This window comes from Pongo abelii, chromosome 4 (genome assembly GCF_028885655.2).
Source record: "Pongo abelii isolate AG06213 chromosome 4, NHGRI_mPonAbe1-v2.0_pri, whole genome shotgun sequence".
Taxonomy (NCBI): Eukaryota; Metazoa; Chordata; class Mammalia; order Primates; family Hominidae; genus Pongo; species Pongo abelii.
In genome coordinates, this window is record NC_071989.2 from 6,583,761 (window position 1) to 6,727,939 (window position 144,179).

A 144,179-nucleotide genomic window follows, 5' to 3' on the forward strand; every position below is an offset into this window, starting at 1 on the left:
CAGTGTCACCACCCAGGGAACTTATGAGCATTCCCTATCCCAGAGAACCTGGCTCCATGGGCCTGGGCATCAGCATGTAAAGGCTCCCTGGTGTGCAGTCAGGGTTAGAGGCCACAGGCTGGATGGGCTCTCGCGCTCCCCTAACTCCACAGTTGCAACGCTTCTACATTTTCTATCCAGAAAAATGAACACAATTCCCAAATAGCTGCACTTGTCTGGCAAGGGAGAGAAGTCAATAAACGTATTCAATATTTATCCGCCATCTTCTGTGCGCAGAGCCCTGTGCCACCGTGGCGTGGGGACAGCAGGGAACTGGGCAGAGTGACAGGGCCAGTCTCAAGCAGCCACGGGCCGTGAATACCTGCACAGCTCTCCACTGCTACCCCGCCAGTAAATGACAGTTCGTAAATAAACATTAAGAAAAGTGTCATTCCAGAGGACTTGCCAAAAACGGAGAGAAGGCACTCATCTTCCCGAGACTCAAACCCTCCAGCACCTTTGGGCTGAGTGATGCTGTCATCCTGCGAGGGTCAAGGGAGGGAGACGGGAAGGGAAAGGAAAAGGATGAGAGCAGAAAGCGGGTAAGAAGGGAGGCAGGAAGTCAGTAAGGGAGGGAATGAAGGAAACAGAGGGAGGGAGAGAGGGAGGGATCTTATGAATGTTGGTTGCGTTCATACCAACCATGGATGCCGGTTGGCACTGGGGAGGGAGAAGGGGAGAGAAGCCAAGCTGAAAGGGAGATTTTTTTTTTTTGAGACAGTCTCCCTCTGTCACTCAGCATGGAGTTCAGTGGCACAATCTCAGCTCGCTGCAACCTCCGCCTCCCAGATTCCAGTGATTCTCATGCCTCGGCCTCCCCAGTATGCAGGATTACAGGCATGCGCCACCACACCTCGCTAATTGTTTGTATTTTTAGTGGAGATGAGGTTTTGCCATGTTGGCCAGGCTAGTCTTGAACTCCTGGCCTCCCAAAGTGTGAAAGGGAGATTTTGTGCACACACACACACACACACACTGCGATAAGTATAATGTGATCACGTTTATAAATCGGTATAGTATCACACAAACCTATGTGCACATGTTAAAATAAGAATTCCAAGAAGGATGAGGGAGGGAGGTAACGAGATCAGGCCTGCTGGAAGGGTCCCCACAGGGACACCTGGCCTCACACAGCTCACAAGGAAGGACTGGGGTCTCTTCAAGGCTGAAGGAGGAGATGGCATGTCTGCATCCCACACCAGTGAGCAGAGCAGAGCTGCACGCTTAGATCTGCAGACGCTCCTGGCAGCCGGGCAAGACCCACCCCAGCCCAGTCCGGCGCCTGTCCTCCTCTCTGGCTGGGAAGCTTAGTGCTGTGAATGAATTAGACTATCAAGCTTCCCCAGGAGCGCTCCTCCGCTAGAAACTTGGGCGCCCACAAGTTCTGCTTCAGTTACAGATGCCCAACAGGTACCAGATGTTTTTCCCGCTTCCAGGGTGGGACCAGGGCCCACTTGGGGAGAGCTTGGCTGCTTTTCAGATCCAGGGGGTGGGAGAGGAGCCCAGGAACGCCAGATCTCCTAGGGGCAGCCGGGTCATACTGCCCCCCAGAGAACATCAGACGTGGAAAGCATGAATATACAAATTTCCATGGAAGAGATTGGGCTGTACTGAAAAAAGCCCCACCCAGCTTTCGGAATTGTCTTTCTCATTCTCCATTTCATTCATTTAAGTTTTATATTAATCCGGCCAGACGCGGTGGCTCACGCCTGTAATCCCAGCACTTTGGGAGGCCAAGTGGGGCGGATCACGAGGTCAGGAGATCGAGACCATCCTGGCTAACACGATGAAACCCCGTCTCTACTAAAAATACAAAAATTAGCTGGGCGTGGTGGCGGGCGCCTGTAGTCCCAGCTACTCGGGAGGCTGAGGCAGGAGAATGGCGTGAACCCAGGAGGCGGAGCTTGCAGTGAGCCAACATCTCGCCACTGCACTCCAGCCTGGGCGACAGAGCGAGACTCTGTCTCAAAAAAAAAAAAAAAAAGTTTTATATTAATCCTCTCTCTTTCAATTTCTTAAGGTTTGCATTGTTATTTTGCAAAATTTGTGAAAAGAATTCTAAGTATTCTTATTTTTCCTCTTTCTTCTTTAATCATGAAGGCATTAGAGATGACACATTTCCTGAAAGTGTTATTCTCTCTGACTCACTGATTTTAGCAAGAATTTTTCTCTTTTTATAGTTTCTACATAGTAATTTTCCTTTTAATTCTTTTTTGACCTAAGCGGTATCAAGAAACGTGTTTCTTATTTCCAACTATCTTAAGTTATTTATCACTACCTATTTCCAGCTTCACTGGCTTATGATCAGAGACTGCAGCCTGTACGCTTTAATTTTTGGAAGCATTACAATCTTCTTTCTGGCAAAACACTGTTTTTATAAGTGTTCCTTGGACCTAGGGTGAGAAAATGTACATTGTCTTTCAACAGATCTGTGGCTCTTTTTTACTTAATACGTCAAGTTTACTAATTGCGTTCTTCAAATCCTTAGTATCCTGCTTATTTTTGGTATTAATTAGATGTAATTCTGAGAAAGGTAAATGGAAATTCTTCACTCTCCATTGTATTTTTTCATCAGGTTCTTTCTGCATCTTTAAGCATTTTTGCTTTACGTATTTCTGCCCTACTGTTCGGTACATGCAAATACATTATTATATCATTTCATGAGCTAAACCTTTTATCTTTATGTAACATTTAGTGTTTATCTTTGCATGTGTAGCACTTTTAACCTTAAATTTGATATTTTGGATTATCCATTGGTTATTAATGTTATCACTTCTGATTCCTTTCAGCTGGAATTCCCTAGTATTTTTTTGCTCATCTTTTTATCTCAAAACTTCCTCATTCTGTTTCGTTTTTTTGTTGTTTTTTTTTTTGACAGGATCTCACTCTGTCACCCATGTGGGAGTGTGGTGATGTGATCACAGCCCACCACAGCCTCAAATTCCTGGGCTCAAGCAATCCTACCACCTGGAACCACAGGTGCATGCCACCACAACCAGTTAATTTTTGTATTTTTTTGTAGAGATGGGGTTTCACCATGTTGCCCAAGCTGGCCTTAAACTCCTGAGCTCAAGCGATCCTCCTGCCTTGGCCTCCCAGAGTGCACAGCATGAGCCACCATGTCTGGTCAAAACTTTATCATTCTAACTGTGTTTCTTGGGTTTTGTTTTTTAACTCAATCACATAATCTGTCCTCTAATGGCACCTTTAATGGTAGAAACCGCTCCACTCTCATTAATCGTAAAGGCTAATGTTCTTGATTTCATTACTTCAATCTTATTTCCTTAGTACTTACTTAGATTGTTGTTTTCCCTACCTGGGGAGTTTGGGGAGTGAGTCAGCACCTAGACCAGCTCCCTAAGCCTTCCAACCTGCATCTGCCATCTCCCTCTCATGCGCTGCAGGCTCTGGGTCTTGGCAAGCTGGCTGTCTAGACACTAGGGCTTTGGCCAAGATGAGCCTTTCAGAAACTGTTTTTCCAAAAGAGCTTGTGGTATTCTTGGCAAAGATGAAAAAGAATGGCCTTTCTGCAGCACAGCTCAGACATGCTCCGAAGAGCAATTGACATTGCAAACTCACTTCCAAGGGCTTCCCTCCAGCAGTCTTCAGAAGCTGGGTTTCCCTGGGAACCGTGCCTTGGCCTAGACAGTCCATGATGGCAACATATTGAAGAAGTGAAACCTACCTGGCTGCCAAACTTCCTCCACGACTGGTGCTGCACAAATAGACAGGGATGTTCTCAGGGGGCATCAGCTGCTTCACGGACCTTGGGCTGAAGCTCCCAACCTACGATAGCTTGGGTAGGCACCTGGTGGCATTCATGGTGGAACATGGCAAGCCTTGTTGCTCCTCCAAGGGGCTGCTCACGATGGAGTCAGCACCTCTCCCTCCCAGCTGCAGGGGCACTGGAAACACTCACTTTTTCACAGGACATTGTGTTGCCTCCGATGAAGTTGGGTGTCCATTTGTAAGGAAGGTGAGTGCATGCTGCACAGGCTTGTGGCAGTGTCTGCCCTGCCCATGAAGAGGCCCCCTCAGAAGGAGATGGGGACCCTTGATACTGCAATGGGGGCCAGGGGCGCTGGGCTGCATGAGCTAAGGAGTGAATGTGGCCAGGAAGGGTGGGTGGAAAAGTGGGTGATGCTCTCATGTTGCCAGGGGAAGAAGAGCAAGAGCTCGAGGACAGGGAGAAGCATTTTTCTTCTTAGGATGGTGAGGAGTGGGCACTGTAACTTGGTGAGGGGAGGAAGCTGGGGGAAGATACTTCAAAAGGGTTTGGGGACGTGGAACATTGATGAGTAAAATCCTGAGTACAGCGGGGCTGTTAAGCCCACACCCCAGAAGACAACGGGTGGCTGGGGAGGACCGAGGGTGTGGCCCACCTGCCTCCAGTTCCTGCCTGAGGAAGGGGTGAGTGCTGCTGAGTCACCTGGAGCTGGCGCCCCTTCCCGGTCTGTCCTCTGCAACCTCAGCTTGGTGGGACTTGTTCTGGGCCCTGAGGAGTCCAGCTTCAGGTCAAAACCCTACGTGTGCTCTTACAGGCCCAACCACAGGCAGTGAAAAGGCTTCACCAGGAGCCTCCTGGGGGCAGCTGCCCTCTGCTTGTGGAGCTTGGTGCACAGTGAGTGCATTGCATTCTCCTGGGGGTCACTGCAGCCAAGGATTCAAGACCCCGGGGCCAGATGCACTCACACACAGACCCAAATTCCAAATTCCTCGACCGAACTCCTCCACCCAAAACCTCCTCCTAAGAGACCTCAGCTGAGGCACTTTCTCCAGGCTGACTCAGAACTTTTCCACTCCTAGCCCCTTCCCCTCCCTTCATCGGACACCAGGTCCATAAAGAGAGAGGAGTCCTTAGTGTGGGGTCCCTGGGCCGTGAGAAAATTTCCCCATCTGTGCTGGTCCCCCTGACCCTCACCTGGTGCATTTCTTGGGGGAAAAAAATGAACCCCAGGAGCCGGTGACTGTCAGAGTAAGTGCATAAAGGATTGGTGGTCACTTTCAGTGTAGCTCATTGTCTTAACTGACCTCCTCAACACCCAATTGCATGACAGTCTCCTTGTTCCTACTGTCAACTAGGGGCCTCTGACCTCTCAGCAAGAGACAGGTGAGAGAGCTGGAGAGAAGGTGACTAGGAACCAGCCTCAAAAGGGGCAGGTGTGGCAGCTGACCCCCATGTCAGGCATTCAAGTCACTCAGCAGACAGAAGCAGAGGCCCCCTCACTGCCCACTTAAAAGCCACTTCCCACCTGAGACCTCATGGAAATGCTCATTCCCTGGAGTGCACTTGTTTCCTTCCTTCTGTGTTCACTGCCTGTCAAGGGAGCCATGGCATGACCTCTAGGGCCAGTTTTTAAGCCCAGGCCTTAAAAAAAAACAGGATTCCATTTCCTATACCTTGGGACCCAGCAGCCATTCTGTGAAAAAGACCAGGCTACATAGAGAGGCCACGCGGAAGTTCTCTGGACAACAGCCTCAGCTGAGGTCCTAACTAACAGCCAGCACCAGCCACCAGACGTGCAAGTGAGGACGCCTTTGAGACGGTGATTGCCCCTAATTATCATGTGACTGTAATCATGGAAGAGACCCCAAGCAGGGCCCAGCCAGCTGAGCTCAGTAAACTCCCTAAAAGAGGAAGAGGGGGAATAATATGAGTAAAAATAATGATAAAATTACTGTTTTGCTTTAAGACACTAAGTTTGGGGTGATGAGATATTCAGCAATAAGAAGTAGTATAAATGGTAGACTAATAAGCATTGTTGAAACTGAAATAGAGTTCATCACTTGTCCCTCTTTGAATAAGACTACTCAGGCATTCCACTTTCATACAAATAGGTTGTACCTGTTCTTAGGAAAACCACTATACTCTTTTATAAAAAATCATTTTGAATCTCTTTTGAGAGATACCACTAGGTATCACCAATATTGTGTGCTAGAGTGGAAAGAAGTTAGACCATTTAAAAAGTCTTTAAATTTTAAAATGTCCATTTGCAAATATGCCCTAAAGGCCACTCATAATAAATATCTAATTGAGTCCATTCACTTTGTTCATTAATACAGTATTTTCCACCAGATTCTTTCTTTGAGCAACATAAAACTGTTTGCTCGAGGACCCAATATTTGAGCATGAACAGGGTTGCTTTAATAATTAATCATTAATTAACTTCAATATAGAATGTAAGTCAGAGTGAAACATACACAAATACAAACGAACTAGGTTAATAGCATCACTGTGGAAAAGACCTCCTGATGCTAAGAAGGTTACTGCTTGCATGGCAAGAAGTCAGTCACCTCAAAAACCCTTAAAGAGGGCCAAAACGTGTCACCCAATACCACGGAACAGGCAAAGGGCAGCTTAATTTTATGGAAAGGAACTTTTTTGCACGTCAGCAGTCTCTTGCTCAAACGGTGAGCATTTACAGAGCAAGAGCACTGGGCCTCAACTATACCAAGTTCTTGAGAATGCAATGTTCCTTCTTGTTGCCAGAAAGATAAAATTACAAGAGTTTCAAGGAAGTTGTTGACAGCTGCATGCTTTGTCTAGATTCTCTATCTAAACTTAGGAGTAGCATGGAACAAAAGATGTATTTGCTTGGGGTGGGGATAATCAAGATTGTTTAAAAGACTTACATAGCATTATATTGTAAGACCTTTAAAGCTTTTGTCATACATCCCATGAATCAAGAGTGGCTGTCAATCTTGGAAGATGGATTTTGAAAGTAAAGCCAGTTCACCAGATTAATAAACATTGCATCATTTACTGCTAAACTTCTTGACAGCTCTATTAAAATGAGGGGCTTTTTTTCTCTTTTATCTTCTTTTTTTTTAATTGGACCTCAGATGCACAGAATTGGGTAGACATAATCCTTAATTCAGGTTATGATATCATCATTGGTTCATTATTATTCTCTTTGGTATGTGCATCTGTCTGTCTGTATTATATAATGAATATTCTTGAACCCACCAGCCAATCCAAGAATGAGAACATTGCAGATAATTCACACCTATGTGCATTTTTCCCGTTGATCACTTAACCTCTTTACCCAGAGGCAACCACTATCTTGAATTAGGGGATTATTATTTCTTTTCTTTTTATAAAAGAAAGCATTATGATATACATATATATGCTTAAGCATATTTTGCTTAGCTGTGCATTTTCAAAAACATATATCCTAGCCAGAGCATTTAGGCAAGAAAAGGAAATTAAAGGCATCCACATCAGAAAGAAAGAAGTAATCTGTTTTTGCAAATGACACAATCTTATATGAAGAAAACCCTAATGACTGTGTGCACACACACACACACAAACTGCTAGTACTAATAAACAAATTTATTACAGAATACATAATCAACATACAAAAATCAGTTGAATGTCTGTACATTTACAGTAAACTATCTGAAAAGGAAATTTAGAAAATTCCGTTTACAATAGCACCAAAAAAGAATACAATACTTGAAATAAACATAACCAAGAAGGTAAAAGACTTGTATATTAGGCTAGGCGCAGTGGCTCATGCCTGTAATCCCAGCACTTTGGGAGGCCGAGGCAGGTGGATCATGAGGTCAGGAGATCGAGACCATCCTGGCTAACATGGTGAAATCCCGTCTCTACTAAAAATACAAAAAATTAGCCAGGCATGTTGATGGGCAACTGTAGTCCCAGCTACTCAGGAGGCTGAGGCAGGAGAATGGCATGAACCTGGGAGGCAGAGCTTGCAGTGAGCCGAGATTGCACCACTGCACTCCAGCCTGGGCAACAGAGTGAGACTCTGTCTCAAAAAAAAAAAAAAAAAAAAAACTTGTACATTGAAAACTACAAAATACTGATGAAAGAAATTAAAGACCAAATAAATGGGCGGGAATTTCATGTTCATGGGTTGAAAGGTTTAATATTGCTAAAACATGTATCCTACCCAAAATGATCTGCAAATTCAGTGCAACCCTATGGACACACCAATGGTATTTTTTACAGAAATAGAAAAAAAATTATAAATTCATTTGGAACAACAAGGGATCTTGAATAGCCAAAACAATCTTGAGAAAGAACAAAGTTGGCATCACACTTCCTAATTTCAAAATATGTTACAAAGTTACAGTAGTTCAAACAGTATAGTACTGGCATAAAGACAGACATATAAATCAATGGAACAGAGTAGAGAACCCCAAATAAACTCCACCTATACAGTCAACTGATCTTTGTCAAGAGTGTCCAAACTATACAATGGAGAAAGAATAGTCTCTTCAACAAATATGCTGGGAAAACTGCATAACTCAATGAAGAAGAATGAAATTAAACCATTGTCTTACTCCATTAAAAAAATCAATTCAAAATGAACTTAAGACTTAAATGTAAGACATGGAATTATAAAACTCCTAGAAGAAAACAGAGAAAAATTAGCTGGGCATGGTGGCATGTGTCTGTAGTCCCAGCTACTCTAGAGGCTGAGGCAGGAGAATCACTTGAACCTGGGAGGTGGAGATTGCAGTGAGCTTAGATCACGCCACTGCACTCCAGCCTGGCGACAGAGTGCAGTGCTTAAAACTTTATTACATGTGTCTTGGCAATAATTTCATGGGTATGACACCAAAAGTACAAGCAATGAAAGCAAAAATAGACAAATGGGACTACATCAAACTAGAAGTTTCTGCACAGCTAAGGAAACAACAAGTAAGAATGCAGCCTATGGAATTGGAGAACGTATTTGTAAACAGTTATATATGATAAAGATTAACATCCAAAATATATAAGAAACTCCTTCAACTCAATAGCAAAAACACAAATAATCCAATTTAAAACTGGGCAAAGGACTTGAATAGACATTTCTCCAAAGAAGATATACAAATGGCCAAGAGGCATATGAAAAGATGCTTAATGTCATTAATCATCAGGAAAATACAAATCAAAACCAGAATGAGATATCACCTCACACCTGTTTGAATGGCTGTTTTTTTTTTAATGAAAGATTACAAGTGTTGATGAGAATGTGGAGAAATTTGAACTTTTGTGTACTGCTGATGGGAATGTAAAATGGTGCAGCCACTATGGGAAACAGCATGGAGGCTTCTCAAAAAGTTAAAAACAGAAAAACAGAAATGCCATATGAAATCCCTTGATTGAGTATGTATCCAGAAGAATTGAAATCAAGATCTCAGAGAGATATTTACATTTTCACGTTCACTGCAGCATTACTCACAATAGCCATGATGTAGAAGCAACCTAAATGTTTATCAAAAAGAAATTATATGTATACACATACACACAATGGAATATTAGTCAGCCTTTTGAAAAACAAATCTTATCATATGAGACAACATGAAAGAAAGTTGATGTCTTTAAGCTAAGTGAAATAAGCCAGTCACAGAAGGACAAAAATTCCATGATTCTATTTATTTGAGGTATCTAAAATAGTCAAACACGTAGATGATTATAGCAGAATGGTGCTATGGTTTGAATATCCCCTCCAAAACTCATGCTGAAACTTAATACTGAGAGGTGGGGCCTTTAAAGGTAATTGGATCATGAGGGCTTGGCCCTCATGAAGGATTAACCCATTCATGATGAATGGATTTATGGGTTAATGAGTTACCATGTGAGGGAAACTGGTAGCTTTAAAACAAGAAGAAGAAAGACCTGAGATAGCACACTCAGCCCCTCGCCATGGGATTCTCTGTGCTGCCTCGGGACCCTGCAGAGCCCCCACCAGCAAGAAGCTCTTACCAGATATGACCCCTCGACCTTGGACTTCTCAGCCTCCATAACTCTGAGAAGTAAATTTTTTTCGTTATAAATTACCCAGTTTCAGGTATTCTGTTATAAGCAACAGAAAATATTCTAAGATAAATGGCAACCCCCAGGGGCTGGGGGAAGAGGGAAATGGGAAGTTGTTATTTGATGGTTATGAAGTTTGAGTTATACATGATGCCTAAGTTCTAGAGATCTGCAGTATGGAATTGTGCCTATAGTTAACAACATTGTATTGTACATTTAAGAATTTGTTAAGAGGATAGATCTCATTTTAAGTGTTCTTATCACAATTTTTGAAACTATATAAAAGAATATCATATTAAATAAGTCTTTTGAGACCTGCTTTCTCATGCAACGTTATGTTACTATGATGCATCCGTGTGTTGAATCTGGCTGTAGTTCATTCCTTTTCAATTCTGTATAATAGTTTATTGTATGAATAGGTTCAAATCTGTATGGGCCTTTGGGATGTTTCCAGGTTTTTGCTATTAAAATCAGAGCTGCTACAAGCATTCTTCTTCATAACTTACATGCATTTGCAAGCATTTCTCTTAGGTACATATACCTACAAATGGAATTGCCAGATTGCAGGGTATGCTAATATTCAAATTTACAAGATTAATTTGCAAAATGGTTGTACTAATTGAAGTTCCCACCAATAAAGTATAAAATATACTCTTGATCCATTCTTCTCTAATACTTGGTACTATCAGATTTCTTGGTTTTGCCAATCAAAATTTGGTATGCAATGCTATGTTAGTGTGTGACTAGAATGTCCCTGATTACTAATGATATGTATCATCTCTTCATAGCTTATTGGCTCCCTGTATTTTTTCTTCTTGGAAATGCTTGTTCATGTTTTTTACCCAATTTTTAAAAATTCAGTTGTCTTTTTTTGTTAATTTTTAGAAGTTTGTTTCATATAGTTTGTGTTGGTACTTTCTGCAGGAAATGTGTTTTCTTTAACTTGCAAAATTCATCAATGTTTCAGAGTTTAGGCTTTTTGTGCCTCTTTTAAGAAATATTTTCCTATCCCAGGGTCAGGAAAATAACCACCTATATTTTCCTCTAAAAATTTTATGCTTTTGCTTTTGATATTTCAAGTTTTTATCGTATATGTTGTGAGGTAGAGATCCAGTTTACTTTTTTCTACATAAGCAATGGAAAACTAGCTTTTCCCACACCATTGACTACACAGTCTCCCTTTCAGCCAGTGATCGATCTTTCATCCCACTGATGTCATATATCAAGTAGTCCTACTCTGTGGTTCTGTTTCTGGTATTCTATTCTGAGTCATTGCTCAATTTGTTATCCTTATACCAACACCACACTGTCTTAACTACTGCAGCTTAATAAATAGGTCTTAACTTTGATAGGCAAATCCTCCTTCTCCATATTTCATTTTTAGAAGATTGAAGGCTATTCTTATCCCTTTGATCTTCTCTAGACATGTTAAAATCCAGGTTTATGAGAACCCTGTTGTGATTTTTATTGGCACTGCATTAAATCTAGAGATTTATTGGAAGAGAATTATCTTTATGATACATAAAGTTTCCCTACTCATAAGCACAGGATATATATCCATTTATTTGGTACTTCTTTAAAGTCTTCGTGTATGCAGATTTTCTGTGTGGGTCTTACAAATGATTTCTTAGATTTATTGCAAGACAATCTGCAGCACTTTATTCTATAATTTTTTCTATAACTTTTTTGCTATTGACTTTTGTATATTGATTTTATATCCAGCCACCTTGCTAAACTATTTTTTTTTTTTTTTTTTTTTTTTTTTTTTTTTTTTTTGAGATGGAGTCTTGCTCTGTCACCCAGGCTGGAGTGCAGCAGAGCAATCTCGGCTCACTGCAAGCTCCGCCTCCCAGGTTCACGCCATTCTCCTGCCTCAGCCTCCCGAGTAGCTAGGACTACAGGCGCCCGCCACCATGCCCGGCTTTTATTGTATTTTTAGGAGAGATGGGATTTCACCGTATTAGCCAGGATGGTCTCGATCTCCTGACCTCGTGATCCGCCCACCTCAGCCTCCCAAAGTGCTGGGATTACAAGCTTGAGCCACTGCGCCCAGCCTAAACATATTTTATTTATAATAATTTATAGAATTTTGGCTAATCTCTATAAATAATCATATCACCTGCAAATAATGACAAATTTCTCTGTTTTTCTATCATATGCTATTAATTCGTGTTCCTATATCATGTCAAAGAGAAGCATAGTAGTATAGGATATCCTTGTCTTGCTATTAAACTAGGTGCTTCCAATATTTTATCTTTATAATGATTATTTTTGTATATCTTTAGATAATTCTTTATCAGGTTAGGAACATTTACTGGTTGTTACTCCTAGTTTTAAAAGAAGGTTTTTATTTCTCATTTTGAATGGGTAATTTTATCAAACGCTTTTTCTATATCTACTGAGATGATTTCCTCTTTCAAAACAGTAATGATTTTTACATTTTCCAATATTAAATCATCTGAGTTCCTAGGCAATTTCTAGATATTAATTTTCATTTTTCTACACTGTGGGGTGCGGCTTGCTATTTTGTTAGGATCCTTCCATCCATCTTCATAAGTGAGATGGGCTTACAATTTGGTTTTCTTGTACTGTCCTTGTTCAGTTTTGGTTTTAAGGTCAGACCTGGCTCATCAAATGAGGGAGGAAAATTCTCTCAAATAAACTAACTTTTCTAAATCAGCTTATTGGCCTCCTCAAACAAACCTGTTCATCCCAGTGAGCAAGATGGGAAGGAATTCAAAATGGGACAAGAGGGGCATTTTGTAGTCATTAATATACACACAAGCAAGTATTTTTTGGAGACTGAGTATGTCAGTGTTCCTCAGCCGGGACACAAATTAAAATCACTTGGGGATCTTTTATAAAAATGCTTACAAGGGACCCACCAGCCCAATTAAATTTGAATCTCAGAGGGGTTGGGCCAAGCCGTTGTAATTATGAAGAGCCCCCTTGAGTAAGTCTAATCTGCAGCTAGGGTTAGAAATGTTTTTCCACGTAGCAATCTCACATGCTGTCTGTCATCTTATAGTGAACCAGTCCATCAGTTTATCAACAAACGAGCATTTGCCAACTGCTGGCATATTTCTGGAAACACAACAGGCTTAATTGAATTGGTATAATATGGTTCTTTTCTCCACGTACAGGCCCACTGGGAAGAAAGAGTGACCACCTTGGTTTCAGTTAGAAAACGATCGATTGAAACAATCTGTGTGTTAACAATGATGCTGATCACAGCATAAACACAGACAGTTGATAATATGCTATTGAATAAATTATGGCTCATTTATTCAATGAAACCTAGTCAACTACAAAAAGATGTTAATGATCTAGTGTTCATGCAGATGACAAAACTGTAGGTGCTAACATCACATTTTGTAACATATCTTGATATAGAAAAAAGTTAAATGAATAAAGGACAAATAACAGTATTAATTGCCATGTGTTAAAAAAGAAGAATTGTTCAAAGGGTACAAAGTTTTAGGCAGGTGGAATAAGTTTTAGTGATCTATTAATAATAATATATTGCATATTTCAAAATCGCTAAATGTTCTCACCACAAAAAAAGGTAAGTATGTGAGGTGATGGATATGTTAATTAGCTTGATTTATTTACTCCACAATGTATACATATATTTTAACATCACACTGAATCCCATAAATATATACAATTATTATTTGTCAATTTAAAATAAAATAAGAAAATAAGAATTATTTCATTTTGCTTTTATTTTTTCCCAGCCTCTTTGCAATGCATTGGAATTTCTTATGCAATAAAAAAATGCAAAATATAACAAGAGAGTTACACAGTGGTTTATTTTATTTAAGTCATTTTTGTTACAGAAAAAATTTTGCTCCTTTTGGCTCTAGCACAGAGGAGCAGGGGTTTTGTATGGAACTTTCACATTAAGAACTGAACAAGGTCCAGTTAGCCTAGAACTAGAACCCAGAAATTCAGGTGTAGTGCCTTCTCTGGGCTCCTGTCTTCAATAGCCTGCTCCTTCATCAGTCTCCCTAGAAGTCTAGTTAGCTTGAGAGTGTAACTTGCCATGGAGTGACACAGACCATAGCCATGGCAACGTGATCTTTTGAATACAGTGCCCATCCCTTTAGGCAAGTTGCTCCATCTTCCCAAGCCTTAGTTTGTCATGTGCAAATAAAGACATAATAGAACAACATCCAACATATGTTTGAGAATGATATTTCTAGCAAAGTGCCTGTTGCATCAAAAACTTTCCCCAAATGTTCACTATAAAATGTTTGTGTCCTTTCTTGTTGAAGATGTGCAACCAAGCTTCAGCATGTCCATGTTATGAGGGCACAGGGAGCCCAGGACCAGGGCCCATCTGGGCATGAATGATGCCTGTGGACTTGCAGAGTCATTCTGGGTCAAGGGCAGCATGCAATAGAATATTACCTAGCCATAAAAAGAAATCAAATTCCAACACATGCGACAACATGAATGAACCTTGAGGACATTATGCTAAATGAAATAAGCCAATCACACAAACAAAAAACAAATATGGTGACTCCACTTATATAAGAGACCTAGAATAGGCAAATTCATGGAGACAGGAAGTAGAATAGCAGTGACCAGGGCTGGGCAGAGAGGGGAATGGGGAGTTATTGTTTAATAGCCTAGAGTTTCCGTTTAGGATGAGGAAAATATTTTGAAACGGTAATGATAGTTGCACATCATGAATGTACTTAACCCCACAGAATTGTACACTTAAAATGATTAAACAGCTCTGGGCATGGTGGCTCACGCCTGTAATCCAAGTACTTTGGGAGGCTGAGACAGGCAGGTCAGGAGGTCAGGAGGACCTGAGGTCAGGGGTTCAATACCAGACTGGCCAACATGGCAAAACCCCATCTCTACTAAAACTACAGCTACTCAGGAGGCTGAGACAGGAGAATCACTTGAACCCGGGAGGTGGAGATTGCAGTGAGTTGAGATTGTGCCACTGCATTCCAGCCTATGTGGGACAGAGTGAAATTCTGTCTCAAAAAAAAAAAAAAGATTAAACTGATAAATTTTATATAATATGTGTGTGTGTGTATATATGTATAAAACTACAATAATAAAGCTAAAACAAACAAAAAAATCCCACAAATTTATTATCTCATGGTGTCTGTGGAGCCTGGGACTCAGGGGCTCACCAGGCTGAAATGAAGATTTCAATAAACTGTCCTTGTCTGGAGGCTTCCCTGGGGAAAGACCCACCTCCTATCTCTTTGGGATTACAGGGAATTTAGCAGGACTGAGGTCTCTGTTGTCTTTCTAGCTGCCAGCCAGGGACCACTCTCAGCTTCTAAAGGCCACCAGCAGGCCCCTGCCATATGGCCCCTGGCAAGGGTCCCTCACATGTGCCATCTCTTGCTCCAGGAAGGGATTGTCCCTTGTAAGCATTCACCTGATCAGGTCAGGCTTACCAGGGTAATCTCGCTTTTGATAACTCAGAGTCAACTGATTGGCAGCCTTCTCATGTGCATGATGTCCCATCACATTCTGAGGGGCTGCCTGCCAACCAGGGAAGGGGATTACCCAGGGCATACCCACCAGGGAACAGGAATCCTGAAGGCCATCTTAGAACTCTGCCCATCACACCTTCCCAAGCCCATTAGACGTTTCACTGCATCTCATTTACCCGAAAGTACCCAGGTGATAACAGGTGCACACTGAGGTTCTCCACTTTGTTTGTGGAGCCTCGGGGGAAAGAAGGTTTTAGTCTGGGCTGTTGAAGGAATAAAGATGAGTCTTGACTTTTCCGAAGGGCCCTGCCTGTGTGTAACACCTGGGGAGCATCACTTGTAAGACACGCGCATTTGGAAAGGCCAGCACGAGCTGCTCCATCTCACTGGACAATGAGGCCCCTAGTGGTTTCCAATTAGGCTGAGCTCATTGGCTTAATAGTCAGGCCCCAGCTGTTGCCTGGGCTTGAAAGAAAACTGGGTCAAGCAAATGATTTCAGGCATCCAGAGCAGTTATTTCCACTAACCAGCCTGTCTGCCCTCTGGATACTGTCAGTGCTTTGAGAATGGGCTGGGCTATAGTTTCTCCACCGTGGCTGCCCATCAAGACCACCCAGGGACCCACCTACCGAGACCTGTCATCTCAGGTTTTCTAAGGTGGGCCCAGGGTTTTCTCAAAGCCACTCGGGTGATTCTAACGGCCAGCCAGGGTGGAGAACCACTAGATTGGATAATCATTTGGGAAACAACTTCTCACAAGATGAAAATTAAAATACCAGTTGACTTTGTTGAAGGAGATTCAGTTTATTAGAGCAAGAAGTAGAGCCCTGCAGGGAGTGGAAATGCATTTTGGAAAGAAATTGGTTTCGTGCAAATGGGGAGGAAATGGCTTGTTTCAGGACATCCAGATGCATTCTATGAGTGCGCATCGAGTACTCCCTAGTGCAGGGTGCTAAGACACAGACAGTTGTGCACAAGATCAACAGGGGCCTTGCCTCCTGGAGCTGATAGTCTCCTGGAAATGTACAGTAGCAACACAATGTGTCCTTAAAGCTGCTAAGATTCTGAACTTGTTTTTAAACTGGAGCACAGCAGAATTCAGCTCTGCCTTGCACTTTCCTTTAGGTGAGAAAAATCACATCACATTTGTGTTAAGAGAAAACACATCCTGAAAATTTATGAATGAAATGATAGTGTCTCGTGTGTGTGTGTGTGTGTGTATGTGTGCATCAGGGGACCAGTCTGCATAGATATAACTAGATTAGACAAAGGTTGTCACTTGTTGGAGCTGGGTGACAGCTGTATGAGGAAGGGTCATTGTGCCATTCTCCCCACTTTTGTATGATTGAAATTTTCCATAACGGAAACTTAACTAAATTAAATTAATAAATCAAGAGACAAAAGAATCACATATTGTGATGGTTAATAAAGTGTCAACTTGATTGGACTGAAGGACGTAAAGTATTGATCCTGGGTGTGTCTGTGAGGGTGTTGCCAAAAGAGATTAACATTTGACTCAGTGGGCTGGGAAAGGCAGATCCACCCTTAATCTGGGTGGGCACCATCTAATCAGCTGGCAGTGTGGCTAGAATATAAAGCAGGCAGTAAAATATGAAAAGACTAGACTGGCCTAGCCTCCCAGCCTACATCTTTCTCTCATGCCAGATGCTTCCTGCCCTCGAACATTGGACTCCAAGTTCTTCAGTTTTGGGACTCAGACTGGCTCTCCTTGCTCCTCAACTTGCAGAGGGCCTGTTGTGGGACCTTGTGGTCATGTGGGTTAATACTTAATGAACTCCCCTTTATATGTGTGTGTGTGTGTGTGTGTGTGTGTGTGTATATATACACATACATATATACATATATATACATATATATGTATATATATATATATAAAGGAAACAGGGGATGAGCCATGTTACAGATGCACTGAAGACCCCTGCTGATATATATATACACACACACATATATCCTATTATATATATGTATCCTATTTTATATAGATACATATATATCCTATTATATATACATACATATCCCATTATATATAATATATAATATATATATATATCCTATTAGTTCTGTCCCTCTAGAGAACCCTAACACACATATCAATTAAAATTTTAAAGGTATATTTTTTTAAAAAAAGCTAAGAGTTCAAAGTGGAGCAGAGAACTGTTGTATAAAACCCTTAGCAATACTGAACTTTTCAAACTCTGCACATTACTACCTGGCACACGTGTAAGCCTAGAAAGCAGACTTCTGCAAAACCCCATGTCAAGCTGCAAGCCCTGCCACAGCCTGTTGGCTGATGACATGGAGATTGTCTGTTGTGGCGTGTGCCTCCCTTAGACAGAGCATGAGTGGGGAGCAGCCTCAGGGTCCACAGGCCTGAACCCCCAGCACTGGGTACAGTGTGCAGCCCAGAGAGGGCCTGAAAAATCAATGGCTATTTACAGAACAGAAATGAATTAACACAAGCACTCATTTTCTCCCCATACCAAGTCCGGTCAAGCCCTTGTGGAAAACGTTTCCTGTTTGGGGATCCACATTTCCAAAGAACACATTGGACAGAGTCGAGAAGAAAGTCCTTAGCCAAGGCTAACAGCAGAGGCACAGGCCGGGGAAGGGGAACAGTACAGGGCCACGCTGCTTCTCCACAGCACACCCAAGGGAGGACAAGTGGGTTTCTCTTCCGGAAACAGGGGATAAACCACGTTAGAGATGCACTGAAGACCCCTGCTGAGTGACATCTTCACAGGCCCAGGTCCTGCCTGTTTTCTCACCAGCCGTCCTGAGCACACATCACAGTGCTAGGCTCACAAGGGTGAGTGGTGGAGGAAAGGAAGAGAGGGAGGAGGGAAGGAGGAAGGGAGGAAGGGAGGGAGGAGAGAAAGAGGGAGGGAAGAAGAGAGGGAGGAGAGAAGGAGGGAGGGAGGAAGAGAGGGAAGAGAGAAGGAAGGAGGGAGGAAGAGAGGGAGGAGGGAAGGAGGGAGGGAGGAAGGGAGGGAGGGAGGACAGAAGGAGGGAGGGAGGAGAGAAGGAGGGAGGGAGGAGGAAAGGAGGGAGGAGAGAAGGAGGGAGGAAGGAAGGGAAAGGGAGGAGGGAAGGAGGGTGGGAAGGAGGGAGGGAGGGAGAGAGGGAGGAAAAAGGCAGAGAAGGGGAAGGCAGAGAAGGGAGAGAGGGGAGAGGGAGAAAAAAAGGGAGCTGTCTGTCATTAAGGGAGGTTATGGCATATTCTCCATGGGAGAACTTTTATTCTTTTATTTTTGTACCTTTTTAATCTTTTTTTTTTTTTTTTTTTTTTTTTTTTAGAGACAGGGGCAGAGTCTTCCTATGTTGCCTATGCTGGTCTCGAACTCCTGAGCTCAAGAGATCATCACAGGAGACTTTTTAAAGAAAACACAAAGCCTTTTGGGATTTGGACAATTGAATTGCAATATTGAAAATGCAGTACTCAGATCAGCGGGGAAGACCTGAGCCTTGAAGGGGGACGCCAAGACCCCAAGTTGGCAGTTCCAGGCTTCACGACTGGGTTATACACAGCGCCGGTTTCCTGGTCTCACAGGGAAACAGGTCTCGGCCTCCATCAGTCCCCAGGGTGTGCAGAGCGATCCCACACAGGAGAAGCCTGGGGTGATGGGTCTGTGGCCAGCAAGCTGGCTGGGCTGAACTACACTGCCCAAAATTCTGTCTCGTGTGGTCCTCGTGGAGCGGACAGCAAGGGATATGCTCTCCTGAGAGTTTTAGGAGAGGGAGTCAACCTCTTTGCAGCTTGTCTGCCTGGAGGGTCTGCTGCGTGAAACAGCAGCCGGATCTGCATCTGCTCCATCCTCGGCGCCCCTCCCCAGCGGCCTTCGGCTCTCCCACACCCGCGGCAGGCTGTGTGAGCCCCGGGATGAAGGCGCAGCCTCTGCAGGACACCCTCTCACCGAGGTCAGAGGCAGTGAGGACGGATGCGGGTCCCAGTCCATCCTCAGGAGGTCCTGGCTTGCGGGGCCCCAGCTCATCCTCGCGGAGTCTCACCGCGTGTTTAGGGGGTTCCCTTCCTGACGGCCTCCCTGTGGGCTTTATCACCAGCCTCTCAATGGCGTAGGCTCAGTCCCTGCGGCAAATTCCTACTCATGGTCGGCTTCTCTGGTGGAAGTCTGACTGAGAGCCACTAAATCAGGGGATCCCTGGGCCTAAGCTGACGTCAGTGGCTGAGGTCCTGGGTCGCCGCACTCACCTGTCACTCCTGCGCTCCACCAAGGTCTGCCAGACTCAGTTGAGTAAGTGTGGGCAGCGTCCCCGGCTCAGGGCAGGTGGCCGTCCCAGAGTCTTTTTATTTAGCGATGCTCATCGCAATCCTAGTTTGCTCCACACCGCTTCTGCTCATAAGGGCTCCAAAGGCCTTGGAGAAACAGCTTGGATGGCTGGTTAAGGGTGTCACATTTTGAGATGGGGCATGAGTGGAGCCAGGATTCCCAATTCCTGACCTCCAAGCAGGTCTCTCACCCTGGGCACTGCTGCCACAGGTCCACTCTGTGCACTGGAGGACATTTAGGGGCATTCCTGGCCCTTGCCCACCTGATACCAAGAGTACCCTCCCCCACAAGTTGTAGCAACCAAAATGTCTCCAGACATTACCCTATCCCATGGGGCAAAATAGCCCCCAGTGGAGAACCACCGCCTTCGATGTGGACCAGATAAATAAAGACCGAGATACTTGAAGAGGAGGGCTGCACCCTGTCCTTCTTGGGGGAAGGTCTGCCTTGCATTTCCAGGTTAAGTACTTCTTACTCTCTTGGTGTTAAATGGCCCCTTCTCTCTTGAAGATCTTGATGATCCAGAAAAGCTGTGTTTCACGATCCTTGGCAATCACATTTTGGTCCCCATGATTGCCTTTGAGAACTGTGTCAGTCTATGAAATCTGAATGCCTGAGATAGCTGCATGTGTCTCCACCCTGGCTGGTGGGCTTCTCTGCTGGTGTCCCCAGCGGGCCCCACAATGCCTCGTGTGTCACGTGCGATGCAGAGCGAGACGTGAGTCCACAGCATCCCTGGCGTGTCTGCTGAAACACAGGTGGTGGTGGCTGAGCCCTATCAACAGCGAGCTCTGCATCAGTAGCCTGAGCTCCTCTCTTGTGGTTGGTCTTCATTTATTTCCACAACTCTGCACTCTGGACTGCTCTCCTCCAGCCTTGCACATGCCAGGGGATGGCCCTGGCTGGCACTGCTCTGTCCTGCCCTCCTTGCTGCTTCTCCGAAGGTCACACTGTCCTTTGACCCTGTGCCCCACGTCCCCACCCTGGGGAATCCTCTCAAAGCGCTTCTGTCCCTTTCTTTCTTCCCTGCTCCGGGGCTCTGGTCCCCTTTCTGCCCTTTTGTTCTGCAGGTGGGGATGTCAGATAAGATACAGGCTGGGCATTACATTTGGATTTCAGATAATGAATACTTTTTTAGCAAAATTGTACCCAGAATATTGCATGGGACATATTGTGCTCTAAAGCTATATTTGCATTGCCGATCTGCCAGTCACATGGAACTGGGGACCCTGTATTTGTATTTGCTAAATTTGACAACCCCTGTCTTCCTCAGCTGAACATTTGCCACATCCAGACTCCTCTTGTTGGCGTCTCTGGCCCAGCCTTCTCTGCGCTTCACTCACAGTTACTCCTCCCGGCCCTGCTCTGGTTTCCTCATAGGCATGTTAAGAGCCACTGTTCACCCACAGGCCAGGGATGATGAAAGAATAGCTCCTGGCAGCAGGGCCACTATCCCCAAGATGTCAAAGCGGGAGCGGAGGGTCAGGGAGCTGCTGCAGTGCTCAGAGCGCACACACACCACGAGCCACCAAAGGAGGGGCTGCAAGGGAAACCCAGCTCAAGAAGCTGGCAGGAAATGTGGACCACATCTGTGCTCTCCAAAAGCCACCGCAGCTGGAGACAGGTGTCCTGACCACTGCTTAAGGGTCCCACAGTCACATATGTCTCATGAATCAGATCTTCATAGCAATATCATGTGCTCCCCTTTCTCCTCATTCCAGATGGGGAAGCTGAGGACACACAGCCGGGCTGGACCCACGCTCTTGCCACATCATTTGGTTGGGTGCTCCCCTTGTATGGCAGACTGAGTAAATTACAGACAGCAAGTGACTCTCTCCCCTCTCCTGTCCTGAGGCATCAAGGGCTGTGAGCTGAGAAGTCAGGGAGGGACATGCTGAGAATGACTCCAAGCTGGAAAACGCTGAATGTTGTTCGGCACACCTGCCAAGGGTGGTCTTTTGTGCTCAAGGAATGGTTTTGACTTGATCAGAGCCCACACTCTGTGATGACAGCTATTAACTTGATAAAATGCAAATACATTTGTCCAGGAGAAAAGATGACCCCAGAGGCCACGCTGTTACTCTCGATAGGCGATGGTCCAATTTTGCATGTCTGTGGCCAAGATATCCCAGCGTCTCTTTTCTGATGGGCTGCATGAATCAAATGCCCATTAAACCAGCTCCACCATCCTGCTACTCCCCTCATTGCTGAGTGAAATGAATCTTCAACGAATCATTGGCCACACTTCACTATATTTTAAAATTATACTCAGGCCCCATAATAGCATGCTTGTGTTTACCATGTTCTGCAAACACTGCAAATCAAGCCATGTTTTAAAAAAAAATTATTCAGTAAAAGTCTGGCATTATGATTTATCTATAGACTAGTATGTGCCTTGTCCTCTAATACCAACATTATGTCTTAAAAAAGAAAGTAGGCTGAGCGTGGTGGTTCATGCCTGTAATCCCAGCACTTCGGGAGGCCGAAGCAGGCAATCATGAGGTCAGGAGTTCGAGATCAGCCTGGCAAGCATGGTGAAACCCCGTCTGTACTAAAAATACAAAATATTAGCCATGTATGGTGGTGGGCGCCTGTAATCTCAGCTACTCGGGAGGCTGAGGCAGGAGAATTGCTTGAACCTGGGAGGCAAAGGTTGCAGTGAGCTGAGATTGCACCACTGTACTCCAGCCTGGGTGACAGAGCAAGATTCCATCTCAAAAAAAAAAAAAAAAAAGAGGCTGGGTGTGGTGGCTCAGGCCTGCAATCCCAGCACTTTGGGAGGCTGAGGCAGGCAGATCACGAGGTCAGGAGATCAAGACCGTCCTGGCTAACATGGTGAAACCCCGTCTCTACTAAAAATACAAAATAGCCGGGTGTGGTGGCGGGCGCCTGTAGTCCCAGCTACTTAGGAGGCTGAGGCAGGAGAATGGCGTGAACCTGGGAGGCCGAGCTGTCAGTGAGCTGAGATCGCGCCACTGCACTCCAGCCTGGTGACAGAGCAAGACTCCATCTCAAAAAGAAAAAAGAAAATAAAAGAAAAAGAAAAGAAACAAGGAAACAGCTTGTTGCAACAGGATTGAGGCAGCAGCTGGCTGGAACCCTGCCCTCTGGGAAGGCTGCCACCAACTTTGGTGTCCTGAGCGACACCACCAGGCTGACTGGGGGTATGTTTCACATTTCAAGTCCAGTGACAGTGCCATTTCCACATCTATAAAACCCAGAGGAGTCAGCGCTATTCTGGGGAGTAGCTGTGGCAGCAGGTCCTCTCAGGTAACCCTAATTTGGATGGGAAAGGAGGCAGCCCACGGGAGTGTCTCCAGGGAGGACCCGATGTGAGGGGAAGCCACGCAGTCATCTCATGGAGAGTGCAGGGGACCTGGGCTCCGGCCTCACTTCAGCCCTCCCCCAACAGCAAAGCAGGTGGATAGGGGACCTGTGAGACCCAGTTGTGGGGGAGAGTCTACTGCAAAATTCCTAGAAGCAAAGCCATGTTGTCCCTCAAAACCATTAGTCAAAGAGCCCAACAGTGTTCCAAGAAAGTCCTGGTTTCTCACAGATCTTAGCCACCTGACATTCAAGAGTAAAGTTTCTTCCCAAAACCTCACCCAGTCGCTCCATCCTTTCCAGCCCTGGCATCCTTCAAGGGCCAGCATGCCCTGCAATGTTTCCTTTTCTCTACAATCACTTCCTCCTTGAGCAAAGTTTCTTCTGATTCATGGCAACAAGAAAAGAAAAGACATTTGCCCTTCCTATATCTCTCTCCACCTAAATGATGCCAAATGCTACACAAAGAAAAAAAAAGAAAGAAAAGAAATAAAGGATGTGCCTTAAATTACAAGTGGATATTGAATGCTCATCAGTTTGGGAACACTCTATGATCCAGGGTTGCAGTGGAGAAACACAGGACAGAACCCTTAAGACATGTAGAGAGAGAGAGACAGACAGAGAAACAGGGACAGAGAGGTTTGTTTAAAGGCATTGGTTTACTAGATTATCAGGGCTGGCAAGTTCAAATTCGTAGGGCAGGCCATCCGGAATGCAGGCTGGAAACTCTGGAGCAGGAGCTGTTGCTGCCACCTTGAGGCAGAATTTCTTCTTTCTCTGGGAAAGTGTTTTGTTCGTAAGGTCTTCCATTGACGAGATCAGACCCACCCACATTTTTGAGGGTAGGCTTCCTGACTTAAAACCAATTGATTGCAGATGTTAACTGCAGCTACAAATACCTTCAAGGCAACCCCTGAATTAGTGTTTGATTAAATAAGTGGATATGAGAACTTAGCCAAGTTGACCCATGAAACTGATGATCACAAAATACAGAATTAAACTTCCAGCACAGTGGTGCGCACCTGTAATCCCAGCTACTTGGGAGGCTGAGTGGGGAGGATTGCTTGCACCGAGGAGGTCAAGGCTGCAGTGAGCTGTGACTGCACCATGGCACTCCAGCCTGGGCAACAGAGTGAGAACCTGTCTCAAAAAATAGAAAAGGAAAAATTAACCCTCCAACTAGAGTGTGCATCATTCTCCCTGCCATTTTGGGCTGCCTAGGCAAGCAACGCTGACTGGCATCTCAAGAGGCACAGGGCAGTAGTGTTTGAATCATCCCCAGACAGCAAGATACACACAGTGAGCTCTCAGCCCCTGCCCCATGGGCCCTCTGAATATGCATGGACAAAAAGGAAAACACTGTTTTCCAAGACTCCCAAACAAAGTAAGAGACCATAGGTTTAGAACTCAGACGGTTTCAGCTCTTCTCGCTCCTTGTCCAACCCCATGTATGGCTGCGAAATGGAGGCCTGAGCAGGAGTCCATGTTACTCTCCCAAGTAGCGGCGGATGCAGGACTGGCCGTCAGGCCCACATCATGTATTCTATTTGAAAATGCTGCTGTCCACATGACTACAAACCCCACGTGACTAGAGCCACTGGTTCCTCTTTACCCTGGTTCAGTTTGAAAAAAAAGGATTATTCAAATAACCCCCCAACTCCCTTCACCTCAAAACCTATCCATATCAAATCAAGAAAAAAGATCCATTGAACATCTCTCATGTGTTATAGCAGGGTATTGATTTCAGAGAAGTTGGGATTTGCAGTCCTCAGGAATGATGTCTCTGTGCACAGGTGGGGTGTACAGGGGAGTGACACAAGAGCCCCCAGATCTGCTGCGCCCCACCCTTCACTGGGGAGCCAGGTACCATGAGCTTTGGAAGGTGACCCAAGCGCGGGCTGCTGCCCTGCAGTCCCAGCTCTGTGACTCAGGATGAATGCCCTTCCCCATCCATAGTCTAAAATGAATACAGAGGGCTAATTGAGCCCTAAAATTCTGTGTGTTGGCAGATAATGATATTCTTCTGTGATTACAGAAATTTATAGTTGTTATATTTTTCTGTCCATGACATCTCTTTGGTTTTAGCCATGACTTATTTGCTGCCACGTCCTCAGTGTGACAGGCAATCCCCAATCACTTTATACCATCCATTACTTCCATTGTTCCTTTGGGAAAATGCTGCCTGCTTTCCAAAGCAGTTTCTAGAAATGTGTTGCACAATGCCTGTGGTGTCTGTGCCCTCATCCGTCCTGGTCGCCTGGTGAAAGAGCTTCTGTGACTGTCGGGAGGATCATCTGAGAGCTCTCTGCCGCCCGTGGTTCCCCACAGCAATGGTCCTGAATGTGCAGAGGTATGGAAGGGCTGGAGAAAGAAAGGCCCCGAAGTTACACTGCCTCCGAGTCACCTCCATGTCACCACAGATGCCATGGTGGGGAGGTGGGGGTGACCAAAGAGGGCATTCCAAATATTTGCAAGCACATCTCATAAACCACTGCACTCGCTTCCAAAGAAATCAGTCCTCTTGGTAGTTCCCGCGTGTCTTGGAAGCTTTTGGAATGTTGGAACGTGTTCATTCTTTGGAGAAATGCAAATTCCAGCCAAACAAAAAGTTACCTCCCACCGTACAAAGGAAAGTCTCCTGAAAGTACTGGGCACATGGCACAAGCAGAGATCTTATGCAAGGGCAGGCAGCGACCATCGACAGGAGGATTGTGGGAATCACCTAAGTGGGCTGAAGCAGGGGCCGTGCCTTTGGAATGTGCAGGCTCTAGTCTCTCCAGTGGCGTCCATCCACACTTTTCTCTTCAGGACAGTGTGTTACCAGTCTACAGTCTCACTGCGCAGGCGCCACCTCCACTTTTTGTGGATGACACCTCCTGCCGGGGCTGTGCAGGGAACTCAGAGGAACCCTGAGGCATGTGGATAAATTTAGGCAGCTGTATTAGTCCGTTTTCATGCTGCTGATAAAGACGTACCCATAACTGGGCAATTTACAAAAGAAAGAGGTTTAATGGACTCACAGTTTCAAGTGGCTGGGGAGGCCTCACAATCATGGCAGAAGGTGAAAGGCACATCTCACATGGTGGCAGACAAGAGAAGAGAATGAGAATCAAGCAAAAAGGGTTTCCCCCCTATAAAACCATCAGGTCTCATGAGATTTATTCATTACCATGAGAACAGTATGAGGGAAACCACCCCATGATTCAATTATCTCCCACTGGGTCCTTCCCACAACTCTTGGGAATTATGGGAACTACAGTTCAAGATGAGATTTGGGTGGGGACACAGCCAAACCATATGAGCAGCTCTGCTGCAAGCCAGGCCCAGGTGGCCAGAAGGTTGGTTCTTCAGGCGAGCTTGGTGAGGCCCAGATGGCATCATAGACACACACAACATGAATTTGCCATGTACATTCAACATCCCTCTAAAAGGCATGGGAACCAGTTCCACAGCGCAGGCAATTCCCTCTACCATGGGACTCATGAGCAGGCCTCCATGGTGAGCGTGGCATAGGCAGCCTCAGCTGCTGTGCACGGGCCGTCTCGGTTCCCAGCCAGAGTTTGAGGACGGGTTTCCTCATTGCAAGCCACTCCTTCATCAGAGGCTAACATGGAGAAGGAGATCCACTCCAATTCCAGTGCAAAAGCCACCACACTTTCATTCTGACCACACAAATGTTCTCCCATAGGAGTTAACTTTACTGTTTTTAAGTGCCCTATTTATTTTTAACAAGTAATACACAGACGTGGAACAAAATTTAAAGGTACACAATGTGTTCCCCTCTAATTGCCATCCACGAGGCACTCAGTCTCCTCTTGAGAGATGAGCCCTGGATCAGGCTCCCTGCATGTCTTTCCAGAGAGATCCATGTAAAGTAGACAGACGCCAGAGATTCTTCCCATCCACACCTTGCTTTTCTGCATTCACCAAGATATATTAGAAACACGCATTGGCAAATACAGAGCCGCCTGACTCTTTCAGCAAGTGCGCGATGCCATTCCCTTTTGTGGATACGTGGTAATTTATTCAATCAGTTCCCTATTAGCAGGTGGTTTCCCATCCTTCACTCTTGCGATGCTGTGTGATTAACTTTGCACATCTGCCTCGAACACTTACCAAAAGATGTGTTGGATAAATTCCTGGAAGTACAATTCCTAAGTCAAAAGGTATGAGTGTTTTTAATTTGATAATTATTGCCAGCCAGTAGGTTTAATCAATGCATACCCTCATCTGCAATATATGAGGGTACCTGGTAAATACAGCTATGGGAGAAAGCTTTGCTATGGGAGAAAGCTAGCTAGAAAGCTAGGGTGTTCAGCTTTGCACCCCCTAATGAAATGGGGCATATTTCAACATGTTTATTGGCCATTAGTGTATCTATAGAGAGATATATATTTTTACCTCTTTCTCTGTTGATCTTTTTCTGTTTGATTTGGAGGCACTCTTTGTTTATTAAAGAATAAATTAGTCCCTTGATTTGGGATGGCTTTCCTTTTGTTTGTTTGTTTGTTTGTTTTTTGTCATGACTATTTTATGGGTCTTTTTTCATTCAGAAGATTTTTGTGTGGTTGATTTTTTTTTTTTTTTTTATGTATCTGGGTTTAGGGTCAAAATTTTAAAAGCCTTCCCCACTCCAAGACTGCAAGTCTGCTGACTTGAAATCCCCACACTTCCCCCTCTCACACATACACTGTATAAAATTTAACTCTATTGCAGCTGAACTGCTAAATACTGTCAGCCAAAATTAAGGCTATTGAGGCAGAAATAATTTGAGAAAGGTTTACTGCAAGCCAAATGTGAGGATTGTTCCAGGGTCGGAATAGTTCTATGAGAAAGTTTAGGAGCAGGCAGGGGAGGGCACTCCTTACATTGGAGTTGTCCTTTCCATCAGAGGGTACCAGGGTGTCCCAAAGAGGTTACAATCATTAGCTTCAGATTACAACACAAACACATGCTAAAGCATTCTATCTGCAAGACAACTGGCAAAACTTCGTGATTCAGAGACAAATCAGGGCCTGGTGCACTGGTTCATGCCTGTAATCCCAGAGATTTTCGAGGCTGAGGTGGGGGATCCCTTGAGGCCAGAAGTTTGAGGTTACAGTGAGCTATGATGGTGCCACTGCATTCCAACCTGGGCCACAGATCAAAGCCCCGTTTCCAAAAAATAAATAAGTAAAATAGAAATAAATCAGTGTCCTTTTTCACATTGATCTGTATGTTGACAGTTGGAGGAGGTTATGAGAAGATTTGAGGGATTCACGAGAAGACCCTTTACTCAGGGGACAGGACGAAAACCATGCATCACGAAACCTTCCCCAAGCAGGTAACTCGGAAGGCTGCCAAGTGGGACCTGTAGGCTCTCAGCACCTACCTGTGGAATGACAGATCCAAGCTGGAAGGGATTTGGACAATCCATAGGTCCTACCCGGCTGTTTGAGCAGTGAGAGAATTGAGACACCGTCGGGTGTCTCCTGAGGTCACCCAGCCAACTGGCCCCAAGGAGCACAGGCCCCAGGAAGCCCACCCTTTGTCTCCCCCAGATTCTGACCAACCCCCACATCATCTGCTTGCCTGGTTTTTCTGGGGGAACCAGGAAAAGAGCTGAAGAGTAGCTTCTGCTTTATAATGTTCACATTCCATTTCTAGTTGAAAATCAGTTGATTTTTAAGTAATGCATTGCCTTAGATTGTGGGTTTTGGCAGGAATTTCAAGATACAGATAAAATTCCAGAGAGTAAAAAAGAGAAACACGTTTACTGCCAATTCCTTTTGAGGGGAATAGAAAAACATATTTTTGAATAAGCTCATCCTGGGTTCAGCTTTCCCTGTGAGAAGGACACATATAACAATAAGAAATTAAGGGCTCGGGAAGGAGAGGGGCCACCCGGTGCTCACCCCCACGCAGCCCTGCAGGAAAACCCAGTGAAAGGTGCCCAGGTGCCTGGCTGACTCCTGGGCCGGGAGGGGACATGGAGGGACAGTGGCCATCAGGCTCTTTGTGGACACTGGGGATTAACTACTGCTCGTTCTCAGCTCACTGGTGTCCAGCCCATCAATAACCTCATCAATAACCTAACTTTGGTCAATTAGGTTGGAGTCCAAAGGTGACTGATTTGCTGGCAAGGTTTTCTTTCTTCCTCTGTAAAGTGGAGTCCTTCATCATCCATCGCAAGGAGACAACTCACTTCCTAATGCCTCTGCATCAAGGAGCCATGCGCTGTAGCTTTTTGGTACCTGATCTCAAATAGATTCATGCGTCCTTCTGCTGACAGGGTGGATACCTCCCGGAATCCAGGACTCAGAGCATGGACACACCCTAACTCCAGCTAGGGGAGGGCCAAGCCACCTGCACCTGGGAGGCTGGCGCTGCCTAAGCGGGTCAGGCAAGTCCTCACCTTGGAGGGGGGAGTCGTTAGTGATTTTCCCTGGCTCTGCTCCCACCAACGGGACGGACTCAGGAGGGGCGAACGGTATGTGGGACGGGGACAGTTTGTTCAGATGGCATCATCAACCCCAGGTCCGTCTGGTCTTTTTTTTTTTTTTAATTATTATTATACTTTAAGTTTTAGGGTACATGTGTACAACATGCAGGTTAGTTACATATGTATATATGTGCCATGCTGGTGTGCTGCACCCATTAACTCGTCATTTAGCATTAGGTATATCTCCTAATGCTATCCCTCCCCCCTCCCCACAACAGTCTCCAGAGTGCGATGTTCCCCTTCCTGTGTCCATGTGTTCTCATTGTTCAATTCCCATCTATGAGTGAGAACATGCGGTGTTTGGTTTTTTTGTCCTTGCCATAGTTTACTGAGAATGATGACTTCCAATTTCATCCATGTCCCTACAAAGGACATGAACTCATCATTTTTTATGGCTGCATAGTATTCCATGGTGTATATATGCGTCTGGTCTTTTTTATTCAATGCATATTAAGGTGCATGCGGCCTGTGGCTGGTGCCTGTCCTGCACACCTGTATGGCCTGGACTAGGCCTGAGCGCCTCAAGGGCCGAGCTGGGTCCTCCCCACCCGCCGGATTCCCCAGCGCCCGGACTGTCTCCAAAGAATCCCCCCGAGAGCAGGTCCCCGCTTCTCGGGCGTCGGGGCTCGCCGCAGTCACGCTGCACGCCCTCCCGGCCTACGGCGGCGCCGGCCCGGGACTCACTTGTCTCCCCGCGGCACCGCGCAGGACCCGGGCCTCGGAGCCCGGCAGCATCCCCTGCTGGCCGCTGGGCTGAGGAGCCGCGGGAGGCGGGGAACGCGGGGCCCCGGCGGGCCGGAGTGCGCGGTAGAGGGGGCGGAGCTGCCGGGGTGCGCAGTAGAGATGGGGCGGCGCGGCCGGGGCTCGCCAGCACCAGCCCTGGAACCCCGCGGGGTCCTCGACAACAGCGCCTTGCGGCGTGTGCCCCATTTCTGCAGCTCCTCCACCGGCGCGCTGTCGGCTCCGGGGCACTGGGGCTTTGAAGGGCGCCAGTTCCCAGCCGCACTTGCACGCCTGGGAGGGCGCAGGCCGCGTGTCCCTGTGGGAGGAAAGCCCCGGCAACCTGCAAAGACCTCACGTCACAGAAACTTGCGGCGTTTGCCCTCGATGCGCGCGTCAGGTGCTCCGTCCCTTCCAGGTGGCAGAGAAGAGGGAAGGGTCCCGCCTGGTGGAGGCCTGAGAGCCACCGGGCTGCGGTGCGCGAGTGTGGACGCCGCCCCCGCCTTCTGCGTCTACAGCCCTGGGTTCTGGGACCTTTGGAAACCGCTTTGGACCAAGCTGAGCATCTCTCTCCCCACGCTCACCTCCCCCATAGACTCCGGATGGGGGTAAATGAGGGTCAGGGTGCCGTCACCGCAGGAGGTGGATTTTCTATGCTCCACAAGACAAAAAATCTGTTAAGTTTAATTTTCTGCAGTTTGTTATTTTTTCTAAGTTTGTAGTTTCCTCTTCCAAACGTAGAATTTATATTCATAATGCTAGAATTTATACTCATAATGTTAAATACATATGCTTTTAAACTCTACCCCCTAATAAAAGCACAAGGCAGTCTCTCCCCTGAGGAATTCGACCCCGCTGCACAGCCCCCACTCCTGAGGTCACATCGCAGCTAAAAATTTCAGCAGGGAGTGAGGGACTTGTCTTTCCGTGATATCATTGGATGTTACCTAACACATATACATATACATCACATATGTCATATGTGGTATAGTATGCACATGATACATGACATACTGATTTGAGAATTATTTTGATTACCCAGGGAGCCACTCCAGGGCAAGGCCTGTATTTAAGAATGTCGCCAGTATCCAGACTGTGTGTGCTGCAAGGGGGGGCTGTGGTAGACTAGAGGGAAGGACTGAGGGAGAGAAGAAGGGGGAAAGGGAAGAGGGAGGGAGTTTTTCCACGAAGCTGTTTCCCTGCAGTTCCCCTTGGTTGGTGAGCCCTGGGGGGCTATGGCCGGTACCCCGGAACATGCTCGGTCAGCTTCTTCTCTCCAGGCCCAATTCTCTCTGTGTTCTCCCTGGAAGGGGAAGATGAGAAGATGAGCTGGGGCTTTAATTTTTTCCTAATTATCAAATCTTTAGTCCAAACCACTCTGCCCAGCCTTGGTGATGGGAAGGCCAAGGGTATGGCAACAGTGAGTGTCTCTGTTTCCAGGTTGCAGTGAGGACCTGGAAGGTCAAGAGACAAGGTAGCCCAGCACCTGGCCCTCATGATATGCAATTTCTGCTTCGGGATGGTGAAAAAAAAAATCCCTGGCTCAGTTCCTTCTTGAGGTGCTGGGCTCATAGCTAACCTTGTCTTTTCCCCTCACTGCCGTCACCCAGCCTCCTGTGATCAAAGCATCACAACGGTCAGCATCACAAACCCCCATCAGCCCCATGCAGTTGCAGTTGTGCTGGACCAGAGCCCATCAGCCTGGCCTTCAGGCTGTCCTCCACAGCGCCCCGCCCAGCTGCTCAGGATGGCCATGTCCATCTTCCATCTGACGCTGTGTGCTCCCTGCACCTGGCCCCAGGATGTGTGCAATGGGCTAAACTGTGTCCCTCTTGAAATACATGTGCTAAAGTCCTAATCCTGAGTACCTCAGAATGGGAGCTTATGTGGAGGGAGGGTCTTTACCAAGTTAAATCGAGTCATCAGGATGAGGCATCAGCCCATGTGACTGGTGTCCCTACAGAAAAAGGGAAATGTGGCAACAGACACACACACACACAAGGAGAACACAGTGTGACCATGAACATGGCCATGGACAAGCCAAGGAGAGAGGCCTGGAACCTGTCCTCCCCACACAGCCCTCAGAGACGACCAGCCCTTCCCACACCTTGACTTTGGGCTTCCCACCTCAGGAACAGAGAAACAATCCATCTCGGTTCTTTAAGCCTCTAATTTGTGCTACTTTGTGATGGCAGCCCCAGGAAACCGAAACAATGGGCTAGCAGGCAATGAAAAGGGCAGGCCCACCCCAGGCCAGCTTCAAAGTGAGTCATCTTCCCCTCTCCTTTCCTGAGAGGTGGCCACCTTCGCCTGCTGCCCCAGCACACACGGGACACCGTGCCCAAACACTGGCCAGTCCCCAAAGGGCATGGGAGAAAAGTCATCCATCCCTGAAATTCACAGGGAAGGCAACCACATGGCACCCACTTCTCTTAGGAGCATCCTGAAAGGGGGTGCAATTAAGCCAGTTCAATTTGGAATTGCTTAAAAATGTGGATTTAAAGCAGAATGTAAAAAGGAATGATTTCCGACAGTGCTAGTGAGGTTTTATTTTTTTACTTTTTACAGCTCCTGGGAAATCCAGAAACTTCACTCTAGAGAAGCTTGTGTGCCAAACCTTGCTTTGGGCGGTGGAGACTGAATATCATGTCCCGGATCAGCGTGTGATGACTTTGGAGGCATTTACACACAGCGCACTCCAGCTCTGCCACTGGGCCGGCTGAGGTGGCTGCGGTACACGGTGCCCATCCTGAGCCCCAGGTTCCTCACATGTCAACAGCATGAAAAGTGCCTCTAAGACATCCACAGGTGTGCAGTGTTAGAGCGGGTGAGTGTCCTAGTGTAGACTCAGCAGAGTGGGTCTAGGGCTGTGGGTAGTGGATGTTCCGCCCCCGGCTTTCTACCCAGCCCTCCCTGTCCCTCAGACCTGGCCCCAACCCTCAGGCAGACCCGTGTCTTCTTTTCCACCCCCTCCCTCCTCCTCCCTGGCACTCAGCCTTGCTCCTCTACTCTCTACCCTCCCTCCCCAGGCAGTGCCTCAGCTTGGTCAGCTCCCTTAAGGACTGTGGCTCCCTTAGGACAAGGCTGTGTCCCTCAGAGCACTGAGTGCGATCTAATGCTGGCATCTTAGAGACATTGTATTCACCAGGTAAGATGGATTCACATCTGCTGGGCGCACGAACACTTCCTCCTTCCTTGCCACCAGCCAGCATCACAACCAGCCTGGCCAGGCTCCCGTCCCAGCCCAGCCTAGCAGCTAACCCCAGCTCCATCCCTGAGCAAGCCCCTCTGCCTGTGCCTCAGCTTCTTCATGGAAGACGAGTCAGGTCATGATGCCACCAGGGAGCGTGTTTCCATGTTGAACTGAGACACTAAGCCCTTGACAAATGTTGGCCAAGAAAAAAAGGGGCTCCAAGAGGGGACCTGTGGCTCAGGTAGAAGACGGTGAACGAGCATTGCCTGAATCAGAGTTAGCTACTCTGGTTACGCAGGTGTCCCTGGCGGGTTGGTCAAAAGCCCTTCCCTGAGTCCTGTGACAAGTGGGGGGAGGGAGGCAAATCAAAGACCCCCACACACCTCCTGCATGGATGGCCAGAGCGCTGGTCCCACCTCCTTCCTTCCAAACTGCAACCCCCATCAGCACAGCAGAGAAGTCTCCTGTGGCAGGGACCAGTAATTCAGTGCTTCCCCTGGAGAGTCTGGGATCGCACAGAACACCAGAGGCTGGGGATTTATTTGTTCACCAACATTCATTCAACAAACACTTACTGAGGCCAACACTGGGAATGGAGACGAACTTCCCTGTCCTCATGGAGCTTGCTTTCAAAAGGGAAGGAGGCAGATAGTAAACAAAACAAGCAAGTCAATATAGAGCATGATGCAGAAAAGGTGTGATGCCACCCTCTTGCCTGAGTTTATAACAAGCAGATGATGTTGTCCTAAGAATTAATTTCAGCCGGTGAAAGAGTGCAGGCAAAAAACGTGGTCTCGGACTTTCCGGTGATGCTTAAGAACATAGTTGCAGTTTTTGTTCTGATTCTTTGTGCATCTCGTGCTAGTGAAGGATTCTGCCATGATTGCCACCTCTGGAGATGTCACAGCCAGCACAGCCATGACCAGGGATGAACTTGGCCATCGTCCAGCAGCACCATGGGAGGACCAGCTGCTGTAAGTGAAGGTCATCATCCATCTGATTTGCTGGCTTTTTGCCACTACTGAGGTGGATGTCTTAAGAGTAGCCACCTTCTCTGTACTCAGACCTTCACTTCGCCCGGATGTCAGCACAGCAGTGTCAGCAGCTTTGTCAAACACAAACACCACCACCTCTCTGGATCAGAAGCACATGGAAAGCCCACCTTCCAAGAAGACCCAGCTAATCCAAAAGTACCCATATCCCTGTAGCATCCTCTTAGCTGAATGTCTCTACTCCTTAAACTTGTACCACTTTGAAGAGTAAAACTTTAAATTCACTCATATTATCATTTTTTAGTTTTTAGTATAAGTGGAGCTGTTTATTGGCCATCTGTTTTTTTTTTGGTTTTTTTTTTTTTGCAAATTACTCCCTTGCCAAATGTTCTCTCAAATGACTCATCTTTTTCTTATTGATTTGCAGAAGCTATTTACATATTATGGATGTGGGGTGTCTAACATACACAGCAAATACTTTCTCCCAGTGTGTCACTTTTTAAAAAAATTCTTATAATGTCTTTCATCCTTAAAAAATTATTAAGCTATTGTGAGCTTTTATGCCTTTTCAGTTTATTTTCTTATGTAAATAATTATCTGAAGTGCAAATAGGGGCAGTGTTAGTCTCATCTTCCCAAGGCTGCACCTCAGATGTGGGATGTTGACAGCAATATCTGTTACCTTGTTCCTGTTTTTAAGATTTTAGTGTTAAGGCCAGGCATAATGGCTCACGCCTGTAATTCCAGCACTTTGGGAGGCCAAGGTGGGCGGATCACTTGAAGCCAGGAGTTCAAGACCAGCCTGGCCAACATGGAGAAACTCTGTCTCTATTTTTAAATATATTTAAAATGTTAACAATTAAAACAAAATATTTTACCGTTAGTATGATGCTTGATACAGGATTTCTGGTACATACTCTTTATCAAATTAAATAAGTTTCCTTTTACTCTTGTTTATTGTTATTTTTAAAAATAAGGAATGAATCTTGGATTTTAGTGTATCAATAATTATATTTTATTCTTTAACTTCATAATATTCCTTATAATTCCTTATGTCATATTAAAGATGTAACTTCATATATATTTTATCATATAAATGATTCACAAATGTATAAGCATGTCATTATATGAGAGTATATTTCCTTATGTTTCATGAATGCATCGTGACAGGCTCATTTTTTTAATCACTGCTCAATTTGTGCCACTGATGTTTTATGAGGCCTGTTTATGTCGGCGATGGTAAGGGTGTTAGTGTTTCCTCTGTGGGTACCTTCATCTCCGTGAGTCTCCTGAATATGCTAGCATGACAGAATGGCAGGCGGAAATTTCCAGCTTTTCCTATAGAATGAGTTTAACACAGAAAATAGATCTTTCTTGAAAATGTGGTAACACTTACCTGGAAACCTCCCTGGCCTAGTGCCTCTTTTCTTGGGGATCAAGGGTATGAAAATGGGTAGATCTCCAAATGCCTTTTCCGTTTTTCTATGATTATTATTCCTACTCAGGCTTTTCTCTTCTTGGAACAATGCTGCTAACTTGTGCCTACTTGGATATTTCTACTTCTTGTAGATTTTCAAATCCATTGCTGTGCAAGTGGACTTAGTATGTTCTTGCAAGCGTAAGAGTCTCTCCATTAGTGTAATCACCTTCTCTCTTTCTTTTCATTTTCCTTGAGCAATTAACAAATATTTGTCTATTTTATTGGTCTTTTCAAAAGGATATTCTTTTGAGTTATTGATCACCTCTACTATGTGTTCTATCTCATTATTCTGTGTTTACTCAAGCTTGTTAATTGATACTCAAATCCCTGTATTTTGTCAATTTCTGTTAGATGCTAGTATTAAAATTTTTTTATATAATCGTAGATTTGTCTATTTCTTATATTGGTAATAGTTTTTGCTTTACCCAATATTTTGTTCTAAGGCGCTTTTTAAAGTTCTTTTTGAATTATTTAGTTTTTTTGCTATTGTTGTAAGGTGCTTTTTTAAGTTCTTTTTGAATTATTTAGGTTTTTTTGTTATTGTTGTAAGGTGTTTTTTAAGTTCTTTTTGAATTATTTAGTATTTTTTGGTTATTGTTGTAAGGTGCTTGTTTAAGCTCTTTTTGAATTATTTTGTATTTGTGGTGATTGTTGTAAGGTGCTTAAGTTCTTTTTGAATTATTTTGTATTTGTGGTGATTGTTGTAAGGTGCTTAAGTTCTTTTTGAATTATTTTGTATTTGTGGTGATTGTTGTAAGGTGCTTGTTTAAGTTCTTTTTGAATTATTTTGTATTTGTGGTGATTGCTATAAGATGCTTGTTTAAGTTCTTTTTGAATTATTTTGTATTTGTGGTGATTGTTGTAAGATGCTTAAGTTCTTTTTGAATTATTTTGTGTTCGTGGTGATTGTTGTATGGTGCTTGTTTAAGTTCTTTTTGAATTATTTAGTATTTTTTGGTTATTGTTGTAAGGTGCTTGTTTAAGTTCTTTTTGAATTATTTTGTATTTGTGGTGATTGTTGTAAGGTTCTTAAGTTCTTTTTGAATTATTTTGTGTTTGTGGTGATTGTTGTAAGGTGCTTAAGTTCTTTTTGAATTATTTTGTGTTTGTGGTGATTGTTGTAAGGTGCTTAAGTTCTTTTTGAATTATTTTGTGTTTGTGGTGATTGTTGTAAGGTCCTTTAAAGTTAAGTGCTGTCACGTGTTCTTGACAGGTTATTCCTTTTATAAATATCAAATGTAGAAAGTTTCCCTGTTCCCCCATTTACTGTGTCTTGCCATGAACTGTGTTTTTTGATATATTGACATACCTGATACCTATCATAATTTAAAACACACATACTCCTTGACCAATAAATACAACTCCTAGGAATTTATTCTAATGCACATACTTGTGCAATATTTGAAATGAAAGGTACAACGTTATTCATTGCAGGCTTTGTAGGTAATAACAAAGGATTGGAAGTAATCCACATATGTATTCACAGGGGTCTGGATAAACAAGGGACCCTCTGCCACTCTGGAAAGAATGACGCTCTTTATGTACTGATAGGAAATGATCTGTCAGACCTGTGATTAAACAAAAACAAATCCTAGGAATAAAACATTCTGAATAGATGTCAATATTTGTGTAACACGGCTGGGCAAGGTGGATCATGCCTATAATATCAGCACTTTGGGAGGCCAATGCAGGCAGATCATTTGAGGTCAGGAGTTTGAGAGCAGACTGGCCAACATGGTGAAACCCCATGTCTATGAAAAATACAAAATTAGCTGGGTGTCGTGGTGCATACCTGTAATCCCAGTTACTGGGGAGGCTGAGGCAGGATAATCACTTGAACTTGGGAGGTGGAGGTTGCAGTGAGCCAAGGTCATGCCACTGCACTCCAGCCTGGGCGACAGAGTGACAAGCTGTCTCAAAAAAAAAAAAAAAAAAATGTTTAACAGGGGAAAATCGTATCTACCTATCTGCACAGAATGTCTCGAGGGATGGACAGGAAACTGTTACTGCTGGCTGCCCACAGAGGATGGGGCTGGGCAAGGGGAGGGGAGGGAGCATTTCACAGAGCTGAATCTCTCAAATATTGAACTCAGTGTTTAACTATTCAAAACATAATTAAAATTAAGTATCCACATCTGCATCTTGCATAAGCATTTGCCTATGTATGTCAGTCTTATTTCCATTTCATGAGCTATTTTGCATTTTCTGGTTAGTATGTTTCCTTGCTATTTCTATCTTTTTTTTTTTTTTTTTTTTGAAATGGAGTCTCGGTCTGTCGCCCAGGCTGGAGTGCAGTGGTGCGATCTTGGCTCACTGCAAGCTCCGCCTCCTGGGTTCACGCCATTCTCCTGCCTCAGCCTCCCTAGTAGCTGGGACTACAGGCACCAGCTAATGTTTTTTGTATTTTTAGTAGAGACGGGATTTCACCGTGTTAGCCAGGATGGTCTCATCTCGATCTCCTGACCTCGTGATCTGCCCGCCTTGGCCTCCCAAAGTGCTGGGATTACAGGCGTGAGCCACTGCACCCAATCTTCTATCCTTTTTTCTTCCTTTCTTCTCTTTCCTTAGACTGATGCAATTTTGTGACTTTTCTTTTCTAGTGATTTGGAGGTTATACTTCCTATTGCTGTCTTTATAATCGTTACTCAACCATGTGAACAGACGTATTGAAGTGGTGGAGCAGATAAGGAGGTATTCACGTCTGGAGCTGTCCAGGAGCTGAGACAGTCTCAGCTGGTAGCTGGGACATTCTTGGGGAGTTCCCCCAGCTGAAGAAAGTCTCACTGCCTAAGGTTGTGATCTTTCCCAGGGCAGCCCACACTCCACATCTAATGGCTGGTTGATGTTGGAGGTGCGGTGTCAACTCTCACCCCAACTCTGCCACGTCATGCAGCTCCAGAGCACCCCGTGGGACCCACTGGGGCCTGTCATGCCTGCAACACAGCCCCATGTCTCCTTGAGCCCCATCCACCCAACCCTGCTTCTTTCACTCAGCTGCAGGGAATGATCCAAACTTCCTGCACACAGATCTCTAGCGCAGAGTGTTTCCCAGGGAACCTGGCTTCCAAAGATTGATTTGTCTAACAAGTTCTAACACACACCGTAATATACATATGGGCAGGGCCGATTGTGAAAGGTGATCAGTCTTATGAAGAGGCTTATCTGTGTGTTGGTTCTGGTAATATCCCATTAGTACATTCTCTGGGCCCTTCATATTGTAGTTGTTTAAAATGGGTTGAAATTTTAGAGATGTTGATACTGGAAAATGTCATTTGTTGTAACCAAAATCCACCTGGAAAAGCACACCACAGATATTTCAATTTTAATTGTAAAAAGTGAAGTCATTCTCTTGATACCAACCATTATCTTATAAATAACCTAATGACCTAATTAGAACACAAATTTGCATCAGTTGCCAGGTGCTTGGATACTTGGAGTGCAGGGCCAATGTTTTCTAGTTTTTATTAGTTTTTCATAAGGTACTTTAAAATAATCTTTGATGCTGAAGCTTGGCATTGAGGATGTGAGAGGCAGGTAGCAGAAATTCGTGTTTGACATTAAAAAGCAGTCAGTTATGCAACTCTGTGTTTCCTGCTGCAACCAGCTCCAGGGTGCCCTGCCACTGACAGCTCAGCAGAAGGGCATGAGGCACCTCCACCCCAGACCAATAAAAGGAAATTACAACAAGAATACATGAACTATGTGTTGCTCCTCGGTTCTCAGGGCTGTGATTCAGTGACTATGTTAGTTTCTGCTAGTACTGAAGATTTTGCAGCAGCCAAATATGTGAGCAAAGACGACATTTAAGTTCTATATGCTTCACCCACCTCATCTTCGTATCCCCCGGTCAAAAAGTTTTATTCACTAGCAAATAGATAAATAAATAATTATCAGTAAATGTGCTGTCTTAGCACCTCGCACCCCAACCAGTCCCCATCTTGAAACACTAGCTGTCAGGTGCTGTTCTCAGTGCACTGCACATATGTGGGGGTGATCAGACCCAACACCAGGTCATGGGGGCGATGAAGTCTGGCAGAGTCAAAGGATTGAGAAAAAGTTTGAGAAGTAAAGTGGGACCAGGGGACCATCGCGATTGTGGAGGCTGCAAAGGCCCCGAGCTCTGGGAGCCCACGCTATTTATTGGAAATCCAACAGAGAAAGAGGTGGCGAGAATGTGGGGGTCAAAAGGGCGTGTTGCATCAAGCACATGATTTATAGCTGTGATGGTTTAGCATTTGCTCTGCTACTTGAGATAATGGAGAGCAGGTTCTTTTAACTCAAGATACAATCGATCCTGGGAGAGCAAGGAGCAAGGAGTCAGCAAGCTTAAGACACATTCCGGAGCCACAAGCCCTGGATTCTGTCCGAGCCATGAGGGATTTTATGCCCTGGGCTTAGATTAGGTGCGTCAGGGTAGGCTTCCACTCTTTAGCACAGAGCTTGGTGTGCCAGAGGCCACAAGGGGTTTTAGACCCTGGACCCCGGACATGTTCCAAGACTCTTCTACATTATGTCAGACATGCAAGCCCTGCCTCAGCTTCTTCCCAACACTCAGCTTTTTCCCAACACACATATTCACTAACTCAGGCCTCAGCACACCTTATTGGGTAGGTGCTACCATCTGCCCATTTTATAGATGAGGAAATAAAGGCCCAGAGATGTTAAGAAACTTGCCCAGGGTCATATAGTCAAGAAGTAAGTGACTGTATCAGTCATCTATGGGTTTGTAACAAATTACCCCAGGATGTAATGGCTTGAAACAATATTTAATCTCTCACAACTTCTGTAGGTCACAAATGCTGGCAGGGCTTAACTGGGTCTTCTGCTTCAAAGTCTCTGTAAACTAAAATAAACTTCTAAGCCCCCTGCTGACTGAATGGACTCCTTGTGGTCAAGAGGACCCCAGAAAAACCTTAAAACTAAGCTCCCAGCCATAGTGGGATGTGAGGTCAGACACACCTCTTTTTACCCCGTCCCTTTTGTGGTTTAGACACAACTGACCGACATTAATGTTAAAATAGAGATCATAAGACTGGCAAATAGACTCTCTGTGGCAGTAAGATACCAGATTGTAAACAGGACCCAAGGCCATGTCAGGCAAGGGTTACATCACACATCCCTAACCTTTCCTCTAACGGCCAAAGGTTTTTTTCTCTAGCAACTAAACAAGCACTGGCCTCGAGATACGTTAAACAATTCCAGCTCATCCAGCTCAGAGACGTTAACTAACTGACCCCGTTCCACCAGCCATAACTGCAGCTTTGACTTGAACTTACTGAAATCTCTTTGTAGTACTACAAAGAGTTGTTGTACAAAGCGATTGATTCCAGTAACTTTCTCCTGACCATGAACTGGTCCTGGCTGGCTGTACACTTGGACACCTTCATGTCCTGAAGACGTTTTGACATACAGGGTCTAACTGTAGTACATTTATATGTTAAGTCTCCATCCCAAAGTGAACATGGGTGGTATGTTACACGAACATTTGTCCCATACACATGTGCCAGGACCATCATGAATATTCATAGCTCCTGTCACCTGTTGAAAATGCACGTTTAGCCAACCAGTTCAGCATAAAGCTCCTGTCCCAGCTTCTCTTCCTCCATGGTGTTTGTCTCTGGTCTTGGCTGGAGGCTGTGCTTCCCAGGCTGCAGGGTGGCCTCCTTGCAGGCTGAAACCTTTACAGAAATAAAGTCTCCTCTGCTTTCTAAATGTATTAATTGTGGTTGATATGATATCTGATCTTGAATTGTAGCTCTCATCATTCCCATGTATTGTGGGCGGGACTTGGTGGGAGGTAATTGAATCATGGGGGTGGTGATTTCTCATACTGGTCTCATGGTAGTGAATAAGTCTCACAAGATCTGATGGTTTTGTAAGTGGGAGTTCCCCTGAACAAGCTCTCTTGCCTGCCACCATGTAAGACGTGACTTTGCTCCTCATTCACCTTCCACCATGATTGTGAGGCCTCTCCAGTCATGCGGAACCATGGGTCAATTAAACCTCTTTCCTTTATAAATTACCCAGTCTCAGGTATGTCTTTATTAGCAGCATGAGAACAGACTAATACAGTGCTTTTGTATTTTTAAAGTTAACATCTCTCAAGAAGTGGGTTGACTCAAGCCTCAACTAGGGCAGGATCTGTTTCCAAGCTCATATATGGGGTTGTTGGCTGGATTAGGGTCCAAGGCAGTTGCTGGACTAAGGGCCTCCGTTTCTTGCTTTTCCAATGCTGCACTTAATTCATTGCAGTAAGGCAGGTGTGAGGACTTTACCCAGCAGGCCCAAGGCCACGCTCCCTAAAAAGGCCTGAATGCAAGACTGGCCCTTAGTTGGCCTCTGGGAACCTGGATTTTGGGAGTGTTCCCAACATCCCAACGGGTAAGAGTGGTTCAATGTGCCTAAACTGTTTATGCAAACAATACACTGAGTGCCTGCTTTCCCTGCGAGAGTCTGGAATGTTGGAGGTGCCAGACAGGTGCCCACATGACTCCTGTAAGCTCCCTGAGCACTGAGTCTTTAATGAGCTTCCCTAAAAGACAACATTTTGCATGTGTAATCACAACTCACTGGGTCAATCAAGTCTGTCCTGTTTGATTCCTCTGGGAGAGGACTCTCGGAAGCCTGCACCTGTTTTTTTCTAGATGTTACCCCATGTGCCTTTCCCTCTGCTGCAGTCACAAGTCTTTTGTGTAATAAATCATAGCAGAGTAGGACTACGTGCTGAGTCCTGGAGTCCTCACCAAACCCAGGGGTGGGTCTTGGGAACCCCGACACAGCACAGGAGTATCACCAATAAGATGGAAGTCACAGTCTTCTATATAATCTTATTTGAAGTTTTGCCCCATCGTCATTCTATGCATCAGAAGCAAGTCACAAGGTGCAGCCCACACACACAGGAGAATGCACCAGGACATGAACCCCAGAGGTGGGGGTCAAAGGGCCTGTTGTGGAGGCATGCAGGCCACCACGGCAGAGCCAGGAGTCAAGCCCCTCACCCTCCACCCCAGGCTGCTCAGCAATCGTTGAAGTGAGAACAGAGACGTCCCAAACTCACTTCCTGAGAAGTGCTCTGGAAATGGAGTGCCATTTGCTAGAGTGAAGCGTGTCTATACAGAATCCCAGACTTGCAGATGACCATTAAGAATTTTGTCCTCTGGGCTCACAGAGACACAAATATATCTTTCGCAGCACTTATTCACTACTCACTTGTTAACTGAATAGATGTAAGATTACCATGTTTTAATAGAGAGGGCCCCTGACTTACAATTCTCAACTCATGATTTTTTGGCTTTATGATGGTAGGAAAGCAACACATATTCAATAGAAACTGTACTTTGGATTTTGATCTCTACCCGGGCTGGTGATCTGTAGTCGATATCCTTGTGATGTTGGGCAATGGCCGAGTTGCTCCATCAGCCATGCGATCACAAAGGTAAACAGCCAACCCTCTGCAGGGGACTGTGTTGCCAGATTATTTTCCCAACTGTAGCATGGAAGTGTTCTGAGCATGCTGAAGGTAGTCTAGGTGTACTTAATGCACTTTGAGGTAGGACATTTTCAACTTATGCTGGGCTTATCAAGACATAATCCCATCCTAAGTTGAAGAGCATCTGTATTTAAAATCTTGTTAACACTGGCCGGCCCACATAGATGCCCTCCTCAGAGGCAACCAATACTGTCAATTCCTTCTGTATCCTTCCAGTTACTTTACATAAATTCAAAAGCACATGTCTGTCTCCAAGCCTGTGTATTTTCCCCCTTTACACAACGGCAGCAGAATGCACATTCTTCTCTACACCTTGCATTTCTTTCTTGGTGGTCAATGGACTCCAGGACACAGCAAGCTGCTTCAGCCCCTTTGCTAGCCACAGTGTCCACTTGGGGGCTCTGCACCATTTGTGTCCCAGTGCCTCCTCATCGATGCTGAGGGCTTCCAGGTTTCTGCTATTAACAACATTGCATCAAATGACTGCAGACACATTTGACTCATCTGTGGGCCTGTGAAGTGGACTCCCTGGCTCAAAGTTGTCCTTTTTTTTAGGAAATTTATTTTATTCATCTACTCAACAGGTACGTCAAAGTTCAAAGGAAACAAAGAGTTTTCAGTAAAAAATTTTTCTCCCATTTAAGCACCCCCACCAGAAGGCAACCACTATTCCCAGCCTATGGGGCTGGCTACTTCAGAGAGGCCCTCATCAGAGACAACCCTGCTGGGTGGAAGCGAAAAATCCTTCTTCAGCCGATGTCCTTTCTTCTGCAGTGCATTCTTTGGGAATCGGAAGACCCTTACCAAAATGCTGATTAAAGTTAGAGAAAGAAAATCCTTCATGTCAGGAACGGTCTTCTCTTGAATGTTTCCTCAGGCTTATCCATACACCATAATAACTGTCCACCTTATCAATTTTTAAGTTTTCTTCTCCCTGTGTGGTCTGTACTTGCTAGTTGCTGTTCTGTTGTCTTTGACCCCTACATCCATCCAATGCTGGAGGCTGCTCTCAGTGTCTGGTTACCCGGGGTTGCCTATTCTGACAAGGCAAGGTGCTCACAGGCAGTGCTGAGTGCGGGAGCGACTCCTCGCTTTCAGCCTCGCTACAGGGTGATAAGAGTGGGCTACTTCCCAGGAACCCTAAGGCCGCTATCTTTACGGCTTCTTTGGAGCTAGACAGTTTCCCCAGAGAAGCATCTTTCAACAATCCCCTTCTGTAGACCAAGATCTCACTGCCCTAAAAGTTCTGGGGGCTGAGGGAGGAGAAAGATGCTGAGAGCACTAACCCCATCCCCACACACCTGTGTGGCCCCCAGGTCCCCACCATGCCCGGTGTCCCCAGCATGGACCAGCAAGTAGGATAAAGCACTGAAAGTGACTGGAAACAGTTCCCATTGGCCAATGCCAGGACAATCTGAGAACCAAAATAAATGACAGTAGAAATAAATAACTGAATAAAACAGAATCCTTGAATCCATACTGATAATGAATCAAGAAGTAAACAAAGGAGAGAGGAGTGCTTATTCTATGTAGAATGAAAACTAATAATGTAGAAGTGATGAAAATGGGGAAAAATCATTTGTAGCTATCACAGTAAAAACTGGCTCAGGCAAATTATCAAGAAATACTAAAGCTGGCAGTTAAGTTTGATGAGAGGAATATAGTCTTGAAATATCTCCTTGCAAAATACTTACAAATTTTTCAGTGGAGAAACTTGGCAGGCAGATACCATATTAATAATAATAAAAAAAACTTTACCACCACCGTAAAGAGAAAACCCAACATCGTCAGCCTCCTGACATGATGCAGTGAAAAGAACACAGCGCCACCTCTGGGGTGCTCCTGTCAAAAACGCCACAACACAGGGACACTTCAGACCAACCACAACTGAAGCACATTCAGACTACCTGAGCGGTACCCTGCAAGACTGTCTCAATCAGAAAAGACAGACTGGGAACTGTTTCTGACTGGAGTGAACTCGAGACAAGACAGCCAAAGGCAACTGGTGTCACCCCAGACAAAATTGGACATTGTGACTGCAAAGGACATGAATGGGCCGCTGGAGCGAGCTTGCTGGTTAGCGGGTGACCTGCATCCGCGTTTCTGACGCCTATGCTGCGAGCTGTAAAGAGGGCCTCTGTTTCCAGGAAACACCATAGGAGCAAGGGGGTAACGGAACACGTCTGTAACTTACTGTCAAAGGGTTCAGAAAACAATGAGTGACATGCAAGCACACCAGAAGATGCAAATGCAAATGTAGAGAAATGTTCAGTGGAGAATGTGGGCGAAAGGGAAACAGGAGCTCTTCACGCCACAGAGCTTGAAAGTATTTCAGAGTGGAGACTCCACAGACAAATCCACCAAAGGCAGTGTGTGGTCGGTGTTTGTACAGACCAACACACAAAATGAGGTAGACAGGGAGACAGCAGCCTTCACAGTAAAACTGCTTTCACTGGAGAAAATAACGATGTATTCTAACACTGCCATTTAGCCAAAAGTAAGTTTGTTCTTTCTGCTTCCTAAGAGCAAAAACAAGAATCACACATGTATATATTTTATCAACTTTATTTAAATATTCCAAGGATCCCAACCCCATTTAAAAATAAAAATTGTAAAGCACTCCATTCAATAAAAGCACATAAGTCCCCCTCAATAATTAGTATGACAATTCACGATACAGCTCTTACTCTGGGAGAGTTTATTTTACCCTTTATTCCAAAAGGCACAAAGTCACCTGAGGCCTCAGATATTAACCCCACTGCATGTTAATGTCACACATGTGCAACTCAATGTAATTATTAAAGCTTATAACACACTTCCCCAAGAATTTATAGATTCTTTCTATAAATAATAATTTAAAAAATACTGGACCTTAAGACCAATACAGGCTTAACAAAAGACCTGAAATTTCTGCAAGGGCAGTTTTGTTTCTTGATAGAAGTATGACTTTTGAAAGTCTATTCCCAGCAAAAGAAACACTAGACCCAGCTTGGCCAAAGAAACAAAATAAAACGAGTGATTTCTAACACGCTAAAAGAATACGTTTTCATCAGCTCCAAAGAAAGCAGTCCTGGTCATTCTGAAGGCTCCTATGATCCTAGCAGTCTGCAGTTGTTACAAATATATGCTTTACAGGCCACAGGCTGCTCTGGATTTGGTTTCAGTGACCAGAAGAAGCCAGTTTTGCGTGTGAGGGGTGTGGGCCCCCGCTGCCTTGGGCCTGCTCACCGGGGTGGGTGGACCCCCGCTGGGTCACAGCCTGCTGTCACGTCTGGACTGTTGGCCTCTTCTGCGTCCGGGCTGTTGGGCTCTCCTGCTCTCTGTCCCTCAGTCACCTCATTCTCTGGCTGTCCGGTGCTGACTGCACTCTCATTTGTGAGGATAACCCCTTCCTTCTTCTTTTCTCCCAATACCTCCAGCCCCATCATCCTGAGATAATGAAGCCGTTCATTCTTGGGCACAAAAGTTCGAATGGAGGCCTTTCCCCGCCATCCGCATAAGACGATGGGACACTGCAAAGCGTCTGGATTCCTACAAGTGGAAGTGGCTTCATGTAAACATTAAACATTCCCATAACTAAATCGAATGAGATATAATATGCAACTACTTAAAAAAGAAAACCACAGAAAACCCACACCCACAAAACCCCCAAAACCACTGGGAGGACATTTCATCTGTGATCCGAGGGGTAGGTTTTCTCAAAGGACTTCCTTCTTCATGTCCCGGTTAAAATTCTCACCCTCACTTTTGCCTTGCCTCTTGAAGTTCACAATGGAGGAGGCCCCAAATCTACAGATTTCACACACTTTCTACATACTTCCTTCTCAAACTTAACTTACCGTCCCCGCCACCCCATGTCACCTCACCCCACTAAATGAGAAGCGTTTCTCCACAGGCTCCTTGCAGCTCACCTCAAGTTTCCTAAGTGGACTGAAGCTCCTGAGAGGCTGGGAGACTCTGCCCTTAGCAGACCTGCCAGAGCAGGACCCAGGACCACCAGGAGACTCTGCCCTTAGCAGGGCTGCCAGAGCAGGATCCAGGACCACCCATCCTTTTGATACTCAGTGTTTTGCGTGATTTATTCTCTAGGGACCCCACATGGCAGTCTGAGCCCTGCTGGGCACACAGTGCTCATTTCCGTTCCCAGCATGCAGTGTTACCCACAGACAAAAACATCCCTGCCTCTCTGAACATGCTCCGAGCCTCCCTACCTTCCAGGCTCCACCTGTCCAGCCAGGTGGCATCGACATCCCAGCAGAGATGGACGCCACCATTTCCAACCTGCACACGCCCTCTCTCAACTTATCTAATTTCTTTCATATGGGACTCTGACCTAGATTTTAGGCTCCTAACGGCCATGTTTAATCACCTTTCCATTTTTCCTAATGTAAAGCAGGGGCACTAAGGTGGTTTTAAGAAGTGAGAGGAAAATATAAGAAATTCCCAACTCCCATCTTCTTAAAAAAAAAAAAAAAATCATTATTCCTGAAGTTGACTTATCACCTGTGTATTTCACCAAGTAGAAACAAGTGTTTAAATATGGAAAAGTGAATCCACACCTTAAAATATCCCAATATTTTCTATGTGGGCCACATGGGACTGTTATTTTAAAAACCATTTCTGAGTCTTTATTCAAACTCTCGTAAAAACACCCAGAAGCCATCAATCATTAGACGCTCCTGCCCGTTCACCGTCCAGACACCATCAGCCTCCAGCAGGTCCCCAGGGTGCCCATGCGCTCAGCCTCGCTGACCTCCCCAGCCCATCCATCTGTTGTTCCCTCACCAAGTGCCTGCCCCTCCCACCTCAGCCCCCACCTGTCCTCTCTCCACATGGCAGCCGGACAGCCTGAACCCTGAGGATATGCGGCCCCTCGGCCTCCCTGCCAACCTCTTACCTGTCCCCCCTCCTTCCCTACTTGGCTGGGCCCGCCCCAACCCCCAGCTTGCACCTGCCTCAGGATCTGCGCTTTGGTGGTTCCTTCAAGTTAGCACTGGATCCCTGGTCCAACACTAACTTCCCAAAGAAATCTGTACAGTGGTTCTACCTATTCACTCCCCCAAATCCCAGTCAGCCGTGGACCCCATTCTATTTCCTCCTCTCAGAAATGGTGTTCCATGTCACCAAGATGGAGCTGTTGCAGGTGAGATCCAAATTCTGCCACTCGTGAGCTGAGGAGCTCTGGGCAAGCCACGTAACTTTCTGTCTCGGCTTCCTCCTCTGGCAAGTGCTGCCAAAACCAGCACCTGCTACCCCAAGGCCCCCCACGAGGATGCAGCATGAATACATGCAAGCAGCATGGAGCAGTGGTCCCGTGGGGACCGTGAGGGCAAGTGTGAGCAAATCCCATGCTCCGGCCCTAGCACTCCTGATGCAATAACATGTCAGCAACACACATGGCTGAACCAGCCATGAGGACAAAGAACGGAACCTCACTCAACTGTCCAATCTTTACACTTACTCTGTACAAGACAGAAATTTTCACTGGTTTCTAATGCTTAAAAAATAAGTACTATGCATTTTATTCTCTGTCAGTAAAAATTCACTTAGCCTGAGCTGAGTGTTCTATGAAACAGTACCTTCATGATGACCTACAGGAGTATTTTGGTTCTGAAGTTTTCACAAGGCTACTTCTGAGGAACAATCACAAAAGGCCTGAAGAAGGTTCCCACCTTCCCAAGTCACTTTCCTCACCAACGAGAACACTGTAGCTAATGACAAGGCATGTGCATCTAAGGGCAGGGCGTGTACTGACTTACGCAGAATCTGGTTCATACTTCAGCACAATGCTTCCCTTTGCTGGAAAAGAAACAGACACACATTTGCCAAGTTTTCCAGGTAGTGGATGCATGCGCTGAGCACATTTCTGCACCTAGTGATGTGTTAAGTATTCTGAAGAGAACAACAAATAATCTACATTCTTGGCTTCAAGGATCTAGATGGTGAAAAGACGCCGTCTGGATACATGAACAAAGTCCAAATGACGCAGTAGGGACGATCTGGAAGAGGACCCAGGCAAAAGCCATTCAGGGACTTCAAGGGATGTCACCTGACAATCCACTCTGAGAAGCAAGGAGGCTGGGGATTAACTGCTGGTTAATTCTTCAAAATTCAAGATTAAATAAACCATAACACCAACTCCCAGAATGGCATGAAATACATAAAAATTGTCTAAAACAATACTGCAATCATCTAAGTGCAGGATTAAAAGAAAACCAGTATAAACAGTTCCTTTATCCTTTACAAGAATCTCTACTTTTAAATTGTGGTTCTTGCCTGGAGACGGCAGTGGGAGACAGACTCCATAGAGCATGCTTTATATCCCGAAGGAACACACAAGTAAGTTTTAAACCCAAGTAAGAAACGTAACTGCAAGAAGTGATTCATGTACTTTTGATCAAATTGAGCCAAAAATATTAAACAGCAAGTTATTTAAAAAAATAAACAAGAATGAAGACAACAGAAAAAAAATTAGAACAGCTTGGAGAAATGATTTTTATGCTTAGGGGAAAACGTCACTGGAGTGATGTGAAGTGGAAGTTGATGAAATATAAAAGCAGCAATATGACCAATAATCTACTCCAGGTGGCTAGCAGAAAAGTCAGAACTGCTGGCAAGACTCTTATTTTGCTCTAACACAGGTGATTAAAATCTGCATGCTAGCCAGTCTCGTGAGGCTGCGTACCTTAAAAAACAAATTTACTGGCTGTGCGCGGTGGCTCACGCCTGTAATCCCAGCACTTTGGGAGGCTGAGACGGGCAGATCACGAGGTCAAGAGATCGAGACCATCCTGGCTAACACGGTGAAACCCCGACTCTACTAAAAATACAAAAAATTATCTGGGCGTGGTGGCAGGCACTTGTAGTCCCAGCTACTCAGGAGGCTGAAGCAGGAGAATGGCTGAACCTGGGAGGCGGAGCTTGCAGTGAGCCGAGATCGCGCCACTGCACTCCAGCCTGGGTGACAGAGCGAGACTCCGTCTCAAAACAAAAAAAGAAAAAAACAAATTTGCCCATGCACAGAGACCTGCTTCCACCCACCCCCAACCTGCTGACAGGCAAGTGGGTCAAGAGCTCTGGCTGGGGGGCTTGCCAGGGCTGCTCACAGGCTGACCCCTCCTCTCCCCGGACTCTCTGGCCCAGCAAGGTGAGCAAAGGCCAGCCCTGCACGCCACACAGACACACCACAGACTGCTGGGCAGCAGCGGGGCACCACCAGAGCCTGGGGAAGTACAGCAACCCCAAGATGCCTTTGACCCTTAGCATTCTGAACTGTCAATCAGGGATCTACAGAGCCCTCTGGAAATTGATGTAGCCATAAATAAACTGAAAACTATGATGGATAAATATGCCCCAACGCACACCACCTGCATTTCTGCTGTCCTTGTAAAGGGAATACAAGTTATGTCTCTATGCATTTCCAACTACTCACCCAGGTCCTTCGCTTGACTGTAGGTCTCACTGCTGAGTTTTCTAAAAAAGGGATTTTCCTGGGTCAACAGTATCTTAACATCTTCCATTGATACAGTAATAATTCTTGAGTTAATAAATGGATACAATGTATATATTCCCTGTGTGAATAAAGAGAATGAGAGAACGGATACCATGATGTCATTCATGAACGACAACAGCCTGCTCTCAGGGGCTATGCTCTTAGCGGCTATGGTGGTCAAGCCCTCACTATGGCCCCTCCCCTTGGACAGGTGTGGAACCCACCCCCCTAGGAGGGGAAATCAGCACCCTGGGAGAGCTCTAGAACCTGTGAGGGTCAAGTGGCTGGTAGGTGCCAGCCAAGCCCTGAGCCACTCAGACCATCTGGCTGACCAGAAAGCCCATCTACTCCCGACTGCTTCAGTCATTTGTGGCTACTGCTGTTCAAATCCACTTCCAAAATTACCTCCTGTGCCAGCCGGAAAGCACAGTCAAACTCTTCACCGCTGTTATTTCTACACCAGACTTTGATCCCCGTGTTAATAACCTGTAAGTAAAAAAAATAAGATGAAACACACAGAGATGAACACAGGACCATCTCCTGTAAGGACGCCAGGCCACATGGAGCAACCGCCACAGAGTAGGAAAGGAGAGGAGAAGCAGAAACCCACCAAGAAACCCCGCTAAGAACCAACTGATACTCACAACTTGTGTTTACGTCGTTTGGAGGACAGTAAAGCAAATGAAAGAAGGGCCCCCAAATGTCCAAATTCTAAGGGAAGTATCTCAAAGGACAAATCCCAAGGGTCGGGGCAGCAGTACTTGCAGCCTCTACACCCTTAGTACCTTCTCTGCCCAGGAGGGCGAGCTGTGAGAACTATACCACGGCTCACCCAGCTGCGGGAATGGGGCACAGAAAAGACACAGGCCACCAGATACGGGACTCTGGCAGGAACCACTCAGCCCCATGCCGGTCAACAGCTCTGAAATCAAAGGGCAGGCTCAGGGGCCCGCAGCCAACGCTACAGGTGGGGAGGGCAGATGCCACGGTCTGCTCCAAATGAAATCTAAGCCGCTGTGAAAAGCCACACGCATCCCGAATCACACAGCACTCAGGGTCTGTGCGGCTGGCACCTTCATCTTCTCGCTGTTATTCAGCAGCACATTCCGCAACTCCTTAGAAACCATGTAGAGCTGCCTTTTCTTCCCTTCTGTAGTCCGAGTTAACAAATTCATCCTTGGGAATGAAGGATCCAAAGCATAAAATTTCCTGTACATAAAAACAGTGTTGTTTATACACAGTGAGTTCAAAATCTGGTAGACTGTTTCTAAACATCTTATTCTCCTCCTCCAGAATTCAATCCCTAAAACTGCAGTGTGGTTCAAGGGCACTGGGCTCTGTTCTGGACTCCAGCTTCTAAACTTCATCCACTTCCACCTGAAACCTCCACGCAACATTTATTTGGGGCACAACTCCATCAGAAACGTAAATTAACAAGTGCAGCTTCTCTCTCTCAGCTGCTACTCCAATGATAATGACCTGTTAACACTACTTTTGAGACTTTTTTTTTTTGATATGGAGTCTTGCTCTGTCGCCCAAGCTGGAGTGCAGTGGCGCAATCTCGGCTCACTGCAACCTCTGCCTCCTGGGTTGAAGCGGTTCTCCTGCCTCAGCCTGAGTAGCTGTGATTATAGTTGCACACCACCACACCTGACTAATTTTTGTTTGTATTTTTAGTAAAGACGGGGTTTCACCACATTGGTCAGGCTGGTCTCAAACTCCTGACCTCATGATCTGCCTGCCTCAGCCTCCCCAAGTGCTGGGATGTGCCCGGCTGAGACTTTTTAATAGACTTTTACAAATGTATGCAAAGGACCAGTTATTAAAAAAAGACAGTAACTGACCGCCCTGGTACATAGATTCTAAAATTCAATGAATAAGAAACAGATGAATGTCAGACTTGTCCTAAACCCTTTTCCTCTATGTTCTGTCTATGTCGTCCCTAATCAGCCCTCACACACACTGCTCTTCATTTCTTCTACAGAAACTGAACTAGACAACCTTGGCCACTGGTCTATATACTCAATTGGGTAATTTAGGTTCAGGATCACAACTGAGTAATTAATTTAGATTCATAATCACAGTCCAGCTTTTTTTTTTTTTTTTTTTGAGGAGTCTCACTCTGTCGCCCAGGCTGGAGTGCAGTGGCACGATCTCGGCTCACTGCAAGCTCCGCCTCCCAGGTTCACGCCATTCTCCTGCCTCAGCCTCCCGAGTAGCTGGGACTACAGGTGCCCGCCACCACGCCCAGCTAATTTTTTTGTATTTTTAGTAGAGACGGGGTTTCACCGTGCCAGCCAGGATGGTCTCAATCTCCTGACCTGGTGATCTGCCCATCTCGGCCTCCCAAAGTGCTGGGATTACAGGCGTGAGCCACCGTGCCCGGTCCAGTTTTTTTTAATCTATCATGTTCACAAAGTAAAAGTTTACTTTCTCCTTAAATTAAAAGATTGAGTAACCTCTAAAGTTTCATCCTGCTCTAACATGCAGTTAAAAAGGTTAAAAAAAAAAAACTAGACAGAACTACATACAAAACAATGGTTACATGTGATCAGTTGTACATTTGATACTCTATAGTAAATTTCTTTAAATGAATAATTAAAAAGGCTGAATCCTTACTCAATAGGTGGAAATAATGGGTCATCTTCAGGAATAAACACAAATGGGTCTTCTTTAAATCCAAATAACTTCATTTTCTTTGATGGAGGAGGACTAAAAAGGGAATCAGGATGAGACAAATCAATCTGTAACGTGTGGTAACCTTCAATACCAAAAGCACATTCTTCCTTTCTCTCAGTTCCGTGCAACATGGTGTTCGCGGCAGATGTGGAAACCTTCCAGCTTCCACAGAGTCCAGCCCTCACACTGCATGTGCCTGATACCACACATGTACTGCTCCCTCAAACCGACCAAGAAGTGGCTCTGGGATCCCATTTAATCCAAAAGGACTGTGAAGACACCAGAGTGTTAGAGCAAGACATAACCCCTTTTCTTACCCACACACGCCATCTTTCTTACTGCCATTATTCTCTAAATCCTCAGTTGCATGAGCTATTTCTGTGTCACCAGTTCCTGTGAATGATGGACTTTCCAGCTTAGAGGGATCTGTGGGCTTCCCTTCTGTGGGATCTGCAGGGCTCAGCTGTGTGCTTTCTCTGGTCTCTGCAGATTTACCCTGAAGCTGTCATAGAGAACAATTTCATTGACACACAAAGAGGAGCATTCTTTGTGCTGCTACGAAAAGTTAAAAATACCAAGTTCACAAAATCCATCAGTTATATTTTTCTACAGCATTACATGTAGAGAAAGACAACAGAATTTTTTTAAAGTGTCATTTTAAATCTACTTGCTATTATAAACAAAATTCATGGACAGTTTCTTTGGAGTTAAAGCTGATTCTACCTTAATCCCACAAAGAGAAGATACAGCCTGTTCCTTAGCAGAGGCCTACACCACCACCTTGTTCTCATGTAAAAATGCTTATCGTGCATCTGCTCTGGGTAAGGCACACTGAAGGACACAAAGTGCACCAAGCACGATTTCTAAAATACCCAGCAGGGGCAAAAAGACAAGTATATAAATAACAAGAAAGGAGGGTACGAACTGTTCCTGGGCACCTGGACAAACTGCCACAGCAACTGGGAGAAAGAGAGAGTGCCCCAGGCACCAAGGAAACACCTGCCAAAGAATGAACTTCTGAATTAGGGCCACGGTATAATTTAAATTTGGCTTTGGGAATGAGCAAAATGTTTTACTTAAAGATCTTTAAAAAATACATGTCCTTTTTAATAAGTCACAAAATTGATAAAAGTCGTAATTCCTCAGTCCCTATGAAGTAAGTTTAAAAATTAGGATATTTCAGCACAGGCAAGTTCATTTTATTCAGAGCCACAAAGCTACTGAGCAGAGAAGCCAGGAGCATCCCAGGGAACACATTTTATTTCCATGTTAATATAACGTAAAAAAGCAAAAAACAGAACAGATAAACCCCAAGCCTGTGAGCAGGCAGTGAGGGCACACGCCCTTCCTGTCCAACCTCAGCTTCTCCCAGAGGGGCCTTCTTGTTGAGTCCAGCTCCAAGGGCACGTTCTCCCATCTCTGTTCTACCTCAACAACCTCATTCTGTGTCCTTCAAATACCAAGGTCAGTGTGAGCTTCCCTGGCCTAACTTCTAGCCGAGTGCTTACAGGCCTCAGCACCACAACAGATCACGGCATCCTGACCATGGAGACTCTACCTGCGTTCCCAGTAGGACCAACAGCAGCACAGGCCATGCTAGCACTAGATCTGTTGAACTAAATGAATAAGACACTGACATAGTAACAGAAAGAGAAGTATTCATATTATTTAAACGAGAAAATGACAATAAGTTGTTCTAAAAAGTAAGACTATACATAACGGGCTAACTGAAAAGATGTCAAAACCTTTCTACGTAAGTATTAACACGTCAGAAACATCAATGTAAGCCCCAATGCAGGCCAACCTAAAGCACACGTCTCTAAGACAGGCCCCTCTGTGACTGCACTGTGCTGTGCAGCTGGGCAGCCACGAGCCTGTGGCCACTGACCACTTAAAATGTGACAAGTGCAAAGTCTAAAACACAAGCTACTGAAACCTAGTATGAATGAATGCAAAGTATCTAATACTTTACAATATAATTTCTTATACTGATTCCATGAAAATAACATTCCATCAGAGTTAAGATACCTTGTGAGACTTTTAGCCTCAAAGTGAAACACTTTCTAACCTGACAGAAAAACACTGGTGGCGGCAGGAGAAGTGCAGTCGCCCCCTTTGCCTGTCTGAGGCTGTACATTCCAATGTCAATCTGCACAAACCGCGCCCCAGAAAAAGGCTGGAGCTCTTTGCGGAACTGTTTCCTTTTTGTTCCTCCAAAGCTAAGCGGTTTTTGTTCTAATTTTCAAGCATGGATCTTAAAGAAATAGAGACTTCCAGACTTTGATTCCAGGCCAGGTTCTATCATCATGGAAGGCTGATTTATGAACTAATAAATAATGCTGGCGTGATACAGGTGAGACAGCACACATTACAAAGGACTGCGTGTTAGGATGAAGGCAACACTCCTTCACCACTCTGTTTCCTGGCCCGCCTTGGAAAGGAACCAGCAGGCAGTTTAGATCCATCGCAAACAGGCCGGGCTGCATCTTTCTAGCCAGGTCTGGACAAGGCTGTCATCATTCCTCGCAGCCAAGGTGAACCCGGGCTGGCTTGGGGTCAGCAGAGCTCTGCTATCTGTAATCGATGAAATGAACCACTCACAAGGAACTAGAGCACAGAAACCTGGGGCTTCTGATTGAGAGCCACAGAGCAATCTTTCGTGTCTTTTCAATTTTTATTAAATAACTGGATTTACAGTGTGGCAGGAATACATTCCCCCAAACACTGACTTCTCCACTTACCTATCACCTATGAGAAATTTCTGCTTTTTGGAAAACTTGGTATTTAAATGAAATTCCCCCTCATTCAGGGTCAGCTCTCCTGCTGCTCACAGCAAGAAGCTCCTCTTTCCTCTGTACTTCTACTAAACTCCAGTTAGTTTTTGTCTTAAATGTACAAGATCAAATGTTATGTCATTTTGGAAAAAGAAAAACTCACCTTTGGCTGACGTTTATTCCACGGCATTGAAGATTTTTTCACCAATACTGCCACAAAAAACCCTCCAGTATTCTGATGATGGGGTAATATCCTAAGGCTAAATATATATATATATATAATTCACACCTCTGAACTAATCGAAAATGCATTCTTGTACTATTAAGACAAATACTGCAAAGATGACACAAGAGAAAAATCATGTCTTCAACCCTCACTCATAGAATGGCCATAGAATGGCCAATATGTAAACTTAATTTTTTTTTTTTTTTTGAGACAAGGTCTGGCTCTGTTGCCTAGGCTGGAGTGCAGTGGCGTGATCTCAGCTCACTGTAGACTCTACCTCCTGGGCTCAGGCAATCCTCCTGCCTCGGCCTCCCAAGGAGCTGGGACTACAGACATGCAACACTCTGCCTGGCCAGTTTTTGTATTTTTCTTTTTTTTTTTTTCTGTAGAGATGGGGTCTTGCCACGTCGCCCAGGCTGGTCTCAAACTTTTGAGCTCAAGTGATCCATCAGCCTTGGCCTCCCAAAGTGCTAGGGATTATAAGATTGGGCCACTGCACCTGGCCCACTTTGTAATCTTTAAAAAGTTCATGAAGGCTGGGCACAGTGGCTCATGCCTCAAACCCAGCACTTTGGGAGGCCAAGGTGGGCAGATAACCTGAGGTTGGGAGTTCAATACCAGCCTGGCCAACGTGGTGAAACCCCGTCTCTACTAATAAAAAGACAAAAATTAGCTAGGCATGCACCTGTAATCCCAGCTACTTGGGAGGCTGAGGCACGAGAATTGCTTGAACCCAGGAGGCAGACGTTGCAGTGAGCCGAGATCGAGCTATTGCACTCCAGCCCAGGTGACACAGTGAGACTCTCTCAAAAAAAAAAAAAGTTCATGAAGTACCCTAAGCATTACCATTTAGATTCTAGCCAATTTCACTATTAATAAATGCTCAATGCCAGCAACTAACAGGCACAAGAGTCATACTGGCTGGGAAGTTCACACACATGGGGCTGACCCTGGCATAACCCAAGCCTCACAGCAATGTCACCTGCTGCCTCCAACTCACCCCAACAAGACTCACCAGCTCACCAGGGACGGGGCTTAACCTTCCCCCCTCCCCACACCTGGAGGCCCCACCAGCTCACCATCGCTCCAGGTGCATGGCCTGCAGCTTTTCTGGGTCCTTCAGAGGGAACATGGTGGGTCGGATCTGGGTGTGTCTGCTGTGAGGAACAGCATGCCAGTCTGTAAACCACTGCCCATCTTTCGTCATTACCTGCAGAACCACAGGGTACATTCCAGATTACTAGCACTATCCAATAACAACAGAAATCACAGGGCGGGAGTATCCATTCTCTCAAAGGTGACAAATGGTGATTCTCATTCACTCCAAAGATAGGAAGATTATTTGCCAAGACAAAACAAAACAATCTTTACAGAAAATCCCCAAATTATTAATACATAAATTCTGCTAAAAACAAAGATGAAATACATTTATTCTAAAAACCAGGACAAGCATTATAAAATAACATTTTCCATCTAGTTTTTTTCTTTTTAAACAAGCCTCAGGCTGTTTCTGGCCTAAAATTGTAATGAATTACTTCATATTGGAAACAAGGCTTGAATCCCAGCCCAATTAAAAGAAAAAAAAAAAAAAAAAAAGCAAAGCTACCTTTACAGGGATAAGGGTAAAAGAGTTTATTTCTGTACGTGGAGAAAAAAAAACTTTTCCACTGCCAGGAATAAACATGCCACTTGTCATGAAATGTGTCATGAAATAACACTCCAAAACTGATTCTACTTGGCATAACCAGATGTAGTATTTTTTCAAGTTACCCACACGTGAATGCTTTGAAACTTGACTCTACTTCAGTGATGCTGCACCTACTCTTTAGAATGAAACTTCTCGAGGAAAGGTTACCTTCCACTGTGTGATTCCAGGCATCCACTTCAGCCCTGGCAGTTCATTAGACACATCAGCAAGCTCCAAAGCACCTGTGCAGCAAAAGCATGGACGTCTTTTGTTTTTCAAAAAAGTATAACACACTATGCTCAGTGAAAAAAACCAGACACAGATCACATATTATATGATTCCATGTACAGAAAATGTCCAGGGAAGGCAAACCCATCGACAGAAAGTGGATGAGTGGCTGACGGGGCTCAGCTGGAATGGGGAGCAAGTGCTGTTGGGCAGGAAGGGTCTGCTAGGGTGATGGGAATGGCCTAAAGCTGGACTGTGGTAAGGGGCTGCCAACTGGGTGAACTTACTAAAAATCACTGAACTGTGCACTTAAAATGAGCAAACGTTAACAATATATAAATGACAGCTCAATAAAGTTGTTCCAATGACAGGGCATTGAGGAGTCCTGCCACGGACGTGAGACTAACTCCGCAAGAAGACAACCAGGAGGCTGGGCTGCAGGATGCCTGCTCCACCTCCCCATTCCAATGCACAGCAGGGCGATGCTGCAGGTCTTCACGCAGGCATGTCTAACAAACATCCCAGAGCAATGCTGAAAATGAACTGTGGGAATTTTTAAACCTCAAGTTTGTGGTCCCAGGAAGTTTCCTAAAATTGCCCATCGGGACACAGTCAGCCCAAGTTTAAAAACAATGCGATAAGAGCTGTGAAAACACACTGGCCTTAAGTGTCCATACCAGTGACACAATAAGAAGCTATAAGGTGAGGCCATTACAGGAAACCGGTGAGACCAGCCACTAGCACAGATACTGATGTGACAGCCTCTCAGCAGAGGAAAATTCAACAAATCTCCCAGAAAACATGAAAATGGGACAATTACAAAAACAAAGGAAAAGAATCCCCAAGGTGGAGGAATGGCAGTAAGAAACCTTTGAAGCAAGCATCGTACTGACTTCTGCCATCATTTCTGAATCCTCTTCCTTTTAAAAGCTAACACTAAATGACAGTGCAGGCAAACATGACGGGCTTCTCCATCAAACACCGTCCAGGCGCCTCACAGATGAGCAGGCCAGGCATCAGGTGTTACCTCCACACCCCAGCACCTGGACTGGAAGCTGCCAATGCTACCCCATGTTGCCCTTTCTCCAGTAAAGTTGTTGAGCACTTTCAGGTGGGGAACGCACACCCCTTCCAGTCCAAATCACCAGCAACCACCCACTCTAAGGCTCAGCCAAGGTCTGCTCCTTCCTGGATAGAGCCATATCCATGCACACCGCCTCTGACAGAGGAAAGGGAGGAAGCATCTACAATATGGTCTGAAGCCACCCACATGCAAAAAGTTGGCTATGACATCATACTGTACACAGGTCCATGCTGGAAACCCACCTGTCCAGTAAGAAAATGACTAAAGAATAGGAGACTCACCGAACGAATTAATTCATTTTTGACACTTGCTAATGGGAAAAACTACTATGACATATTGGAATGTCAGGTGAAAAAGCAGGGTATTTAAGATAGGCACAACACAATCAAAACTATTCAACACAGTGAAGACTAGAGGAAAAGTTGCAAAAAGCAATGCAGTTACTTGAAGGAAAAGAATCCATGTACTTTTTTTCTAAATATGAATGCCCTTATACATAAAACCCACTGACTAAATGGTGCTGGCTGTTCTTTGAAATCTCCTATGTGGAGGCAGAAGCCAGCCCCTGACCAAGAACTCCCTCCACCCCCAAGGTATCTCCCCTGGCATCTCAGAAAGCTAAAATGATTCCAAAATTTGAATAAAGAACCTGAGCACACTTTCTCCTTTCTTGCCGTGCAGTAAAGCTTGCCCTTAGAATGAAGTTCAACTGTATGCCACAGTCTAACACCTTCTGTGACCCGTGACAATGAGGAGATCAGCCTCATTTTAAAGGTAAATATTTGAAAGCATATCATCTGCTCTACTGGTAATAAAGGTGCGATTCTGGCCTTGGTCTGCCTTGCTCCATTACCTTATTTGTCAATTGGCTCAGAACCTGGACAGGGAAAGAGGGCGTTATTTACTGGGCTTTCAAAAGAAAGCCTGCCAGGCCGGGCATGGTGGCTCACACCTGTAATCCCAGCACTTTGGGAGGCCGAGGTGGGCAGACTGCCTGAGGTCAGGAGTTTGAGACCAGCCTGGCCAACATGGTGAAACTCCGTCTCTACTAAAAATACAAAAATTGGCTGGGCGTGGTGGCACATGCCTGTAGTCCCAGCTACTTGGGAGGCTGAGGCAGAAGAATCACTTAACCCGGGAGATGGAGGTTGCAGTGAGCCAAGATGGCGCCACTGCACTCCAGCCTGGGGAACAGAGCAAGACTGTCTCAAAAAAAAAAAAAAAAAAAAAAAAAAAAAGCCTCCCACCTCACAAACACACATATAGACAGACATAAAGCCAGCTAGAGCCACAAATTTGGTGAAGTCTGAAAAGATTTGCAAGCGTTCACTCAGAAAACCAGCAGTAACATTCTAAATACAAGAAAAAGAACCAGCCAGCCAGTCTGAAAATCAGAAAGACCAATGAAAATCCACAATCAAGAAAGGTTTCAGACCAGATAAAGACGAACCCATCAGTACCCTAGGACAATCCCACATCTGCTCGTCCCTCCTCACAATCCTGATCACCAGCATTCCCGTTTTCTTTTTCACCCTGCAGCTCTTCCTCACTCCCCCGTGCCTGGGTCACGCTTGCTCATTCTTAACTTTCAAACACGGTGCACTGTGTGTGAGGTTCTGTCCACTCTTCCCCTAGAGATCAGTGGGTTTTCAGGGGAATGATGTTTCCCCACTGCTGCTGTAAAGAGAGACCCATGGGAATGAGAACTAGAACTTGGATTCAACCTGCTTTCGGATGACAATCCCTCACGAAGCCACTCCTTCAAACGTTGGCACGTTCAGGAAATGGGTGAGGGTGGCAGAAAGCATCCAGAGCTCCAGGCAAGTAACCCGGTCTGACAGCACAGCCAGCCCACAGAGCACACAGCATGTTCTCTGAGCAGGGACAATTTTGTGGTAATGAGACAGGCAAACGGCAAGTATCTCCAATGTGAGGAAAGAAAGCCCGGTGGACTCAGGTCAGAAGTCCTGCCTGCAAAGGATGACTCCAGCCACGAGTGAGGACAGGCTTGTGCGGACAAGAGCATCTCTCACCTGAGAACTCAGGAGACCTGGCTTTTGGTCCCAGCCACAAGCTTACAATAGAAGAAGGAGCAAAATTAACCACCTAGAGTACTTAACTAGGCAACACAGACTTAGGAGAGTAGCAAATGCTTAAAGAATCTACAAACATTTTAAGCTAAGCAGCACAAGATGGGGCTGTTACCACTCACACCAAGTTAAGAAAGCTGCTCACCAAGAAACCGGGGGAAGCTGTCTTTACAAAAGACAAAGAACACCAGCCAAGAATGCAGTGAGCGCGCCCAGGAACTGGGGCTCACCCTCAAGTCTGAGTCGTAAATGGCAACTAGGCATGCAAATTAATAAATGCAGTCCCTTTTCTTTCTCAGGGATCTGAAAGCAGACTGTGGCAAGGGAAACAGGAGGTGTTTGTGCTGCGCAAGCTGCCTGGAATCATGGTTTCCTAAATTCCTAGCTAATGAACACAAAAATCTGAGCAGGATTCAACAGTCCTAACAACTGACCCCAAATCACACTTGAAGGTGTAATTTCACTACAACTAAACAATTATGTCCCCCATACTCCCCCTCACACACCTTTTGGAATAAAGTATCACCAACACCATGGCAATTATGACCATGCAAGAAAACATCATCCAGAAATGACATCTTTACAGAGGTCTACATAAGCACAGGAAAATCAACACAACATTACATTCCAGCTTCAAGGACTGTGAAGGCATCAACAACCGCAGGGCTGAGGGCACAACCCAGACCAGCCAGTCGCCAAGGGGAGCCTCACTGGAAGGACAGCAGTGGGTGGGCACTGCCCAGGAAATGCCTCTCTCACTGGCTACGCACCAACTGACTTCACACACGTGGGTGCAGGAAACATGTTAAGTTTGAAATTTCTCATTATTGGCTCTAAGGAAAATATGATGGGAAAAGTTAACATTTTGGCAAAACATAAAAGGAGAAATATTTTATATCAATACACTGTAGAAATACATTGCTGTTTCAGAATATTCTGTACTATCTGTCGGTTCCTCAGTATAAAACTGCATGAGGTGACCTCACACCCATTAGGATGGCTACTAACAACAATGAGCTCCAGATAATAAGTGTCCCTGAATGTGTAGAGAAATTGGAACCCTTGTGCACTGGGGGTAGAAATATAAAATGACACAGCCACTGTGAAAAAGAGCATGGTGGGGTCCCCCCAAAATTAAACACAGAATTACTATATGATCGTATGATCCAGCCATTCGACTTCTGAGTGTATATCCAAAGAATCGTAACCAGGGTCTTGGAGAGGTATTTGTATACCATGCTCACAGCAGCATTGCTCACAACAGCCAAAAAGTGGAAGAAACCCAGATGTCCACCAACAGATGGATGGGTAAACAAAATGCGGTTTATACGAACAACAGAATAGTGTTCAGCCTTAATAAGAAATGCAATTTTGACACAGACAACAACACAAGTGAGCCTCGAGGACACTGCAGTAAGTTAAATAAGCCAGACACAAAAAGACAAATACAGTATGATTCCACTTCTGTGAGATCTAGAGTAGTCAAATTCATATAAACAAAAAATAGAATGGTGGTGTGAGGGGCAGGGAAGAGAGAGAGATGGGAGTTACTGTTTAAAGGAGTTCAGAGTTTCAGTTTTGCAAGGTGAAGATTTCTGGAGATGGATGGTGGTGGTGATTAACATGGGAATATACCTAACGGGACTGAACTGCAGGCTCAAAAATGATTAAGATGGTAAGCCTCATGTTATGTGTATTGTACCACAATTAAAAATTTTAAAAAACAGTGATAAGGATCTGACAATCTTTCAAACTTAGAAAAAAAATAGCCAAAGCTCCTTTTGTTTCCAAACCTCCAAATACCAATCAATTCACAAAACACAGCAAATCCACATATCCACATGTTTTTAACTAGGACATCTCCTTAACCCATAACCCTAAGTTATAGGCTCATCATATAAACAAATTCCCAGGAAAAGGTCTACATGAATACAAAACACAAAGAAAAACAGTGTTTCTGAAAAGCATATGCTGTTCATAAAAGATCCATCAAGCGTGCTTACCTTCACTTTTTTCCAGTAAAGATGCTATGACTGCTTCATCCTCAATAGGGTTTAGTGAACACGTGGAATACACCATCCTTCCACCTTCAGCCAGCTGCTCAGCCCCGCGTGTTGCAATCCGCAGCTGTAAGCTAAGGGGAGATATCAGACGACTGTGAGGCCAAACGTATCCATGAAGCGCACATATCAGAAGCACCTACTTATGTCACATATTCATTACAAGTTTTTATAACACAATTATACTTAAAAAAAAAACCTTCTAGGAATCTAAGTGAAGTTACAGTAAACTTATATAAAGTGTTTCATGTTAATAAAAAAAAGTATTATATAAATATTCTTACTGCTCTGTTAACCTTTCCCAATATGTCAACTAGCAGAGCATAAAGTTCAGTAACAACAGAATTCAACATATCAGATGAAATTTCTCTATTTAAAAAACCTCCATACTTCCTAAATATGTGGTTTTTCTATGAAAAATTGGTATCATACATTCCAGTCCTAACTTTTGTCTCTGTGTCACAAAACAGTAGACAGTATTTTATGGAGACGAGGCCTCCTGCTATAGTTGGTTGTGGTGGATGCTGATTAGTATTCTTTGGCTCAGACACAGTACACAGTCCTGCATGCAAGACTATGGCATTTGTCATGTCAAATGAAAAAAAGAATACACAGCTCTGCAGACAGCATAATCAAAAGTATTTGGAAAAAGTACTTAAAAAATCCCTATAAACAGAAAAACAATACAATACACCAAACATCAACAGATGTGATCATCATGTTGTGAGATTTCTCTTTAAGAATTTTTCAATTGTTCTTTAATGAATAGTTCCCCATCATAAAAAGCCAACCGAAAAATATTTCTAAGAGATCAAAATGTCTCTCAGCAAAACAATGATACAAAAGAACAAAAACAGAGAGAAAAGATTAGTAATGCATACATCAAGAGGTAAACGGTCATTTCATGAAAAAATACATATTTGAAGTGTTGCAAGAAATTTTTATAGAAGGCATTTTTAATAAATGTGTTATCTGAAATGTATACAATTTGCAGTTATTGCTCTTGAAAAGTTTTCAAATAACTTCTGATAAAACTGTTGAAGTTGGCCACTGACCATCCTCTGATGCTTACAGCTCTCTAATTAAAGATCGGCTGCTCAGTTGCATAACAATAAATCTCTGCTAATCTACTTGTCACACAGTGTTAGCAGTGATGAAGTTTTACTTACCCATGTAGCTGCAAGCTATTTAAGGTGGTCCACTTTTTCCAAACATCAATGTTTTTTCTCATAGTGCCGTCTCCACTGGAAAAAAAGATATTTATGAGTGTAAAGCTCCCTACAGGTGGATGACCGCACTTTAACAGATATGTCACATGCAAGCTAAGTTACAAAACAAGTGTTACAAATATCAGTTAGGAAACAATCTCCATTTTCACCAACTACAATCAACTTTCGGTTTTCGTTTTAGGGATTTTCTAACGTATTATACTTTTAAATTATACTTCAATTTTCAAGCAGAAAATGATGGATTTGAACAGGAAATCCATTCACTATCTAAGGAGATATTAATGTGCTTCCATTTGGAAAAAACACTAGTAAGACTAATTTGCAGACCTAGGACACAGAACCTAAAATACTGCTGAAAATCTCATGTTAATCAACAATGACACTTTAATCAGAATTACGTGAATAATGACTAATAAGAAATTTTCCACAGTTAAGCTAATATATTAGCTAAATTTTTCCTACAATCACAGTTAAACATTTCTTTCTACTTTTATTTAATGAAAGTCATTTTCATGTTTTTCAGAACCTAAAATACTATTGAAAAACTCAGTTAATCAACAATGGCATTTTAATCAGAATTACATGAATAATGACTAATAAATTTTCCACAGTAATTTCAATTAAGCTAACATAGTAGCTAAATTTTTCTTACAATCACGGTTAAATTTCTGACTTTCTACTTTTATTTAATGGAAGTTATTTTCATGTTTTTGCTAATGGAAGCTCTTTCCATGTATATTTTATAATAAAGACTGGATTTGTTACTTTCTGTGTCTAATTTTATCTACCCTGTTTTCCCAGAAGGTAACGCCTGTTTTTGTTGGCTTTCTCTGTAAATGCTGATTTTCCTTGGTGGTCTAGCCGCGTGTACAGGAGGGACCAGGTCTGCAGGATGGAAGTATCCCATGAGGTGTAATCCCCACTTTGCAATGGCATTCCTGGCTGTACACTAGTTGCTTGCATGGTAGAAATCTCACCACAATTTCAGAAATTTCCCCAGCTTGCAACCTCTTGCTCGTAAGGTCACTGTGTTCTCAGATCTCAGAATATGATACAAGGAACGAGTTATCTCTCTGATCAAAAAACAGGGGTGGGAAAACATGAGACCCCAAGGAATACCGAAAAACTGCAACCTAGAGGAAAAAAAAACTTCAGTTCATGACCTATTTTAAATTTGACTTGAAAGAGGGCTTTTTCCAGATTATTTTAACACTCAGCTATATTCAGAGCCACCAGCTGCAAGTTTCATACTGAGTTCTGCCATGAGCAGTAACTCTGCCACTTACTGAAACAAAATGGCATTCTTCCATAATGTGGTATCATATCTAAAGCTTGCATTCTGTGCTAACAAGTTTTGTGGCAGCTTTTGAATTCTGGTCTTGACAAACTTATGTCATTCAGAAGTCATTATCACCTGGGATCATCATCCGTGCGCCTCCTATGGGAACGGAACAGATGACGTCTTTAGTTTTGTTTCCTTCCTTTTAAAAAAACTTGTTACTCAGTTATACCATGACTATTATTTTCTATCTAAACTCTAAATACCTAAAATGTTGACGTATTATCTCAAGAAAGGTATAAAAACACAAGTAAAACGAATTTCTTAAGGGCTTGAACTCCGAAATTTCTTTCATTCAACTAAATAACATAAAATCCAATGTGATTACCTATTATTTTACGACAAAGTTTTTTATATACTGTACTCACTGGAAGAACTAATACAAAATAGTTGGGGTGCACAAATTGTTCCAAGCAATAACATCCTAAAACACACCACAATGAGAGTCTACGATTCTATTTTCCTCTTACGTATTTTCTGTTTTGTATTTTTTTCTCTTTATCTTTCTGCAGGCTATCACAACCACCCCTTCCTGTTCTTTATCCAACATCTGCTGTGCTGCTTCTCATTAAGACTCCACGTGTCCATCTTTTGGTTTAGGCTCACGCTCTCTTTCTCCGCACCTCAAGACTTATGTACAATTGTGTCATATTCATGCACAACTTCCATTTTAGTCTCTATTTGACTTGATTTCTTTAGTGGATTTGGGCTTTCTGGCCAATAAGATAAATACCTGCAAGGGACATCACATAAAATTCGATCATAGAAGAGGATCTCTTTCCTGCCGTCCACATCTATCTGGAGCCTGGGTATGCTGGAGGCATCATGGTTGACCACCATGATGCAGGGGCTGCTCAGCCTCTTGGCTTGATGGACGAGCAGGTAGCAGCGCTTGTTGTCCACATCATTCGCAATAACAAATCCCTCTGAAGGCACAGAATTGCAGCGTCAGGTGAAATGGAGCCTAAGTGGAGTCACATCCTGAAATATGCGACCTCCAAAGGTCAGCCAGTGAGAAGCAGCAATCCACCAAACTTAAGACCCACAGTCAAGCTTTTCTAGAATTACGTTAAGTGGTTCAAAAAAAAGGAACCAGGTGGCTCTGGATGGATTTTATGGACACTCGAATTTTGAAAGCCTCAGAAGTCATCTATTCAACAATTATTCACTTTGTGCCAATTACCACGCCAAAAATGTCTATTATTAGTAAAGATTAACTACAATTAAAAAGGTGAGGAGAAAGGTACAGAAACAACAAAATCACCTTACAAATGTTTCAAAATCCTGAACACGAGCCGGGACCCTGCTCTGACTGTGAGTCAGGCTCCTAGGGTGGGGACCCAAGCACCTGAATGCAGAAGCTCTTCCGGGGAGGCTCTGCGGGCTGGGAATTCTACTGGGTGTGCCTCTGCTCACTTCTGGTTCTTCTCACACCCCCAGCAAAAAGGCAAATATACTGACAACATTTATGATCAAAGCCACTCTTCAAAACAGTATGAAAAAATGCAAAACATCCACAATACAAAGAGGAGAACCTGCTGCTGCTGGGACACCAAGGCTCTTTACTGCCAATGTGGAGAAAATAACTAAAAACAGGGAAAAGTGAAGCAGGCTTTTTAGCCAAGGCATTATCTTTAAACAATGTAAAAAAGAGGACTTAAAAAACAGACCTAACAAACATGCCTATTAAAACAGAACTAGAGAAGTCTGCCTGAACAAAGGTAGGACGAGATGAAAAGCTGACTCTAAAACATCACGAGAGGTATTTGTTTCCACTTAAGAGAAAGGGGCATGGTGTCACTATAACAGCTGCCATTTCCTGAGCACCTCGCAAGCTACATACTGATGCGTCCCATTTGATATGGGATGTCTAACACTGTAAGTAACTTGCCGATTAGGATTTGAACCCAGGGAGTCTGACAGCAGCTTTTAACTACACACTATTACCCTTCATGTAAGGCAGTAAGTAAGAATAATAATAATAATAATAATAATAATAATAATAATAATAGTAATAATAATGAACAAAGGTGGGGGAAAGGGGAAATTGTTACTAAAAATTCAAACAGTGAAATCTATCTTCTGTAAGTAGGCTTGATAAAGAAACACCATCTGCGGCCGGGCGTAGTGGCTCACGACTGTAATCCCAGCACTTTGGAAGGCCAAGGCGGGCGGATCATGAGGTCAGGAGATCGAGACCATCCTGGCTAACATGGTGAAACCCCGTCTCTACTAAAAATACAAAAAATTAGCAGGGCATGGTGGCGGGCACCTGTAGTCCCAGCTACTTGGGAGGCTGAGGCAGGAGAATGGCGTGAACCCGGGAGGCAGAGCTTGCAGTGAGCCAACATCACGCCACTGCACTCCAGCCTGGGTAACAGAGTGAGACTCTGTCTCAAAAAAAAAAAAAAAAAAAGAAACACCATTCGTTTTTATAGAAAACACACATAATTCTAAAATAAAGCTCCCCCAAGGTATGAGTGTGTTGGTTTGAGTACTACTGACGGTGGTAGGCAAGATGTCCAGTTCTACTTCCGGTAGACAGAAAACCCATCTGCTTGTCACAGGAGACTTTAGAGCCAAATTATCAGGCAAAGTTAGAGTCTTTTCCTTGTCTACAATCTGCCAAAGTGGCATTCCTACCCTTCTGAACACAAGTCCAATGCATACCTGGAAAGGGGACATTCATGTCGGCATGTAGCATTTCAATTAACTGTGTGGTCTTTGAGCCAGGTGCTGCACACATATCTAAGATCTATTAACAAAGCAAGAAACTGTTTCATGTTTTTAAAAAACCAAATATTCTACATTTAATTTAAAGCAATTCTAGTTTTTCAATTTCTAGTCCAAGATCTAAATATACTTCTTTACAGAGTCTATAACATGACGTAGTTTACTTTTAGGGATTCCACACTGCCCCAAAATCACAGAATGATATAGGTACAGTCTCCAAAGAGGATGGGAGGAGAATGAAACTGGAAGCCAGTGAGACTAAATATAGAGATGAACGAGTAAGAATCATGAGAACATAATGCTAAGGAACAGAGCTACCTAGGCTCAAATCTCAGCTCAGCCACTTATCAGCTCCATAACCTCAGGTCAATTACTTCTCCTTGCTTCCTTTTCTTCATCTGGAAAAATGGAGATGGTGACAGTATCCGCCCTTAGAGGGCTGTGTGAATGATAAAGCCAACTAATTCACCTAAAAAACACAGAGCAAGGCCAGGCGCAGTGGCTCACGCCTGTAATCCCAGCACTTTGGAAGGCCAAGGCAGGCGGATCGCCTGAGGTCGGGAGTTCGAGACCAGCCTGACCAACATGGAGAAACCCCGTCTCTACCAAAAATACAAAATTAGCCGGGTGTGGTGGTGCGCACCTGTTATCCCGGCTACTCGGGAGACTGAGGCAGGAGAATTGCCTGAACTCGGGAGGCAGAGGTTGCAGTGAGCCAAGATCGCGCCACTGCCCTCCAGCCTGGACAACGAGAGTGAAACTCCGTCTCAAAAAAAAAAGGAAAGAAAAGAAAAAAGAGCACAGAGCAATGCTTGCCATACAATGAGCTCTCAATACATGTTCAATATCATTTTCAACCTTATTTAGCCAATCACCATCACTGAAGACAATCCATACAGTAAACAAATCAGTAAAACTAAAGGGGAGAAAATAGTTTTCTAAACCATAAAAATTAAGTAGGACAAAAATAAAAAAAAAAAAGAAACTAAGATATGTATGTATCACTCTCTATCTAAAGTGAAAAGAAGAAAAAAAGGACTAATTATATTAAGAAAAAATGGTTTCATCAAAACAAACAGGCACGACACTGGTAACAAGCTGCCCACCCACACGTTTCTAGCTGCTCTATGCTACCTTATGATGAGGCCGGATGTTGAGGAGCAGTGGTGGGATCATGCTAACAGCTTCTTGACGACTGATATTTCCCTTGAGGAAAAAAAAATCAGCAACAATTACAAAAAAAAAAAAAAAAAAAAAGCAGAGAATTTCAATCTTTGGCATTGTTTCAAAGGCAACAGGAAAACAGCACATAATCTTACACAGAACAAGAGAACTCGTACTATTACACAGAACACTAAATGAGATGGATCTGTACACTAGCAGACAAATGGTTGCTATACCATTCAAATATTAGAAATTCAGGTATAATACCAACTTTCATGAAAGAAAAGGAACTTGAAGCTTACAGAGCCCCAACTCCCCATCGCAGTAGAGCACAGAAGCTAGAGGGGCAGCTCTCAAAGACAGAAATGCTATTAAATATTTAAACAAATACCTTCAACAGACAGCATCAACTTAGGACAGAAAGTGACTGTCAGATGGTTTTTCCTTCTTGCCTAAAATTCTATTTCTTAGTCCTCCACTATTTTCAGACATAGCCCACGTCCACTTTCTATTTCTCAAAACTAGCTTTCAAAGAGATGAATACATCAACCACTGGTTCCATCTTTCCATCTTTAGACCATCAATATCTAAAATCCCTCACCACACTCCCTGCCCTCTGTCTTCTCTAGTGGGCCAGGACATCTGTTACAAGGCAGAACTATTCAGGTGCAGACAAAATCCTCCTGCCTTGGCCCAGCACTAGCCTCAACCACACCTCTATTTTAACCGCCTTGAAGCTGAGGCTTCTGCTCCAACACAACCCTAAAAAAGCTGGGACTTCTGGAAATGAACAGCCACCCAGGCATCCATCATTCACCTTAAACTCAGGCACGTGACTGTCAAGAGCCTTAAATACAGGCTTTTACACTGATGGCTGCTAATTTTCACCTCATGGGTTTCTGGCCAGCATGAGTCTGTGGTGATTCACTCACTAGGCACACTGATTCCAAGCTTTTGACTTATACATGTGATCCTAATATGCCTGCCTTCTGTATCCATCCAAGGTTTTGATTAAAGCATTAAGTAAGATGGGGACATCCCGGCAGACAGTCACCAGATTCATGATCACCCTGTGTAGATGTTTTGTGGCCAGCTTTCCATAACCCAGAGGTTATTGCCATTCATCTCAAGAGCTCTCATCACGCTGACTCCTAATCAAAAACCTATACTAGTTCCCTACAACATTTGCTACCCACCCTAAACTCCCATCTCCTCCATCTTCCAAACATGCCAAAACCTGGCTCTTCCAACCTATCCATGTGTATCACACCCCACAAACCCCATGCTTTCTTCCAAGTGCAAACCTTAGCTGTTCTCTAGCAGCTTACTGATCTTTATTTGGCCTTCCATCTAGATTAAAAGTTGAGCAAGAGAATCCTTTCCTGCACTGGTCTCAAGTACGAAATTGGGTATGTGGCAGCACTTAGTTCCTGGTTCTTGTTACTATTCAGGAAGGAAAAGCCAGGCAGACACAAGCCTAGTTCAGTCGGTTACTTAGATGACAGAAGGCCAAAGTGAAAAAGAACCATAATCTGGTGACACACAGATTTACTAGAAAGTACTAGTTTAGAAAATAGGAAGGACGAAACCTCTGATTTTAAATGTGAGACTAAGAATTCCAAAAAAAAAAAAAAACAAATACCCAAACTTTATGGGCATTCATTGAATTATTTAGTACATAAGCAAATAGCTATTTTGCTGGGGATGGTCTGATGCTAAAGGTAAAAAGCTCAGCACCTGAACTGCACTCAAGGAATGTGGGTGGCAACAGAGAATGTGAAGACAGATGCCGTCCTGTGAGGACCAAAGCTGTGCTTAGGGGTTTTGTGGTTCTTAGGTGTTTTGTGGTTACCAAGAGCAATGTGTGGTAAGAAAAAAAAATACAGGAAAGAGTAAAATCAAAAGCTTCATTTTTAGTAAAATAAATCGATTTTAAAAAACAAAACCAAAAACCTATTCGCCACCAAGATGGCCTTAAAAACATATTACTTTTTATGTACAACAGGCATCTGAAATGTGTACCTAAGAAGGAAATGAGAGTGCAGTGCTCACCCCAACCCTACAGCCATCCAAATACATGAGCAAGAGGAAACAAGAAATTAACTAGCTGGCACTGATATCCTTACTAAATGTCATGACTAGATAAACCAAACAAGGCAACAGATATACAAATAATCAAAATCACAGGTGGTGCACACACTGCGCTTATCTTTACTGTGTGTGATGTCCACCTATTGCTTCTAGTGACAAGAACCTAAAAACAGAACTACACTACATCTATGCATTTACAGCTTTAAAGAAACTAGCAAATCTAAAGAAATCAACTTACAGATTCAGTTTCACTAACTAGAAACTGATGAAACTTTTCCAACTGTGGTGATTTTCTCAAGATTTTTCGACTTAAATTTGTGTGCCAGGCAAGTTCTTCAGGATACCTGACCAAAAAGAAAGCAAAACATTTATGGATTATAAATACTAAAGTCCTCTGTTGACAACTTTGTGCTTCTATCAATCAGTCATATGCCAAATGAGACTTCGAATGTTGTTCTCCCTGTTCCTATTCACAATCCTCTACGGACAGTCAGCAACACTCAGAGATGTCACTGTAGACTTAGGGAACATGGCTCTAGCTACACCGTGGCCCAATCAGAAACAGAAGAGCCATGGGGGGGGTTATAAGATTATGCAAATTACTGTAAAATTATAATGATGAAACGTTCGAGATCAGATGAAAAAGTGGACACTCCTCGGCTCTTCACCATTATAAGGTAACAATGGTAAGGTCATCAGAAAAAAAAGATACAAGATGACTTACTTAATTTGCAGATCGCACAGAATCAAAATAATGCAGTGTCAGAGTGTCCCACAAATACCTGATTAGTTTTTTTAAAAATATATTTTTCATTATTTCTAACACCAGTTCAATAATGCACTAAAATATTTTACATACCAAAAAAATCCTACCTTGGAAACCACTAATGCATTAATTTGAGCTCCTAGGCTGTTACCTATATATAACTAAGAATAAAGCATTTCCTGCCATCATTTCTGTGAATATATTTGAACTTTCTATAAATGATGACATCAATGTTATTTTTTTTTTTTTAATTAGGGGAGAAATGGGTGATACTAACAACACTGCCTTTTTTTTTTTTTTTGAGACAGTCTCACTGTCACCTAGGCTGGATTGTACTGGTGTAATATCAGCTCACGGCAACTTCTGCCTCCCGGATTCAAGCAATTCTCATGCCTCAGTCAGTCACCTGAGTAGCTGGGATTACAGACGTCTATTTTCAGTAGAGATGGGGTTTCGCCGTTTTGGCCAGGCTGGTCTCGAACTCCCGGCCTCGAGTGATCTGCCCGCATCAGTCTCCCAAAGTGCTGGGATTACAGGCATGAGCCACTGTACCCAACCCAGGATGTGCTTTTAAACTTGGCCTGCACCTATATAGGCATCTGCACCATACAAATGAGCACACTGATGTCACACGGCACCATGCTCAATCCAATGCCAAACCAAGTGTAACATGTCACGTGGCCATAAATCTTACTGTAGTTTCAGCAATTCTCACTAAACCTGAGATGCAGTAATACACTCAATTTAACAATGCAGGCTCACAATGGTTCCATGTGTCAAATTGTAGCTAGAGTGAAAACCATGAAAATAAAACTGGAATGTTTGGAAAACACAAACATATTTGACTGCTTTTAAACTCTGATTTTTGATGGAAACAAACTCGGGACTTAAAAGCCTGACACTGCTCAAGTCATAATATTACAAGATATATCTGAAAAGCATTTCTACCAAATAATGAAGATGAAACTGGCTGAATCTGTCCATGGCCACCCTCCAAAGGTCCCCAGTGCTTTGATTCTATCTCATACGGCCCAGTTCCCTCCTCGACATTTAATGTGTTCAAAAATATAAAGCCAAAATAAAATCATATTCATAAGGCAATTTAAAAAAGAATTGTTTTAAATATCTTTTGGACTCATTAGAGGAGAAATAGTAGGTTACATGCAAATTTGGCATTTGCTATAGTATTGGGCAAATATCTGCTGTGCCACTGTAACCTCTACTTGCAAACAGCCAAATGCCAGCTCACATAGTATCTGGTCTTCCTGAACTTGTCTGTCTCAAAGCTAGTACGATCATGTAAGTTACTACCTTACCAAATCACTAAAACATCAATATGAACACCACATGCCATTTAGACTTATTGTAAAGAGCTGAATTTTCATTTTCAAATATAGATAAGCAGTCTAGATATACTTTGAACAAATACAGTCTTATATGTCTTATTCGTCAAATTTCTGATAGTCAAAATGTAAACGTACTATTACAAGATGAAAATTCTACAGTATTTATAATTGTGAAGGCTGTTGATCTCATGTAAAGAAACATTTAGGAATTCTGAAATATTTAAATACAAACAGAAACTAACAGATAAATGCTTATTTCCTCTGGGTACAGAGAACAACCTGGGCAACAAAGCAAGGCCCTGTTTCTACAAGAAATGTTTTTAAATTATGTTTCTTATATAGCTTTAGGAATAGCATCATCTTTTTATGAACCAAAAAATGTTTATTGAATCTTTGTAGATTTTAACATCAAACAAAATGAGAGGTATATTTAATTTTTAGTTACTTAATTCCAATTTAGCTTGTGTCTTTTAAGAAAAAATCCTATTTGGGCTTTTTAGAGGATAAGTTAAAAGGACTACTGTCATCTTGGCATATCAAAAATTCTCAAGTGGTAAGAACTCTGTAAATATATACAACATCTATGACAAACCATCCTCAATCTAGACACTAAAAAGCAGGTAAATACGCGAGGTGCAGTGGCTCATGCCTGTAACACCAGCACTTTGGGAGACCAAGGTAGGCGGATCACTTGAGGTCAGGAGTTCAAGATTAGCCTGTCCAACATGGCAAAACCCCATCTATACAAAAAATACAAAAAATAGCTGGGTATGGTGATGGGGGCATGTAATCCCAGCTATCTGGGACGCTGAGGTGGATCACCTTAGCCCAGGAGGTGGAGGTTGCAGTGAGCTGAGATCATGCCACTGCACTCCAACCTGGGCAACAGAGATCTTGTCTCAAAAAAAATAAGTAAACAGTACATAAATAGAATGACAATAAGGCGCACTCTGAACAACTGGTTGTCAAAACAATGCTTTTATAAGAATGTTTTAGGATAATTTCTCATTGTTCTGAGTCTATGGAAAGTAAGAAAAAAATGAAATTGGCCCAAGCTATGGTCCTATACATAACTTTCCTTCTAGAAAATGTAGTTCCAAAAAACGTTTTCCTAAATTATATTTCACTATGTACCAGAGAATTGGGAAGAATATTACATGATCTATTTCTGCATCTTGAGCAATACAGAAAACTACCAGAAGTCCTGGAAAGCTTCTGCTTTACTTGCTTGCTGAGAGATTTAGTATCCTAAAACTGACAGATGAATTTGAATAAATAAATGTTTAGAGAATACAGCTGCCAAGAAACTAGCATTGGCCAGGAATGGTGGTTCATGTCTGTAATCCCAGCAGTTTGGGAAACCAAGGCAGGAGGATCGCTTGAGCCCTAGAATGCAAGACCAGCCTGGGTAACAAGGTGAAACTCCATCTCTACAAAAAATAAAAAAAATTAGCCAGGCGTGGTGGCATGCAGCTGTAGTCCGAGCTACTCACGAGGCTGAGATGGGAGGATCACTTGGGCCTGGGATGTCAAGGCTGCAGTGAACCGTCATATCACTGCACTCCAGCCTGGGTGAGAGTGAGACCCTGTCTCAAAATACAATAGAGAAACCATCATTGATAATGGAAAAAGCCAAGTATTAGAAACCCAGATCTACAATGTTTTGTTCATACCCTTCAGCTGTGTGTTCAGAAAATTAAAGCAAACAAAAACATAGCTGGCTGTTGGCAGAGAGCAATTCACTTTCATTCTTCAACTATAGACAACCTGCAGATTCTAAGAGTTTGGTAATTACCTTGTCATATACCCAGACACGTTGTTAAACAAGGTGGAAAAGCAGCTATTAAATGTTAAAAGGGCTGATCAAAGTGTAACTGTAGTTTGCAGAGAATAAAAAAAAACTAGCAAGTCTTATTAACATCGTATGGTTTCTCCTAGTTTGTTGGAGCCTGCAGAAGAAAATGCCCACGTTGACATGCCTTAAGAGTACACCTCTTCCCTACAGACGCATGCTGAAACGTTCCTCCTGGACAGCAACTTCTTCATCTTAAAAGCACTTCTTATCCCATCTCTGTGCTTCTAACAAGGTTTTAGAAACAAATGTTTCCAGGTGATTGTGTGAAGCAGCACATACATGCATCACTGCTAAAAATACAAACGTGCCCTAGGGGAATCGTAATCCTGTCTTCTTAAAACATTTTAGATGGTTTGGCTCCGTGTTCCCACCCCAATTTCACCTCGAATTGTAATATTCCCCACGTGTCAAGGACAGGACCAAGTGGAGATAATTAAATCCCAGGGCCGTTTCCCTCATGTCATTCCCACGATGGTGAGTTCGTTCTCAGGGGGAGATCTGATGGTTTATAAGGGGCTTCTTCCTTTGCTCAGCACTCATTCTCTCTCCTGCCACCCTGTGCAGAGAGATCAATCTTCCGCCATGATTTTAAGCTTCCTGAGGCCTCCCCGGCCATGTGGAAATGTGAGTCAATTAAGCCTCTTTCCTTTATCTATACATTACTCGGGTATGTCCTTATAACAGCGTGAAAACGGAACACTACAGTATCAGACCTCTACTTCAAGTAGAACACAATCAGTGTTGTCAATCAAATCTTCAAACCAAACGACTTGAGGAAAGTCTACAACCTAGTTATTGGGAGGAAAAAAGCTTGATCTCATGAAGGCTACCTCATCTCAGCAATGCCACAACCAGAGGCTGAAAAACATCTACCTTTTCCACTGACCTCACTACAGTGGACAATTAGTGACCACTAACAGCAACCTAGCACGCATATCATTTTCCTATACTGTACCCTTCAAGATTTTAAAAATCTAAGATTTGGCATATCTATTCTTTTTTTTCTTTTTTGAGACGGGGTCTCGCTCTGTGGCCCAGGCTGGAGTGCAATGGCATGATCTTGGCTCACTGCAACCTCCACCTCCTGGGTTCAAGCGATTCTCATGCCTCAGCTCCCAGTGGCTGGGATTATAGGTGTGTGCCACCATGCCTGTCTAATTTTTGTATTTTTAGTAGAGATGGGGTTTCACGACGTTGGTCATATTTATTCCTATATACCAGCAACACATTCCATGATGGTGATATTCGGTCTTGATACTGGTTGAATACTGACTTAATGTTTGGCCAGTCAGCATTCATTGTGATTGTATATGCTTATCTGTGATACGGACAATGAAAATCCAAATAGCCAATGAAAGAAAAACAAGCAAATCTGTACCCCATGATTAATGAAAATCTGACCTCGATTTGCGAACACTAAAGGTTATCCAAAAAGGAAAGATAACACTATATACTGGAATAGTCAAAACCTCAAAAGTTGATGCAAATCGCTTTATTCGGCAGGGCGCAGTGGCTCACACCTGTAATCCCAGCACTTTGGGAGGCCGAGGTGGGCGGATCATGAGGTCAGGAGATGAGACCATCCTGGCTAAAACGGTGAAACCCTGTCTCTACTAAAAATACAAAAAATTGGCCGGCCGTGGTGGCGGGCGCCTGTAGTCCCAGCTACTCGGGCAGCTGAGGCGAGAGAATGGCGTGAACCAGGGAGGTGGAGCTTGCAGTGAGCCAAGATCGTGCCACTGCACTCCAACCTGAGCGACGGAGTGAGACTCCATCTCAAAACAAACAGACAAAAAACGGCTTAATTCATCTTTTCATGCATTACTTTTCTTTTCTGAGAACTCAATACCTCAAAGTTTATAATAACAACTTTTCCACTTATAAGTTAACTGAAGGACTGGCGCCTCTGGAGTTGTCCAAGCATCTTTACAAGATGCTGTCAGCACAAGGGATCACCTTCACACAACTGAGACTAGAACTGAGCCATGAGGAATAGGTAACCCAGAGGGCACCTCCAGGACAGGTCAACAAAGAGGTAGCTCCCAGAGTAGTAGTACGCTTGGGTGCTGAGACTCGGAAATGCTCCATTGGCTGGTGCAGTCTGTACTGGGAAGTACCAGGAGACAACCTGACAGCAAACAGTGGTAACCTGTCTGTAATGGAAAATACTAGGAGACCACCTACCAGGAGACTGTTGTCAAGCTAAGTCCGTCCTTTTTCTGAAGGCAAAGAAGCCACTCTGCAACAGTTTTGATGTGAGAAAACAAGGGCTGTAACATGGAGCTGGCGGAAGAGTGACATAAAGAGGCTGGATGTACTAGGAAGAGCTGGCTGAACTCAGTGACTCAGAAAGCTGCAAATCGCAAATCGCATGAAAACTTGCATAGCAATGTAATGTTGATAAAAGCACCAGGTACTAGAACACTAGGATGTTTGCAAAGTATACCCAGGCTCTTTCATGTTAACAGCAAATGCAGTACCAAGAAATATAATTCAAGTGATAGAGATTAATATCCCAAATAAATATTCAGCATGAAGCACTGTGGTACCTACCAACTCAGTGGCTGTGGAACTTCAACTTTCTGACCGTCCACCTCCAGGTCCTCCAATTCCTTGAAATATTTGTTCTTTAAGCAATGGAGAATCTCTTTTGCGTGGCTATTGAAAAATAAGAAAGTTTCAAACTGATCTAAAAAGTTAAGTTAATACATTGTATCTTCTTAAATTTAAGACTACAAGTGTTTTAAAACTAAAACCAAATTTTGCATAGAGAGTAAACATTCTTTGGTCACCACTTTTACACTGTATGCCTTCAAAATTTAAGCAATCCACACTGAGCCCTAAGAGCAGCACTGCATTCCTTCTCTTCTAAGCATACCTACAGTTATAGTTTTATTTGCGACTCATTTAGAAAGATGTAACTACAAAAATGGGGGGGCGGGGCGCGGAGGGGGGAGGACCAAGGGGTTTTATACATTCTCTATAAATTCTCTTACGTTCCAAAAGGTAAGACCCTCAGCTTCCCTCCTGGAAGATTCCCCAGGAGCCGAATCTTCCTCAGATCTCATTTTCATTTCCTCTTCTAACCTTGCACCTCCAATACCTCCGCGACCATTTCATTGGACCCTGTGCTCCCCACTTCAATGCTTCCTGAATCCAAACCGCTGAAACGCCACGGTTCTCTGGCACTGTAACACTAGTCGGAAAAAACACCGTCGCCTTTAACCTCCAACATCCTGGCCCCAACTCCCAAAAAATCAGGCACTGCCTCCCTACCTTTTGTAACCAGTAATTCTTAAAGTGGCCGGGAGCGGCTCCCTGAGAGCGTCCATGAACTGGCCCCACTCGCCCTCGGGCACGATCTTCAGCTCCTGGTAGTAGTGCTCGAACAGCTTGTTCTCCTTGACGATCTCGGGGTAGCCTCCTTCCCAGCCCTGAGGAAGGAAAGAGACGTCTACCCCGAGGCCCGAGGAGCCGCCCCCTCGCCGCCGCCTCGCAGGCCTCGGGGTCCGGGAAGCCCAGGAGGAGCCCCTGGCCCGCCCGCCGCGTCCCGGCTCCTACCGCCTCGCCGCGCTTTCCACCGCCCTCGGCGCCATCCTCCGCGTCCTCCGGCCGCTGCTGTTGCTGGAGCCGCCGGCCCCGCGACCGCCGCCCCATAGCCCACGCGACCGCGCACGCAGCACGCAGAAACCGGCCCGCCACGGCTAGAACTCGTAGCCCTACAGCTCCCGGGACTTCCGGCCGGAAACCAAGGCCCCACGTGTCCGGGCCTGGTCCTTTCGGGGACCTTTGGGGACCGTCCAGGAATAAGCCCAAAGCGCACAACCCGTCTTCCAGAAAAGCAACGTGAGAGGGAAAACCGCGGACAGCTCTAAGGGGAAAAAACGCTCCAGGAAGCAGCCACAGAGGCGTCTCCGCGCGAAGCGCCCGGGTTTCCCACGCGGGCTCAGGAAGCTCCGTGGACAGCCTGAAGCCGCGCGTGCGCAGAGCGGCGCGGGGTTACGGCGGCCCGGCGTGGGCGGGGCGTTTGCAGGTCCCTCCCCGCGCAGGTGCTCGCCCCGCCCCCGGGGCCGCGCCCACAGCCCCGGCAGCCTTGGAGAAGCCTGAATTAAGAACCCTTTCTGCAGTGTCCCGGCAGTGTAGGACTCCGGTAGCCGCCCCTCCGGTAGCCGCCCCTCCTGCCCCCGCGCCGCCGCCCTATATGTTGCCCGCCGCGGCCTCTGGGGCATGGAGCACGCTGCCCAGCCCTGGCGATGGCAACGGCGACGGGGGTGGCGGAGGAGCGCCTGCTGGCCGCGCTCGCCTACCTGCAGTGCGCCGCGGGCTGCGCGGTCTTCGCGCGGAATCGTCAGACGAACTCGGTGTACGGCCGCCACGCGCTGCCCAGCCACAGGCTCCGAGTGCCGGCGCGGGCCGCCTGGGTGGTGCAGGAGCTGCCCTCGCTGGCCCTGCCGCTCTACCAGTACGCCAGCGAGTCCGCCCCGCGCCTCCGCAGCGCGCCCAACTGCATCCTCCTGGCCATGTTCCTCGTCCACTACGGGCATCGGTAACGTCCCCGGCCCCCGGCCCCCTACCCTACCCCCGGCCCAGCGTCCTCTCCGACCCTCCCCTCACTGCCCGGTGCCCTCTCCCCGAAGCCTCCCGTACCCAGATGCCCTCTCCCTGCCAGATCCCCCGGGGCGTCCCCCATCTGCACGGGCCCCCTTCCCCTGCCGCCCCTGGGGTCCCCTCCCCGAGTCTCCCGGCCCCGGGAGTTTGGAAACCAGAAGGGATTCGTCTAGAAAGGGCGGGAAACAAAGGAGTGGAAGGGAGTGATGGAAAAAAAACATGATGAAACTATCTGGAAAGAGCCACTCAGTGGTCCTAGGTTTGGTTTCCTTAGCCGGGCGCGGTGGCGCCTGTCTGTAATCCCAGTTACTCGGGGTCTGAGATGGGAGAATCGCTTGAACCGGAGAGGCGGAGGTTACAGTGAGCCGAGATCTCGCCACTGCCCTCCAGCCTGGGTGACAGAAGGAGACTGTGTCTCAAAATTAAATAAATAAAAATAAAGAATTAAAAAGTAAAAATGTAAAATAAAAATGAAGACTAGATTTTGTTCCCTTAGATCACGACTGTGGGGGCGGGGGAGGGGGGTGGCCTAGAGTCTAATGCTGATGGTCTTCTGTCTTGAGGGCACTGGTTTCTACTCCTTTCTGCCGGTTCCCCTTTTGGTATCTTTGGTGATGGTGGAGCTGTTTTCTCCCAGCCAAGTGATCAGCTGCAACTGGAAACTTGGTGTCCTAAAACTGCGTAGCAGTTTCTCCATGTAGACTTGATCACTTTCAGAGACTTTCATGTCCACCTTATGCAAGGGACCCCAGGATTGTGGGGGTGGCTTTCCAGGCAGCAACCTTAAACCTTAAACAAACAAAGTCTTAAAGATGACTTCTAAATCTTTCAAAGTTTTTGTTTTTTTGAATATTTGAAAACTGGCTGTGTCTGAAATCTTCAAGTCTTCTAATAAGTTGGGGTTCTCTCCAGGTCTTATCTTTTGGCTTTTACACAGCCAAAGCAAACCGCAGGTCCAAAGTTCAAAATCAAATTTTAAACGTTTTCATTCAGGCTTCACAGTTAAAAAGGATGTCTCTACACCCAAGGAAGTTGAACTCACTGGCTGTGTGACTATGGGCAGTTTACCCAACCTTTCTGATTTGGGGTCCCACCTTAAAACACCCACTTCCCAGAGAGACAGGAAGAACTCAGTATGTGTTTATAAGCCTCTCTTCTTTCTCCTGGTGTCATGCATTCCAGCGAAGAGAAAGTACACAGCTCCACTGCTTGGAACCAGTGTTGTACCCAGCACAGTTTTTGGTACCTGAGTTCCCTGAAAACCAGCACCTTACCCTGTAACTGGTGCAGTCTGTGTCCTCAGTGTACTTTGATGACTTGCACTTTAAACAGGGGCAAATCAACATTCATCAGAGGCTTAGTAAGTACTGTATGCCTGAAACTCTTTGCCATTAGACAAAGTTGCCTAATTTTTTGGGGGGGGGGGGGAATGGGATCAACCATTGCTACAATTCGAATATTAGTCAGACTTTGCTGTTTGTATATACTTTTCCATAAATATACCAGAAGCTGTATGTCTGTTTCTTTATGGCTAAAAGCAATCTCAGGTCAGAGTATTCGGTGCTATCCTAGACCCATCACTCATGACCCCGGATGAGTTACCCCGGAAACCTTGCCCCACAGCAAGGTTTCCCCACCTGTAGAATGGGCATAGTGATGGAACCCCCCTGTGGGATCCCGTGAATTTTAAGCAAAGGCAACTCCCTAAAATGCTTGCATGGTGCTGGCGCATCTGAGTGCTCAGTACACGATACCTAGCACTATTTTGCATTGCTGTGAATGCATATCCAGATATGTACTCTGTGTGTCATTCATGTGCACTGCTGCCAGCCTCATGTGCCAGCAAAACTGTGGTGTTGGAAATCAAGGGAACACTTTACAAAGTTTTGCCTGACATCCCAAGTGGAAGCTTTTTAACTTGAGACATCATGTTTCATTGTAGCTACATTCACTCAAACAGAGAAATGAATGCAGCCTCCCAAAGGGCCAGAGTCACCTTGAATGATAGAACTTGAACAGCTCATTCACACAGAGTAGAACACGGAGACACAGCATGCTGCTGTCTTCCCTGAGGCTGTTGGATGAGGAGCTGCTGGGACGAAAGCCCACTTCCTATACTAATAGTTTAAAAGCTGCTCCAGGAGGATTGGCTGGGTCAGGTATAGTTTTTTTTAAACTGCTAGGCTATTTTTTTTTTTTGAGTTGTACGTGTTATTGTGTACATAGTCTATGTGGTTTGGGGACATTTACGTTTTCCAAATAGAAAAGATAAACATTTTCCATTCTACCCAAGCAACTAATTTATTAAACAGTCACTTGATCTAAGTCATGAGCACTTGGAAGAGAACCAGAGTGGAAACAGCATTTAGCACTGAACACAAACCATCCCAGCAGCCCCTGGAAGCGTCCTGGACCCCTTATTTGCACAGGGCCCTGCAGAGAACAGAGAACACCACACCCAGTGAGAGGAGGCTGTGGGTACAAGGATGACTCTTATGAAAGGCAGGAGAAAAGTGAGCCTGAGGAGGAGCTGGCCAGGCACAGCGAGTAGCACCTTACACATCCTGACAGGTGTGCACACAGGCCCTGTGCTGACCTGTGAAGTTTCGCTGGAGTGAGGTTGGGCCCTGCCTTGGGGAGCGAGAGCCTCTTTTGGGAGTGGCAAGGACCAGAGCCAGGTCCAGGGACTTTCCACAGTCCGTGAGGCCTGAAGGCAGCAGCAGAGCTACAGCTCTTCCCAGAGCAACTGACAGTTCTGGGAACAATGAGTACAGGACAGTCAGGTCAAGCAGGGAGGAAAGGTGAAGGAAGGGATAGAGGGAATGGTGCGCTTTCATGTATTTATTCAGCAAACACTTACAGAAGACTTAACGTGCCAGTGAGGATTTCTGGACCTGGCGTTGTGCTGGGGATATAGTGACAAGACATTCCCTTTGAGTTGAGGAGTAAAAGACAGGTTATGGAGAATCTATGGGGTCTTTTGGACACAAACACCAGGGAGGGAAGGACAGGCTGCCTGGAAGGGGACAGGGCTGGGGTGGGGGGATAGCCGTGACTCAGGACAAGCTGTGGTCCTGACCAGTTCCCCCAGGAGGGCAAAGGACATTTTCAGGAACATCTTTAGGGCTCGCGGTAGCGACAAGGATTGCCTGCCTCCTATCTGTGCTGAAGCCTCCTTCTGATCCCAGGGCGCTTGGGTTCTCGGGTGCAGGGGAGGCAGCGTCTCACTAGGGCCCTAGTCATGTAGAGCATGGAGTGGCGTCTGGCAAGGTGGCAGCCCCTGGAGGCAGGTGCCTTCCCCAGCCTCCTGGCAGGCCTCCCTAGGGCCCTCCGAAGCCTGTGCCTATTCCTATCACCTTTGTCCTCCACTCTGTGGCTACAGTGACGCCCCGCTGCATTTACCCTGTTCTCTGGCCCTCTATTTTGTCTCCCTGGGCTGGTGCTGTAACTCAGGTCCTCATCACCTGTGTTGGTTCTTGCTGGGCTTCTTCACTCTTCCCCACTGGTCTTTCTCTACCCTCATTTGTAAATCCTGCTTTGCTAGACACAGCAAAAGTCTCCCGGAGTCAAGGGCATTAGCTCTGAACTGTGTCGGAGTCGCTGAGGGGCTTTGTAGACTGTGCCTGACCTCAGGCTCTTTCTCTCCACCCACGCAGCTTTGTTCAGTATTCCCTGAACCCAGGCTGCTTTGCTCATGGATTTTCCTTCCCTGCTATTAGCAGTGAATTAGTCAGGGGATTGTCTCTTCATTGCACATTCATTTAACAAATAACTCCGAGGAGCCTGAGCAGGAGGTGCTGCTTGCCACAGGAGTCCTCAGTGACTGCCTTTGTTAGGACTGGTGGCCAAATGGTGCCCAGAGTGCACACAGTCAGATGCCCTGAGGCCTCCTCTTTCTGACACCTGTCCCAGGTTTGTACTCAGCCAGGTCCATGACCTTGTGGGACTTTGATTCTGTCTTTTTCTCTGACAATGGTGCCTTAAAAAATTGCACCTACTTTGATTTCTTGTTTCTCTCATGTAATTCTATTAATGGGCTCTTGTGGGGAGCCTAGCCCAGCTTCACTTTTAAATGTGTCATGGGTAATGTTAAAACACAGCAGGGAACTTTGAGGGTGAAGTATGTTAAAAGATAAACTCAGGTGCATTAAAATTATAGTTTTTTAGGCTGGGCGCAGTGGCTCATGCCTGTAATCCCAGCACGTTGGGAGGCCGAGGAAGGTGGATCACACGAGGTCAGGAGTTCGAGACCATCCTGACCAACATGCTGAAACCCTGTCTCTACTAAAAATACAAAATTTAGCTGGGTGTGGTGGCGCATGCCTGTAATCCCAGCTACTTGGGAGGCTGAGGCAGGAGAATCTCTTGAACCCAGAGGTGGAGGTGCAATCCAGCCTGGGCAACAAGCGCTAAACTCCATCTTAAAAAAAAAAAAAAAAAAAAAAGAAGTCATAGCGTTTTTTGGAGCAGACCAATTCATGAATCAGCACCAAACCACAAGCAGTATGAGCTCCACCTAGAAGGTGTGTGGGAAAGCAATTTTGTAAGACGTGTTTGCACAAGCAAGACAAAGGAAGCATTTGATTGGTCAGAGTGGAAAGTTCCAGAGGTTAGTGGGTGGTTTCTGCTTGGCACAATCTCTCATTAGAAGTCACTTGGCAGTTTCTGATTGGTTTAAGTTTCCTTCCACTGTTGGGTTTCCGTGTGCTTATGTAAGACACAAGACACCATCTCAGCCTAATGGCCTTCTAAATAATTTGTTTTAATAAGGGCATACTGAATCCTTGGCCCTTGCCTCATAGATTGGAATAATCTGAGAAAAGAAAAACTTCTATTCAAAAGTGTAGAATGATGAAAAGTGAAATAATGATAGCCAAGCGCTTATTTTAAGCATGCTTTGTTGGCAGCTGTGCAATTTGGCCATCATTTCAAAAGGCTTTTACAGAAGGAAAGGCTAGGCGAAAGGAACAGACCCAAATCTAGGAAGTGCTATAGATTTCAATGGTCTCAAGTTGTTAGGGGAAAAAAGCAATAAAGTCAATTATTAAAATTAACCACTCTCAGTTTTAAACATTTAAAAATGATTAAATCCACCATGGCCTAAATTACTCCCATATAACCAAATTCTCTATTTCATTGTTCCCAAACTTGGGGGTACAACATTATAGGTTGTCCTGAAAGATGATGTCCAGTTGCTTTGAGAGTCAAATCGTATGCTCAATAAATGTCTTGTTGTTATAAGTAAACCAAGGGATTATTATTCCAGTTTGTTGGGAAAATATTTCAAGGCATACTTCTTTAGTTCACTGTGTGAATTAAACAGGCATAGAACTTGCTTGTAAGACAACAAAACCCAAAAATCTTACTTTAAACGCTTTAAAAAACAGTTATTCCAAGTAGTTGCTTGCATTTTCATCCACTGGAATGCATACTGTATTATATTTTGAGTCTTTCCCCTTTGGAGCAGATCACGTCGAGCAGATGAGTATGAACTGTATGGGTAATTCTGCTGGTTTGAATAGCTGGATAAATCACTCAAGTGCTGCTTAGGAGCAGACGTTTGAGAAGCTCGGAGTTCTCAGTGCCCTTGTGTGGGTGCCACCCCACAGCCCTCGCAGACAGTAAGAATGGACATGGAGGCAGCCCCGATGATTTTGTTCTTTTCAATAATCCATTTTTCTTCCTGGGTACTTATAGGGTACTTTCTTTTTCCTTAGATGGATAATCTGTGTTTGCTTGTTTATTAATTTTGCCTGATTTTCTCCGAGCCTTTTTAGGAAATTGAATTTAGCCCAGGAAATTGAATTTCTCCATGTCTCTCATTCTGTCTGTTCTGAATGTTAGGTGCCAGGACTTAAGATACTTGTCAATATGGTATGTGAACAAACTTACAGGTGAAATACATGCTTGTTATGGAAAACTTAGAAAATAATTCAAGGAAAGAAATAAAAGCCGCCTATAATTTCATCTTAGAGATAAAGCTGACAGTATTGTGGTATTATCTTTTTCCCATATCTTTCATTGTTTTTAATAAGTTTTTTTCTAAGCAGTAGAGATACGCACATACAAACACATACAACATCTTGTAACCTACTTTTAGCAGTTGGTAAGTATTTCTTCTGACTTAACAGATTTATGACACATAACGTTCTTTTTAATCCAAGTGCTTCATAGTTTCTCTTAAAAATGGTTTCCATCTTAAGAGACTTACCTTAAGGGACTCACCTTCCTGTTCAATCCTTTATTTTCTCAAAGAGAGGGAATAGTTGTTTCCCATTGTTCCTCTATGGAAGGGTGATTTTGTGTGCAAATGGGATGGTGTAGGAGAAGGGGCTGTGAGTGCCCAAGCCTGTCCTAACTGGGGTAGTCTGGGCCGCAGACTGATGTGCTGTGAGTTCCATGAGTAATTTATGTCCAGGCAGGTGCACCCACCTTCCTTGCTATCTGAAATTGGCCCCATGGCCCTAAGTAGGACCCTGTCATTTATGTCTGGGGTCCGCTGCGCTCTCTCAAGTGCTGTTGTCCCTCTAGAGTCTAGACAAGACTCAGGTAAAAGCCATGCCCAGACACCTTCTTCCCGACCCCACCCCACGCGAGTTCCAAATTGGCCACAGTCAAAGGAAAATCTTCGCCGACAACAATGGATTTCCAAGGAAGAAAACTGAATAAAGCTAAAGGGAATGGCCCGCAAGAAGAAAAGCCTTCCAGGAGGTGCTGAGAGGGGCAGAGCGCTTCCTTGGAGCAGAGTCCCTAGGTCCAAGTCAGAGCTCTCTAGAGGAAGGGAAGTCAGGGAGGAAGATCTCACCTTCTCCTAGCGGTTGGAGGCAGAGGCAGCATTCCCCTCCTCTCCCCTACCACTCTGTTGACTTTAGCGGTTTTATGACAGGCCTATAGGCATCAGAGTTACTGGTGTCCCCTTCCAGGGCAGGAATCAGAGAACACCAGAAGAGACTGGTGTCGATCTTTGTGAGGCTCGGTTTCCAGTCCTTGCAGTTCTCAGACATTCACATGAGACAAAAAAGAGGGACAAATCTTATCCTGAGGTTCTTTGTGAATGTCTTATCCAGGGCATGTGCTAGAGCAGAAGTCATTCAAAAATGCAGATACACAGAAGCACATCCTCACTCCCAGAGCACAGCCAAACCTAGACCGCAGCAGCTGCAGCCATGTAGCACCAGTGCCCTGAGCAAAAGTACTTTCTAAGGAAGTCAAGTTGATGTCTCCAAAATATAACACACTTGTGCTAATTCAGACTAATCGTCAGCAGGCTTTTCTGGAAAGAGCCAGGTAGTGCATATCTTAGGCTTTGTGGGCCAAGATACTGGGTAGGTATTTACGATGAGAGAAAACACATTTTCACAAAAGTTTCAGTGGTAAATTCAAAATATATTATCTTAGTGCATTTTTTGTAATATATGTCTAATGAGAAGAATGGAATTCTTTTCTTGGTGAGGGATAACATTTCACTTATTGGGATTCAAAGTTAGTGTTTCCTATTATCAACATCTGTTGTAAATGTTCCTCTCTTAGTGTTGATCTGTCATGAGATTTTACGTATTTTATCTCTGTAAATGGAAGCGTTGACCTCAGTCCACATGTGTATGATTTTAATTGCGCATGATCATCACTTGGAAGGCACTCATGGAATCCTGTTAGATTCTTCCCTTGATGTTTGCCTTTCCGTATGGTATTACATTGCAGATTCATATCTTCCTATGGAGGATTAGATGGCAACTCTTCCACTGCACAGCTAAATGGATTTTGAAATATGGAAATCCAGGTTCACAAACACACTGTATTTAAACTTAGAATTTATATCCACTGCAAACTTATGTGAGCATGGAGAGCTCACTTCTTTTAATTTTAATAGCATGAAAAGTACAGAACGCAGTTTGATTGGAACAATGTCAGTTGTCATCAAAATGACTTTAACACAGGATGAGTTTTGCACACGAGTGCTGTTTTGCCTTGCAGCTTTAGGTTGAATTTATTATCAAGTCTGCAGTCAAAGCACTTAAGCCCTTCAGAACTCAATAATGGTGGTGAGGGTAGTTCTTGCTCAGAAAAGTTTCAGTCCCAGCTCTGAGCTCAAAATAATGTGATGAAACTTTATTAAGCCATCAAACTGGCGTATTGACCTGGGACAAATCGGCCTAGTCAGCTTATTTGTGACAAAAAGAGAACTGATGATGGTTGAGTCCATGAGAGGGATTGTCATTCGCTGTTGACACTATGGGCTCAATCACACACAATAGATTTTCTGCAAAAGACCTGCTGATACAAAGAATAGCATGAAACACCTTACATTTTTAGAAGCTTTGTAAGTTTGTAATTTGTTTGTTTTTTTTGTCCCATACATTTTTATCACCATCAGTTGTAACAGCTTAGCAGATTCCACTTTGGATTCTACTAAATTCGTGTTTTCTCAACATCTTTGAAAATATTCTCACCGGTAGTTGTTCTACACAGACTGTATAAAGAGCTTAAACCTTCATTCACTTCGGCCTTGATGTGAACTCCTCAAATAAACAACTGAGCCATATCAGTAACATCCGTAGACTCACCCAGAGCCGACAAAGACTGCTCATCATCTGCCTTGCTTTTTTGTTTTTAATTATTATTTTGAGACAGGATCTCACTCTGTCACCCAAGCTGGAGTGCAGTGGCATGATTCTCAGCTCACTGCAGCCTCCACCTCCCAGGCTCCGATGATCTTCCCGCCTCAGTCTCCTGAGTAGCTGGGACTACAGGCATGTACCACCACACCCAGCTAATTTTTGTATTTTTTGTAGAGAGGGGGTTTCGCCATGTTGCCCAGGCTAGTCACAGCAATCTACCTGCCTCAGCCTCCTGAAGTGCTGGGATTACAGGCATGAGCCACTGCATCCGGTCCTGCCTTGTTTAAATTGACTGTCAAGGTTGCTCCCAGTGTCCTTAACTCCTCTAGCAAGCGTTCTCCCCGAAAGGCTAATTGTGAGAAACAAGTGTGTATTCTCTGGACATGCCTCTTTGGCTGCCACTGTTGATTAACTCACCATTGATGCGCAGCTTTCCTTGCTTCACTAACCAATGAGCTGCCCGATAACCTAGTTTGGTTGCAGCCTCGTTTTCCTTTGTTTTGTGAAAAAATCGTGCTGCCTCGGCCTCCCTGTCTTAAATGTTCTAATTCTCTGACCGGTGCTTTTCTGTGAGTTGGGAATAGGCTGGTGAGTGCAGAGTCTGGTAATATTATCCTCTATTATATTCTTTTGACACAGTTCTAGTGTCATTGCCAGCTGACGTTTTTCAGGTCAGAATTCAACCCACAACTTGGATGCAAATTGGGAGAAATGGATTGAGGTTCGCTGGATGTGATTCTCACATCCCAGAGGGAACGTCCACCCCATATGCAGAATGTTTCCTGGGAGTTGCTTCTCTCACACTGCATTTGTCCATTGTTTAAATGGGTGACATCCAATGCAGAAGTGTCTTAGACCATTTTCAATTCTGTGTATTTCAAGCTTGCTAATATTTTCCCTTCCTGTTTTTCACCTTGCCTTCCTGTTATCCAGTATTGAATTTAGGATGGATTTTTTTCAGGTCCAGGGCCCGACCTCTTATGAACTGAGTCCTTTCTATTTTAATAGACATCTTTCTAAACCAAATCCAGGCCTTGTATTCTCCTTTTTATGTCTTGCTCTTTTTTTGTGTATTTCTTCAAACTTAGAATTTGAACACTTTCTCACCTCTATCCTGCAGTTTGCCTACTGGGAAATAACTTGAGGCTGTAACTGTCAGGGAAGTTTTCTCTCAACTTTCTCATACCGGTGTCCCTTTTGCTCTTTGCCACATTGAGAATCTCCTAAGCTGACTTCAGAAGTGGGCTGCCTGCTCTTGGTGCTTCTCAACTTGGTACACTGAGGGGTAGAGTGAGAGCCACTCTGTCTTCTGTCATTAATTCTGTCCATCCGGGTCTAACACAAGGCCTCCTATTCTGGTTGACAAATGGGCCGAGGCAGGAAGGATGTCTGATCACAAGTCAAGATTGCCTCCTATTTTTAAGGGAGCCTATGACAGTCCAAGAAGCACACACTTATCTCCATCAAAACCAAATTCTGCTTGTTCCACAGGAAATGTTGGTATGCAAGCACTTGCAGTGTGCTTACATCCCAAATGCCAGCCCATGGTACCCATTGTCTGTCCAGATCTGAATCATGATTCCAAGACGCAGAGAGAAATTGCTGGGATTCCCTGTTCTTATTCATTGCTTGGCAACACTACAGCTTCCAGGAGAATACCCACCTCACCGATGACACAACATTTGAATGCACACTTACTGGCCAACACGTGCGTTGCCGTAAATCAGTATGAAGTCTTCCTAGGGGTCCTGGCCTGAATGAGATGAGAACCTTGGAGGCTGCTTTTGACTCACATGAATGTCTTCCCCAGGAGTTAAGTGGGAGTGCTGGGGAGAGAGTGGCTTGAGGATGCACAGCCAGCATGACACTACTATTATGTGATTACTGTCGATGTTCATAACCATAACTAATGACTAATTATGACTTTACCCTGGCGCAAATGGTCAGAATGGAAACAAATAACAAGCTTTAAAGTTTTTCCTGCTCTATTAAGGTATAATTTACAAATAATAAAATTCACCCATTTTAAGTCTGTAATTTGGGCTGGGCGCAGTGGCTCAGGCCTGTAATTCCAACACTTTGGGAGGTAGAGGCGGGTGGATCACCTGAGGTCAGGAATTCGACACCAGCCTGACCAACATGGAGAAACCCCATCTCTACTAAAAATACAAAATTAGCTGGGTGTGGTAACACATGCCTGTAATCCCAGCTACTCGGGAGGCTGAGGCAGGAGAATCGCTTCAACCCAGGAGGTGGAGGTTGCGGTGAACCGAGATCACGCCACTGCACTCCAGCCTAGACCACAAGAGCGAAACTCCATCTCAAAAAAAAAAGAAGAGTCTGTAGTTTGATGAATTTTGGCGATTGCATATAGTTGTGTAATCATCACTGCAAATCAAGAGGTAGAGCAGTTGTATTCCTCTAAAAAGTTCCCTTTGTGTCTTTGCAGCCAGTCTCCACCCTGACTCTATTTTTGTCTTGTCTGGATTTCATAAGTCTAAACTCAGTTTCACAGTCTATTTTTTTAAATTTTTTTTTGTTATTATACTTGAAGTTCTAGGGTATATATGCAGAACGTGCAGGTTTGTTACATAGGTATACGCATGCCATGGTGGTTTGCTGCACCCATTAACCCGTGATTACATTAGGTATTTCTCCTAATGCTATCCCTCCCCCCATCCCCCACCCCCCAACAGGCCCCAGTGTGTGATGTCCCCCTCCCTGTGTCCATGTGTTCTCATTGTTCAACTCCCACTTATGAGTGAGAACATGCGGTATTTGGTTTTCTGTTCTTGTGTTAGTTTGCTGAGAATGATAGTTTCGAGCATCATCCATGTCCCTGCAAAGGATATGAACTCATCATTTTTTATGGCTGCATAGTATTCCATGGTGTATATTTGCCACATTTTCTTTATCCAGACTATCATTGATGGGCATTTGGGTTGGTTCCAAGTCTTTGCTATTGTGAACAGTGCCACAATAAACTTACGTGTACATGTGTCTTTATGGTAGAATGATTTATAATCCTTTGGGTATATACCCAGTAATGGGATTGCTGAGGCAAATGGTATTTCTAGTTCTAGATGCTTGAGGAATTGCCACACTGTCTTCCACAATGGTTGAACTAATTTACAGTCCCACCAACAGTGTAAAAGCGTTCCTATTTCTCCACATCTTCTCCAGCATCTGTTGTTTCCTGACTTTTTAATGATCACCATTCTACCTGGCATGACATGGTATGTCATTGTGGTTTTGATTTGCATTTCTCTAATTACCAGTGATGATGAGCATTTTTTCATATGTTTGTTGGCTGCATAAATGTCTTCTTTTCAGAAGTGTCTGTTCATATCCGTTGCCCACTTTTTGATGGGTTTTTTTTTTCTTGTAAATTTGTTTAAGTTCTTTGTAGATTCTGGATATTAGCCCTTTGTCAGATGGATACATTGTAAAAATTTTCTCCCATTCTGTAGGTTGCCTGTTCATTCTGATGATCGTTTCTTTTTCTGTGCAGAAGCTCTTTAGTTTAATTAGATCCCATTTGTCAATTTTGGCTTTTGTTGCCATTGCTTTTGGTGTTTTAGTCATGAAGTCTTTGCCCATGCCTATGTCCTGAATGGTATTACCTAGGATTTCTTCTAGGGTTTTTATGGTTTTAGGTCTTATATTTAAGTCTTTAATCCATCTTGAGTTAACTTTTGTAGAGGGTGTAAGGAGGGGATCCAGTTTCAGCTTTCTACATATGGCTAGCCAATTTTCCCACCACCATTTATTAAATAGAGAATCCTTTCCCCTTTGCTTGTTTTTGTCAGGTTCGTCAAAGATTAGATGGTTGTAGATGTGTGGTGTTATTTCTGAGGCCTCTGCTCTGTTCCATTGGTTTGTATATCTGTTTTGGTACCAGTACCATGCTGTTTTGGTTACTGTAGCCTTGTAGTATAGTTTAAAGTCAGGTAGCATGATGCCTCCAGGTTTGTTCTTTTTGCTTAGGATTGTCTTGGCTATGCGGGCTCTTTTTTGGTTCCATATGACCAAGTAGTTTTTTCCAATTCTGTGAAGAAAGTCAATGGTAACTTGATGGGGATAGCATTGAATTTATAAATTACTTTGGGCAGTATGGCCATTTTCACAATATTGATTCTTCCTATTCATGAGCATGGAATGTTTTTCCATTTGTTTGTGTCTCTCTGACTTCCTTTAGCAGTGGTTTGTAGTTCTCCTTGAAGAGGTCTTTCACATCCCTTGTAAGTTGTATTCCTAGGTATTTTATTCTCTTTGAAGCAATTGTGAATGGGAATTCACTCATGATTTGGCTGTTTGTCTGTTATTGGTGTATAGGAATGCTTGTGATTTTTGCACATTGATTTTGTATCCTGAGACTGCTGAATTTGCTTATCAGCTTAAGGATATTTTGGGCTGAGACAATGGGGTTTTCTAAGTATGCAGTCATGTCATCTGCAAACAGAGACAATTTGACTTCCTCTTTTCCTAATTCAATGCCCTTTATTTCTTTCTCTTGCCTGACTGCCCTGGCCAGAACTTCCAATACTATGTTGAGTAGGAGTGGTGAGAGAGGGCATCTTTGTCTTGTGCCAGTTTTCAAAGGGAATGCTTCCAGTTTTTGTTCATTCAGTATGATATTGGCTGTGGGTTTGTCATAAATAGCTGTTATTTTGAGATGCGTTCCATCAATACCTAGTTTATTGAGAGTTTTTAGCATGAAGGGCTGTTGAATTTTGTTGAAGGCCTTTTCTGCATCTATTGAGATAATCATGTGGTTTTTGTCATTGGTTCTGTTGATGTGATGGATTACATTTATTGATTTGCATATGCTGAACCAGACTTGCATCCCAGGGATGAAACAGACTTGATTGTGGTGGATAAGCTTTTTGATGTGCTGCTGGGTTCGGTTTGCCAGTATTTATTGAGGATTTTCCCATCAAGGTTCATCAGGGATATTGCCCTGAAATTTTCTTTGTTTGTTGTTTCTCTGCCAGGTTTTGGTATCAGGATGATGCTTGCCTCATAAAATGAGTTAGGGAGGATTCCCTCTTTTTCTATTGTTTGGAATAGTTTCACAAGGAATGGTAACAGCTCCTCTTTGTACCTCTGGTAGAATTCGGCTATGAATCCATCTGGTCCTGGATGTTTTTTGGTTGGTAGGCTATTAATTACTGCCTCAATTTCAGAATTTGTTATTGGTGTATTCAGGTATTCGACTTCTTCCTGGTTTAGCCTTGGGAGGGTGTATGTGTCCAGGAATTTATTTATTTCTTCTAGATTTTCTAGTTTATTTGCATAGAGGTGTTTATAGTATTCTCTGATGGTGGTTTGTATTTCTGTGGGACTGGTGGTGATATCCTCTTTATCATTTTTTTATTGCGTCTATTTGATTCTTCTCTCTTTTCTTCTTTATTAGTCTGGCTAGCAGTCTATCTATTTGTTGATCTTTCCAAAAAACCAACTCCTGGATTCATTGATTTTTTTGAAGGGTTTTTCATGTCTCTCTCTCCTTCAGTTCTGCTCTGATCTTACTTATTTCTTGTCTTCTGTTAGCTTTTGAATTTGTTTGTTCTTGCTTCTCTAGTTCTTTTAATTGTGATGTTAGGGTGTCGATTTTAGATCTTTCCTGCTTTCTCTTGCGGGCATTTAGTGCTATAAATTTCCCTCTACACACTGCTTTAAATTTGTCCCAAAGATTCTGGTATGTTGTATCTTTGTTCTTATTAGTTTTAAAGAACATCTTTATTTCTGCTTTCATTTTGTTATTTACCCAGTAGTCATTCAGGAGCAGGTTGTTCAGTTTCCATGTAGTTGTGTGGTTTTGAGTGAGTTTCTTAATCTTTAGTTCTAATTTGATTCCACTGTGATCTAAGAGACTGTTTGTTATGATTTCCATTCTTTTGCATTTGTTGAGGAGTGTTTTACTTCCAACTATGTGGTCAGTTTTAGAATAAGTGCGATGTGGTGCTGAGAAGAATGTATATTCTGTTGATTTGGGGTGGAGAGTTCTGTAGATGTCTACTAGGTCCTCTTGATCCAGAGCTGAGTTCAAGTCCTGGATATCCTTGTTAATTTTCTGTCTCATTGATCTGTCTAATATTGACAGTGGGGTGTTAAAGTCTCCCACTATTATTGTGTGGGAGTCTAAGTCTCTTTGTAGGTCTTTAAGAACTTGCTTTATGAATCTGGGTGCTCCTGTATTGGATGCATGTATATTTAAGATAGTTACCTCTGCTTGTTGCATTGATCACTTTACCATTATGCCCTTCTTTGTCTCTTTTGACCTTTTTGGTTTAAAATCTGTTTTCTCAGAGACTAGGATTGCAACCCATGCTTTTTGCTTTCCCTTTGCTTGGTAAATATTCCTCCATCCCTTTATTTTGAGCCTATGTGTGTCTTTGCACGTGAGATGGGTCTCCTGAATACAGCACACTGATGGGTCTTGTCTCTTTATCCAATTTGCCAGTCTGTTTCTTTCAATTGGGGCATTTAGCCTGTTTACATTTAAGGTTAGTATTGCTATCTGTGAATTTGATCCTTTCATTATGATGCTAGCTGGTTATTTTGCCCGTTTATGCAGTTTCTTCACAGTGTCGATGATCTTTACAATTTGGTATACTTTTGCAGTGGCTGGTACCGGTTGTTCCTTTCCATGTTTAGCGCTTCCTTCAGGAGCTCTTGTAAGGCAGGCTCCTGATGGTGACAAAATCTCTCAGCATTTGCTTGTCTGTAAAAGATTTAATTTCTCCTTCACTTATGAAGCTTAGTTTGGCTGGATATGAAATTCCAGATATGAAAGAAAAGAAAATTATTTTCTTTCAGAATGTTGAATATTGGCCCCCACTCTCTTCTGGCTTGTAAGGTTTCTGCCAAGAGATCTGCCGTTAGTCTGATGGGCTTCCCTTTGTGGGTAACCAGACCTTTCTCTCTGGCTGCCCGTAACATTTTTTCCTTCATTTCAACCTGTGTCTTGGGGTTGCTCTCCTCGAGGAGTATCTTTGTGGTGTTCTCTGTATTTCCTGAATTTGAATGTTGGCCTCCCTTGCTACGTTGGGGAAGTTCTCCTGGATAATATTCTGAAGAGTGTTTTCCAACTTGGTTCCATTCTTCCCATCACTTTCGGGTACAAGAGTCAAACGTAGATTTGGTCTTTTCACATAGTCCCCTATTTCTTGGAGGCTTTGTTCCTTTTCACTCTAATCTTGTCTTCTTGTTTTATTTCATTGAGTTGATCTTCAATGACTGATATCCTTTTTCCACTTGATCGATTTGGCTATTGATACTTGTGTATGCTTCACGAAGTTTTTGTGCTGTGTTTTTCAGCTGCATCAGGTCATTTATGTTCTTCTCTAAGCAGGTTATTCTAGTTAGCAATTCGTCTAAGCTTTTTTCCAGGTTCTTATCTTCTTGCATTGGGTTAGAACATGCTCCTTTGGCTCAGAGGAGTTTGTTATTACCCACCTTCTGAAGCCTACTTCTGTCAATTCGTCAAACTGATTCTCTGTCCAGTTTTGTTCCCTTGCTGGCAAGGAATTGTGATCCTTTGGAGGAGAAGAGGCATTCTGGTTTTTTGAATTTTCAGCCTTTTTGCACTGGTTTTTCCCCATCTTTGTGGATTTATCTCCCTTTGGTCTTTGATGTTGGTGATATTGATACTATTTTTTTTCTGTTTGTTAGTTTTCCTTCTAACAGGCCACTCTGCTGCAAGTCTGCCTGAGTTTGCTGGAGGTCCACTCCAGACCCTGTTTGCCTGGGTATCACCAGTGGAGGCTGCAGAACAGCAAACATTGCTGCCTGTTCCTACCTCTGGAAGCTTCATCCCAGAGGGGCACCCACCAGATGCCAGCCAGAGCTCTCCAGTATGAGGTGTCTATTGGCCCCTACTGGGAGGAGTCTTCCAGTGTGGATACACGGGGGGTCAGGACACACTTGAGGAGGTTGTCCCTTATCAGAGCTCCAGCTCTGTGCTGGGAGAACCACTGCTCTCTTCAGAGCTGTCAGGCAGAGATGTTTAAGTCTGCTGAAGCCGCGTCCAGAGCCGCCCCCTCTCCCAGGTGCTCTGTCCCAGGGAGCTGCGGTTGGCTCTGCCCAGTTCAAACTTCCTGGGGCTTTGTTTACACTGTGAGGGTAAAACCGTCTACTTAAGCCTCAGCAATGGCAGATGCCCATCCCCCCACCAAGCTCTAGCATCCCAGGTCAACCTCAAACTGGTCTGGAGCAGCGAGAATTTCAAGCCAGTGGATCTTAGCTTGCTGGGCTCCATCGGCGTGGGACCCACTGAGCCAGGCACTGGAGAGAATCTCCTGGTCTGCTGGTTGCGAAGACTATGGGAAAAGCATAATGTCTGGGCCAGAATGCACCGTTCCTCCTGGTACAGTCTCTCACGGCTTCCCTTGGCTAGGAAAGGGAAATCCCTCGACCCCTTGCACTTCCTGGGTGAGGCGATGCCCCACCCTGCTTCGGCTCGACCTCCGTGGGCTGCACCCACTGTCCAACCAGTCCCAGTGAGATAAGCCAGTTACCTCAGTTGGAAATGCAGGAATCACCCACCTTCTGTGTCGATCTCGCTGGGAGCTGCAAGACCGGAGCTGTTCCTATTCAGCCATCTTGCCCGCCCACCCGTCACAATCTATTAATATATAGAGAGCAGTAATATTGCCCAAAAAGGGAAAGTTAATCTTTGTGGTTAATCCTCTCCCCTGAGTCTCATTTTGCCTTTTCTATAATTACATAAGTCTAAATTGGATTTATTTCATTGGTAACAGTGCTATTCATGTTGTCTTTCTTTCTTCTTGGGTCAGTTTTGGTCATCTGTGTCTTTTAAGGACTTTGTCTATTTCATCAAGTTGTTAAATTTATTGGTATAAGGTTGTTCATAATAGTTCCTTATTGTCTGGGTGGATCACGTGAGCCCAGGAGTTCAAGACCAGAACTAGAGATCAGACATAGAGAGACCCCGTCTCTACAAAAAAAAGTTTTGAAATTAGCCAGGTGTGGTGGTGTGTGCCTGAGGTCCCAGCTACTCAGGAAGCTGAGTCAGGAGGATCACTTGAGCCTAGGATGTTGAGGCTGCAGTGAGCCATGATTGCCGCACTGCACTCTAGCCTGGGTGACAGAGCAAGACCCTGTCTTGAAAAAAAAAAGAGTTCCTTATTATCCTCTTAAGGTCTGTAGGATATGTAGTGATGTCCCCTCTTTCAATGTGTTATACACTTATATTAAAAAGAAAATTCAAACAGCGAATAACATTTTGCATTCTCTTTATAATTTTCTAATTTCTTGTCCTTTTATTTTCACTCATTAAACCTTTAGTAAAGTTCACCTAAGCCAGTGTAGTACAACAGAACATGATCTTTCAATTGCCCTGATTTACATTTAAGCTCAGCCACTCACTAGCCCATGGCCTTGAGCAGCTTACTTAACCACTCTGAGTCTTAATTTTATCCTCTATCAAATGTGGATAAGAGTGCCTCTGCCTAGTTAGCTGAGGGGGGGGCCGGGAGTCGTGGGGGGAGTTGGGGGTAGGGCTAGCAGGTGAAAGTGCTCAGTGAATGGGAGCCATTGCAATGGTGATGGATGATGTGATGATGTGTTCCAAATCTTATTGCTTAGACTAGGACTAGTTAATGGTTTTAGGATAGTGGAAATCTTGAGAGCCTCTTGAAGCCCCTAGTTTTCTCAAATTCAGCGTATTCTGTTTTATATTGTATGTAAGTAGAATCTGGAGTTTGTACACTGTGGTAAACATGATTGAAACGTGGTAATGCTTTATGTAAAAATCTGCTTTTTGGCTGGATACAGTGACTCACACCTATAATCCCAACATTTTGGGAGGACAAGGCAAGAAGATCACTTGAGGCCGAAGTTTGAGACCAGCCTGAGCAACAGAGTGATACCTGGTCTTTACAAAATAATAATAATAATAATAATAACAAGTGTGGTGGCACATGCTTGTAGTCCCAGCTACTCGAGAGGCTGGGACAGGAAGATCGCTTAAGCCCTGGAACTCAAGGCTGCAGTGAGCCATGATCATGCCACTGCACTGCAGCCTGGGCAACACAGCAAGAACCTGTCTCGAAAAATAAAATTAAAATCAAAATCCACTTTTAGCTTAGAAATAATAAATCAGTATGAATGTTACTGAGGATGACATTTGTACAAGAAAGTAAGATTTAAAAGCCAAATCATTTAAGATAGGATTACGGAAATTATCATCTTTAATTTTTTAAAAAGTTTTGCCTGTTTCTTGTTTCCTAAGGTGCTTAATTTACCCATTTCTGATGCGAGGAGGAAAGCCTATGCCACTGTTGGCATGTACAATGGCGATTATGTTCTGTACCTGTAACGGCTATTTGCAAAGCAGATACTTGAGCCATTGTGCAGTGTATGCTGATGACTGGGTAACAGATCCCCGTTTTCTAATAGGTGAGTGTCCACAGCAGTGAACTCCGCCTTGTTCACATCATTGCTTTTATGTTGATGTCCCAGTGGTTTCCAATGAGAAAGTCCAAGCTTCCTGTGAGAACAAAGACTCACAACAGAGAGAGCAGCAGGACCCCGGAGTCCCCATGGGAGAGCCCAGCTGTCTCAGCACAGCTGGAGGCAGGGAGGTGACACAGGTGCTGGGTGCCTTCCCCCGCACGGGCAGGCGCTGAAGCACAGGTGCCTGGTCAGGCCAAGAACCCAAAAATAGCAGCGTGCCGTAGCAGAATGAGCAGGGACTAAAGATTGAGACCCTTTGGCCACTCACTGACCACATAATCTCCTGCGGTTCCTTCCTACAGTGCAGACTGTAGGAGGACTGGGTTATCTTCCTACAGTGCAGCTTCTGTGATTCTATGAACTTGAATCAACTTTTAGGTTTATGAAGTTGTTGAATTTTTTTATTTGTATCAGTTAATGTGAATTAATGTACATTTTCAACCTCTAATTATAACTTTATTAAGTTCTAAGCAAGAATGAAAATAAAACAGCCATCAAAAATATTTGCAAGAGCATTAAAAATTAACAATCTGGCTGGGTGCGGTGGCTCACACTGTAATCCTAGCAGTTTGGGAGGCTGAGGTGGGCAGATTACTTGAATCCAGGAGTTCAAGACCAGCCTGGGTAACATGAGGAAACTCCAGCTCTACAAAAAATACAAAAATGTAGCTGGGCATGGTGACATGCACCTGTGGTCCCAGCTTACTCAGAGGCACTAAGGTGGGAGGATCACCTGAGGCCAGGAGATCAAGGCTGCAGTGAGCCATAATTGTGCCACTGCGTTCCAGCCCAGGTGACAGAGTGAGACTCTGTCTAAAGAAGAAAAAAAAAAACAACTCAGGAATCTTATATATAAGAAAGGTTCTTCTATATATTTGTTTAGTCTATCCTAGCATTTAGATATTAAACCATACTGAGGTGTAGCTTACAACGGTAGCATGCTAAAAGTCTGAAGTCAGTCTGTCAGATTTGCAAACTACCCTGCAGTACTTCACCTTAAGCTACATAAAGTGACCTTACATTGCATTTTGCTTTTTCTCCATGTGTATTAATTTATAATCATAGAAATAAACTAACACTTGGATAGTACTTTGTTGCTGAGAGATCATTTTTACATTTCTCAGCCATGTTTTTTTGTCAGTGAATTAGAATTTTATTCCAAGGTTTCATCATGCCTGAGGATCGTTACAGTGAGACACTCGTCCCTCCTCTACAAAAGGAGGGTTGGCTGAGAAGGCGTTTCAAGATCCTTTTCTAGCCCCAGAAATCTGTGCCTCCATGAACTGCTAGACTAAATTGTCTGGTACTAAATTGTTGTACAGTACCCCCAAATATCTTCTTGGTTTACCTGCTTTTTGACTACTTTATTTTCTTCTGCCCTACCTGTCAAAAGGAAGAACAGGCTTTTGAGTTCCTGTGCAGATGACACGATTTATGCCTCCCCATGTTCTCTGAGGCAGAAAGGATGCCCATAAGACGTGAAAGGTCAGAAGAGTTACACAGCTGGCCCAAGACATCTAGACGCAGTGAATGGCAGAGCGGTGATTTCCACCGCCTCACCAAGCTGAGTGTCCACAAGTGGCAACAAGGAATAAGAGGAAGGGGAATTTCTTTCTTTTTTCTTTTTAACTAAAGATATAGGTTTTAAATGTTTGCTAGAGAGTCTCATGGGACTCACTTCTATGATGAACAACAACAAAAGAACCCTCCTATTTAAAGTAGCTCCGCAGATGGTTCGCATCACGTAGAGGTGACCGTGAAGCTGGTCAGAGATTCCAGACACCAATCAATTGTAGACAGACCTCTTGACTTCTCTGCAATTAAACAGGATTTGAAAAGGAAAAAATATGCCAATTGGAAGACAATCTAGGTTACCTTTTGTGTGTTATATTTATTGCCTAGAGTTTATTGTTTTGTGAGGAAACAGACATGAAATTACATAAATAAGTAATTATGCCTACTGTAGTTACCATGAAGTAATAAGCAAATAATAATAATAAATTTTTTTTTGAGATGGACTCTCACTCTATCACCTAGGCTGGAGTGCAGAGGTGCAATCTCGGCTCACTGCAACCTCTGCCTCCTGGGTTCAAGAGATTCTCCTGCCTCAGCCTCCCAAGTAGCTGGGACTATAGGTGCATGCCACTATGCCCAGCTAATTTTTCTGTTTTTTTTAGTAAAGACAGGGTTTCATCATGTTGGCCCGACTGGTCTTGGACTCCTGACCTCAGGTGATTCACCCGCCTCAGCCTCCCAAAGTGGTTGGATTACAGGTGTGAGCCACCGTGCCCAGCAAATTTCTAACAAAAGGTTTTCCAAAACAGCAAAAGTGGTTAATCTAAAATATTTTTATAGAAAGATTTTAAGTTTTTTTGTTTGTTTGTTTGTTTGTTTGTTTTTTAGGCAGCCTATCATCCAGGCTGGAGTGCAGTGGTGCGATCTTGGCTCATGGCAACATGTGCCTCCCAGGTTCAAGCAATTCTTATGCCTCAGCCTCAGAGTAGCTGGGATTACGGGTGTGTGCCATCTTACCTGGTTAATTTTTGTATTTTCAGTAGAGATGGGGTTTCACCATGTTGGCCAGGCCAGTCTTGAACTCCTAGCCTGAAGTGATCTGCCCATCCTGGCCTCCCAAAGTGCTGGGATTATAGGTGTGAGCCACTGTGCCCAGCCAGATTTTAAGATTCTTATAAATGGAATTAAATATTTAGCTTAGATGAACACAAGTACTAGTTTTCTTCCAATCTAAGCAATAAAGGGAGCTTGTCTCCTAGAAGAAACATAAAGTAGCTATGTTATTTAGACAACATGATTTCTTTCTAGAACCTCATATTGGAAGCCAAATTACCTAGGAGTGAAATACTAAAATCCCAAAAAGGTAGCAAATCAACTATAAATGTATGGATCCAATAAATGACTTACAAAACCTATTATAAAACTTGGTATGAACTGCTTTGCTTAGAAAAAAAAAAAAAAAAGCTGATTACAGTGGCAAAATCAGAAGGAAGAAATCTTGAAACCCTTGCTATAGACCAGAAGGTTTTCCATGTCCTTTTTCTAACTGTGAAAAAGTATTCAGTGTCACTGATGTGACATTATTATCAAATAATAATGATACCGCACGTGTACATTGATTTAATATTGAACTGAGAGCCAGCATTAAGCAGCATCTGTCTTTCACATTTTAAAAAAGTATATCAGAACCATCAGGTTAACCTCTTTTTATCAATATTTCTTTTATAAAACACTGTTTTGGCCTTTTGCCTTTTCTTGATGGAATTAATTAATGTGATACTAACAACTCTCCTTTAAGCGATGAAAAAATCCCTGCAGATTTGTAAGAATAGGAGAGAAAACTGGGGATACCGTGGGATTCTGGGGAGAACTGTGCAGCCGGCCACGGGAGACTCTTGTCAAGAACCGAAGAGGAAGGACTGACCGAGGAATGCTGATTGATGAGCCTGGAGGAATTCTGCAGTGGGGGAAATGTAGATGTGCGTTAATTTGTTTAAATGAGGTTGTAAATAAGAGCAGAAGACCAGAGATCTGCTCCTAGGAACTGCCACCCCTCAAGGGGTGGCATACAGCCAGTGGTGACAGAGCAGCACAGGAGCATCACCCCTCCTGGTTCATGTGGTGGAAATGGTAGCATTGCCTCATGCAGATTTTGTGAGAAATAATTGGGGTGAGTCTGTCTGGTGGGCTGACTCCCTGATGCTCCCTGGAAAGGAGCCGTGTGCCCAAGTCAGATTTCGGTCCATACTTGTCATCCTGAAAATGTAGATTGTGATGATCAGGTCAAAGTATTTTGAGTATATTAGAAGATGTATTTGTATTATTAGAAAAACAAAGCCCTGCTTGGCATACCTGACAACAGTGCTTAGTGGTTTTTACTACCAGTTACGGCTAATATGTTACACTAACAATGGTAATATGAAGGGTTGCAATAATACTGTTCAGTCAGGCTGGGGCTCGTAGTGAAATTTTATGGTTTATTAGCCATAATCATATTGCAATGTTTTTCCTTTAGGTTTTGGCTTATGGTTAACGGGCATGTTGATAAACATCCATTCAGATCATATCCTAAGGAATCTCAGAAAACCAGGAGACACTGGATACAAAATACCAAGGGGTACGTACTGAAAGTGAAGAATTTCTGTGAAAGTTGCGTGCCATGGTTCCTGGCTATTTTAGTGTTGCCAGCTCTAAGAAGTAGTAGCATAGTATTAGCTACAAGTTTTCAGTGTAAGTCATCATTAATAACAAGTGCTATTGTTATTGTCTTATTAGAACAACAAAAGAATCAAATCTGGCTAACTGAACAGTTATTAAACAAAGCAGAAACTCCAGTTATATCTGTGCTTGGAAAGAGAGGATGAGGAAGAATTTATGATTTATGAGGAGTGTCTGACACTTCTGTTTCTAGCAGTATAATGGAATAGATACTTTGACCCTCCTCTGAAAGCAGTTTAAAATGTTGGAATATTGTGAAAATCTTCTTAAATGCATCAGTATACTATCAAGAAAGGAAGTAATCATCAGAGGACAAGATCTAGGTGAATGGTGGAATCTGGAGCATGTCTTTTGAGAATTTGTGACGAGGCGCCGACCCTCATGCTGGTTTATAGCCCAGATTCGCACTACTTGTATAGTATGAAAAATCTCAAGCCATAAATTAATTTCCATGGCCTAGGGTGGTGGTGGACTCTCCTGGCCAGCAAAAGCCCAGATGCCCAAGGGGATCTGCATTCAACCTGAGTCTCAAAGAACCCAATGTGCCACGTTCCACAGAGTAAGAGGCACGGTCACAAGGTACAGAACCCACAAGGAAGTACAGCACCATGAGGGAGAGCGTAATTCAACATGAAAGATTTCAGATGTTAGAATTAATGGAAACACTATAAAGTGAGTATTTGAAATGCTTTTTAAAAGGAGTAGATTACAATTAGGAGTAAAGAAGCAATGTACCATAAAAAGGACTAGAAACCAATAGAGCTTCAGAAAAAATTTTTTAAAGTACATAAATCTAAAACTTTAATAGAGAAAGGGTGTGACATCACTTAGTTTGAACTTCTTCCACTTAAGTTCCTAGAAACCATATGAGAATAGCAACAAAAACAAACAATGCTACAAATCTCAAATTACTTAAACTGTGACCCTGAGAACCTGGAATCAGCAAAGCCAGCTCCAAACGTGATGGTAGTGTGATAAAAGTGGCAGAGAAGAGAAAACATGACGAGTCCTAGACAGGCTGCTGATCACCCATTCAGCCCCTGGGTGGATTGGGAAAGAATCCCCTGTTTGGTGTTGGGCTTATGAGCAAACTGCACCCTCATGGGGTCATCCCAAGGAGCCGCTTCCTCTGGCAGGTACAGTGGCTGGGAGAGCACAATGTAAGCTGGATGGTGGCCCCCTCGCTTCCTGCCCAGCACCCTTGCATGGGGAACAGCAAGATTCCAAATTCATCGGCAAGTGTTCATCCCCTGAAGGAGAGGGCCCTGTCCTGCGGAGGGGCTGCCATGAGCCACACTAAGAAGGGACAGGACACAGTCCTGGGGGAGGCAGAATGAAAAGGTGCAGAAGATGCCAGAAGCCACAGACTGGCAGATTTGAGAAACACCACTTCCAAAAGAAAGGGTATCCCCAGAGACGGCAGGATCCCATGCGAGGGCCCTCCTGGGCCGGGTTGGTTACGGAAAGGCCTGAGGTGCCTCATACAGAGGGTCCTGTCTGCTGTCCCACAGTAGTTGAGATGCCACAAAAACTTTTCAGCCCCTTTCCCTCCATTTCCTACTCTCAGTGTCTGGTCCTTCTTCTAATCCAACATATTCAGACCTGAAGAACAAAAAAGGTACGATCCCCAAATCTGTGCAGTTATAACATTGGGACAGCCAAAAAGCAGCAAAACTTACCTGAGCAGAAACATGTTTCACAAAGCAGGGGAAAATTGTAATCAAAATTCCAACATGAATTTTAAAATGTGAATGGAGGCCAGGCGTGGTGGCTGACACCTGTAATCCCCGCACGTTGAGAAGCCGAGGTGGGCAGATCACATGAGGTCCAGAGTTCAAGACCAACCTGGCCAACATGGTAAAACCCCATCCCTACTAAAAACACAAAAATTAGCTGGGCGTGGTGGCACGTGCCTGTAATCCCAGCTACTTTGGAGGCTGAGACACGAGAATCACTTGAGCCTGGGAGGCAGAGGGTGCAGTTAGCCGAGATCATGCCACTCACTCCAGCCTGGGTGACAGAGTCAGACTCTGTCTCGAAAAAATAAAAAATAAAAATAAAATGTGAATGGAGCAGTTCCTTGGTCTATACCTATCAGCTAAAGAATACCTGCAACAAATCCATAATCTACAAACTTAATCTACAAACTTAGCTTATTACCTGTCACAAGCCTCCTTCCTGCAGCTAGTAATCAACCCAGCTTCCTGACGGCCTGTGGCCATCAATGGCATCTCTGTGAACAGACAGGCCAAAGGAAATGCAGAAGCTTGGCTGCAACTCTCAGGCAGCAGGAGGTGACACCAGACATCGGTGCAGATGACATGGGACACATGAGACTTAGGGAAGAAAATGCTTCTAAAATTCTTAATTCCTCCTATCCAAGTACTAACCAGGCTCGACCTTGCTTAGCTTCCAAGATCAGACAAGATCAAAATTCTTTATTTCTAATCATTAAAAAAAAAAAAAAAAACACAGAAGCATGTTAGAAGATAGAAATGGAAAAGCAAAGAATATGAAACCTAGACTGGGTGCAGTGGCTCACACCTGTAATCCCAGCACTTTGGGAGGCTGAGGCAGGAGGATCACTTGAGGCCAGGAGTTCGAGACCAGCCTAGGCAAAATAGCCAGACCCCCATCTCCACAAAAAAATTGAAAGAAAATTAGCCAGGCATGGTGGTGCACACCTGTAGTCCCAGCCACTCAGGAGGCTGAGATGGGAGGATCACTTGAACCCAGGAGTTTGTGGCTGCAGTGAGCCTCGATCATACCACTGCACTCCAGAGGGAGACCCTGTCTCAAAAAAAACAAAATCTTTTTTTTTTTTTTTTTTGAGACAGGGTCTCACTCTGTCCTCCAGGCTGGAGTGCAGTGGCTCAATCTCAGCTCACCGCAAGCTCTGCCTCCCAGGTTCACGCCATTCTCCTGCCTCAGCCCCCCGAGTAGCTGGGACTACAGGCGCCCGCCACCACACCTGGCTAATTTTTTGTATTTTTAGTAAGAGATGGGGTTTAACTGTGTTAGCCAGGATGGACTTGATCTCCTGACCTCGTGATCTGCCCGCCTCGGCCTCCCAACGTGCTGGGATTACAGGCGTGAGCCACCGCGCCCGGCCAAAAAAGGTCGTTCTTATTGTGAATGACGTTTTTGGTGATAGCTGGAGAAGGTAGGGAAAATATATCCATCCTAGGCACATTGAAGTCCATGAAGAAGAAATCCAAGGCATTGGAACAGAATATATTTTAAAAACTAATTCAAGAAAGCTTTTGTGAAGTAAAACAAGACACAAGAGCATCTGCCATTTGCAAGTGCACACCCTATACTGGAGGAAGTTGACAGGAAACAGTGATGATCATCTGCACGTGCCATGAGTGGCTTGTAAGGGAAAGTTTGTTAGATTCTTCAGGGCAACATTCCATGCCAAGGCCTTAGAGGCAGCACCATGAGGGGCCCGAGGAACGTGGAAGCCAAAATATTATCCTAGCTTTGGAGACCCTCATGTAAAATCTGTCAGGTTTTGAAGACTCAGGTGTAGGGAGTCTGAGTGCTGTGCCCCATGAGGACGCCACTATGGTCGGCTTTGTGACCGGCGCCCTTCACTGCAGACTCTTAATTTTGCGGGGTGTTTTCATGTGACACATTGATGGTTTCTAATACACAGGTGTGCCGTCTACATCCAGTGACTAAGTGAGGTCTTTCAGAAACGCTTCGCAGGACTCTGTTAATAATGGTGCCATAACTGGTTAGGGTCAAAGGAGCAAGTGACAAAATGAACAAATAAAGAGATAAAGAGAGGTGCACAGGTGTGACGTCCATAGTCAGTACATACAGGCTGAACTAGGGCTTAGGACAAGTGCTGTGGGCAGTGTGTGACAACCAGTTTGTGGTTTTGTAATGCGGCACCTGTAAGCAGCCTGTGTCTCAAGAGGACATTTTTTAGCAGATTGACATTTATAGGTTTTCCAGTCTAATTACATGCTTACCAGTCCACTCATACGGTTCCACCAAATAGTGTGCCCCACACTGGACACTTAGAGAGAAGGTTCACTGAGCAGGCTGCACGCAGGAAGGCATCATGGCCCCAGCCCTGCCCACAGGCTGTCTGCCCTTTGGGTGACTGGCATCTGCAGGGTGGGGTGCAAAGATCCTTCCACGTCTGGGATTCAGCTGCCCAGGGCTCTGATGAAATACAGATGATCATTAATGTAATCTTGTAGAAAGTTGAAGCAGTTACAGAAATGGGTGAATAAGAAAGTGAAAGTGACTAAGCTCCATGGCTCAGAGGAAACAGCGCTGTGAATGCTTTGGGTCCATTCTTGCAGGCACTTCTGCAGGTGCACATGCCCACACATGGTGAATGACATTCTATTTATTGGGCATTAAGTTTGATATTTTTATGTTTTATATTGTCATTAAAAAGTTTACTTGTCAATGAATATTGATATTTGTATTAGTCTGTTTTCATTCTGCTATAAAGAACTACCTGAGACTGGGTAATTTATGAAGAAAAAAGGTTTAATTGACTCACAATTCCACATGGCTGGGGAGGACTCAGGAGACTTACAATCATGGCAGAATGTGAAGAGGAAGCAAAAACCTTCACATGGCAGCAGGAGAGAGAGCGAGTGAGGGGGGACCTGCTTCACCCTTTCAAACCATTACATCTCATGAGAATTTGCTATCACAAGAAACCGTCCCCATGATCCAGTCACCTCCCGCTGGGTCCCTCCCTTGTCCTGTTCAAGATGAGATTGGGTGGGGACACAGAATCAAACCATATCAGTATTATTTTACAATTATGAATTATTTCAAGCTTACAGAAAAGTAGTAGAGAGCTCAATATTGCAAACATCTACACACCCCACCTTCCTTAAATAAGGAAAAGAAAAGCACTTTGCTGTCTTGGGCTCAGCAAAACCATTTTCTTTCTTTTTAAAAAATAGACCATCTCAGGCCGGGCACCGTGGCTCATGCCTGTAATCCCAGCACTTTGGGAGGCCGAGACAGGTGGATCACCTGAGGTCAGGAATTCCACACCAGCCTAGCCAGCATAGTGAAACCCCGTCCCTACTAAAAATACAAAACTCCAAAAAAAAAAAAAAAGTAGACCATCTCAGCTCCAGCCAAAGCCCTCATGCATGTAAGTTGCAGTGTGCTCAGAGATGTAGTCTCTACCCTATGCTGCAGTATTTGTTGAAATTGATGACTTAGGGTGTAATTGGTTTGTCTTTTTTTTTTTTTTTTTTTTTTTTTGGAGACAGAGTCTAGCTCTGTCACCCAGGCTGGAGTGCAGTGGCACGATCTTGGCTCATTGCAACCTCTGCCTCCTGGGTTCAAGTGATTCTCATGCATCAGCCTCCCGAGTAGCCAGGACTACAGGTGCGTGCCATCACACCTGGCTGATTTTTGTATTTTCAGTATTGACAAGGTTTCATCATGTTGGCCAGGCTGGTCTCGAACTTCTGACCTCACATGATCCACCTGCCTCAGCCTCCCAAAGTTCTGGGATTAGAGGCGTGAGCCACTGCACCCAACCTAATTTTTTTTAAAAAAATGCTCTGTCCTTATATGCCTTCAGAAGTTTCTCAGCTCTGCAGATATAGTGTCCAGTTGGAACCTGGGGCAGATCACACCAGGCCTCTCTCTAGACACACTTGAGTAACCACAAAGCTACAGCCTAAGGATGAGTCCCAAGTCCCAAGGAGGGGCCTCCTGCCCTCCCTCTCTGCTGGGACCCCTCTCCCCGCCCCTCATCTGGTCCTTGGAGTATGCCAGCCATTGCTCTCCGCCTCAGGGCCTTTGCTGCATCTCTTCTCCTGCCTGGAGCACTCCTGAGAGCACTCCAGCACCTGCCAGGCTGGCCCTCACCTGCAAGCCTTGAATTGACCCTCACCTTCCCTGTGAGGCCTGTTCCCAGCCACTCTGGGATGGTGACCTCCTCCACCCCGTCCCAGCTCCGGGGCCCCCTCACTCTGCCCTGCCCCTCGCTACTCCTCCCCCTCCATGTGCTGTGTGCTCTCCTTGTTCATGACACTGGAGTTTATGGTTCTAGATGTGGGGAGGGGGTCTGTCCAAGTACCTGGGCAGGGCATGGCCCATAATACTGACTCAGTGCATTTGTGAAGATGTGATGAATGAATGAATCTGTGCTTGAAAATGAATATCTTTGTTACTCATTGCTCTAGGGTTCTATCTAGATCCATTTTACATGGTTTACTCTGTATTCTCTGCTTGCATGATCCATCAACAGGTGCACTGGTTTATTGGTGTCTTCCACTGTAACTGTATGTGTGTGTATTCACATAGACAGGTATTGATATACATATGTAGTTGACGATGAGAAGTTGTGATGTGAATTAGTAAGCCATGTAACGCTGGATATGTCTTATTGATTAGCATTCTGTAAGGGCAATATTTTTCCGTTCTTGAATTTGTGTTCTCCAGGTAAGTATTCAATAGCATCTCTGAAGTCCGTATTTCATTTTGTAGTAAATGCACTACTTTGGTCTGTGTTTTCTTTTAGGAGGCTTATTTGAATACGTAACTGCAGCCAACTATTTTGGAGAAATCATGGAGTGGTGTGGCTATGCCCTGGCCAGCTGGTCTGTCCAAGGCGCAGCTTTTGCTTTCTTCACGTTTTGTTTTTTATCTGGTAGAGCAAAAGAGCATCATGAGTAAGTTTTAAAACACTTTTACCATTTGTAATTTGTTCTTTGACTATATTATTACCATTTTTCAGGCTAGATTTTTGAAGTGTTAATTTAAATTGCTGAATTCCAGTTTATTCTGTGCCTTGGCCAAATAAGTACAAAACCAAATAGCTGTAGAATCACCCAGCTCTAGGGAATAATCAGATCCACATCAGCACAGTTGTTCTCTATACCACATCCTTAGCCTCTCTGAACTGACACTGCTGAATTCAGTGGTCAAGTTAGACACCAAGCAGGGGATTCAGGGCTCTGAATGGGAAATACTGATTAAAACAGATCCCTGACGGAGCAATAGCCAATGGCCAGCTTGTGAATGCTGTAGGTTGAGGAAGTCCTGAAGAAGGTGAATCTCAGAGCCCAGCGACACTGGCAGAACTCATGCACACAAGAGCTCTCCAGCTATGTGGTGGCTTAGGCCATGGCTCTGAACCTGGGGTCCTTGATGGGCTACAGAAGCTCTGCATGCCCCCTAAAATGACATCATTTTCCAGAGACCGGGTCCTTAGCTTTTATCTGATCCCCCAAAGGGCTTGCGAGCCATTTGACCAACACACTCTTAAAGAAATCAAAGGGACTGGGCGCGGTGGCTCCCGCCTGTAATTCAAGACTTTGGGAGGCCAAGGCTGGTGGATCATTTGAGGTCAGGAGTTCAAGACTAGCCTGGCCAACATGGTGAAACCCCATCTCTACTAAAAATACAAAAATTAGCCAGGCATGGTGGCGGGCACCTGTAATCCCAGCTACTCGGGAGGCTGAGGCACAAGAATCACTTGAACCTGGGAAGTGGAGGCTGCAGTGAGCCGATATCGCACCACTGCACTCCAGCCTGGTTGATAGAGTGAGACTCAGTCTCAAAAAAGAAAAAAAAGGAAAAGAAATTGAAGAATGTCAAGGCTGAAGTGAATTTAGAGAACATCTTTCTAATCCAATGGATGAGGAAACTGAGGTTCAAGGATCAGAGTCTGAGGCCAGCCAGGAGCCCCATCTCATTGACAGGAAGAGATCTCAGCAGCAGCGTGGGATCTTTACCTGCCCTGACATTGGCGCGTGTCCCTGACAATAAATGATGGAGACTGGGCTTAGCAAGCGGCCAGCCTGGTATGCAGATTTACTGTGTCCCCTGAGCCACCCACTTCATCCACTCAAAACATCTAATCGAAATCTCCAATGCTGCTGATGCTATGAGGTGTGCAAAAATGTATAACTCTGTCCTACTTCATGGAGTTTATCATCTTTTTTGGGACTAAGGACAGAGAGAAAAAGCTAAAAGAAGAATATATTGATATCATGGTATAGTGGGAAGAGTACCTAGGTGTACTTCCCAGCGTCACCACGTGTTTGCAGATGCAAAGGATGATTATTGGAGATAAGAAGAAGAAAGGTCATATCTGAAGTATCTCTTTGTCTAATTTCTTTTTTTAAGACAGCGTCTCGCTCTGTCACCCAGGCTGGAGTGTGGTGGCACAATCTCAGCTCACTGCCACCTCTGCCTCCCAGGCTCAAGTGATCTTCCCACCTCAGCCTCCCGAGTAGCTGGGATTACAGGCACGCACCACCAGGCCTGGCTAATTTTTTATATTTTTTGTAGAGTTGTGGTCTCACTATATTGCCCAAGCTGGTCTTGAACTCCTGGACTCAAGTAATCCTCGCACCTCAGCCTCCCGAAGTGCTAGGATTTGAGGCGTGAGCCAGCGTGGCTGGCCTCTTTGTCTAATACTTGAAGAAGTGATAGCATACATGTGAGAGCTGATGAGAGCTCTAAGAGCAGCGCCCTGCATTCTTCGAGACACTCCATCGTGCCAGTGGCCTGGTATTTTCACACATAGACAGTGAGGAGAGAGCGAGATCAGAGAGCCATGACCTACCTAAATCCCAGAGCTGCTGAGAAAAACAGAGGGGTCTGCGGAAAGTTGAGTGAGTGCCAAAGGCAGAGAGGGTTTGAGAAGGAGGCTCGATGCCAGGCATGGCAGAAGGCAGAAAACACTGTGGGCCAGGAATGGGCCTTCTGTGCTGGGAACTGTGTCTGCCAAAAGGTCATATGAGAGTCCTAAACCCTGGTACCTGTGAAAGCGACCTTACTGGGGAACATAATTAGTTGAGATGAGAAGGGGAAATGTGGATAGACATACACCAGGTGATCACACAGAGTGGGAAGGCCATGCAAAGATGGACACAGAGGCGGGGGTGATGCAGCCACGAGCCCAGGAACACGTGGCATCACCAGAGCTGGGGGAGATGGGACTGGAACCTTCCCTGAACCTTCAGAGGGAGCGTAGCCCTGCTGCCACCTTGATTTCCAACTTCTGGCCTCCAGAACTGGGAGAGAATCAATGGCCATTATTATAAGCCACCCAGTGTGTGGTTAACTTTGTTCTAGCAGCCACAGGGAACTGATATGCCAGCCTTCCAGCCATTTAAAATTGACTGGGAAAGTAAGGGCAGGAGTATGATTGGTGAACCGCTCTGTTTTCTCCTCCGCCAGATGACTTTGTTGTCACAGGTTTGGTTGAAATACAACGTTATCACTCTAAATATACATTCTAGAATCTGACTTCCTCCCCTCTGCCCCCGCTGCTCCCAGCACTGCACCCAGCCTGGGCCACACTTCCCGGTGAAGATGCCATCCTTTTACATTCCTAATATTTGATGTGAAGAAGCGAGTAATGGCTCATTTCTCATTAAAAAAAGCAAATGAGGTAACACTGACGTTTAAAAAAACATGGATCAGAGTAAGATTGAACATGGGCACGCCAAGTCAGTGGCAAAGATGTTTTCTCAAATGAAATCAGGAAACAGGAAAGCCCCTCTCAGTATTTAAATATGAAACATATAGAAATGGAAAATAAATATTTCAGTTGTCTAAATGAAAGTCTTTGCTAATGAAAACCCAAAGATATTCTTTGCAGAAGAATTCATGAGTTGAAAGAGCTCTTTGTCATTCATTTGCTGCTTAAATTGGTGTCAGTGTGAAACCAGTTTTAAGCCCTGAAGAATTAATCAATTCAGTTTTGCAGAAGTATGTTCAGAAATGTAGGACTTACAAGCTGAGAATAAAATAAAAACTCCTTTTTAAAAAATATTTTCATAAACCCAACTAATTAAGCCATCAAATAAATGTATTCCAAAAGAAAACATGCCGAGGATCTATTCCTTGCACTCCATTTGATGGATTATAATGTTCTTTTTTTTTTTTTTTTTTTTTTTTGCGACAGAGTCTCGCTCTGTCACCCAGGCTGGAGTGCAGTGGCGCCATCTCGGCTCACTGCAAGCTCCGCCTCCCAGGTTCACGCCATTCTCCTGCCTCAGCCTCCCAAGTAGCTGGGACTACAGGTGCCCGCCACCACGCTAATTTTTTTGTATTTTTAGTAGAGACGGGGTTTCACCATGTTAGCCAGAATGGTCTTGATCTCCTGACTTCATGATCCGCCCGCCTCGGCCTCCCAAAGTGCTGGGATTACAGGCGTGAGCCACCACGCCCGGCCAGATTATAATGTTCTAAAAACAAAATTGTATTCAATGAAATCTTTCTGTAATAATTAGTATTTAAATTCATAAATGATTGCATTGATAGTTAAACTCTAGGTCAGAAACAGTCAACTGTGCTGGGTTGCTAACAAATATTCTCTTTAAGGGCAAAATTTAAAGGTATTCTAAGGAGTAAGAAAACTTTAATCATTTAACAGTAAATATTTTATTTCTATATAATGGTTTCTGTGAAATACACTTAACCTCTTCAGCCAATATCCCTTCATTGTGTGAGAATACCCTGACCTCACACATGTTCTTTCTGATGTCACGGAGCCCAGCCTTGCTGCCCAGCCTGGTGGGTGTGGGGGCGCGTTTTCTCGGCGTCCTGCGGCAGTCCTGTGTTTCCCATCTCCCGCCTGCCCTCTCGTGTTTGCCCATTTCAGGCTCTCCTGCTGTCATGTACTCTGCCCTTGCCTTTTCGGGCCAGGGTGCCCATCTTCCCACAGGCAGTTTCTGGGAGAGAGGAGCTCACCCGCTATGTCCCTGTGCCAGTGCCGCTGGCCCATGGGGAAGCTCTTCAGCACTTGCAAGTGCTGGATGGCCTGGATCCCAGCAGGCCTGTGAAAACCTTCAGCCTCTAACCAGCGAACATGTTTGCAATGCACTTTCGCGGGTTTGACACCGGCTGGTAGGCTTGGCCACGTTGTGTGTTGGGCACTTGTGGGTCCATGCACCACCACTGAGCCACACAGCTGGAAAGGCTGCAGTCTCAAGGCCTCATGCCAGGGGAAGTGACACTTGACCCAGAAGTCCTGACCGACTTCTTAGAATTGTTCTTATTACATGCCTTTTTGGGGACACAGAACATATGAAAGTAAACGTGGCCGCCCAGTATGTTTGAATTCTCTATTTGTGGATTCCGGTGTTAAACTTAACTAAGACCAGCAGGGTTTTGCCAGCTCCCTCTCAGTTTCTCATCCTCATATGTTTCTACCACATTAATAATGAGCTAATTGCTTTCTGTCATGATTTTTGGTCTGTTGTTTAATCTTTCTGTGTGTGTTTATAAAACTCCCTTTTTATGACTATTTCTCCATCTTGTCAAATTATTTCTAATTTTTACTCCATCCACTTAGTTGCCACCTTTCCCAACTGGCTATTACCCCCAAAACAAATGAGCATGCCTTCATTGATACAATTTATATCAAAACCGAAAATAATGTTTGTTTCGAGCACAAGGCTGAATTGTGGACAATGCCATATTGCATTTCCCCAGATTTCACTGAATCCTCACTAAGAGGTGTTCATGAGCCTCCTGGTATGCAGCTGGGTGCCCACTCTACACACCCTGGGCTAGGCCAGTAGTTCTCAACTGCAGGCTGGAGAAAACTGCTGGAGTCACCAGCAGATATTCAGGAAGCACCTACTTGGTCCTGCCCCTCCGCCAGCCTGCATGCTTTCCCCAGGGGCTGAAAAGACAGCTCCACAATGTGCTGATCAGTATTTTCATCAAATGTCAGTAATTTTCCTTCCAGATAGAAAGGTGAATTCTATGGGCTACTTCTTCTGAATCACACTTTATGATTAGATATATTTAATTCTTCATGATAATAGGCAAAATTAAACTGTAAGTATGAAATGCCAAAGTTTTTGTTACTACATTTAAAAAACTGAGTATTCTTTTGTAATGAAAAATATTGTCACTTTTGTTAGCATCTGTTAAATGTCTAAGTGACAGAATTATTTCCTTTTTTAATTTTTTTTTTCTTAGGTGGTACCTCCGGAAATTTGAAGAGTATCCAAAGTTCAGAAAAATTATAATTCCATTTTTGTTTTAAGTGCATTTTCCATGAAATTATCTTCAACTTGAAGCTTTCCAATAGCACTTCTCTATGGACTTTGTAAATAAGTTATATCTTTGTAATTTTCCTGCTACTTCATCATTTTCAAGATGTCCTCTAGGAATTTTTTTTCTAGTAATTTTGCAAGCTACCTAATAAGTACCTAAATACACTGAAATGGAGATTCAATATCCTACTGTAACAGGTCAGAATTTCAAGTTCTGGGTAATAACTGCTGACATTTTTTCTAATTTCGAATTTACCTCTTTTGGCTATGTCTTGCCAAGTGTGTATAAGACTAGACTTTACAACTGTCTTTGATGGCATTTTCGAACAGTAAATGTCACAATCCCTTCTGTAGCCCCCTACAGTGATCCCTTCAAGGTCAACGGCAGTGTTGCTTCCCTCCCCCTGTAGGGCTGGGATCTGTCTTGGAGCCCTCTCTCGGAGGCCACAGAGGCTAGGGGTAGCCATTGTGCAGTCATGGCCTGGGAGAAACTTGCCAACCTTCGTGTCAGGTGCTGTGCGTAAGTGGAGAACTTGGGGATAGAGGAGGAAGCTCCTTGTGGCCCTTCCAAGGCGAGGCAAAGGCATCTGGACTTGTTCCAGCCCAGCCCACCAGGTGACATCACCGGGCAGGGAGGGGTGCTGGTGGTGGTTCATACGGAGTAAGCTGCTCTGCCTGTGCGAGGGGCTCCTGGGCCCTAAACAGGCACCTTTAGGCCATGGGTCACTCACCATGAGCCATCAATCTGCTCTGGTCTGACATGATTTCTCCCTGTCTTCTAGTCTAGACCTAGTTTTTTTGTTCTGTTCCCCATGTATGGATATAGTAGAGATTGTTGTCTGTGAAATTTCTCCTTTGTAGATTTCAAGTTTTCCCTTGTAGTGTAAAGAATGATCACTTTCTGTAACAATAATAAGACCACTTTTTAAGATTTATCCTGTTTGTTCTTTGTTGTTTGAAACATAATAATTATATTGTTAAAATTCTCCACAGCCTTCTTTTTCTTCCATAGCTAATCTTCCTTCTAATAGTTTTTGCTTTCTGTTTTGCTGTTGTTGCTTTGCAAAGCTTTCCCCTCATAGCCTGTACCTGTTATCAATATAAAATAATCTTCCTGTTGAATGCTTCATGACTTGAATTCTACTTTGATAAAAACATTGCCATACTGCTTTTTATCTTGATGAATTCATCTGGCATTGCTTTGCCTTATCATCTCATCTGGAGTTTTTAAATGCCATTTGTTTCAGTTGTCTTTAACAACATAATAAATAGACTTTGCCATTTAGCAAGGTAGCTCAAATTCTTTTACTAATTGTCACGTCGAAACATTCTTTCATCATGTTTCCTGTTTTTATCTGGTTTTTTCAACTTCTTCTGTTTACTATCTACAGTGATTTGGAAAGGAGATTTCCTTTAAAACAAACAAGCTTATTGGGAATGGCTTTTATGATTTTTAAAGTAGTCTGGAGAGCTTCCAGTTAAATCTGATGAGCTGAACATACACCTTTCCTTCTCCCCTCTCTATCCTGACCCCAGTTGAAATCACCTCAAAGGAATTTAAGTGGGGGAGTGGCCCCATAAAGAGAGTGAGAGAGAGTCATCACTGCAGATGGACCACAGCACGGGTGGAGATGGGCCTGATGTGGCAGAGCAGAGAGGCCATGACAGTGTGCGCCCTGCGGAGACCCTGGGTCCTCACACCTGGGCTGACAGAGGGCAGAGGGAAATGAGCATCTCAAAGTGAGACCAACTAAACATGGCGCCTGCAGCAGAAAGCAGTGTCCTCTGCACCCCCACTCCCCAGGGAGAGCACAGAGAGCCCAGAAATGAGCCATGTGCCCATTGCCGGGGAAGAGAAGGTAGGCTGAGGAGCTGGCCTTTCCTAACACAAAAATTAACTAAGTGGGGAAAACCAGAGAACTAGGTGTTGGCATCCCAGGAAAAAAATAAAGTCTCCACATTTTGGTCTGTAGGGATCCTGCCCCATAATGGCTGGTTACCTCCTGCCTCAAGCTGCAGGGAAGCCAGGGGGTGGCATGGCCATGGCTTCTCCCTCAGAGAGGCCTCTGTGCACGACTTCAGTCACCCAACACTGACAGAACTTAGAACCCAAAAGCCCATTTCTCTCCTTCCGTCCAGACCCTGTCTGCTGTTATCTGTAGGAAGACCACAGCCAACTGCTATCATGACCAAAGCTAAAATCCAATGAGGCAGAGAACAATAGTTGTACCCATCTCCTCCTCAATCTCCAAGGCCAGCGGTGCATGCATTTGTGCATTCAACAATATTTGCCAAGCACTTACTATATGTCAAGCACAGCAGTGGGTGCTGAGGACAAATGGGTAGAAAAAACAGTCCTGGCCCAGGTGGAGTGACAGGTAAGAAACAAGTAAGTAGCTAAAATAATGTTAGGTAGAAAAAAATAACAAGAATAAAAGCAAGGAAAAGGGAAGGGACCCTCACTTGTGTCTGATACAGCCATAATCTTCTCCATCAGCCATTGCTGTAACCAAAGCTTGCCCACCTTTCTTAAGATATTGATCAACCAGGTCATTGCAAATACTGTTAATTGATTCCTTTTTATGGCTGAGTAGTATTCCATTGTATATATATATATACCACTTGTTGACTGATGGGCACTTGGGTTGGTTCCACGATTTTGCAATTGTGAATTGTGCTGCTATAAACATGTGCGTGCAAGTATCTTTTTTTGAATAATGACTTCTTTTCCTCTGGGTAGATACCCAGTAATGGGATTGCTGGATCAAATGTTAGTTCTACTTTTAGTTCTCAGGAACTTCCACACTGTTTTCCATGGTGGCTGTAATAGTTTACATTCCCACCAGCAGTATAGAAGTGTTCCCTGACTGCCGCATGCATGCCAACATCTACTGTTTTTTCATTTTTTTGATTATGGCCATTCTTGCAGGAGTAAGGGGGTATCGCACTGTGGTTTTTATTTGCATTTCCCTGATCATTAGTGATGTTGAGCATTTTTTCATACTTTGTTGGCCATTTGTATATCTTCTTTTGAGAATTGTCTATTCATGTCCTTAACCCACTTTTTGATGGGATTGTTTGTTTTTTTCTTACTGATTTGTTTGAGTTTGTTGTAGATTCTGGATATTAGTCCTTTGTCTGATGTATAGATTGTGAAGATTTTCTCCCACTCTGTGCGTTGTCTGTTTACTCTGCTGACTGTTGCTTTTACCATGCAAAAGCTCTTTAGTTTAATTAAGTCCCATCTATTTATCTTTGTTTTTATTGTTGGAAACTATTATTCTAAGTTAAGTAACTCAGGAATGGGAAAGCAAATAACGTATGTTCTCATTGATATGTGGGAGCTAAGCTATGAGGACACAAAGGCATAAGAATGGTACAGTGGACTTTGGGGACTTGGGGGGAAGGGTAAGGGGGGGTGAGGAATAGAAGACAACATATATGGTATAGTATATACTACTCAGGAGATGGGTGCACCAGGATCTCACAAATCACCACTAGAGAATTTACTCGTGTAACCAAATACACCTGTACCCCCAATAACTTACGGAAAAAAAAGATATTGATCAACCTATTCCAGGCCCTCTCTCCACCACTGAGCCTCTTGGGGAAATAAAGAGCTGCCTGCCCTCCCCTGTTCCCTTTGCCTTTTTGCAGCAGGATTCCTGAAAATGTTGACTTATAGAGACATTTTTGAGATATGAACATTCGTTATTTCCTGGTGCTTAGGGAAGAAAATAATTGATGTTGTGAGTTGGGCGGGACTTTAGGGACTGTGCTGAACAATCCACTGACCACTGCAGGCTCCCATTTAGGATCTTGGGCCAACAGCCACCAGCCTCTGTTCATGCAGTCTCACTGAGGGCAGTTACTTCTTTGGAGTGGCATGCCTCTGAGCAGATAATTCCAATAATCAATGTCAAACTAGATATTGAAACAGCCCAAGTGTCCTGGTCAAGCTAGCTGTTGATACTCCTGACTGTTGCATTATTTTGTTTTTTGTTTGTTTTGTTTTGTTTTGAGACGGAGTCTTGCTCTGTCACCCAGGCTGGAGTGCAATGGTGCGATCTTGGCTCACTGCAAGCTCTGCCTCCCGGGTTCAAGCAATTCTTCTGCCTCAGCCTCCCAAGTAGCTGGGATTACAGGTGCACGCCACCATGCCCAGCTAATTTTGTATTTTTAGTAGAGACGGGGTTTCACCATGTTGTCCAGGCTGGTCTTGAACTCCTGACCTCAAGTGATCCGCCCACCTTGGCCTCCCAAGGTGCTGGGATTACAGGTGCGAGCCACAGCTCCCGACCCAACTGTTGCATTATTATTTGCAGATGTTGACTATCCCTGCTGTTGTCTATATATCAATTTTGTCTACCCAATGCAGCTGTAAACTTCTCAAGGTGAGGAGTGAGCCATCACTCCTTGCACCTCTTGCTGTGATTGACGTGGTATACCTTAAGATATATGTTAATTCCTATGTCTTAATAAATATTGACTTATGGAGAATTTGTTGGAGCAAGTACAGACCCTATGTTTAACTTCTTTTATTCAACAGAATTAAAAAACTAGCTAGTTCTCTCAATAAAATAATACTTTCTTTTCTTTCTTAAAATCTAGCTGATCTGGTCTGAAATACACATATGGGAGGCGGGATTATAGAATTATCTCAAATTAATTAGCGTCTAGCTCTTTGTAAGGTAATTGACAGTCTGAGTTAGTTGCTTCCCCCACTGCAAAGCAGCAAAATCTGCTCTCAAAGGCTTCACGTAGCTGGGAAAACTCCGTTCCCAATTCAGATCCTCTGGGGAGGGCATCAATTATTTCTATTGTTTTTAGCACCGATTGTTCTGTCTAATTTGAAAGGATCCAAAAAAGGAAATGATACTTGGCATTAGTATCATTCTCCATCACTTTTGAAAGATATATGAAGGGAATGTTGGCGCAATTAGTCTAGAAACATATTTCTCCCATAACAATAAGCCAGTCCTTTTTGCTTTGAATCAGAAATAGCTCCATTAGGCCCATGAAGGAAAGGGAAACAAAACTGAGTGCCAAGCATATGATAACATGCTCAGCATCATATCACATTAGGGGATTGCAAATTGAAACAACAATACCACTATACACCTATCAGAATGGCCAAAATCCAGAAGACTGACGTCACCAATGGTAGCGAGAATGTAGAGCAACAGGAACTCTCATTCACTGCTGGTGGGGATGCAAAGTGGTGGAGCCACTTGGGAAGACAGTCTGGCAGATTCCTAAAAAGCTAAACATACTCTTCTTACTATACAATCTAGTAGATTTGCTCCTAGGTGTTTACCCAAAGGAGTTGAAAACATGTCCACACAAAAAACCTGCACATGAATGTTTATAGCAGCTTTACTCAAAATTGCCAAAAATTGGAAGCAACCAAGATGTCCTTCAATAGGTGGGTGGATAAAGAAATTGTATCCAATTCTATTTCTATGAGGAAAATCTATTCATACAATAGAATATTAGTGTCAGAGATTTTTTTTAACAAAGAGCTATCAAGCCATGAAAAGATAAGGAAGAACTTTAATGCATATTGGTAAGTGAAAAAAGCCAGTTTGCAAAGGCTACATACTATATGATCCCAACTGTATGACATTCGGAAAAAGGCACAACTATGGAGACAATAAAAAGATCAGAGTTTTGGATGAAGGGAGGGATGAACAGGCAGAATACAAACAAATTTTAGGGCAGTGAAACTATTATTATGATACTTTATGGATACAGAATATTATGCATTTTTCAAAACACAGAATATACAACGAAGAATGAATGCTAATGTAAACTCTGGATTATCATTAATAATAATATATTATTTAATTAAAATGATTTTACTTGTTTTCATTATTATCGAAAATGTTATTTAATTATTACATTTAGATGCTACTTAATTTTTGCTTTATTATTATTATGTTAGTATCATCAACTGTAACTAGTGTACAACACTAATGCAAGATGTTAATAGGGAAATCATGTTGGAGAGGGAGATATGTGAGAACTCTGTACTTTCTTTTCAATTTTTCTGTAAACATAAAGCTGCTCTAAAAAATTAAATCTATTAATTAAAAAAAAATAACTGAGTGGAAAAAGAGCATTTTGCTCATTGGATGGACTTTTTGTCCTCCATGTGATGGAGTCAGCTGGCTGGGCATAAACCTGCAGAAGGTGGAGAAGGCTCTGCCAGCGTCGCCTCTGAGGTTTCCATCCTCCCATGCTCTGATTCCTGGGGTTATGCTCTATTGCCTCTGGTGAGAGGTGGTCAGTAACTCCATGAGCTGCTTCTAGTGCCTTTATGCTAGACAGATTTTGCAGAGGCAGGTGTGTCAACTACAACCAGAGGCCAATTTCCCTGGAGTCAGATTTCAGACCACATGCTCCTCTCCTCCTCACAATGTAATCTCCTCCCCAGGCTGAGCCCTGCCAGAGGGGAGAGTTAGGACTGGTGGGAAGGGCTTGCCCCCTTGGCTGCAGGAAGCTCAGGTGGCACCTTGGGGAGAATCCTAAAAAGATGCTCTTCTTCAAGATGCCTCACATCTACCTGTCAGAAAATTGTCACACTGTTCTGATGTTTCAGAAAACTCACTTTCATCTGCTGGAAAACTGTCTAGATAAATACAAGCCTGTGATGTCTGTACCTCTGATGACATCCCATAGACATGGTGTCCTCCTCCAGCTATTGTCGGAAGGTGGCCCATCTGACCTCCTGGTGGCCAGTTCCCTCCATCCACTAGGACAGGCAGGCTGCTGGGAAGCGTCCTTCTCCACACCCACAGGCCCTGTCCTTGGGAGCCAGGAGACATCTCAGATGACATACAGAATCCCTTCGTGCAGGCTCATCACGAGCCCTTTGTTCCTTAGAGTAACAGCAAACAAATGCACCGTTGTTCCTCATTTCCATGTATTTCCATCAGTTAATTGGAAATGGTTCTGCCTGAATAGGAAATTTTTCTATCTTGGGCTTCTTGAATAGAGAAGCTTTGGGGCACAATCCTAAATCTTCAGAGGACAGAGAGCCCACATGCCACCCTTCCAGTACTGAATAGCAGCTTGGGTCCTGAGAATTTCCAATACCCGTATTTTAGAGACTTTTTGTCTACCAAAAGTAACAGTTTCATTCAGGACAAGAGGTTATTCAAAAATACATAATTAATGGCCTCTACTGAGGACTTACATTGTGTAGAGAATAACTAATTGGGAAATGCTAAACTACCTAGTGAATAGCAAGTATGGGGGCAGGGAGGAGGAACAGGCTTCCCTCTTGATTAAATGAAAAATAAAATAATGATGCTTTCATTTTTATCAGACAGGATGTCATATACAAAATCCCAATTTTTCTCTTACTAATAGAGAAACCCCATCTTGCTCTGCGGAGAGGACCGACTCTCTCGGTCCACTCTAAGCCTGTCCTCCTTCCTATCTCAGCATTTGCTCCACCAGCTCTCATTCAGCACAGAGCCTGGGGCACTGGTGCCATGAAGATGAACGCGGGAGAGATCTTAGCCTTAAGGGGCTCATGGCCTGGTAAGTGCATAAACAAAAGAATAATTTTTAATACAACACGGTAAATGCTAGGATACAAATTATGTACAATACACATGTGAGCAGAGAAGGAAATGTCTGATTCTACATGGGGGTTCCAAAGAAATCAGGTGACACTTGAGATGGTCATAGTAGAGTAGGTAATTAGGCAGATATGAGCAGGGCAGCATAGGGCCCCAGAGAACATCAGGTGACTGTCAGGTGACTGTCGGGTGATTGTTGACAGCCAGGAAGCTGGCAATAGGGAGGGGAAATTTTCCTAACAAACAGGAGACATCTTGAGCTTGTGGGCAACAACTTCCCAATAAAAACTTAAAATGGTGAAGTTTGATCTTCCTCTGGGACATGTCTAAGCATGCACAGTAAAGGGCAAAATGGCAGCATTTGACCTGTGTATGACCTTCCTCTGGGGGTGCTAGACCGGTGAGGGAAAATTGTCCTAAGACAGCATGCACATAGCTTCAACCACCAAATGGCACATGTGGTCCCTCATACACTAGCAAGTCACTGTGCACTTGGCAATTAGCCAACAGCCCACCCAAAGGGAAAGACGAGGGGAGGAGATTGGGAGAAACTGGGAAATTATAAATAAGAGCCCTGAGCCAACAATCAGGCAAAGCATTCGAATGTTTTGAGTTGTCCACTTGGTCCCTTCCAAGTGTACTTCACTTTGCTTCAATAAACTGTCATGTCTGCCTTACATCTACCTCTGTCTCTTGGCTGAATTCTTTTTCCCAAGACAAGGATCAAGGACTAGGAGAGCCCATCCAGACTTGCTACCAGTTAACAGTCACGGCAGAAATGATCCAGAAATAGCTCTAATTATTGCTAACCATTTAATTCTTTCCTGGACACTCAGGAGGATCATATTTACCCTTATACCTGAGTAGAGCCATGAAACTAATTCTGACCAAGGTGGGTATGTGGGCAAATGTGATGTGTGACACTTCCAGGCTATCCCATGAAGTGTCTCGTACATCCAGTCCTTTCTCCTCCTGTGGCAAATGTGAAGCTACATGTTGGGGACTGCAGTATCCCAAGATGCAAGGAGCCTGGATCTCTGAGTCACTCCACTGCCTGGAGAAGGATGACTTAACTGGAACATCCTCACTGGACAACAGGTGGGTGAGAAATAAACTTTTATTTTGTTAAGTCACTAAAATTTGGAGGTCATTTGCAACAACTGGCATGATTTATTTAATACTATGGAAATTGGTATTCTGAAGTGGGTTGCTGCAGTAACAAAAATATGTGGCCATTTTCTTAGCAGCTGAGCAAGAGGTGGGGTGGAAACAGCATGCTGGGTGACTGGACATCTGTGTTACATAGTGACAAGATATCTGGCAAATGGTTATGTGCAGAAACTTGGAAGGCTCACTCCATCACTATAGGCTCATGGCAGTTATTGGACAATGGAATGTTAGAAATGTGTACAAATTAGAATTTATTCTCTTTGGAAAGGCAAGAAATACAATAAAGAGATAAGCACAGATGTAATTGGCTATTTTGGAAACAGAAAACCAAAGGTAACAAGAGTCCAGAAATTTAGGGCCTTATAGGGTTGTAAGAGGTAACCGCTTTTGGTCCCCAGACAGTGAAACATGAAAATAAAAAATTATTTGAGCTGACAAAGATCTAGTGAACTTTCTAAGCTAATTAAAGTAACTCAGAGCAAATATGTGAGTAAGGGTATAGACTTCCCACTGAAGCCCAGTGACATGAAAGAAGCTGCCATTCCACTGAGTGGGAGGAACACCGTGGAGAAGAGGTGGGAACCAAAGGAGATTAGAGAACAATGTCCAGGAAAGGTCTTTAAATGTGGTTACTGATATATGGAATTGACTGGAAGCAAATAGATCAGAAGTCACTAAGATTTTGGGATAACCGCACTGCCAAAAATACCATAACCTTGGACCAAAAAGTTCTTTGACTATTGGAGACTTAAAAAACAATCTTTGAGTACCCAATCTTTCCTGAACAGAAAGTGACTTCCAAAAGATGCACTGCCCCAAGCCAAACACATTGGCTAACATCTATTCTTAGGTGACTGTGAATAATAATGTGGAAGGAAGAGCCCCCAGAGGGTGAATTCTGAAGCCCCAAGAACAGGATCTAATCAGTTTTCCCGGCATTAAGAACAGGGAAACATCACCATGCAATATCTACAGGACTTAAGTACAGCTATGGGCTAGAGATGGATGTGAGACTTCCATTCCTCCATTCCAAAAGGAAGAATTACACACAGTTCTGTTCTTGAACCATCACTGTCTATCAGAAAGCAGGGTGGCAGATAGCACATCACTCAGATCATAGGAGCTCAGACCAACAGGAGCAGGAGCAGTTCAGTTTCTGGCAGACAGTCCTGAATGGCTCAGGGATCCTGGGTTCCAACTACGTACCATGACTGGGTGGGCAACTGTGCTCTCTCCCTTGGGCAGAGGGGGAGCAAGTTTTATCATATGGGAAGAGAAGCAAAACAATTTGGTGACCAGAATGGTGGATAGCTATGCCTTCATTAAACTGTTCATTTCCCTCCCAGGCTCCAGGAGACCACATTCCCCAATCCTGTTGCATATGGATGGAGCCATGTGATCGGCTTTGAGCAATGTAATATGGGTATTACAGCTGCTGGCGCCTGGCTAGGGCAAACAGGCAGGAAGTTTGGTCCTCTTTGCTTTCTCTCTTTCTTCTGGAAAGGGACACTTTTCTGCTCTGGCCTTTGGATATCAGACTCCAGGTTCTCCAGCTTTTGGACTCTGAACCTGGGACCAGCAGCCTGCTGGGAGCTCTTAGGGGCTCAGTGGGGGCTGCACTGTCAGCTTCCCTGGTTCTGAGTCTTTGGACTTGGACTGAGCCGCTGGCTTCTCTGGTTTTTCAGCTTGTAGTTGGACTATCATGGGACTTTGACTCTGTGATTATGTGAGCCAGTTCCCCCTAAAAAAAATCCCTTTTCATATATCCTGCTGGCTCTATCTCTCTGGGGGAACCCTGACTAAAATAGCCACTGAGACTTGGGAGTTATTATGGCTTCTCACATTACTTGCATGAATAGCATAGTATTGAATAATGATTGTGAGTTCACAAGGTAGACAAGGGGGAAGGAAGAAAAGTATTTCAGGTAAGAAAGGACAACAATGCTCAAACATATTTATTAGAGGGAGTTCAGGATAGTTTCTGGATGGCTGCAGAACTTGGTGATTCCAAAGGCCATGTGCAAAAGAGGAGGAAAGGACAGCAGGACCACATAATAAGGAGTCCTTCTGTCCCGATGGCAAGTTGAAGATGTTATTCTGCAAGTGATATGGAAGCATGGATGTTAGGCCAGAAATACTATGACATAATATTGTATTTAAAAATACTTCACAGAACCCAGATGAAGAGGCATTCTAAAATACCTAACCAGTGTTCTTCAACTATGTCAAGGTCATGAAAGACAAGAAAAGAATGAGGAACTATCACAGCCTGGAGAGGACTAGGGAGACAAGACAGCTAAACAAAATGTGGGATCCTGTATCATACCCTGGGGTAGAAAAATGACATTAATGGAAAAGCTGTCAAAACTTCAATAAGATCTGTAATTTAGTTAAAAGGGCAGCACCCTTGTCGATTTCCTGATTTGATAATTGCCCTAGGGATTTATGGGAACTCTGTACTATTTTGAAACTTTTCTCTGATCATCTAAAACTATTACAAAATAAAAATAAAACAATAAAAAAATAAAATGCAAAGCATGGGATCCAACTGAAAATCTAAATAGCTATCAGGGAACTCCACCAAAAGACCCCCAGCAAGAGATGAGGAGAAGGACCTGGTAAGACAAATAGGGAGATGAAGGTGACCAAGAGGATCCTAGCCATCAAGGAACCACACAGGTTGTTAGGGCAAAGCCTCCAACTCCAGGGCACCCAGATGTCCACGCACACATAGAGGGCATGAGTCAGACTCAAGCAAGTGGCAGGGGTGACTTGACACTCAGGCTCAGAGATTGAGCTGGTGCTTCTCCCATCCTTTATGTGTTCAGTCCAGAATCATCCTTGGAGCTGAGACATGGCTAAATCCAGAGATGGAGACCAGTGAGGTAAGTAGGAAAAAAGAGGCCGTCTCTGCCCACAAAAAGATTGAGATGGTCAACACTCAGAATTCTGAACACCTGGAACCTGGTTCTATGAAGCTGTCATGCACTGGGGAGCCTGAGGGAGACAGATGCACAAGCTTGAGTACAGGACACTTTATGAGCAGCTGGAGTTTTGGTCCCAAACCTGTGTGCGTAGGGCCCAGCATCGTGTCACTTTCTTTCCCTCAGCCCATCCCTGGTTCATTCATTCAGAAATTATTCACAAGCCTCCTATGTGTCTGGTTCTGTGCTAGGTTCTGAGAATCTCAGAGTGAGCTGAGCAGACATACCTCTGTGTTGACAGAGCTTGGAGTCCAAGGGGGAAGACAGTACTGTTACTGAACTACTAGGTATACAACTAAAGACTCTGCAATGCTGCCACATATTTGTTCTGTCAATCTTTCTCCAAGCATTCTCCAAAGGACCAGTGTCCATTCAGTAGGACAAATGTGCAGTGGAGAAAAGGAAATTCTCAGAATTTGGAGAATTGCTAGATGATGGCTCTGAATTGATGCTAATTCGTGGGAATAAAATGATAACACTGAGCTTCACTAGTGAAAGGGAAGGCTTATGTTGTTTAAATGATAAATGGAGTTTTTGCCTGAGCTCCACAGTGGGTCCAGTTGGCCATGGGTCCATTTTGCTGTTATTTTCCAGTGCCTGCCAAGATTAGTTGGAATATGTGCCATCAGAAATGGAAAGACTACACACGTTGCTTCTCTGATGTTTGGAATAAGAGCTAGTATGGGAGGAAAGAGCAGGTAGAATTCCTGGAACTTTTCCTTTCTTCTAGGACAATAAACCCAAAGTAATACCATATTCCTGAGTAGACTGCAGAGATTGGCATGACCCTCAAAGATATAAGAATGGTGGCACTGGCAGTATTTCTGCAGTAAACTTTGACCAGGTTACTCTCTTTGAGTAACTTGAAAGACTATTACATCCCCATTTAGCTTACCTATTCAGCTTTTTCAGAAGGTATGGGCTGTGGATTGCCATAAATTTAATTAGGCAGTGACTCCAAAAGCAGCTGCTCTTCCACCTTTATTGGAAAATATTATCACAGCTCCTGGCATTTGATAGGCAGCTATTGATCTGACAAATGCTTTCAATTTCTTTTCCAATTTGCAAGTACTGTATGCAAAGGGGTTTGCTCTTACCAAGCAGGGCCAACAATACACCTTCACAGTCCTGCCTCAAGAGTCATGTTCACCTTTTTTCACTCTGCCATAACCTAGGCTGTGGGGAACTTGATTATTCTGACATCCTGGAAAATGTTATACCAGCCCTCTATATGGCTGGAATTATGCGGGTTGAATTTGATGATCAGGAAGGAATTTTAGATACTATATTAGCTCAGGCTGCAATAACAAAATCACACACTGGGTCGCTGACACAACTGAAATGTATTTTCTCACAGTTCTGGAGGCTGGGGGTCCAAGATCAAGGTTCCAGCAGGGTTGGTTTCTGGTGAGGTCTCTCTTCCTGGCCTGTGTATGGCACCTTCTCGCTGCATCCTCACCATAGCCTTTCCTCTGTGTGCTCAGAGAAAGAGTGGGCTCTGGTGTCTTCTCCTCTTCCTGTAAGGACACCAGTCCTATTAGATGAGGGCCCCACCCTCATGGCCTTGTTTAACCCTGAGAGCCTCCTTAAGGCTTCCATCTGTAAATACAGTCACACTGGGGGCAGGGCTTCAATATAGTAACTTGGGGACACAGTTCCATCCATAAGAGTTGGTGTGTGTGGTGGTGTGTGACTATATCTGTGGTGTATGTGTTTGTGTGTCACTGTGTGTGTATATGTGTTGTTTGTGTATGTATATCATGTGTGTACATGTGCTGTGTATCTGTGTACCTGTGCAATGTGTGCATCTGTATGTGTGGTGTGTATGTGGTATGTGTGTGTATGTATCTGTGTGTCATGTATGTGTGCTGTGTATGTGTGTCTTTGTGTGCTGTGTGTGTGGTGTGTGTGTGTGTGTATGTGGTATGTATGTCTGTGTGGTGTATCTGTGTGGGGTGTGTGTGTATGGTGTGTGTGTATCTGTGTGTGGTGTGTGTGTGCAATGTGTATCGTGTGTGTGTGTGTGTGTGTGTGTGTGTAGTCAACAAAAGCTGGCTACTACCACAGTGGGGAAATAAGCTTCTTTAACTTTCAACATGAAAAGTCCAAAATCAAGTAGCAAGTGGGTGGGAGCTACTGAAAGCCTAGAAGCCAAATTCAAGGGCTTGCTCAAATCCCTCACAGGAGCAGGGCTGCCTCAGAGGAGCAGGGGCCAAGCAGTGGAGCTACAGGGGTGCAGCTAGAGGAGTAGGGCAAGAAGGGTCAGGTTAGGGGTGGGGGTACAGGGATGGAGCTAGAGGGACGGGGCTAGAGGAGTGGGGCTAGAGGAGTGGTGCTAGAGGAGTGGGGCTAGAGGTGTGGTGCTAGATGAGTGGGGCTAGAGGATGGGGCCAGAGTGGCTGGAGCTAGAGGGGTGGGGCTAAAAGGGTGGGGTTGGGGTGGGGTTAGACAGGTGAGGCTAGAAGGGTGGGGTTAGAGCAGTGGGACTACAGAGGCGGAGCTAGAGCGGTGGGGCCAGAGGGGCGGGGCTAGGGGGTGGGGCTAGAGAGGTGGCGATAGAAGGGCGGGACTAGAGGAATTGGGCTAGAGGGTCGGGGCTGGAGGGGTGACGCTAGGGCTCAGACTCCGGGACAGACAAGTGACGGAGATCGACAGGCTCTGGGAAGTCTCGTGCCTCGTCTGCCTCCCATGGCTGGCTCTGCTGCGCTGCTGGTGATTTGTGAACGTGAAGATTTTACTCTGAAGTGCAAAAGCTGTTCCATTTGTTGGCCATAAAGACATTTTTAGGCAAGTAAGTAAATAATTAATGAAATGTTTTGTTTTAATTTTTTAAGAGAATGATTCTATGCCTTACATTTGTATAAAGCAGTGAAAAACAACGCCCTATCCCCCCCTTAAGAGAACCAATTCAAAAAAAATACAAATGTTTATGCAGTTTACATTTTTATTCATAATGAAAATGCTTTATTAAGTCACATGGGAATAAAACGTAGATTCTTACAAATTAGATGACGTATTCAACGAATACAAGAGCATCATTGTCAAAATAAGCTGTGCAATGTTCCTTGTCTAAGGGCAAATGAAAAGTTACTGCAGAAAAGCAGGTTTCCAATTTTTTGCCCTGTTGTGTTGCACAGCGTTTCATACACTATCCAGTGTGTGCTGTGTTCAGAAGTCAACACCCAGCACTGTCTTGAATGTTATGAGTCTATATTTCAACAAATAAAACTTACTAGAAATTAAGACAAATAAATGTTATACTCTAGTCAAAACTTAGTAATTTATTCTGTAATATACATAGTAATATAGCTTTTCTGTAACTGGCACAGAATAGCTTCACATTTCATACTTGATGTTGGCAATAAGTAATTATTTTATTTGAGATAAGTTAGCACACTGTGTTCCTTCCTTCCTTTCTACCTTTTGGACATAGAGCAGATGTCACTGGAGCTTTTGGCTTGGACTGTGGCTAGCTCCAGGCTGCCCACCTTGGGTTTGTCATTAACCCTGCACAGGGGTAAGCTTGCACTGAGGCCTCAATCCAGCACACTCGACAAATGGTTATTTGCACCATATGCTGGGCACGTGTGGCCTAAGGGCAGAAAGGCTCTGCGGGCTTGCGGAGAGCGGCCAGGCAGGCAGGCAGGTCCTGTGGCTCCTCATAGGTGGAAGTAGATGTGTGGGATGCGAGGTACCCACTCACAGCGGGTCTCACCTGCTTCTCTTGATTCTGCCTCGATTCACTCTCACAGAGGAGATTTATCCCCAGGTATTAGATCCCCTCTACAATAACAACAGCAGGATATTAATTTTCCTTGCAAAATGACACTATTCTGTAAAACAAGTAGTAATCAGATGTTTCATATGCATAGACAATGTGAAGTTAAATGTGATACATTAATACTGTTGTATATCAATAGGTTTCTATAAATAATCAAATCATAACATGTAGCTAAGTAACATTAATTACACATTAGTGATTTGATTTCATCTCAGATTCTTGAGACGTAAGAAAAACAAAAATGACAGAAATTTCCCAATTGACTTCATCCAATTGATTGATACAGAAAGTCAACCAGATACCTCTATCAAAAAGCTTATACTTTATATGGGTGTGTTCGTCTATTCCTAATGCAGGTGTTTTGATACCTGTATTATATTTTAAATATGTACATGTATCAGTCAGAGTTCTCCAGAGACATAGAACCGATAGAATGGATAGATGGATAGATAAATATATTTATTTTAAGCATTACCTCACTGAGCTGTGGGGGCTGGCAAGTCTGGAATCTACAGGCCAGAAGGCTAGAAACCCAGGCGGGAGATGATGCTGCCATCCTGAGGCAGAATTTCTTCTCTGGGAAACTTCAGTTTTTGCTCCTGTGACCTTCAACTGATTGGATGAGGCCCACCACATTATCCGGGGTAATCTCCTTTACTGACATCTACAGAATACCTTCACAGCAACACCTGCATTAGTGTTTGACCAAACAAAGAGGCACTGTATCCTAGCCAAGTTGACACATAAAATTTACCATCACAGTAACCTTTACAAGTTAGTGTCCTGCCCTTTTCAGAAGACTTGGAACTGGAAAATATCACGACATACACAAAAAATTACTAATTTCAATGGAGAGTAATTCATAGAAAGGGTTTAAGACCCTCCTGGTTTGAGGCCAGCCTAGCCAACATGGCGAAATGCCGTCTCTACTAAAAATACAAAAATTAGCTGGGCATGGTGGCTCGTGCTTGTAATACCAGCTACTCAGGAGGCTGAGGCAGGAGAATCACTTGAACCGGGGAGGCGGAGGTTGCAGTGAGCCAAGATTGCACCACTGCACTCCAGCCTGGGTGACAGCGAAAGACTCCATCTCAAAAAGACCCTCTGGGGCAGGCAGAGGCATAGACACTGTGCAGAGGCTGTCACGGGTGGCCCTGGGGAAGCAGACGTGCTTCTTCCCGCAGAGCAGACAGTGTGCGACGCACAGCCTGTGCCTGCTCCACTGTGTTCAGAGCATGACTCCAGGACCAGGTGAACGCTCAGGGCCGGGTGAACCCCACGGGTTCTTGGGTTTCCACCTGTGCCATGTGTTGGGGTGGGATAGGAGAGAAGCTGACAGTTCAGATGCTCGTGTTCCTGCCTCCAGGCCCCTGTGCCTGTGCTGTCCCTCCTTTCAAGGTGGATTCACTCCATCTTTGTGCATGCCACTCCTGCTGTGGGTCCTGGAGATGCGAGGGTGAGGAAACTGTGGGTTCTACTCCAACAGAGCCCACAGTCTGAAGGGGGTGGCTGCCAGGAAAACCATGACTGAGGGTGGAGGGGTGATTGTGGAGACACATTAGCCTGGAGGGAGGGCATTGGCAGCTCTGAGGTTGGCTTTCGGGGAGGAAGGAACGACCTTCCCACACTCCAGGAAAGTCAGGGAAGGCTTCTGGGAGGAGGTGACCCTTGGGCAATTTTGAGAATCCTTCAACAACTCCATAAATAAAGATCAAACCACACATGTCTCAAGGCTATTTGTGACAATTTTGAACTGTTGCAAGTAGTCTCAGGAAAGACGAGTACTGATCCTGAAGACTTTTTCTATAGCATAGATTATAAAAATATGAATTTCTAACCCTGGCTGCTCACCCTTGTCCCCATTCTTGTGTTTCTGACAGGGTCATCAGAAATTATCTCCTGGGGTACCATAAAAACCTCTCCAAAACAAACACATTTAATATGTAGTGTGATAAAGCAGCTTAAAGTTGAGCATGTTAGGGGAAAGTCACTAAAACTCAAACAGGTAACAATGGCATTTCCCATTTCCAAAAGGGATGAAATTCCCATCGCAAGTGTGAAGCAGGTCAGATGGCTGCCATGCGTGCCTTTGAAAAATCAATCAAGATGTGTTCAGGAACCAGAAAACTGACTAACCCAACAGGAGTATTTTTGAGTGTACATTTACTGTCTGAGCCCTTATATCTGAAGGAAATTAACTGCCTCACCACCACACTACAGTTATTTATGGAACCACTTGCTGGGTAGGCAGTGGAAGCCCCTATTGACGGGCAACTCCTAGATGAGAAAGCCAATGAGCCAGTACCCGTGAAAACAAATGTGCGATTAGAATCCAATTCACGCACGTGTGAACCTCATGGGGCACAGTGCTGGGAGGGACAGGGGGGCCAAAGAAGGCCTCTCCAAGAAGGTGACATCATAGCAAAGGTGAGGCAGGACAGGTGAGAAAGGTGGAAAGGAGCCCATCCGTCCAGGGCTTCCAGACAGGAAGTAACAGCCCAGTGCTCCAGGCAGGAGGAGCCTGGCCTTCTGGAGGCATTGACAGTGCTCCAAAGTGGAGGGTTGGAAAGGCAGCCACAGCAGATCAGCAGGACCACTGTAAGGGGTCTGGGTCGAGCTTGATGGAAATGAAGGGAGGACTCGGTACAGTTTTAACCCATAAGTTTTTCTTACTTTCCTGGTAGATATTTCCTATTATGTTTGGCAGAGTTGGGCACCTGGAATGTTCTCTTGGTCAAGTAATTTTGACGAGAGTTCCTTTCTGTCCTCAAGGTCAGCCAGATATGCTCCCTCTTCCCATTATCCCCAACAGGTCTGCTGAACAAGTGCACTCAACTGCCTGGGTGCAAGTTTTCCCATGACATCAAATGTCTAGCTTGTGAGGGCTGCACTGTCTTGCAGGTGCTTCTATTTCTTGCTCTCAGCAGTACTGTAGCGGGGCCTGTATCTTGATAGAGGCAAGGAAACCTGGGTCCTGGGGCTCAGAGGTTCTTGACACTGGCTCTTCGGTAGGATCACCATGAACACTAGAATGTTTCTGTAAAGCCCAGGGCCCCCACTCAAACCTGCCTTTCTGGGCTGTCCTGGCCCCAACTGCCTTGTTCAGGTTTTTGGGCATTCAAAGAGAAGAGTCAAGGTCAACCAACATTTATGCCGGCAGATGATCAGATTTCTCTTAGGAGAGTAGACATTTTCTTTTCTTTCCTGTGAGTCCCGAATTGTAAGTTGAAAATTGTTCCCTGCTGCTCACACACAGCCCCCGTGAAAAGCAGAAAAACTTTCTGAGGTTTGAACGAGGTGTTTTAACACCATGGACAGCGCCCCTGCTTCTTCGACCCGGATGCGCTTCCTAATAAAACGGCATTCCAGGTTCTAGAAAGTATTTCGGTAAAACAGGCTCAGAAACACCAGATTCAAGAGAATAACCATTATATGTGAATACATTTAAAAATAGATCACACCCTCTAACAACTGAAATGTACAGAAAAGATGAAAGTGCATCCGTGAACGTTTAAATGCCCATTTCTACTGATGGCACTCATCTGCACGCTCAGCACAGCGGAGCAGCTAACCTTTAGGACAGCGCCCGGGGCAGAGCCAGCACGGAGCCAGCGCTGCACAGCTGTGAGGGGCCGGCTTTAGGCTCACACCGCCTGTATCTGAAACGCTGGGACGGGTATTTAACCCCCTGAACCTCGCTGCTCTTGCCTGTGAAATGTGGATGCTCCAGCGGAAGTTTCTGAAGATTGGAAGCTTGGCATGTAAAGGCCTTAGCAGAAAGCTGCCCTTGGTTTTAGGACCACTTAAATACACAATCAGGTTCCCTTCACCGCTTTCATTAAAGCTTTTTTAAAAATATGATGCTTCTTCAATGGAGCTATTTCCTCCTTCTCTCCACACCCAAAATGCAAACAAAAACACACCCACCCGCACACATTCGCACATGCACTCAGTCACATTCACAAGCATTCACACACTCATATCTGTGCTCAATATCACTCACACTCAGTCACACCCACCTGCACACTCTCACACTCCCGACGCACATATTCATGCATATGTGCACACACACATTCACTCACGCACCCTCACACACACACAGCAGGCTCAGATAAATAGGAGATGTCCCTCCAGCTCTCCCACATCTCAGGGATTATGCTCAGAGCTCCTGGCACTGATGTTTGGAAAATTTGAGATACCTCTGCCGCTAGACCACATTATTATATTATTCATTTTCTATTTCTTCTATATTTTTGAGTTTTATGTTTTTTATTAGAAAAATGATGTGTGCTCATTGCAGCTGAAGGGGGGGTGAGAGAGAGAGAGAGAGAGAGATTTAGATACTTCTCCTGACTTCAAATCTCTCACCTCTGAGATAGCTGCTGGTTTGTTTATGTAGTTATTCCTAACTGTGGTCAACTGAAAAATAGCTCCAAATATGTCCTAATCTCTGGCACCTGTGATTGTGAACTTACATGGCAAAAGAAATTTTGCAGCTATGATTAAATTAAGGATCTCGAGATTGGGGATTACTTTGGATTTTCCAGGAGGACCTAGTGTCATCTCAAGGGTCCTTTAAGAGGGAGGCAGGCAGGTTGAAGAGGAGAAGGCCACGTGATGCTGGACGCAGAGGACTAAGTGATGCGCTGTGAAGAGGGAGGAACAGGCCACAAGCCAAGGAATACAGGCCACACTGGAAGCTGAAAAAGACAAGGAAAGGGACCCTCTCCTTAGAACCTTCAGAAGAAAGCAGCCCTACCAACACCTTCACTTTAGCCCAGTGAAACTCATTCTGGACTTCTGACCTCCAGAACTATAACGTAATAAGTTTATGTGGTTTTAAGTCACTAAGTTTGAGGTAATTTGTTACAGCAGCAATAGAAAATTAATACCCCAAATGTTTCCTATACTCTGTGTGTGTGTGTGTGTGTGTGTGTGTGTGTGTGTGTGTACTTCACTTTTTTGGCCAAATGAAATTATATAAAGTATGTATTTTTAAAAACTTGATCAGGAGGCTGAGGCAGGAGAATGGCGTGAACCCGGGAGGCGGTGCTTGCAGTGAGCCAAGATTATGCCACTGCACTCCAGCCCGGGCGACAGAGCGAGACTCCAACTAAAAAAAAAAAAAAGATTGATATCAATAATTCCTATAACATTATCTTTTTTAAAAGTTCTATGGTAATCCTTTGCATGGGTGAACATATTGTATTTAGTCTATTATCAACATATGCATACTTATTATCTTTGCATTTCCACTATTAGAAATGATCAATGAATACTCATATCCATGTCACTTTGGCCACATATGGCTGTGTTTCTGTAGGACAGACCCCCAGCGGTAGAAGGATGTCTAGGTTTGATAGACACTGTTGAATGCACTTCACACACAAGATGCTACCCACATCTTAGCAACAATAGATAACATCATCCTTTGCCCACTTTTTTCTACTGGAAATGTCCATTTTTTTCTTATTGATTTGATATAGATCTTTATATATTAAATATATTACTTATATGTTGGATAAGTTGCAAATATTTTCCCTCTTTGTGTTTGTCTTTTAACTTTTTCCTTTCAGCAAGAAAATGTGCTCAGTTTTTATGTCTTAGAAGTAGGTAAGGCTTTTTTAAACCCAAAAATCTATCAGAAAAAGATTGTCTAATAAATACCCTCCTATAATTACATCTAAACTTTGTAGTTTCACTTTAAAACATCTTAATCTCTAATACATCTGAAATTTGTATGTGCATTGGGAAATAGAAATACAGCTTTATTTATTTATTTATTTTTATTTTTTTTTGAGAGGTTGTCTCGCTCTGTCGCCCAGGCTGGAGTGCAATGGGACCATCTCGGCTCACTGCAAGCTCCGCCTCCCGGGTTCATGCCATTCTCCTGCCTCAGCCTCCAGAGTAGCTGGGACTACAGGCGCCCACCACCGCACTCGGCTAATTTTTTTTTTTTTTTTTTTTGTATTTTTAGTAGAGACGGGGTTTTACCGTGGTCTCAATCTCCTGACCTCGTGATCTGCCCGCCTCGGCCTCCCAAAGTGCTGGGATTACAGGCATAAGCCACCACACCCGGCCATTTTTTTGTCTTAAAGAAAAGCCAGTCATTTGTATTTTCCTCAGGTATTTTAAATACTACCTCTTTTCATCTACTGGGTTCCACAGCTATCTGGGTCTGTTTTAGTGTCGTCTGTGTGCTTATTAATTTACTATATATGAAGCCAGGTGCAGTGGCTCACAACTGTAATCCCAGCACTGTGGTAGGCTGAGGCGGGTGGATCACCTAAGGTCAGGAGTTCGAGACCAGACTGTCCAACATGGTGAAACCCCGTCTCTACTAAAAATACAAATTAACTGGGCATGGTGGCACGTGCCCGTAATCCCAGCTACTCAGGAGGCTAGGGTGGAGAATCGCTTGAACCCGGGAGGTGGAGGTTGCAGTGAGCTGAGATTGTGCCATTGCACTGCAGCCTAGGCGATAAGAGAAAATCTCCATCTCAAAATAATAATGATAACAATAATAATAATTTACTAGATGTAAGATTCTGGGAATACAACATTCTTACAGTATTTTTGGATCTCTAGAAGGTAAACTCTTCCCTAATTATTTTTCTTTTTTTTTATTTTTAAAACTTTTTGAATGTTTTAATATACTTATTCTATTATTTTATGTTTTTAGTTTATTTCACTTTAATTTTTAGTCAATGGAAGCAGCCAAAACAACCCATAACAGACTCTGCCAATGTGTACTGAATACTCAAGTTTTCAGCAGAATGAGTTACATGAAAATGTGCTCCTACCGGCTGAGACAAAGCAAAAGCCAGCACTGAGAAAGACAAAGTTATAGACAAGGCTGGGAGCGAGCACAAGACTGTTAGAATACAAAGAACAAAATTATTCTCAAAAGAGAAGATTTGGAATGTAAAATAAAATAACAGTGCAATTAAATAACTGCATATGAGATGCCAGATTCTGTTAAACATGTGGAGAAGTGACAAACAGAAGACAATTAAAATCATTGTGGAGTATGTGTGTGCACTTGCAGGTATGCAACGGGCAATTGGGTGGATTAGGGCACTTGGTGGTAAATTTTCAAAAGCATTTAAATTTTAACTCTGAAAATTAAGGAAGACACTTATATTTAAAAATCACCAATATAACCATTTCTAGAATTAAAAGCCAAGATATATAACTTCAAAGTAGTAGAGAATATAAAGTGCCTCCTCAACACCAGCAAAAAAATTAATTAATTAAAAGACAAAGGATGAAACAATAAGGAAGTGGAAGATAAATCCAAAAAACAAGATAATAGAAGCAAGCAAAAACGCATCAATAAGATTTTTAAAAAATAGATGGTACAAGTACCCATGTAAGAAAGAAAACTTTCAAAAAGTTCTTTAAAACAAAGCACAAGCAAGTGGCTGGGAGCAGTGGCTCATGCCTGTAATCCCAGCATTTTGGGAGGCTAAGGCAGGAGGATTGCTTGAATCCAGGAGTTTGAGACTGGTCTGGGTAACACAGCAAGACACATCTCTACAAAAAGCAAACAAAAAAACACCACACACACATACACACACACACACACACACACGCAGGCAAGTGCCATTTATGAGTCGTGCCTACAAAAAACTGATACTAACAGGCTGGAAGTTGAAGGGACAGAGGTCTACAATTTTGTTCTTTTAATTCAAGATTCTCTTGGCTAATCTTAGCATTTTGCATTTCTATATGCATTTTAGAATCAGCTTGCTAATTTCCACAATAATAATGTGGGAATTTTACTTAGGACTGCATCTAACCTATAGATCAATTTGAGGGAATTGTGGCGCCTGTAATCCCAGATACTCAGGAGGCTGAGGCAGGAGAATCACTTGAACTCAGGAGGCAGAGGTTGCAGTGAGCCAAGATCACGTCACTGAACTCTAGCCTGGGCGACAGATTGCAATATTGGTTTTTCCAATCCACGGAGATGACGTATTCCTCCATTTACATAAATATTCTTTAATTTCTCTAAAGAGTTTTGCAGTTTTCAGTGTAAAAATCCTATACATCTTTTGATATATCTATTTGTAGGTATTTTATTTTTATGATATTGTAAATAATATATTTTTTTAAATCCATGTTCTACTTATTTATTCTTAGTATGCAGAAATACAATTAATTGTTTTGTGTATTGACTTTGTATTCTGTACCCTTGCTAAATTTGCTTATTGATTTGAATACTGTGTAGATTTCTTTGGATTATCTGTGTACACAATTATGTTACCAGCAAATAATGGGTTTTATTTATTTCTTTATAATTCTTTTGCCTTTATTTATTCATTTTTCTTGGCTTATCACATCAGATAGGACCTCTAATATAAGGGTGAATAGAAATGTGATAGTGGATATCTGTGTCTCATTTCTAATTTCATGAGAAAAAGTTTTAATATTTTATCATTAACAGGTTTACTTTAGTTTTTTTGCTAATTTTTAAATTAAATTACAGATGTACCATGCTATTTCTGATTTCTATTAGATTTTTGTGTTTTCTTTTTAATCACAAATAGGTGTTAAATCTTATTTTAAAAACTTTTCTGTATCTACCTAGATGATCACATATTTTTCTCCTTTTTATGTTAATGTAGAGATTACATAGATTGACTTTCAAATATTAAACCCATCTTATATTGTCATAAACTCACATTAGACCTGATGTATCATCATTTTTATATATCGCTAGATTTAGTTTATATTTTATTTAGGATTTTTGCATCAATAGTCCTAAAAGAGATTGGCCCATAATTTTCCTTTCTTGTAACATACTTGACAGATTTTGGTTCAAGGTTACACTGGCTTCAAAAGTGACTTGGAAGCTGCCTCTTCTTCATTCTCTGAAAGAGTTTGTGTAAGATTGGTGGCTGTAGGATGTATAGTAATTTCCCTTTCTCTATTCTTGATGTTGGTTATATATAGTCTTCCTTTTTTCTTTTTCTTGATCAGTTTTATTGTGTGTGTGTATTCATTTTCAAAGAATGAGCATTTTTTGCTTTGTTGATTATCTGTATTGCATATTTGCCTTCTATTTCATTAATTTCTGCTCTTGTTTTTTATTGCATTCTTTTTTATTTATTTATTTATTTAATATTTTTTGAGACAGAGTCTTGCACTGTCGCCCGGGCTGGAGTGCAGTGGGTCAATCTCGGCTCACTGCAATCTCCGCCCCCTGGGTTCAAGGGATTCTCATGCCTCTGCCTCCCGAGCAGCTGGGATTACAGGCACCCACCACCATGCCTAGGTAATTTTTTCTGTATTTTTAGTAGAGATGGGGTTTCACCATGTTGGCCAGGCTGGTCTCAAACTCCTGACCTTGAGATTCGCCCCCCTTGGCCTCCCAAAGTGCTGAGATTACAGACATGTGCCACCACGCCCGGCCTCTTCTATTTTTAAAAATTTGTTATTCTTTTTCCAGTTTCTCAAGATTATGATGAAAACTAAGATTGACTTTTGGTCTTTTTTTTTTTTCATTGTAATACATGAATTTCGGGTTGTGCATTTTTATTTTAAGAATGGCTGTTTTAGTCCATTCTCACACTGCTATGAAGAAATATTTGAGACTGAGTAATTTATAAAGAAAAGAAGTTCAATTGACTTACAGTTCTGCATGGCTGGGGAGGCCTCAGGAAACTTACAGTCATGGCAGAAAGCACCTCTTCATAGGGCAGCAGGAGAGAGAAATGAGTACCAGCAGGGGAGATGCCAGAAGCTTATAAAACCATCAGATCTCATGAGACTCCCTCACTATCATGAGAACAGTATGGGGGAAACCGCCCTATGATTCAATTACCTCCCACTAGGTGCCTCCCACAACACATGAGGATTGTGGGAACTACAACTCAAGAGGAGATTTGGGTGGGGACACAACCAAACCTTATCAATGGCTTAAAATCTTTGCCAGGTTTTCATGTGTCATATAGTCTTTATCACTCAGTTCCACATATTCTCTAATATTCTTTCTGATATCTTCTTTCACCCATAGGTTATTAGAACTGTATAGCTTAATTTTCAAACAAGTAGGGATTTTCCAGTTTCTTTTTTCCCAAGCTAACTTTCTGAGAAAATTATCTTCATTATTTAAATTTTTTGAAATTTTGGGAGCTTGATTTACTGACCAGCTATAATCAATTCTGGGAAATGTTTCACATGCAATTAAAAAGAATGTGTATACTATGGATTTAGAGTGCAGTATTCTATAAATGATAATTAGGCCAACCTTGCTAATTGTGTTATTCAAATTATCTGCTTTGAAATAAATGCATTAAAATCTACCATTATGGTTGTGAATTTATTTACTTGTTGTTCATATTTTGTTAGTTTTGCTCTACATGTATTTTGAAGTTCTGTTATTAGATTGATGCAGATTAAAATTTATGATATCTTCCTAGTGAACTGACCCCATTACCATTTTCCAATGTTTATCTTTAGTAACACTTCTTGCCTTAAAGTCAACTCTGTCTGATATTAGTATAAATATACTAGCTTTCTATGCCTATAATCCCAGCACTTTGGGAGGCCAAGGTGGGTAGATCACTTGATTCCAGGAGTTCTACACCAGGATGGACAACATGGTGAAACCTGGAGTGTGGTGGTGCATGCCTGTGGCCCAGCTACTTGAGAGGCTGAGGTTGGAGGATTGCATGAGCCTGGGAGGCAGAGGTTGCAGTGACCTGAGATTGCACCACTGCACTCCAGCCTGGATGACAGAGTGAGAATTTGTCTCAAAAAAAAAAAAAAAAAGAATATATATATGTACATTTATACTAGCTTTGGTTTGGTTTTCTTGGCATACCTTTTCTCATCATTTTACATTCAATCTTTTTGTGTCCTGATATTTAAATTATTATCTCTTGGAAGCAGCATATAGCTGGTTTTAATAGCCTCAACTGACAATCTTAAATCTTTTTCTTGGAGCGTTTAGACCATTTATGTTTAATATAATTATTGATACAGTTATGTTTATATCTACCATGTTACTATTTTCTTTCTGTTTGATTCACCTGCTTTGTGTTCCTTTTTCCTCCTTTCATGACTTCTTTTACATTAATCAAATATTTGTATCATTTTGTTTTCCCTAAGGTAACATGCCAGCTGCTATATAAACTTGAAATCTCTGATGAAATAGACATTTTGTTATAAAGGTGCAAATAATTCAAATGGATTTTTAAAGAAATAGAACACCAGAAAGGGCTCTTGAAAATTTAAAATTTATCAAAAATCTGTATTCAATGTTGGGATGGCCAGATAATTCTTACAAATAATCATGATGATAACTTTAAGAAACAAATACCATGATTTAAACTACAGGAGTATCACAGAAGTGAAACTTTTAATAAAATATTACTGTATATTGTCTAGCAGTATAGTCTAGTAATAATATAGCATGGCTAAACAGATTTTATTGCTTGAATGTGAATGTGATTTAACATAAATGAAGTCTCTCTATAATTCTTGAATGAATAAAAAGGTCAGGAGAGAAAGACTATAGGATATTTTGATAAATATAAAAAAGGTACTTCAGAGTATTTCTTTCTGAATTTTAAAAAGCTTCTAGAACTAGGGATAGAATATCATTTTCATAATAACATAATAACCCACTGGAAGCAGCAACTAAAGAATATTTAACAATTAAAGAATATAATGATTTTCATTAAAATCAAGAACAACAGAAAATGCCTACTATTACTCGTATGGTTCATCATTGATTTGCATTTGCATTGTGTAATGATTTTAGATAATGCAATAAGATAAGAAAAATATGAAGCTGCATACTGCAAAGTAGGAAATGATACTATCTGTCTTTATAGATGATTTGATTGTCTATCTGAAAAATCGAAGGGAATCAATTGATTAACACTACTTTAATTGATAAACTCTAATTGGATGGCTGGTTAGCAATCCAAGACACAGAAATCAGTATTTTTCCAACATAGCAGCAATAACTTGAAAAGCTGAAAAAAGCCTACATATTTTCATTTAAAACTATGTAAATACTAGCAATAAACTTAAAAAATGTGCAGAGTCACTGCAAAGTAATTAACACTTTACTTCAAGACATAAAATTTTTGAATAAGAGCATTCTTCTGGATTGGAGACTTGTGTTCTTTTTTTTGAATTATAGAACCACAAATTTACATAATAAAATATGATTTGAAGCCTCTCTCATGCTCACACTCATCGGCAACTTCACATACTTTTAGTTGTACATTTACATCTAAACACAAACATATAGCTTCCATAAAAATAGAATCATACTGAATATGCTATTCCCCAGGTTGCTTTCCATTCAAGAACACATTTAGGAGTTCTTTTTACAGTTGTATAGTTATATCTCATTTTTAACTCCTACAAAGGATTTCATAGTATGGATATGCATGATTTATTTACATATTTCCTTTGTAATGGATTGTTTATAATCTTTTAATTTATTAAAGCTATTTACATATTATAGATATCAAACCTATGTCTATTTATTTTTTGAATTTATTTTATGTTTTAATTTTAACTTTAAATTTTTAATTTCAATAGCTTTAAGAGTCCAAGTG

At 43.7% G+C, this 144,179-nt stretch overlaps 2 protein-coding genes and 1 long non-coding RNA gene across 11 annotated transcripts; 2 read left to right on the forward strand and 1 right to left on the reverse strand.

Moving 5' to 3' along the window:
* The first annotated feature begins 30,273 nt into the window (after positions 1 to 30,273).
* Positions 30,274 to 34,586, forward strand: LOC103890585 (uncharacterized). Of its 2 annotated transcripts, none has more exons than XR_008525124.1 (4): positions 30,274 to 30,787; positions 32,680 to 32,938; positions 33,141 to 33,259; positions 34,170 to 34,586. It is a non-coding gene; the product is annotated as an uncharacterized LOC103890585 (long non-coding RNA). The 2 variants fall into 2 exon arrangements; XR_008525125.1 differs by having other exon boundaries at positions 30,274 to 30,719.
* An 11,227-nt stretch (positions 34,587 to 45,813) lies between these two features.
* NSUN2 (NOP2/Sun RNA methyltransferase 2) lies at positions 45,814 to 79,847 on the reverse strand. 6 transcript variants are annotated; one of them, XM_009240576.4, is made up of 20 exons: positions 79,669 to 79,801; positions 79,384 to 79,541; positions 78,661 to 78,765; positions 72,379 to 72,484; positions 70,020 to 70,091; positions 68,823 to 68,907; positions 66,886 to 67,078; positions 66,228 to 66,251; positions 64,754 to 64,828; positions 63,528 to 63,658; positions 58,291 to 58,364; positions 57,515 to 57,645; positions 56,373 to 56,469; positions 53,753 to 53,937; positions 53,376 to 53,468; positions 51,830 to 51,965; positions 51,162 to 51,242; positions 50,697 to 50,835; positions 49,024 to 49,063; positions 45,814 to 46,795 (listed from the first exon to the last, which is right to left on the reverse strand). In XM_009240576.4, the coding sequence occupies exons 1-20, from the start codon at positions 79,762 to 79,764 to the stop codon at positions 46,489 to 46,491; spliced, it is 2,328 nt and encodes a 775-aa protein (XP_009238851.2). In that variant the 5' UTR covers positions 79,765 to 79,801; the 3' UTR covers positions 45,814 to 46,488. The 6 variants fall into 6 exon arrangements, with proteins under 6 accessions (XP_009238851.2, XP_002815453.2, XP_054411365.1 ...); XM_002815407.5 differs by lacking the exon at positions 66,228 to 66,251 and having other exon boundaries at positions 79,669 to 79,847; XM_054555390.2 differs by lacking the exon at positions 49,024 to 49,063.
* A 147-nt stretch (positions 79,848 to 79,994) lies between these two features.
* On the forward strand, positions 79,995 to 117,356 carry SRD5A1 (steroid 5 alpha-reductase 1). 3 transcript variants are annotated; one of them, XM_024247074.3, is made up of 5 exons: positions 79,995 to 80,653; positions 99,592 to 99,758; positions 103,846 to 103,947; positions 110,569 to 110,719; positions 115,995 to 117,356. In XM_024247074.3, the coding sequence occupies exons 1-5, from the start codon at positions 80,361 to 80,363 to the stop codon at positions 116,059 to 116,061; spliced, it is 780 nt and encodes a 259-aa protein (XP_024102842.1). In that variant the 5' UTR covers positions 79,995 to 80,360; the 3' UTR covers positions 116,062 to 117,356. The 3 variants fall into 3 exon arrangements, with proteins under 3 accessions (XP_024102842.1, XP_063580120.1, XP_054411368.1); XM_054555393.2 differs by lacking the exon at positions 99,592 to 99,758 and having other exon boundaries at positions 80,147 to 80,653; XM_063724050.1 differs by lacking the exons at positions 99,592 to 99,758; positions 103,846 to 103,947; positions 110,569 to 110,719; positions 115,995 to 117,356 and adding an exon at positions 81,898 to 90,923 and having other exon boundaries at positions 80,123 to 80,653.
* Positions 117,357 to 144,179: the final 26,823 nt, after the last annotated feature.

Coding starts and splice junctions, on each gene's coding strand:
- SRD5A1 (XM_024247074.3), top strand. CDS start 80,361: ATGGCAACGGCGACGGGGGTGGCGGAGGAGCGCCTGCTGGCCGCGCTC. Junction 99,759..103,845: donor AGATCCCCGTTTTCTAATAG/GTGAGTGTCCAC, acceptor TTTTTCCTTTAG/GTTTTGGCTTATGGTTAACG. Junction 103,948..110,568: donor TGGATACAAAATACCAAGGG/GTACGTACTGAA, acceptor GTTTTCTTTTAG/GAGGCTTATTTGAATACGTA.
- NSUN2 (XM_009240576.4), bottom strand. CDS start 79,764: ATGGGGCGGCGGTCGCGGGGCCGGCGGCTCCAGCAACAGCAGCGGCCG. Junction 78,766..79,383: donor AGAATTACTGGTTACAAAAG/GTAGGGAGGCAG, acceptor ATTTTTCAATAG/CCACGCAAAAGAGATTCTCC. Junction 58,365..63,527: donor TTTACTGGAAAAAAGTGAAG/GTAAGCACGCTT, acceptor TTTGCTGCACAG/GTGCTTTGGAGCTTGCTGAT.